The following is a 144,179-nucleotide window of genomic DNA, read 5'->3' as shown; positions in this document are numbered from 1 at the left end:
AGTAGGGGACACACGAGAGGCAACCACACATCAATGTTTCTCTCCTACTCTTTCTCCTTCCCTTCCCCTCTCTCTAAAAATAAATAAAATTTAAAAAAAAAAGAATAGGACTAGACAATCACAGAAGAATGTTTTATATTTGCTCAACAAATATAAAAATGTGGTCTCTTCCTCCATGGTCCTTTATTCCTTCTGGCCTCCTGTCAGCATCTCACTGCTTCTTTAGGGGAGACTCAGCCCAGCTTGTCAGTCATTTATCTCCCCTTGATGATTTCATCAGGTCCTGTTTGCAGAAGGAGGATATTAAAGAAATTTCTCTTCCTGGTCCAATATCAAAGTGAAAGAGGTTCAGGACATACAAGAGGAGCATATCTTTCTACCTCTAAGACTGACAGTATTTTATGGCGTGACTCCAGTTACTTATTAGCAGAGTCTTTCTCCTCTACCTTGTTTAGAGTACTACAATTGCCTGCATCTGAACACAATTCCTATAATATGCTCATGTTTTTCTTACCTTATTTAACTTGTTCAATCATCAAGAAAGTGATTAGGGGAAGGAATTTCACTCTGTTGAATTAATATCAAAATCCCTGTATTGCTAAAAATTTTAATAAATGCATTTTCTCATTTTATGACATAGAGTTGTAAATCATTTTAAGCCAGTAAATTTATTTGTTTTAATTATCCTTTTTCTTTTATTTCTTTTTTTATTGTTGTTCTCTTGTCCCAATTTTCCCCTATTGTTCTCCCCTGCCCTGCCTCACCATAGTTAATCCCCACCCTGCTGTCCATGTCCATGGGTCATTTATGTCTGTTTGTTGATTAGACCCTTTCCATTCCTCCCCCCTTGATCCCCTTCCCCCTTCCCCTCTGGTCTCTGTGAGTCTGTTTCTTGTTTCCATGCCTCTGGTTCTCCTTTGACCATTTGTTTGTTTTGTTCATTAGGTTCCTTTTATAGCTGAGATCATATGGTATATGTCTTTCACCTACTGGCTTATTTCACTTAGCATGATAGTCTCCACTTCAATCCTTGCTGCAAAAGGTAGGAGTTCCTTCTTTCTTTCTGCTGCATAATATTCCATTGTATAAATGTACCACAGTTTTTTGATCCACTCATTTACTGATAGATACTTAGGTTAGTATTTACTATTATTCATATTACTATCATCATTACAGTAGTCCCACCTTATCCATGGTTTCATTTTCTGTGACTTCAGATAACCAAATCAACTGTGGTTCCAAAATAGAAAATTCCAGAAATAATCAATTAATAAGTTTCAAACTGTAGCCATTCTGAGTAGCACAATGAAATCTCACAACATCCTTCTCTGTCTCAGCATTTCCACATTGTATATGCTTCCCGCCCACTAGTCACTGAGTAGTTGTGTCAATTACCAGGTCAGTTACCAGAGAGAAAAAGTGACCACATTCATACAGCTTTATTACAGTATGTTGTTATAACTGTTATATTTTATCGTGTGTTATTAATCTCTTACTGTGCCTAATTTATAAATTAAACTTTATTGTAGGTATGCATATATAGGAAAAACATAATATATAAAGGGTTCAATGTTATATGTGGTTTCGCCATCTGCTGGGAGTCTTAGAAGGTCTCCCTCTCAGAGAAGGGAGCCCACTGCATGGTCTGTTAGATATGTCACAGCCAGATGTACATGTGTCACTATGACTATGGTTTTGTTCATTTCTTCTTGAATCTTTAATGCCTTTGGTTGTACATATTTCATATGTTTTGTTTAATGATTCAACATTCATGGTTGTAATATTTTCATTTGGTAATTTAATATTTTGTCAATTTTTAAAATCTTCCTCTTGTATTATAACTTTTGCATAATGTCTTGATATTAATGTCAACAACCCACTATTCTCTTGGCACTGTGCCAGAAATAGCTTCCTCTCATTCTTTTGTTTTGTTTAGCCCTCCAAGTCCCAAAAGGAATTAAATAGTTTTAACAGTGTCCACACAATCTCTACAAATATTTGCAAATTTAAATAGTAAACCAAAGCCAGTCTCCCTTTTTGAGAACAATCAGAGAAAAATACCCCTTTTCATTGGATTAGGGATCCAATTGTTCATAAAATGCAAGATTTCTTGTGGGAACATAGGGAGCTCTCTGCTTGGCTCAGAGTAGCACCCTCAGTCACTGAAATTGTGGGCACTTGTTTAATGATGTGATCTAGGGGGGTTCCTCGCCCTCTCAGGCTCTCAGGTCCACGTCCCCAAAATGGACATGATGACAATGCTTAATTTCTAGGGCAGATGTGCAGATTGACAGGTTAATGCATGAAAAATGCTTGGACCAGAGCCTGGACCTTGGTAACTATTCAAAAAATGTGAGGTAATCCCAACATCCCTAGTGCTACTCACGTCACAATATTTTCTCCATCCAACTGTTTCCCCACTTGTTCTTCAGCTCTGGAGCCTGCTGACAGGCATGTAGGGGAACCTGTGGCAGCTTAGAGCTGCAGTGGTCAGCAGAACAATAAACCCATGCAACTGTACTTGTCGGTCTGTTTCTAGATTTTAAACTCAGCAGAAAAAGATTGTGTTGACATGTTTTCCCATAATATAAAAAGCTATGTGGAAACAGAGCACCCCACTTCTTCTTAAGCCTCCCCTCCAAAGGCAAGTCCTATAACAGCTTCTCACGTAGTTTTCTATAAATCCTTAAAAATAAGAAAAAAATCAGGGGAAATAGCACAAATCATAGGGTTGTACCTTTACAGACTGTTCGGCCCTTAATTTGATAATGCTTCTTGCATATGAAACAGACAGAACTTTACTATAATTTATTTAATCAATAGTCTATTGATGGATATTTATTTTATTCACAAAAGGAAAAGTCCCAATGAGTATCTTTGTACATATAGATATATTTTCTGGAGTAAATTTTTAAAGTAAAAAATAGGACACGAACCATAAGCACTTTTATATTTCATGAATATTGCCAAATTGCCCTTTTGGAAGGTCATGCTACTGCATTCCCACCAACCGTGTGAAAAGGCAGGAAGCTGTTTTCCCCACACCCATATGTCTCAGCAAACCTTTTCATCTTTTCCAGTCAGGTAGCTGGAAATGATATTTCATTACAGTGTAATTTACTTGTCTTTCATTAAGAATGAGATTGGGCGTATCTGCATTTGCCACCAATTACCAATTCCGATAGTGAGATGGCCTATGAGACTGAGTCGGTCCCTGCTTCACTATCGATTTTGACTCTATGGTTGGCAGCCCTTAGCTTGTTTCCTGCTGGCCATAGAAATAGTTTAAAAAGCAAAACTGCAGATTTCTTTAGCTTAATCTTTTTGTTTTATTTTATTTCATATATTTTTACCAATTTAATAATATTTCTAAATTGCAGTGGCTGCAAAAGTACTCAAGGAGTCTTTTACACTTCTACTAATTTCCTTTTCCGGTAAAAAAAATATTAGGAAAATGTAAAGAAAAATATTTTTCTGCTTATCTACAGCAATGTAAAGGCCAATGATGAATGGTTAGCTAGGAAAGCAAGGCTCCCAAAGCAGGGGAAGTAGGTTGATTAGGTTCTATATTTTAAATTAAGAATACGTACTCTGAATACATAAGCAAACAGATACCCATTTACGCAAAAGTTGGAGGAGCTAAAGATCAATACATTAATTACAAAAGAATCAAGCAGAAAAGCCAATTTTTCCCAAAGAATAAAACTTTCCTTAAAGAAAATTATGACATTTAAGTCATCGTGTTTTCCATGTCTTTTTTTTTTCTGCTCAGGATTAAGTATAAATAAACAGATGCTTTTAGACAAAGAGAACGTATTTTCAGTTGGAAAAATTGAATCATGACTGCCGACAAATCTGAACATAGTTATTCACACGCATCGTTTCTTAGTGAGTTAAGTAGCCCTCAGATGAGTTGATTCGTCAATTTTCAACTTAACCTCGCACAGATTTTCTAAGAGCTCGTGTCATACTTCGTTGCTCGGTTACAGGATGTGCCGCGGCAATGCCTGAATCAATGAGTTGTGCTGGACCATTTTACTGCTGCAATAAACCGGTCTGAAGCACATTCACCCCGGTATTTTGTTTCCTACAGTCATATCCCTTTCTCTATTGAACAGATTCTGGTTTAATCTAATTTTCCATAATGATTCATCTAAACCTTCCACTGGAATTTCTATAGAAATTAAGAATTAAGCACTTTAGAACATGCACCTGAAGATTACAGTGCTGGATACATTTTATTAGTAATGGGACTTAATAGTTTATCAAGGGGTTATGATGACTACCACATGTACATGTGATCAAATGGAAATTGTTAAAAATAATGATATTGAATATCATTAACATAGGAATATCATCAACATAGGAATAAGTTAATCAACAAAAATAGCAGCATTAGGCTAGGATAGGAGAGACCAGTTTCTTAACCAAATGTCTGGAGACGTTTCCCTTCCTACTCTAACAGCTTTGACGCAATACATTTTATTAATAATTATCACCCTTTTCCCCAAAGTAACAATGAGCACTGGTGAGAAACTACCTGACCAGTGCCTTTACCTTCTTATGAAAAAAACCTTATTCCTTCATGGACACAAATATCTGAAGAGCCACTTTGTCCAACAAAACCCTCTGTAAGTGCTGGCCTCCAGAACAGAAACATGACTCAAGTTGGTCTTAGACTTGGAACCAAAGAAGTAGTCAGACAGCATCTCCATGAGATTGAGTTTGTGAGACATGAAGCTAGGGAGCTGTCAGTGGTAATAAAATATTAGAGGCAAGGAACAAAAAGACAAAATGTAAGAAAGAGCAAAGCGAGCAGACAGTCCACTTTTAGGTGGATGGGTCAGGGAAGGCTTACAGATTAGATGCCATTTCAGCTGGGTCTTAGCACATGAATAAGAATTGGACACTCATGTTTTCCATGTCCCAGAGGATAATCTGGTGCAGCCTAGAAGTTTCTCTGTTCTTTTTCCTTCTGAAAATCCTCCTTTCTAAACCACAAGATACTTATTCAGATACGTGTATCAGTGTGCATGTGTGCATATGTGTGTAAATATTTTATGAATAAACTTAAGTGATTAATGCTGTTCACTGAAACATTATTTCCATTAGTAAACAAAAATATAAATATGTGTGTGTGTGTGTGTGTGTGTGTGTGTATGCAAGGTCTGTCCAGAAAAAGTCCAGCCATCATTAATAGAACAGGAATGGTTTGAGTGACATCAATATAATTTGACACCCAAGGAGGGTGGACTAGAATGAACATACATGAACAATGACAACTTCACTGTACTAGTCAGTGGGGGTGGTAGACATTGTTGAGTGGGCATGGGTACTGCAGGGCCATTGCATTCAAAATGACTAAGCAGGCAAAGGAACAAATCTGCATCAAATTTTACATTAAGCTTGAACATTCCTTTGCAGAAACTATTCAGATGACTCAGAAGGCCACAGGTATAGGCAACTGACGACTAGCAGCTTCATCACAACACACCTGCTCATGCATCATGTCTCATACAGAATTTTTTGGCAAAATATCAGATCATCCAGGTGACTCAGCCCCCTTACAGCCCAGATTTGGTGTCCTGTGACTTCTAACTTTTTCCAAAACTAAATCACCTTTGAAAAGGAAAAGATTTCAGATCATCAATGAGATTCAGAAAAATACAGTGGGGCAGCTGATGGTGTTGGGAGAACTGTTTAAGGTCCCAGAGTGCCTGCTTTGAAGGGAACTGAGGCAACATTGTCCTATGAATAATATTTCTTCAATATTAGTTTCTTCAATAAATGTCTTTGTTTTTCACATTGCATGGCTGGATACCTTTTGGACATACCTTGTATATGTGCATAAAGATACACACACATAAAGAATTAATGACTACTTATTATGCCATAAAATTGTGAGGTGCCTATAAAAAATGCATTCCAAATATTTACAAATCCTTTGAACATTTTTTGCAGAATATAATGTGTTTATTTTTATTTTTCAATTGGGTTTTTATTTTTGTAATCATTATACATAAACACAGTTTACAGTTCATAGCTCTTGTTTTATAAAAACAACATGCTTCTAGCCCTGGCTGGCATAGCTCAGTGGATTGAGTGCAGGCCTGCGAAGCAAAGGATTGCGGTTCGGTTCCCAGTCAGGACACATGCCTGGGTTGCAGGCCAGTTCCCAGTGGGGGACACATGAGAGGCAACCACACATTGATATTTCTCTCCCTCTCTCCTTCCCTTCCCCTCTCTCTGAAAATAAATAAATAAAATTTTTTAAAAAAACATGCTTCTAACCTCCCACAAACCACTACTTCCAGGTTTTCAGAGGTAACCACTTTTCACTCTTTTAACAGCTTATTAATTTCCACTATTCTGAGTAATTTACTTGAATTGCTTACTCGTGAACTTTGAGTTTTAGACACTATTGACTTCCCACTGTGAAGACAAGGCTCCTGTCTCCTCTTTACACTTACTATCTCTCATTCTCACAAGACAATCAAAACATAATTTTTATTATAGCAATGTTTATTTTCAGCTATAGAATAGTATTCAGTAAACTGTGATTATTACTCTTTTCTGCAGACCATGTTATTATTTCTGTTGTTAATAAATACCTTGTTTTTCTATGCTTCATTTTCTAATAACACTATTAGGCAATTCCTAAACTATTCCCCCACCACCACATAAATCTCTAAATTAATACAAACAGGTTAGGTATTCAAATATATTTTCTAGAAAAAAAAAACCTTTCTTCTAGAGTCCATTGATACGCATCAATAAAGACCAAGTATTCTGCTGAACTTTTCCCAGCAGATTCCTTTTGCTCCTGTCATATATTGGATGTCTATTCCAGATCCCATATTTTCTGATTTTTGGTTCACTCTGTTATTTGAAGCACATACTTCACTAATGTCTCTAGAAAGAAAACACTGATGCTAAAATTTTTAAGATCTTATGTTTCTGAAAATGGATTTAATCTATTTCCAAATTTGATATTTTGGCTGTAAAAGAAATTTCTAGTTCAGAAACTATTTTCCATCAGCATTTTTTAAGTAGTTTTTAGCTTTTTTTCTTCATGCCTAATTTGTGAAATTTCAAAATTGGGTGCCTGGTTAAAAGACTTTTTTTCTCTCCCTTATTTCAGATACCCTGTAGATTTTTTACCCTAGAAACTTGGAACTTTCGCTGCTAAGAATTATATTGAATTATTTCTTTTACGATCATCTTTCACTTTTTTTCAATCCCCCCAACTTCTTATGATATTTAACTTCCTATATTGGTCCTCTAATTTTACATTTTATTCTTTTTTATTTTTTTTCTTTTTGCAATATTTTCTGGGGAAAAACTTTTAACATTTCCAACTTTTCAACTAGGTCTTTTATTTATTTTATGTCCTTTCACTTTTTTTAAAAAATTCAAGAGCTCTTTTATGTCCTATAAAAAGTTTTTGTTTTCTTTTATTGGCATTCTGTTTTTATTTTATGAACAAAATATTGTTTTATCTCTAAGTATTTTGAGAGTTGTTGGGTCATTGTTGTTTTTCTCCTCACTCCAATTACTTTATTTTAATTTTTTTTTTACTTATTTTGGCCTTTATTTTGGTTCATTCCTTTCATAAATCAAAGTTTGGGAACTTCTTCGAACCCTTGGGTGACCCTTAGCTGCTCAAATTTGTGATATAACCATAAACTGTTGACTAGGAGGCTTACGTGTGATGGAGGCAAATGGGTGTTGAATGTGGGCTCTTTTTAGTAATATCTGCCTAAAGTAGTCCACTGAGGACACTCAGTGTCTGTCCTTGGGGGACTAGTCAGATTCTCCAGAGACAGTTTCTTCAATTCCTGTTTGAAGACAGGATGCAAAGGGCAAGACTTGGAGAGTCAACACAGAGTACACAAATCTGCGCTCCATTCCCCTCTCCACAGAGCAGAATTGTGTTCTAAATGTGCCTTAGAACGGAATGAGGACAGAGACCTTCTCTAAAGCCAGCCTTGGGGAGAAACAGCAATGAGCTGTGCAGACTACAGTCAAGAGCCACAGCCTAACTTTTTTGAAAGACTTGCTACCAAAATTTGTTTTCAGCTCACTTTAATCTCTACTTCCAACACTACCCATGTGAGTAATTCTCCAGCCTTTTAGAGGCCCCACGGTACAAATCAGTTTGCTCCTTTACTTCTTAGCTTTATAGTTAGGACTCAGCTTTCTGGGATCTGCTAAGTCAGTTACCACTCTTCCATTTGTTCTTCAGCTTTCATCATTTCATTACTGACATCTTCTCTTCCATTTTCTCTGTCCTTGTTTATTTATAACCTTCAAAAATACCTCTTCTGTCATTTTATTGCAGTTTTTCAGGAGAGAGCAGAGACAAATGCATTTTCAACTCACTGTGTTGCATTTTCCAATTTGCAATTTACAAATATTTTTATTTATTTTTAAAGTTATTTGATTATTGATGTTGTTACAGTTGTCCCAATTTTTCTCCCCTTGCTCACCTCCACCCTGTCTGCCCCTCAACTTCCACAGTCAATCCCCACACCACTGTCAATGTCCATGGGTCCTATACACTTTCATTTTTAAAGCCTTTAAAAATTGAGGCTAAGTTAGCCATGTCTGCTTATTTATCATAATCCCCAAACACTAGATTTTCTAACAACAAGATTGGAGTCTTTTCTAACTAAATATAAATGGATATCAGGAAGTACAAATCAATTTTAATGTAATTTTGATAAGTTGTTCAACCCAGCCTCTGTCCTGAAACTTGAGTGAACTGAGTTTCAAATATGTGTTCTGATAAATATTAAATATTTCAACCCTGACTTTTGGAATTAGTGTCCTGAGGATTTTATTTCTGTTTTGAAAAGAACAAAAAAGAGCCCCCAAAATGAAGCGATATCTCAAACATCTGTGAGACAAAAACATCTACCATGTTCAAGTTCTCATTTTATTCACTGAGTGTGAAACACAAATTATCTAATGCCTGCAACCTTCTCCCATAAATTATTGTGAAGAGATTTAAATTTTGGAAAGAAATGAAGTCAGTTCTCCTTATAACTAAGAACTGTGCCATCTATTCTAACACTTCAACCTTTTTTTTGCAATATTAGTCTGAGTAAATTTTAGAGTAAGCCTTAGAATCTTCTTGTTCAAAAAGAATTTCTGAAGTTGTTTTTATCTCAGCCAAAGGGGATATACGTACTGATCCATGAACCTTTACCAGACTATCAGATTTCACAAAATGCCTCAGACATCAGAGGGGCAACTTTTCCATGTTCCCAGTCACCCGCACCGTCCAAGCAGAAACTTCTCAGAAAATACCAGGGTGTTCTCAGCAGCTCCCCCCAGTTGCCACTAGGTTAGACTGATTATTTGAAGAACAGTAAACATCCGGATTTCTAACAGTGCAGACCAACACTGATAAAGGTAAAAAGTCAGTTTCTATAAAACATTCTCATTTGCCAAGGTTAAGATAAGCTACATTCTTCCAAATTGTCTTAACAAAAACAGATATGTGTTAGATCTGTTGCCCTGCATCCACTCTTCAAAAACTCTCCCCCTTATCATTTGGGGACACACAAAAGCTTCTTGGAAAGAAAATTGTTTTTGTGATTTGGAATTAAAGGTCAAAGCCATCTTGATAGTTAAGTAACTGAATAGTCAAAACATTCCCCGAGTTGCTCTCTGTGGCGTATCATCACTGTGGTTCTGGAATCAGAGAGACTGAGATCAAATTCTGGGCCTGCCACCTGCTGGTTGTGGAGATATAGGGAAATGAGGTAATTTCCTGTCTGTAAAACTGAAGAAATCGTTGTTAGATTTTTTTTATTGTAAATGCCAGAAACCCTACTAAAATTAGCTGAAGAAATAATAATAATAGTAATCATGATCATCGTCATTATCATCACCATCACCTAACACAATTTATTGGCTCTGATTTTTTCTGGTTTGGCTTCCTTTGCAGGAAGATCCTTTCTTGGAGTAGCAAAGAGGGGCCCTTGCTACCCCAAGTATACAAACCCTTGACATTAGAAAAGCCGGGTAAAAAGGCTCTCTCAAGAGTCACATGGATCTCCAACGTGGAGTCTTGATGGTTGAGCCTTGAGTCATGCTCTCACTGACTTTGGCGACTCTGATTAGGCACAGGGTGGCAGAGCTGATCTGTCTCATGGAGGTGACGGCACAATTAGCTTCTGCACTACCAGAATTACGTACAGGGCCAGTTACAGAATGAAAGAGATGCAGACAATACACAAAGTAGCAGATGTCCATGAAATGGTCTACACATCCTTATTGTAGAGTAACCATGGCAAACATGTGAGATAACATCAGCAAAGTACTTGAAACAATAACTATCAGCAATTATTTTTTAAAGTTTATAGACATTGATAAACCATTTTGATCCCCACATTTCATTTATTTACTTGGAAGTTTGAGTTTTGCATTTTGTTCAACAATTTCTTAAACATCTAATAAGACGCTATTTCTTTCTTTTTTCCCTTTAAGTTACACATGATCAGTTATAGCTAGAACTTTCAAATAAATAATTAAAAGTTTATATTTCACAAACAAATGTAAGCAATCAAAATACAGATTTCAAGCAATACACCAAAGTGCTAAAGTGATACACTGCCAAAGAACAGAAAATTGTGCTGCTTCAAAATAGGAAACTCCATCTAAGCCATCAAATCTAACTTCCCCTTGAAATGGCTGAGACAAGGGCATAAACAGCTATAGGAATGATTTCAGACTTGGTATGTTATAAAAACACTGTATGAACTCTTGGCCAGTGTAGCTCAGTTGATTAGAACACCATCCTATAGACCAAAAGGTTACAAGTTTGATTCCTGGTCAAGGCACATACCCCTGTTACAGGTTTGATCCCCCTGTCCGAATGGCCGGTGTGAGTACAAGAAGGCAACTAATCGATGTTTCTTTCTGATCTCTCTCTCACTCTCTCTCTCACTCTCCCCTTCAGCAGTGAAAAAAGTGTCCTTGGATGAGGATAAAAAATAATAATAAATGTTGTATGGTGTCCTTAAAATGAAATCTCCATATTAAAAACTATATGTCCTTACTTCTTCAGCAAGTATCTGAAGATCTAAAATTAAAGACAGTCATATTTTGCCTAAGGCCACCATTGGAATTATGAGGGTGGTTAGTGTGCCCACTATTTTAACCCAGATACATCTCTAAAATAGAGGTATCCTTTTTCTAGTTATAAGATAATACTCATCAGGTAGCTGGAATTGAGTATGTGCTGAATGATTGTGATATACTTTAAGGGTGAACTTAAATCCATATTTGTCTGCTCCAAAGAAGAATGTGGTTAGTTATGTCTTAACTAACACAAGACTGCATTGTCTATGTACTGCAGTCTCCTAGATTTCTGATGAAAAGATAATGAAAGCAGAGATTCAGAAGTGGAAATTAAACTACATGAATGCTTACTGGTGCAGTTTACCTAGAAAAGAGAATTAAAAAAAGAGAGAGACTATGAGAAATACACATAGAATATTGTCAGAGCTATTTGATGAAAATGGTTTGTAGAAAATTGGATTCTAATATTTCTGTTTATAGGTGAATCAATAAAGAAATTACTTGAAAGAGAAGATTACATAGATAGATCTTTACAACTTCAGGGTGGCTATACCTCAATGCAGCTTTCAACATATAACAAGTCAAAATTACTTCACATTTGACAACAAAAAACTTTCTCTGTCATCAGCTGCATCATTTTCAGGTCATGCTCTCCTACACTTTTTTTTTTTGCAAAATAATAAGTATAAAATTTTATGTGAACTGCTTTTTAGAACATATATTCAAAACATTGGATTTCAGCTGAAATTTAGGCAATGTGGCTTTTTTTATTAAGCATTTACTTCAATTGTTCTGGTTTTCTTACTGTCAGCTTCCAAAATCTTACTTCCAAAAACCAAAAGAGGAATCTGCTATTAGCTTGTCAAAACACATCATTTTTGAGGGACAAAAAAAATAAAAGAGCATTTTTCAAGCCAAGGTGACCGCACTCTCTTTCTGGGAAAAACATTTTCAGTAGTTTTGCTGGACCCCAATTTACTGTGTGTTATTGTTGCCCTTGGAAACCTCTTCAAAGATTTAAGAATTATAACAAAAAAAAACTTCTTATAGGACAGGATCTGTCCTCTAATAGTTTAAATCTGGCAGTTTTGCATGTGGTTGTACAATGAGAACATTTGTTTTGCTGATTTTCTGAAACTAACTTCTTCATGTGTGATATTATTTACCAAAGATAAATGGAGCCCTAGAGTTCTGAAGGCCTCAAGAACCCCCAAGACTGGAATAAAATTAACAATAGACAGAAACCCACACGGGCATGCCAAGCGGGGACAGTAATGGAGTACATGTGTCCAAAACGAATATTAACTTTCAGAATCACTCATGGAACAGGGAGGTGAAAGTTTCTATAATAGATGGCAGTCTTCAGAGAGCAATCAGTAAACTATGTTGAATTATCCCATTAATTGTGAAAAATACTAATAAACTCCTTGCACTTAAGTAGCTTATAATTAGAGATAATTATATTTTGGAGATAAAACATATTAAAATTACTAAAACAACAAAAGCATCTTAAAACTGCTAAAGGACCAAAATGTTATACAACTAAATGTTGAGTTTAGAAGGCAGTATATACAGTTTAATGTTGAGAGCAGCTCATGAGAAAGGATGACATTTAATTTAACTGGACCTTAAAAAAAGGGTAAGATTTTTTATTGATTTTTTAGAGAGAGAGGGGAAGAGAGAAATAGAAACATCGATTTGTTATTCCGCTTATTCACGCATTCATTGGTTGGTTTTTGTACATGCCCTGACCAGAGATCAAATCTGCAACCTTCGAGTATCAGGATAACACTCTAACCAACTGAGCTACCCAGCCAGGGTCAAAAAGGGCAAGATTTTGATAGAGAAGTGTTGAAAATCCTCTAGGCAAGGAAAAATGAGAGAGCAAAGACTCACTGGGGAAAAAACAACTTAAGGAATAGTGACTAGTTAAGTTGGATTAGAATGGAAGGTTTGTGTGAGAAAAATAGATTAGCTCAAAGGTATATAAAAGGTGAATTGTGTGTGAGCCCTCAAGTACAGTATAAAAAGATTTAATCCCAAAGGCAAAAGATATTAACCTTAAAGAAGACTGATGTGTGCTGGGTGAACTAGATGAGGGAAAGACTGAGAAAACAAGGAACATAAACTAATCTTTGTGTGGCCCTTTCATATTCGGTGCAATTGATCTCACAGCGAACAGAGCCCACATGTGTCAGTGGGAATGGAAAGGAAAGGATCAATGCAGGAGATATGGCAAAGGGATGTCTGATTAGAGAAAAGGGTATCAGCCTCTGCGCCTGGGTGACTGAAAAAGTGTGAGATAGTAGACAAATGTGGACATCAAAAGGATGCTGTGTGGAGACAGAAAGAGAATGAGTTTGGTTCTAATAGGTGAAACCACACATCAAAAAAGAGATCCCAGTGGGAAAGAATATAAGGAAGAAGACTGAATTTTAGGGATATCCAAGTCCCAGGATAACAAGCCAGAGGAAGAAGAGGTAGCAATGAAGAAAGAAGCTGCATGGAGAAAGGCACAAAGAGGAAGGCAAGGAAAAGGCCAGTGAGCTGTGGCAGCAGCAGAGGGTCAAGGGTGTTTTCAGAAGGACAGATCTCTGCCCTAGAGCCACATGTCCTTAGGACATACAGAGGTTCTCTGCTGTGCAGTGAGCTTGCAGGTCCAGACCCTGCCCTTCAGGCCCATCTATGCCAGTGTCCAGGTGGATAAATTCATTCTCTAGAATATTTTAATACATTTGACTGCTCACATAAAGCCACAATTTTCCGTCATCCTTATCTATGGTAGCACCAACATTTGGATTTCAATAACTGAGCGGGAAAAGAGGAAAGAAAGAAGGAAGGGACGGAAAGGGGGAGAAAGGAGAAAATTTTTAAAAATGTAAGATGCTATAGAAAATTTAAACAATATATGGATGTTACTGGCAAAAAAAAAAGGTACAGGTCTTCTGAGAGGGCATCTGAGGAAGAGGAGAAATGTTTCCTTTAACAGTTGTTTTGACACTTAAGAAGCCTTCTATCTTCACTATAATAATTCAGAAATAAAAGAAATTTAAGCATATACCACAGCTCAATACACTAAATTTAACTTCATAGATTAATTGCAAACGGTACACCTGCCATAGACTAACCAAAAATGTGACATGGTGCTAGTAGCACTGATTTTCTTTAAATGAAAATTAAGGAAACATTAATTAGTACTTTACAAAAAGTTTTCTCTTTATTAATTTGGAAGTGTGGTAATGACTTGAGTGGCCATATTATTTTTACCCAGTGAAAACAAACAAACAAAATACCAGCAGTTTCCTAACTGAACAGGCACACTGTTATATTTTAAAATATCAGTTGAAATGTTCTCTGGTCTGGTAATTGAGTTGTTCAGTCTCTTTCTCCCATATGTCCTATAATAATTAAAACCTCAATTCCACTTTGAGGAACATTTAACACATTTTTCTCACTTTCCTCAAATAATAAATGTTACTGCTAAATCGACCATAGACTCATAAAGTTAAAAGAAATTTCAGGATCATCAAGTCTTAAAATCAGAATAAAGGATATTACCTAAGCCATTTTAATCAGAGACACACATTTCAATAGTTTTTAAAAATAACTCCAGTTTTCAAGACCTGTTGGCTCTGCAATGGTTTAACAAGTCGGTCATCCCTATGCAGGCTCATTCCTACTATTTACCGACTGACACAGCTTCTTTGAGAGACTTCCTAAAACATGTGTTTAGATATTAAATAAATGCATTTATATATGCATAACCCAGCACGTATACCTATGCCAGTTAAAATTGGGTGGGGTTGTTAACAAATTAATCCCACAAGAAGTGCGTACTTCGTTTTTCTCATGTAAGATTTTAGAAACGCGCAGGGAGGATAACGAGAGCAGCTTCGATCCTTCCTCCAGCTCCAGTTTCGCTGCACAGGGTCTGCATCTGCTAGGTCTCCTCTCATTCTGAGATGACTGCCTCAACCGACTTTTGCCCAAATAAATGTGGTTTCTAATTTCTATATTATAAATAACTCTCTAATGAACCCATTTACATGTAAACTTTTGTGTATACCTCCCATTCTTCCTCGTAACAAATTCCTAGTGCCAAAGGGTCATTCAGACATGTTGTGACAAATACCTTCACCTACAGCATACAGCAGTATCCTTTCGCCAGCACAGTCTCTGACAAAATTGAGTCTACCCTTCCCTCAATTACCTGGCAGGTGAAAGTGCTTTCTGGTCATTTTAATTTATACTTCGTTGGTCATAACTGACCTTGACCAACTTCTGTGAATGCTAACTACTCATATTTATTCTCTCGCAAATTGCCCTGATACTCAGATAATTTGAAGCTGGAATGAGAAAATTACATGAAAACACTTTGCATGTTACGAGATGCCATTAGTGTCTTAATAATAATTAGAACGTACTCCCTTTCTACATTTTGGACCACTCTTCAGATCAAGTAAAAATTATATGTGACAGTGCTTTGAAAACTTAGTATATTTTATGTGTAGTATGCATTTGCATACACTCAAATCTGCTTAATTAACACAGATGGAAGATGGGGGAAAAGAAGGTGTGAAATCAGACTTTCTCACTGTCATCACTTCATTCCTCCCACATCTCCCCATTGACATGAGTCCAAGTGTAATGTAAGTTTTTCTACTAAATTCCCTTCAACATTTCTATTAGGATGAGGGAAAACAGATTCAGGAGGGAAAAATCACATTAAAAATTGAGCTACTCTCTAGACTTCTATGGAGAAATTGTCACTATGTATTTTGAAACTGACCTCACATTTCTTCTAAGAGAGAATAGAAGCTCCCTCTCTCTAAAGTAACCTAAATCTACACACATCATGACTTGCTTTCCTGGGTAATTAGGAGAGGAAATGTTCCTCAACAGTCCTGCATAAGCTCATTTCTGGCCAAGGCTGCAACTAATCTGTATGCTTTGTATCTCAAATCGATACTTCCAGCTAAATCTCACTACAGATCAGCTAACCGGCATGCAATTCAAACAAAAACTGAATTCATTAATAGTTTTCTGCACATTGGTGTCCCTTAAGCAAACACATTATATACTCTTTGTCAGAGACAAAATATCTTTTCTATGTGTGACAATAAACATTTAAATGCATATGTCATGTTAACTACATACACAGATAGGGACACAAAAGGAAGTAATGATCTTATTTACTTTATTTGACCTCACTTATAAGTTACAATATATCCTAATTATTCTGCTTACTTCAAAGTACATTAAGTATGTTTAAATTATATGTGATTTTATTTGAATTTGAATAATGTATTGCACCTATGCAATTGTTATTTTTATGCATGTTTTATTTATTTTTTTTATTACTTGACTTGTGGTCACCAGTTATTTTGCGAGCTTGGTAAGACATGAATACCTAAAAATGGCATGAAAAACATTCATTAAATAATCTCAATATTAAATATGCTTCACAGAGAATGAAATGAGTGTTTTCAAAAAAAGGAACATTCTTGAGAAAATCATAATTATTTTTCTGGAAAAGAGTCCCACATAATTTAGCCCTTAGCTACTGAACCTGTTTAGGAGCAAGGAAGTGTTTCTTAGGACCTACAGAATGCAGAGCACAATATCAGCACGGTAGATGGTTCTTCTTGCAGTTGGGAAAAATAAGCATCATGATTCAAGTGCCACCTATAGGAAATGTTAAAGTAAGGTAAGAAATCTTGCAGAGTTGATTGATAAGTAACCTTTGGATAAAATAGTTCTTATGTAAAATAATTTAAACCTTTAGAACTTAATTCCGACGTAAATAAAAATTTTCACACCAGATAGGCTGTGGACTTTAATTCTGACCTCTGCTGCTATGAGAGTTGGCTGGTCTGTAGATTGTCTCCACTCTGGGCCCGTCACAGTGACTCTGTGTGGCTGACACGTGATGCATTAGTTGCAATCTTTTCATGCTGAGTATGTGTTATGAGTGCTGCCGTTAACAGCTGTGATTGTTGTTTGTAATTATCGCTGTTTTCCTCATAGGTGGTCTCTCCCTGCTACTACTTGTAAGCAATCATCTGCAATGTTGACTTCTCTTAACACTGTGGTAATCATGACTGAACTACCTCCCACTCTTTCTGTTGCTCAGGAAAAAAATGCTTCGTGATTGCAAATGTCAAATGTGTAGTTCCTGAAGCTGTTACCATACAATACGTGAAATGGAAACCTTGGTTATCACCTAGATGTTCAAATAAAATAAATGTTTGACAGCAAACTGAGGAGGACTAAGCCTAAAATAATAAGGCATTACCTCGACCAAAAATTCTAATTGGTAGGGGCTGCTTTTGCTACTAAAAAATATGAATCTATATTTAATTCTACCAGAAAAATAGTTGATTATTCATTAGCAATGCCTACCTCAATGCGAGGGTAGTGATTCAGATCTACTCATTTGGGCCGAAGCAGGGGTGTCAAACTCATTTTCGCGGGGGGCTACATCAGCTTCCTCAACAATAAGGAGTCGAAATTACACTCTACCTCATGGCTGCCTTCAAAGGGCTGAGTGTAATTTCAACTCCTTAACAGGTAAGGAGTAGTTACATTTATATAGTCCTAGAATTACTTCGGCCCTTTGAAGGCAACCACAAGGCTGATGTGGCCCCAGGTGAAAATGAGTTTGACACCCCTAAGCTAAGGTGTTCTAGACATATCTGGTTGTTATTGAGAATATTATATCATCTGTGTAATAAATGGCTTTTAAAATCCATCAATAAGCAGTGCAATGTATGTAGGTACATCCGCAAGGCAGGGCATTCAGTTATCATATGAAATAGATTAAAGAAGAATCCACATTCAGGAAGTGCACTTAATCAATTCAAATATTTCATCAAAATCTTTACTAGAAGTTTTGTTAATCTCTAAGAAATCTTAGCAAGAAGTAAATATTGCTAAAATTAATGGTTTCTGAAATGCATAATAAGCTAGAAAGAACATGTGAGACTAGATGAAGAAGGCATTAAAATTCAACGATTCAGACTGGGACTCGCTTGAAATTCAGGGTTCCACAGGCCTTGGATCACACTCCATTTTAAGGACAAGTCTCTCATTTGACCCTACAAATGTTGGCTGAGCCTGCTATCAAAATATCATTGCATTGTCCTCAGATTGAATCTTTCATGCAAGAAACCTGTCAGAGGGGCTGAGGACAGAGAGATGGATGTTTTACAGGTAAAAAAGAAAAGAAAAGAAAAAAAGATTATATGCCTGCATTTGTTCCTGTTTGCTAATAAGCATTTATAAATTAGTCAGAACAGAGGTTTAGACTAAGACTAAAATAATCATAAAATATGATTTTGCTTATCATAAAATATGACGAAATTGCTTTCATCATAAAATATGAATGGATAACATGAAGAAGGGAAAAACACTTAGATTCCCACGTATCTCTATTCATCGGAGGTGACAATGCTTATTCATCTGAGGTGACATTGCTGTCCAGCCAAACTGGCTTAGATGGTTTTTGCGTCTTTCCTTCTTTTCTTTATTCTTTTTTCTCAGACACATTTTATGTGTAGTGTTTATTTAAAAATTATCTTCTCCTCCACCATCCTTCTCTGAACTTGTTCCTTGCGACTTTTTATATTGCATCGAATGAGGCATTCCAATAGACTATAAGTTTCAAGTGGAGTAATGTCATTTTCTCATAGATTTAAACTCGAAATTTACAGTTATAGTCTGCATAAGTGTTTCAATATGCTACAGGCATATCCATTCATTTGTGCAGGCTAAAAGGTCAATGCTCTGCTATTTGTCAGGCATTTGAGCCACTTCAGGGAGAATAAAACACATCGAGGATTCTAGGGCACAGTTCTGCAATGCCATCTCTGGGCCAATGCCAACGCCAAAGCGCTGCTCAATGGAAGGGCACGTATGAATTTTACATTCAGTTTCCGCTTTGCCTGTGAGAGAAGACATTATGTGTTGTTGGGTAATTATCTATGAAATCTTACCACCCCAGCCTTTACCTTATGTTATTGACCGCTTAACAAATCAAGAGCCCTGGTGCAAGAGGCCCTGGTACTGAGGAAGTCATGACCAAGCAGTCAACACCAAACTAACTCTTCCACAGGAAACAATTAAAACCTTGACAAATTATTTAAAAAAAACTATTTGAAAGCAACGGAGAGAAACCAAAAAAGACAAACTGAGGAAGGGAACTACACTGAGGAATATTCATATCTTCCCTTAAAGAAAATTCTTAGCAGTATGTGACAGACAGGTGGATCCCAAGAAAGCCACGGGGTTTGGGGATAAGGTGTTGCATGAAGGAGTTCAGTTAAAGGCATGCTTATTTATGTAAATATTAAGGAGTTTGAAAGTATTTGTAAGTTTGTCATATTGGAAGTATTTACTATGCAGAAAGATGATCTTTTTATGGATGTCTTTTCAAATAATTAAAATATTTAAGAATAATGTTGGACATATTTAATTTCTAAATTAGCTAAGTAGATTTAAATGTGTTTATTAATTAAGTTTTAAGAGGTACCAAAAACTATTTTAAAGTACTTTAAAATGGTGGTTAAATGTTGCTATACTTATAAATCACAATAGTAAGATTTGTAAGCTTAAAAGAAGAATTTAAGTTTTTGAATTGTGACCTTAATAAATTGAATTCTAATTACTGGATTCAAAAATAAAACTTTGGATAGCTTTTTTCTGTGGGAAAAGAGAAAAGAAAAATCTTCAGAAATGCTAAAGATCTTACACTCTCAGAGAAAAGAGCATGTCTACTGCAAGAGGGTGCCGGATGGAAGGTCCAAGGCTCAAGCAAATGGCAACACCAGCTCTGAAGGAGCTGGGGAGCCAGAGGGAAGAGTGCAAATACAGCAAAAACAGGAAAGATCTTGATAACTACCAAAATCACCCTTTGTTTTAGCCAGGGGAAAAAAAACAGGACATTAAGCAGCATTTTCTCCCTTTTCATGGGGTTGCAATCACCCAGCTATAAAGGCAAGCTAAGGGCCTTAAGGAAAAACTGCACCAGAGCAAATCCATGTAACCCTACAGATCGATCATTTTTCATTTATAGAAATCAACTATTTCCATTCCACCGCAGAATATTAACCAGAGTCTGGACAATAAAATGCACTACAATGTGATAAAGTGACTAATACCAACAAGGAAATCTACACAAACTATTGAATTATTCTTTCCTTGAAATACCAAGACCCCCAGAGTCAATTTAATGAGCACTTCTATGGACCATCTGATCCACGGCAGGCAGAATGACTGATGTGGACCACAGTGTCTGCGTCATTATGGATGAAATGAGACATTCACGTGGACTACTGACTCCGGTGGAGGAAAAGGGACAGCATGGCTTTTCTCTCAAGCAGAGCAAAAGCCGTGGTCCTTGATGTGACCGACCTTTACTGGGTTTCTCTGAAAATTACAAGATGGTCTTCATTTACTGTGCACAAGTTGCTTTAGGTGGTTACCTTTTACAGAAAACAAAGGAGCCAATGCCGCTAATCACATCACAGAAGAGGGATATTTGCAAATGAAAAGGGGAAAGTGGTTAAACTGGTTACACTCATCCTTGAAAGGTTTAGCATGGATTTTAAGAAGTTACTTTGCAGTAAATGTTTGCCACTAATCCGGGTGAGAGAGTTTAAGCAAAAGCAAGACTCAAAACGGGCTAGGCATATTGCAGGCCTGATTACCCACGGGAGAACCTATCCGTGGGCAGGGGTCCTTGGCATGTCCAAGTGGGAGCTGGGCCCACACCACGCAGAACGGTCTTCTACAAATGACTACTTTTCTTTTTACCAGGTGATTCCTAACTTCATTTTTCACCCTTAATGCCCCAATACATAGGAATGTACATAAGAACCTGTCATACTTAATCTACATGTTTATTTTAAAATCTACTTCAAATTGTTTTGCAAGAGTAAAATTTATATTTAAAATAAAATAGTCTACATAATTAAATAATAGAGTCCTGCCTCAAAGTATTCTCATGTCTATCTTGAGATATATTTTCTTTATATAAAATTTTTTCTAAGATCCATCAAAATTTTCTCATTGGCTATGACAAAAACTCAATAAAGACACATTTAGATTTACTTTTCCAATTAACTCATTACACCTGGTAATACTGGATGTTCAAAAACCTTGTTGTTCAAGTAATAATCTTTCTGAACATTCTACTGCATGTGTCATCAAGTGGGCAGATTCTGGGCTGAAATTTCATTCAGGCCCCACATTATAAATTTAATAGTCTAAGGACATTAACCAGTGGTTCTCAAACATTTTCCTTCCCTGGGCTCAGAATATATAACGCATCTCTACCAGTAGTAGGGGTCACTATGGCTAAACTGAGGGCACAAGGTCAAGAGAAATGGAATTTACAAAACCTGGGTGAGTTTCCAATATCACCTCACCCCATCCCCTCGAGAACAATGTGTGCATGTGGTGACTGCATGGGATGATGACAAGCAATTTAGATGAGCAATTTGCCTCTGGTAAAACAAACATTGACAGAATTACACATAATCCTATTCTACAGATGAACTATTCTTACAGCACAGTGAGCGAGGAAGAGTTTGGACTCTTGAGTCAGAACAATGGGTTCAAAGATGGTACCGCTTATTTGATCTGTGGCACTGGGAGAATTCTTAAAACTCCTGTGCCTCCATTACCTCATTTTGTAACACAAGGAAAACAATGGAGTAGGTAGCAATTTAGTAGACTTGTGAGGATTAAGTAGATTGATACTAGCAGAAAAAGGTTGAAATTATGCCTGACATAAATAGACAGATTTAATTAGTTTAAGCTATTATTGTTATGATAATAGCTATTAAAAGAATATTTGGCCTGTTTTTTCATTATTTTATGTTTGAAATTAATAAAATACATCATTTTATTACACACACATATATATCTTGTGTAGATAGATAGAGATAGATAGATAGATCTGGATAAGATAGAGAAATAGAGATAGAGATAGAGAAGAGAGAGAGAGAGAGAGAGAATATGCTCAGGTTTCCATAACAAAATACCACAGGCTGCATGCCTTAAACTACAGAAATGTATTTTCTCACAGTTCTGAACATAGGAAGCTCAAGATCAAGGTGCCAGCAGGTTGGGTTCTAGTGAAGTCTTTCACCTTGGTGTGCAGATATCAGCCCTTTCTCTATGTCCTCTGTGCACAAGCCAAGGAGGGGGGTGGTGAGTATTTCAGAGAGGGAGATGAGAGACATCTCTTCTGCTTCTTGTAAGGATAACCAACTTGTTGGATGGGGGCCCCATGTTATGATCTCATATAACCCTAATAACCTCCTTAAAACCCTGTCTCCAAATACATTAGGGTTAAGTCTTCAACCTCTGAATTTTGAGGGAACATAATTCAGTCCATAAAAACATATTATCCAGGTGTTTAGCATTTTTAACCCAAACACCAGTCTTCCTCCCTACTAATAAACTCATGTGAATTTAGCTGAATTATTCAGAAGAACGATTTTAATGGCACTTTAAGAAATTAAATCCCTACTTTCTTATCTCCTCCAAAAATAATATTTTCAGGTAGAATTGAATTAATCATAACTCTAGTCCAATATTTTGTCTGTGTTTTACCCAAGTGCTACTTAAGGAAGGGTGAGCCTGGCTGAGACAGGGAGCATAGCCTACAGATAGTTAAATAATAACTACATAAGAATTAAATCAGATTATCAGGGGGAGCTTCCTCAAAACACACCTGACCTTCTCACTCATGTTTCGAACTCTGAAAACGTGTGTGTGGGTATCTTTGAATACTGTTAAAATACCTCCCTGGATTTCTCCTAAACCTTTTCTCTCTTTCCAAAAAATTATACAACAAATATTTCCTTGCCAAACCCACTGGCTGCCAGAGCACATCGGCTTGCATTTCCTAGTGACTACCACGCAGTTACTTAAGGTTTTCCAGCAACTGAGCCTCTAAAGTCCATAAACCCAATTATTTTGCAAAAGAGAAAAAAGTGTAATGAGTCGGATGGTATTTGATAGATTGACGCCATTTTGTTTTGGAAATACCTGTAAAAATACCTTTAACTTACTTTCTCTAATAGTTGTTGTTAATTGTCCATCTCTATTTTAAAGCACATTAAAAGTGTATGATTCTAGAAGAACAATTTGAGCGAAAATGTACTGTCCATGTTAACATCTCAAAACCATGAGAACGCACAAAGAGCAGCAAAAAAAAAATGCATGAACGTACGAATGTTGATGGTAACATGGAGAAAATATGTACTGTTCAATGTAATAAGTTCCAAAGTTAACTTTGAAAAATAAGTAGAAATATAATTGCTTATATATAAAATCAATGGATATGGCTAGCATTAGTTCACAAGAACTCATTTATTAAAATTTTAGGAAATTTCCTAACTAGTTATTAAATGATTGGTAGCTTAAAATTGACTATATGGAAGTATTTATACCACAAAAAAAAAATAGAAAATTGTACAAATTAGACTTTATCACAAAGACCAAGTGATTAAACATTCACCAGCATACCACCATAATAATCTGTGCAATTTAGTTAGTCATGTTTATGGCCTCAATTATAAACAGGCTATTATGTGAACATCCAACTTTTCCTTTTTCTTCATCTATCCACCCCCAGTCCATTCCAGTTTATCTATATAAAGCTTTCTGTTTAAAAAAATATTTTTTAGAAAATGGAGGAAAAATGTATAGAAGAGCCATATTGACTTGGTAGCTATGCTCTTATTTTGAAGGAGCATAGTCCTCTCGTGAAGAGATATAAGCATACTGAAGAATTTCTAGCCCTGAGAGGTGTAGCTCAGTGGGTTGGGTGTCCTTCCACAAACAGAAAGGTTGCATTTGGTTGCCAGTTCAATTACTGGTCAGGGCAGATGCCTGGGTTGCAGACCAGGTCACCAGTTTAAGACGTGGGAGAGGCAACCAATCAATATTTCTCTCTCTCTCTCTCTTTCTCCCTTTTTTCCTCTCTCTATAAATAAAAAAATAAAATCTTCAAAAAAAAGAATTTCTATACCTACACCTGTGTTATCTTTGTGTAAACGCCTATGTGTTTGCCTGTCAGAACTACATGCAGTACATAGTGTTCTGTAAACTAATAATTCCTAAATGGCAAAGGACCTGGAAATTAGAGCCATTACAAAAATAGATCCTTGAGTCCCCCTTTCAGAGATATCAAGGCTGTAAATCCAGGCTGGGATCCAGGAACCTGACATATCTGACAAACCCCGAGTGACTGTGCTGCAGTGGCCCTCAGCCTCCTCCCATAAGGCACTGCCATAAGCCGGTGTACAGGGCAGAGCATCCGCAGGCTTTGGTCACCTTGCCAAAAATTACCTTGAACCTGCCTATTCTGAGAAGTGGTATTTGTTCAATCTCTCCAGGTCAGGCTTACATCTCAATATCCAATCCACCTCTTGCAGGAGCCCTGATCCAACTAACTCTTGTTCCGATTTGTCTGGATAATTTTATCTCAGCACTTTCCCTTTTTGAAATGGTTTTTTTACTTGCCAATTGATTGCTGCTGAATAGCTACTGCTGGTTTTCTTGGCTAAAGATCACAGTTTTGCATCCAACTTCTAAGTAAAAGCAGGACTTTGCTGGGTTGGGACTTCCCCGAAGATCACATAATTTCTGTTCCAAGCCATGCTTCCCAGTTTGCAACCTTTTCTTCGGAGCTCCTTAAAAATACCCAACCAGAAATTTAAAGGCATTTGAATATAGTTAGGAGCCTCCTTATGACTCCCCCAAGGAGTAGAAAGGGAATTTAAACTACTTGCTATCAGTCCTTTATTATCTATGAGGTTAATATTTGCCTAACAACTTCAAAGACTACACTAATATCTTTGCTTAATGGAGTTCTAGTATCTGACCGGGGCACTGTTCACTATCAGCACCTGATTTCCTTCTCAGGGACTTGGTTTATATGAATCCTTCATTCAGTTAAACTAAGTGACTATATGTGCTTGCCGGGCACTATCCCGGACATTCCCAAACTGTTCTTTTGCAGGGGATACCTAGCATATGGTAATAGAATATTTCTAAATTTTAATCTGTTTTTCCCTGCTCATACAGCTGAATTTAGTGAGTTCTTTCCACTGTTTTTCTCAGGGATCTCTAACCTCTCTCAGGCTTTCACAAAGACAGGCAGATGTGAATCACCTACTGTAGAGTCATAGACATAGTCTGAGAATAAGGCAAGAGAGAGAGAGATTCAGAGGCTTACAGCAGAGGAAAATGTCCACTGGCAGAAAAAAACAGAAGCAACCAGTGAAAACGGTGACAAGGCACCAGGTAGAAAGAAGGCCATGGAAAAACCGCCAGCCCCTGGAAATTAACTTTTCTAAAAACTTACTCAGTGTGCAGTGTTTTCTCTTTCGAGAGTCACTCCTTTTGGTGGCTAGCCATTTGTCCACGTTGCTTTTGACTTTGACCTAGACCATAGGGAGACAACCTGGAGTGCACACCAACACTCTCCTTCCACTTCTCAATCTGATAGCTAAGGATACTTGAAAGCTTCCAGAAGAGAGGATAAGAAGCTGTTACAGGTGCTTAGAAAAGATGTTTGTGAGTTAAAGATGATCTGAAAAGAAACCTCACCCTCTGGCCAACAGTGCAAGGCTGAAAATGCAGTGCCTTGCAAAACTGCAAAAAGTACCCCTTCTGAGTGAACATAAATATGAAAAGGCACCACTCTCAATAGAGAAATTACCAAAAGTTGCCTCCTCTGGAGAGATGAATCATAAAAAGTTTTAAGAGTGCAAATCAGGGCAGCGTGAGCTTGGCTTCAGCACACGGCTTGCAGAAAAACACTAAGTCTACTGGCCAAGGTGGGACTAGACAGAAGCTGGCTGAAATTGCTCTCACCTTGCCAGCTGCTTGGACTTCCCACTGGGGGCCTATTGTCTTCAAAGTCTCAGTGACATCATCACCTTGCCTCAACAGACTAGGTCAAGACTGTTCCCCAACATACCTGGAGTGCTTTCTCCTAAATACTAATTTTAAATTATTATTTTGAGATGCCCTGCTTGTGTGTCTATTTTTTCCTCTAGTTTGTAAACTCATCAAAGATGGAAAGCACAAAGTGTGGATCTCGGTGTCTCTAGCACCCAGCACAGTGCCCTCTCCACAGGAGGATCTTATGGTTTGTTCACCTGTCTACACCGTGCAAATCCATGGCATGCTCACAATAGTGTTTGCTTCTCTGTTAAACACTTCTGGACAGAAGAGGAAAGCTAATGGTGTAGAGACGACAGTAACACATAGACACTCCACTCGACAGACTCAGGGAAGACACTTTTTTTAATTAGGCAAGTATAAATGGTAGCATTTTGAATTATTAATGCATTCCACCTCTCCTCTTATCCATATTCTTAAAGATCAACTCTGCCAACCTTAGCCTGTTTTGTGAAGTCATGTGTTTCAGTATATCATTTGCAAATATTATGAAAGGTACTGACTAGCTCACAGAGGTTGTTTTAACATCTATATTCACAGTGTATGTGCAGAGCCTCTGCAATTTTTTAAGAACACAAAAATGCCATCACTGCAATTGATGGGATTGTACTGTAACTAGGCAAATGACCACATGCACATTAAACTTTTAGATTTACAATTAATTTAGAATACTATGGTCAGTAAATGAAATATTTGAAAAAGCCATTATCATGCGGTTTTCCAAAAAAAAAAAAGTGTCCTTGAAGTTCCTAACCACATGGTCTGCTAAAGTCTTTAAAGCCAGGAATGTGTAGAACCCAGGACTGTTCTGACATTCTCACAGTATTTTCCATTTTTGTAAGTAGTCATTTATATCCAAAAGTAATAAAATATAAAAGCCATGCTCTCTTGGTGCAGTTTCATAGAGACGCCTCAACAATGAAATTAAGAATACACTGCCCTGTATGACAGCATATCTTTTTCAGATGCTATCTAAATGTACTTTCAAAACCTTGGGGAAGGAGATAGTACATTTTAATTGTATGGGCGAACTGCAATAAGATTCGTATACATTAATTGACATTCCTGTGTTCTTGGTCAACATGATAGCCAATGATTACCAAGGCTTAAATTTTGAAACTTGCCTTTTTTTCCCCTTCATAAATAGGGAAGAAAGAATGAAAAGAAGTAAGAATGTAAGCAAAAGTTTAATTATAAGAATAATCATCAAGAATTTTGGGAAGATGGCGACAGAGTAGGACAGAGTGGATTCCATTTCCGGTACACATGGGAGAGAATCCTAGCCAATCTACGGAGGAGCAGCACGAACAGCCAACAGTTCCCCAGCATTTATGAAAATAGAGACCAGAGATTGCGATGGACACTGAAGGACCAGACAGTAAGAAGACAGCGGCAGGTCAGAGGGGTTTCAGGGCCCTGAGCAAAGACAAGAGCAGCTGCAGCTTCTGCCAGTGCCCAGTGGCCTCTGTCAGGGGCCAGTGCCAGGTGCGTCTGCCACTGACTCTTTGGGAGCCCAGGTGCCCAGCAGCCTCGCTCAGCGGCCAGCGGCCAGCAGCCAGCAGCCTCAGCTGGCGACCAACACTGGGGGAGTCTGCCATGGACTCTGCAGGAGCCCCGGCACACAGTGGGTCTACGGCAGACTCTTTGGGAGCCTCCAGCCTGCTGCAGGGTACTTGGGAGAGAGCCAGGTCATCAGCTCCCTCCCTCCCCCTTTAAGCAAGGTTGGGCAACACCAGGCAGAGACCTGTCTGCTTGAGTTTACAGAGAAGGTGATAAGGACAAAGGTCCGTGTTCAACCTCGGACTCTGTGGTCGCCAGCCCGGGAGAATTGAGAGGCACATTGTCAGGCTCTGACTCCGATAGTCACAGGTCTGGCTGGGGAATTAGGCTAGGCTGAGAGGTCTTTTCTTCCAAAGAAGAAAGTTTTTGGAAAGTAAACTGAAGGATTCTCCTGCGACAACAGCTTGGCCTGCTCCCCACCCAGCCTGGCAGCAATCCCGAGGTTGGGCAGAAGCCCGAGTTCCCCCACAAAACTGGAAAGGTCCGTGCCAGATCCCATGGGACCTGGAGAGCCTGGCTGGAGCTCGCGTGCCCACACCCCAGCCCACAGAGAGGACTCCTGGGGAAAGTGCTCTAAAAAGAACCTAAATTGCCTTCCTGGAGCGCCGGGGAGAGGCATCGGGCTAGCTCTAGGAAAAGCACTAGCAGAAAGACCACACCAATCAACCCTCAGCCTGCTGCAGCCAGAAAAACTGGTTTGGCCAGTTTGAAACCAACAAGAGATGTTCTCTTGGTGTGTGTGGGGTTTTTTTTTTCAGTAATTTTTTTTAGTGATCTTGTATCTTTTTAATTTTATTATTGTTTTATCTTTCAATACTTTTCCTCTTCTTTCTTCTTTCCTGTTTTATTCCTTTTTTTTTCTTTCCAAACTTACAGCTTTTTCCTCCCTTCTCCTGCCTTTTTTTGTTGGTTTGTTTGTTTTCTTTTCTTTTACCCACAAGGGACACAAACAACTTGAAACAGCGAAAAGAACAAAGTTGGTTCCAAAGAGGGGGCATCTCAACAGTAGAGGCAGAGAGACAAATTTTACTTTGCTATAGCAGAGAAGCCACAAGTTGCTGCATATTTGTATTATTATTTTTTCATTATTCTCACTTCTTTGATATTTTAATAGTATCTTTTTATCCCTCCTCTTTCTGTATAGCCTTCTCTGCCTTGGCTGGTTATATTGTATCACTTGACAGGTTTCCCCTGTTCTCTCCTCCACAGTGTACTGCTAATTTTCTGTACTTCACGCCACTTGCTTTCCTTTAGCACACTACCCAAAGCTCTATACCCTTTATTCAGACAGATCACATAGAGTCTGTCACATCACTGTTGCTCTAATATTATTGTAAATAATAGCTGTTCTACACAACTGTAAATACTTCACAACATATCTCCCGGATCTTAGCCCACTTTACAGGTTCCTGATTTCTATTACTATAGTGATTAACTCTATTTGCTCACACACTACACCTATTTACTATCCTTTACTTTCACCTTACCTCAGAATCTGACCACCCGCAACCTCACTGCCTTCTAGATCCAACTTACAAGCCTTCCCTCCCCAACAAGAAACTTATCTTTTGTCCATCCTCTCTTAAAAGTGGCAAGTTGGGTTGAAGATTACAGTTAACACTATATATATATAGTGGTATATATATATATATATATATATATATATATATATATATATAGCCTAAAGATCTTCTATCTCTTCTCTACCGGCTGTGACTATAAATACCATAAAATACTCTTCTGCTGTCATAAACCATTTTGCCTCCCCCTCCAACTGATCACACACACACACACACAAAGGAGTAGGTGGAAGTGGAGAACATCAAGATACCTGCAGGAGACTGCACCACTGAATTTCACAGGTATTCTACCACAGAAGTTTACACCATAAACCCAGGAACCCAGAACAGACCACTTTAAGAAGCTGAGGCTAACAAGAAGACTCTCACAAACAATGGGAAGACAAAGAAACAATGCCCAAATGAAAGAAAAGGTGAAACTCTCAGAAAGAATGTTAGATGAAATAGAGGCAAGTCAACTATCAGATATTGAATTCAAAGCACTGGTTATCAGAAAGTTCAAAGAGCTCACAATGAGCTACAAGAAACTACAATGAACTCACCGTAAACTATATCAACATGAAAAAGGAAATAGAAACTATCAGCAAAGGCCAAGAGGGAATGAAGAATACAATTTCTGAACTGAAGAACACAGTAGAAGGAATCAAAAGCAGGATCAATGAAGCAGAAGATCGCATCAGTGAGTTAGAGGTCATAGTAGAAAAAAACTCCCAAAAAGAGCAAGAGAAGGAAAAGAGGCTCAGAAAGAATGAAGAGAAATGCAAGACAATATGAAATGTAATGATATCCAAATAATAGAAATACCAGAAGGAGAAGAAGAACAAAGGATAGAAAGCCTATTTGAAAAGTAGGGAAATGAGGGAAAACTTCCCTAATTTAATGAGAGAAAAAAGTCATACGAATCCAAGATTCACAGAGAGTCCCAATCAAGAGGAATCCAAAGAGGCCCACTTCAAGACACATCATCATTAAAATGGCAAAATCCAAGACAAAAAGAGAATCTTAAAGGCAGCAAGGGAGAAAAAGGAAGTAACATACAAGGGAGCCCCAATAAGGTTAGCTACTGACTTCTCAATGGAAACACTCCAAGCAAGAAGAGAATGGCAAGAAATATTTCAAGTAATGAGAACCAGAGGCCTACAACCAAGGCTACTTTACCCAGCAAGGCTCTCAATCAAGATAGAAGGCCAAATAAAGAGCTTCCAAGACAAAAGAAGTCAAAAAGAATATGCCTCCACCAAACCAGCTCTACAAGAAATACTAAAAGGACTGCTTTAAGGAAAGGAAGGAAGAGAGAGAGAGACAGAGAGGAACTCTGGTACAAAAATGGCAATGAATAAGTACCTTTCAATAATCTTAAACATAAATGGGTTAAATGCACCAATTAAAAGACACAGAATAACTGAATGGCAAGAAAGCATGACCCACACATATGCTGCCTACAGGAGACCCACCTCAGGTCAAAAGATCACCACAGACTAAAAGTGAAGCATTGGAAACAAATTTTCCAAGCAAATGAACAAGAAAAAAAAAGCCGGGGTAGCAATTCTCATATCAGACAAAATAGACTTCAAAAACAGGGCCATAGAGACCCAGAAGGTCACTTCATAATACTCAAGGGAAGAATCCAACAAGAAGACATTGACATTGTAAATATATATGCACCCAACATAGGAGCACCCAAATATATAAAGAAAATCTTACAGGACCTCAAGGAGGATATTGATAGCAACACAATTATAGTAGGGGATTTTAACACCCCACTGTCAAAAATCGACAGATCTTCCAAACAAAATATCAACAAAAATATTGTGGCATTAAACAACACCCTAGATAAAATGGACTTAACTGATATATATAGAGCCCTTCATCCCAAAACCGCTAAATACACATCTTTTTCAAATGCACATGGAACATTTTCAAAGATAAACCACAAGATAGGACACAAAATGAGCCTCAACAGATTCAAGAAAATTGAAATCATACCAAGCATTTTCTCTGACCACAAGGGACTGAGACTAGAAACCAACCCCAAAGGAAAAAACTTGAAACACCCCAAATCATTGAGACTGAATGGCATGTTATTAAACAACAAATGGGTCAAGAATGAAATTAGGGAAGCAATCAAAAAGTTTCTGGAAACAAATGAAAATGAACTCATGACAACCCAAATCTTATGGGACACAGCAAAGGCAGTCCTGAGAGGGAAGTTCATAGCAATACAGGTCTATCTAAAAAAGATAGAAACATTTCAAACAAACAACTTAACCCGACGCCTGCAGGAACTCGAGGAACAACAACAAAGACAGAGCAAGTAGAAGGAAGGAAATAACCAAGATCAGAACAGAATTAAATGACATAGAGACTAAAAACACAATTCTAAGGATCAATGAATACAGGAGTTGGTTTTTTGAAAAGATAAACAAAATAGACAAGCCATTAAGTAGTCTCATCAAGAAAAGAAGAGAGAGGACCCAAATAAACACAATCAGAAATGAAAAAGGAGAGATTACAACTGACACCACAGAAATAGAAGCGATTGTAAGAAATTACTATGAAGAACCGTATGCCAAGAAATTTGAAAACCTGGGTGAAATGGACAAATTTCTAGAAAAATATAATCTTCCAAAACTCAGTGAAGAAGAAGCAGTAAGCCTGAACAGACTAATAACAGCAGATGAAATTGAAGCAGTCATCAAAAAACTCCCATCACACAAAAGCCCTGGACTAGAAGCCCTGGACTAGAATTCTCACAGGAGAATTCTACAAAGCATTTAAGGAAGAGCTAACTCCTATTCTTCACAAACTATTCCAAAAAATCCAAAATGATAGAAAACTCCCAAACTTTTTTTATGAAGCCAGCATCACCCTAATTCCAAAACCAGATAGAGACACAACAAAAGAAAACTTCAGACCAATATTGCTAATGAACATAGACGCTAAAATCCTCAATAAAATATTGGCAAATCGCATCCAACAATACATTAAAAAGATCATACACCATGACCAAGTGGGATTCATCCCAGGGATGCAAGGATGGTTCAATATTTGGAAATCAGTAAATATAATACACTACATAAACAAAAGCAAAGACAAAAATAACACGATCATATCAATAGATGTGGATAAAGCTTTTCATAAGGTACAACAGCCATTCATGATAAAAACACTCAGCAAAGTGGGAATAGAGGGAGCATTCCCCAATATAATAAAGGCCAGATATGAGTGACCTACAGCCAACATCATACTCAATGGGCAAAAACTAAAAGCTTTTCCACTAAGATCAGGAATAAGACAAGGTTGTCCACTTTCAACACTTCTATTCAATATAATATTGGAAGTTTTAGCCACAGCAATCAGACAAGAAAAGGAAATAAAAGGCATCCAAATCAGAAATGAGGCAACAAAACTGTCATTGTTTGCAGATGGCATGATAGTGTACGTGGAAAAGCCTATAGACTCTACCCAAAAGCTGCTCGACCTAATAAATGAATTTGACAAAACAGTGGGATACAAAGTCAATATCCAGAAATCAAAGGCATTTTTGTATACTAACAATGAAAGAACAGAAGCTGAAATCAAGAAAAAATCCTATTCTATATAGCAAAAACAAAAATAAAATATCTGGGAATAAACCTAACCAAGGAGGTAAAAGACCTGTATGCAGAAAACTACACAACACTGAAGAAAGAAATCAAGGAAGACACAAACAAATGGAAACATATACCGTGTTCATGGATTGGAAGAATGAACATCATCAAAATGTCCATACTACCCAAAGCAATTTATAGATCCAATGCAATACCTATTAAAGTACCAATGGCATATTTCACAAACATAGGACAAACACTTCAAAAATTTAAATGGAACCATAAACAACCTGGAATAGCAGCTGCAATGTTGAGAAAGAAGAGCAAAGTAGGAGGGATTACAATACCTGATACCAAACTATATTACAGGGCCACTGTAATCAAAATAGCCTGGTACTGGCATACAAACGGGCACATAGACCAATGGAACAGAACAGAGAGTGCAGAAATAAATCCAAGTCTTTATGGGCAACTAATATTCGACAAAGGGGGCAGTAACATAAAATGGAGTAAAAGTAGCCTCTTCTACAAATGGTGTTGGGAGAAGTGGACAGCTACGTGCAAAAAAAATGAAACTTGAGCACCAACTTACACCATACACCAAAATAAATTCGAGGTGGATAAAAGACTTAAATGTAAGCTGTGACACCCTTAAAGTCCTAGAGGAGAACATAGGCAGGAAAATCTCAGATATTTCAAGGAGCAACATTTTTACTGATACGTCCCCTAGAGCAAGAGACATAAAGGAAAGAATAAACAAAGGGATCTCATTAAAATAAAAAGCTTCTGCGTGGCTAAAGAAAACAGTATTAAGATAAAAAGAGAACCAACTGTTTGGGAAAATATATTTGGCAATGATACCTCAGACAAAGGTTTAATCTCCAAAATATACCAAGAACTCACAGGACTCCACTCTAAGAAGATAAGCAACCCAATTAAAAAATGGGCAATGGACTTGAACAGACACTTCTCTGAGGAGGACATACAGAGGATCCAGATGAAAGGTTTTCTTAGGCTCAGCTGAGAAAGAAATGCCAATCAGCCATAAAATAGGCAATAAAGAGCTTTATTGGGGTTTGTGCACCTGGGTGAGATTCTCCCAGTCTGCAGGATGAGGCCGGGAGAAGTCACACCTGAGCAGGGAATGTAGTGGGGTTTTATTTTCGTTGGCTCCCTGTGGGAGCTGGGGATTGGTGCCCTCTGAACAAAGAAGCAGTACAGCATTGGTGGTCTCTTCCTGGGACTCAGGTTACTGTGAGGATGTCCGTCTTGACAAAGTCCAGCTGGAGCTTCTTCCTATCCCCGCCCACCCTAACACCAGAGACACATGAAAAGATGCTCAATATCGCTAGCTATCTGAGAGATGCAAATTAAAAACACAATGAGATACCATTTTACACTGGTCAGAATGGGCATCATAAACAAAGCAACAAACAACAAATGTTGGAGAGGTTGTGGGGAAGAGGGGACCCAAGTTCGCTGTTGGTGGGATTGTAGACTGGTACAACCACTATGGAAACAGTATGGAATTTTCTAAGAAAACTGAAAAGGAATATGCCTTTTGACCCAGAAATTCCACTGCTAGGAGTGTATCCTAAGAACCCTATAACACCAATCCCAAAGAACATATGCACTCTGATGTTCATAGCAGCACAGTTTACAATAGCCAAGTGCTGGAAGCAGCCTAACTGCCCATCAGTAAATGAGTGGTTCAAAAACTATGGTACATTTACACAATGGAATTCTATGCAGCAGAAAGAAAAAAGGAACTACTACCCTTTGCAACAGTGTTACTGAACAGAGGTCCAAGGGCGTGCAATATTTGGCCCACCCAGGCGTGCCAAAAACTGTTACAGAAAACAGGGGCCCCTCCCAAGGATGGTATACCAACACCTACTGGGCTCGTCTGTCTGTCGCCAATTGGAAAGACATCTCTCAATGCCAGAGATTTATTTAAAGCTGTACAGACTTAAAGCAGTGACCCAATGTCCCCATTAAAATATCAAAGTCCCTCAGGATAGCCACAGATGCCCACAGCACTTCCTTTTCCCCTGCCCTAATTCAGGGTACCATAACTCAGGAAAAGAAGCACACGTCCGTGTTTCCAGGCCACTGGCACCATCAGCTGTGTCGCCATCCAGGCGGGATCTCTAATTACTCCAAAGTCGTGTGGCACCTCCTCATGGCTTACTGGCAAAGAGTTCTTTCACTCTTCCAGACAAAGTCTCTTCTGCTTCTCAGGCCATGCAGCCAAAGGGAGCACCCCAAAGCTGTGTGGGCCTCTTCTACCAGAGCTGCAGGGGTCCCCACTCTGCCAAAAGTGCGTGGCTTTCTTCTTCACCTGGCTGCAGGGGTCCCCATTCTGGCAAAACCGTATGGCTCTCTATCCCACCTGGGCAAGACGGGGTCCTAACTCTGCCCAAAACTGCATGGCTCTCTCCCCCATGAGCAAGAGGGGGTCCTCACTCTGCCCAAAATTCTGTGGCTCTCTCCTACATGGTTGAGAGGTGGTCTGAGTTTAAATTCCCATGCCAGCCTTCCTTTGCAGCCCTATTTCTGACTCCTACAATCAGTTACACCTGCCAGGACTCCCATACCCTCCCAGCTTTACTGGGCTGCCATAGTGAGTCTGGGCAGGTGTGGCCCCATGGCGTGGAGCCAATCAACTCCAAGCTCCCACACAGGTGCTATAACTCAGGGGACCAGCCCCGGGGTTATATCCTGAGTAGAAGCCACTCCCTTCTCCCTGGCTCAAAGCATGGCCACAGCTATTTAACATATCTATGAAAGCAGTTAAAGGTTATAGATACGTTAAATGACCATTCCAGAAGTTAGCTGCAAAACTGTTGCTATGCAAAACAGCTTTCAATGGCCCTGCTCCCCTTTTCCCTTCCCCAACTGACACCTGTGGCGGGGGTCGGTAAGAGGTGAGGACATCTTATATGTCCTGGAAACCTTGAGTTCTGGACCCCATTCCAAATCCTTTTTTTGCTCCCCCCCCCCCACTCCTGGTTGCACCCTGTTACAACAGCATGTATGGAACTGGAAAGCATTATGCTGAGTGAAATAAGCCAGGCAGTGGAAGACAAATACCATACGATTTCACCTTTAACAGGAACTTAAACAACAAAACAAACAAGCAAAATATAACCAAAGACACTAAAATAGAGAACAGGCTGACAGGGACCAGAGGGGAGAGGGGAGGGAATTTCAGGGGAAAAGGGGAAGGATTCACAGGAACAAGTATAAAGGACACATGGACAACAACTAAAGGGAGTGGAAATGGGAGGGAGGGGGAGCACTGGGTAGGTGGGCTGGGATGGGAGTAAAAGACAGAAAACTGAATAATAATTAAATTAAAAATAATAAACAAAAATAAAAAAGAATAATCATCAAAATAGTGATTCTATAGGAAAAATGGAAAACATCTCCACATCCTGTAACAGGACATAGGTTACATAAACTACAGAGCATCCATCCAATGGAATACACTCTGCACCCATGTAACAAATGTCAAAAAATTGTATTTACATGTTAAAGGCACGTGGGTATTTTGTTGCTTAGTTTAAAAGGCCAGTGTAAGAATATCTATACTATAAACCTTGAAAATATCAATAACAGTAATATGCATCACAAAAATAAGATAAATTTGTTCGATAGGAAGCGGGAAAAGGCATGTGCATTGATTTCCTAATTTTTTACAACACATATTCAATAAAACCTATCTAAAGTTAATGTTTTCTAATGAGATTGTTTAAAAGATAAAACATTTATTTTAGATTCTGTGGGCAAAAATGTGCCAGAAAAAGAATGCATAAAAACCCCTTTTAATAAAGCTCCCTGAAATATTGTTTATTTTTATAATCGAACCTTTTAAAATTCTGGGTTTTTTCCTGTTGTTTATAATTCAATGCAAAGTAACACTGTACTGATATGCTGGTATACATATGCCTTGCTATGGTTTTGGTCATACAGCAATTAAATAAACCAAAAGATATATTAGTTAAATAAACTGATTGTAATCACATGCAGAAATATACTGAGCTTCAAACTGGGCATGAGTGAAGAGTTGAAGGAGGAGTCAGGATACAAGGTCCTGAAAGGTATATCTATATAGTATGAGAGAAAGAAGTTTGAAGGCTATTTAAATAATGGGGTGAGGTGCAGAAGAAACAGCTCTACTAACAGGACCTAATGCTCCTGCCTTTCACTAAAGGAAGAAATGCCTTGATTCACTGATTCTGCTCTGTTTTGGACTGGAGGGGGAAAAATAGCCTACAGAGTATCAGCAAAAGAGCAGAGGTAAAGGGAAAGAAAAATGCAGAAAATAAACAGATAAATACACGAAAACTGACACTAACAACCTTTGCAATGCAAGAAAAGTTAATGAAAGAAAAAACTTAGCTGAAACTAAGCATTAATGCCACAGTATGGGGAAGACCATAAATGGAAAGGTTAATTGGGAATAGAATATGGAAGGAACTGGAAAGATAGCAGAGTAGTAGTTTTAAACCTGTGTGAATATCAATTCTGGTTTTTAAAATAGATTTTGGGAAGATTTAAATGGTGTAAAATGAACACAAAGCACAAAAGACGGAAGTAACAACTCTTAACATTCCATGTACAGTGGTCGGTAGTTTCTCATTTAATATCTACAACAACCTGATGATTACATATATTGTAATTTTCATTTTACAGATGAGAAAATTAGGGCTCAGATTGTAGTGTTCTATCTTTCATCCTAATTTCAGTAATTTGAGCCTAATCTCTCTCTCTCTCTCTCTCTCTCACTCTGTAAACAAAATGTTATAATTTCTGTAGATCTTTTCAAAGAACAAACTTTTGGGTTTATTGATTTTCTTCAAAGTTTTCTATTCTTTATTTTGTTTATTTACATTAATAATTATTTTATTTCCTGGTGTAGCTCAGTGGATTGAGCCTGCGAACCAGAGGATCGCGGTTCGATTCCCAGTCAGGGCACATGCCTGGGTTGTAGTTCAGTTCCCTGCAGGCCAACTCCCAGCAGGGGACGCACAAAAGGCAACCATACATTGATGTTTCTCTCCCTCTCTCCTTCCCCTCTAAAGATAAATAAATAAATAAAATATTTTTTTTAATTTTTAAAGAAATTATTATTATTATTATTTTATTTCTTTAGTTTGGCTTTGGTTTACAGGGGTTTTTTCTCTCTCTTTTTTTTTTACTTTCTATAGGTGTAAGGGTTGGATATTGATTTGAGATTTTTTTCTTTTTTTCATGTAAGTGTTTACAACCACGAATTTCCCTCTAAGCACTGTTTTAGTTATATCACATAAGTTTTCATATGTTGTGTTTTTGTTTCCATTTGTATTTAATGAAATTTTATAGTGATCTCACTTTTAACCCATTGATTACTTAGGACTGTTTTGTTTAATTTTTACATAATTTTTAATTTCCTAAATTTTATTCTGTTATTGACTTCTAATTTCATCTTATTGTAGCCTATTCTATCATACCCAAACAAGACAAAGACATCAAAAGAAAATTACAGGAAAATGTTACTTACTTAATCACAAAAATTCTTGTTGTAACACTAGCCAACTAAATCGAACAACATATAAAAAGGTTTATGTACCATGAGCACATAGGATTTAGCTCAGGAAATAAATAGACTTAACACACAATCAGGTAACATAATACTACAATAGACTAAACAATAATGGACTAAACAACAAAATCACATGATCACCACAATCAATGTAGAAAAATCATTTGACAAAGTTCAGCATCACCCTTCTACAATAAAAAAAACAATACTCAGCAAACTAGGAATAGAAGAGAATTTCTTCAGCCTGATAAAGAACATCTACAAAAACCCAAAGCTAACATCATACTTGATGCTGAAAGACTGATGTTGTTCCTCCTAAATTCAGGAGCAAGACAAGGATGTCCACTCTTACCATTTCTACTCAACAATGCACTAGAGGATCTAGTTAAGGAAATAAGACAAAAAGGGACACTAAGACTAATACACTCAGATTAGAAAGAAAAATGCAAACTACCTTTATTCAAAGATGACATGATCTTCTATTTTTAAAATGACTTCCAGGCTCTTCCTTGTTGTTGGCACAATGCAGTTCCTTGCAGTGGCCGGACTGAGGTTCTTGTTTTCTTGCTGGCTTCCAGCCAGAGGCTGGTTTCACCTCCTAGGTGATTTGAAGACTCTCTCATTCCTTGACATGGGGTCTTCTCTATTTTCAAGCCAGGAACAGCATACCAAATATTTCTCATGCTTTATATCTCTTGACTTTCTTTTCTGTAACCAGTTGGGAAAAAAAGTTTCTGTTTATAAAAGGTTCACACGATTAGGCCATGCCCACCAAAATAATCTTCCTACTCAGAAGTGAACTGATTTGGTACTTTAATTACATCTACAACAACCCTTTATAACAGTACCTAGATTAGTGTTTGTTTAACACTAATTCATTGAGATTAACTGAGAGAAGGTATATATACACCAAGGGCCAGGAATCTGGGGAGGGGTCCTTTACCATTCTGTCTGACACAGTACCTTTTTAACAAGCTAGCTAAGCTGTTAAAGTGTTTGTATACTGTGTGTTTAAGAAGGTTATCAGTACAAGAACAGGGAAAATGAATGCCAAGCTGCATGGTGGGTACAGAAAGGCATAGATGTGATTGTGGCTATTGCATGTACAGATAGAGTGTAGGATGAGTTTAGTGTAGCTAGAATATAGTGTGAAGTAGATGCCAAGTGAAGCTATATAGACACATTGAAGCGATTCTGTTGGCTAGGGACAGCAGGGAAACAATGCAGTGAAATTTCCTTGGGCAGAGATCACTCTAAAACAGTGAAGAGGATGGACTCTGGAGCCCCACTCCCTGAGTTTACATCTGTTCACCACTTGTCATCTCTGTGATCTCAGGCAGATTATTTAACCTGTCTGTACCTCAGTGATCTCATCTAGAACAGGCAGATAGCTGGAATACCTACTCTGGGAGCTTGTCCTGGGAATTAAATGAGTTAAAGATAATAATGCACTTAGAACTGATATTGGCATATAGTACATACCTTTTAAGGGCTTGTTATCACAATCATAAAAATGATTAAAGTGGACATATAATAAAGACACAATGACTTGTGTCATTAAAGATTCATGCAATCGGATCAAATTGACATGTATTAGGAAATAAACCTAACTGGACTCTGTTTGATGTAAGAAATGATGCTGGGGTAGTTGAGAGTGATTCCTAAGCTTGCTGGTGTAGGCAAGTAGGCAGATGGTGTTTCCATAAGCCAAGGCAGGAAATAAGGAGATGAGTGTATTTGTGGTGGAGCTGGTTTAGGTGAATGTTCACTTTGGACATACGGTCAAACATATGTTAGAAAATCGGAGTCTAAACTCTGGAGGTTCAGATTTCGGAGTGATTGACACTCATGATAGATGCACGAGATCATCTAAGAAGAATATGTAAAGAGAAAAGAGCAGCAGGCCAAGAACTGAAACGCGGAAAGCACCAAAGGAATGGCAGGAGAGGAAATGCCTGCAAAGCAGACAAAAAAGCAGTGGTCAGAGATTTACGAGCAAAAGGAGAGAGTATCATCACAAAAGCTAAGGGAATAAATCATTTGAGAAACAGGTTTTGTGGGCAACCGTATCAAAAGTGGCAAATAAGCACTGATGGTTGCCCACTGGTTTTGGAGTTGACACCATAAATGACATTAGTCCCCTGGGAGAACAGGCAGGTGAATAAGGCAGAACCGGCCTACGGTGGTTCAGCAGCAAGGGGGAAAAAGAGAAGCTACTGCCACAAAATTCTCAAGCAAAAATTTTGAAACAGTGACTGCGTTTAGACCAAAAAAAGAGTCTAAGAGGGAAGTTCAAAAGGTGAGTGTTTAATCAGATTGCTCAGCACAGCTTGTTTGTTCTAATTATTTAGCATGTAATAGTTAAAATTCTCTGTGATTACAGTTCACAGCATTTCTCTAAGATCTTCGTTATTAGTTGGTATTGTCTCACGTGAAGCATAAACCACCTATGATGACAAATCTAGGAGGAAAACATGCTCAATAAAGTACCACTTTTGTCACATATCAAAGGTTTTCTTTCTTCCCATATTCAAGCCATTGAGGCAGATACTTCCCACGTTTGAGTGCGGGAGCAGTTTGAAGCCTTCAGAGGTTTTTGTTTTTGCCTAATATCCCGCATGTTAATGCTGCTGCAGAACACATTATCGCCTTCATCAGAAAGAAAGCAGACAATAGAAGGGTAAACCTAAAACAAGACAGCACAATTAGAAAAACTCCGTGCAGCCTACCTATGTAAAGAAAAGCCCAGGCCTTCCCCACATGCTTCTCTTTTGCTCTTGAACTACTCGCGCACTCACACAGAACACTCCCTTCTGGTCCCCAAACGTGTGGAGGTTTTCCACACTCCAACAAGAAGAACCCACGTCCATTGGGGTGAGGGTGTTCCTCGCATAGGGACAAGCACTACTTGAGACATGAGCTGGGTCTCCTAAAATTTAACTCAATTGACACCACCTACCTGGTGGCAGCATCAGATTCCACAGGTCAAGTGCTCAGTCCTATGAGCCTGCCCCCCATCTGACCCCAGATGCCAGTCCCAAGTCCAGGTTGTGACCTGTGCTTCTGATCTAATGGCTACAAACTGGAGGTTACAGGTGCTCCCTCCTGCTCAGAATGCCAATCACTCATCCAGGTTGTCGCTTACTTTCCCTTCTGAGTGGCCATGAAACAGAGGTTCCCACAACCCCCTTTGGGTTTGATTAATTTGTTAGAGCAGTTCACAGAACTCAGAGAAACACATTACTCACTAGATGATTGGTTTATAAAAAATCGTAACTCAGGAACAGCCAGACGTAAGAGAAGCAGAGGGCAGGGTATGGGGAAGGGGCTGGGAGCTTCCATGCTCTCTCCGAGCATGACACTCTCTCCACATCTCCACTCAGCCTCCAACCTTAGCTGAGGTCCAAAATCACCTCATTGACGTACAAAAGACATACTGTCATTCTTATCACTTAGGAAACTCCAAGAGCTTCAGGAGCTCTGTGGCAAAAATGGGAATGAAGACCAACTACAGTGGCCTCCCCTTATCTATGGGGGATGTATTTCAAGACGTCCAGCGGATGCCTGAAACCACGGGGAGAGCTGAATCCCATGTAGACTGTACTATTTCATATAACACTAAACTTATAAATTAGGCACAGAAAGAGATGAACAATAACGAAAAATAAAGTAGAACAATTGCAATGTACTATAATAAAAGTTACATAAATGTGGTCTCTCTCTCTCTCAAAATATTTCATTGCATACTATTTGCCTTTTCACGTAAAGGAAACACTTTATGGTGGCTTCTCTTCAGCAAATCCGAATTGCCAGCAACACTACTCTTGTGCTTTGGGCCCATTATTAGGTAAAATAAGGGTTACTTAAACACAAACACTGTGCACAGCAACAGGCCATGTGGTAACTGAGCCAGCTACTAAGTGACTAACAAGTGGGGGCCTTACACAGCATAGAGCCGCTAGACGAAGGGATGATTTACACTCCAGCCGGGCAGAGCAGAACACGCGACATTACATCACAATACTCAGGGCAGTGCACAAGTTGTCTATGTCTGGAATTTTCCATGTAATATTTATTTTCAAACCACAGTCGATGGCAGGTATCTGAAACTGCAGAAACCCGAACTGCACGTAAGGGTGGGGGCGTTACTGCGTGTATTTTTTGTTATCACAGTCTTCACAATGTCACAACGACCCAGGAGTAAAACAAGGAAAATCTGCACCACCTCGGACCCACCTCTGCTCTGTTTCCCCAGTGAGGTGAGCAGGCAGGTGCTAGTTTCACAAACCGGGCATCTCTTCCCACAAGGTCCTCCTTGCTTTGATGGCCTTTGGGTTGCTGAGCAACTACCTTTCCTTATGTTCATGCCTGTCCCACTGGTCACTGCCCACCAACTCTGGCCCGGTCATTCTATCCATCCCATAATAAAAATGCATCAGTAAAACATGTAATTTCCACATCACACAGGTTTTTCCATGCTTCAGGAATATTTCATTTGGCTTTCATTTTTTTCTTAAACTTTGCAGAAATAATCTTGTACTTGATACTGTTCAACCTCTTATCCACTTACCCTTTTTCAAGGAGTCATTTCCAGTCCTTCCCTAAAGCTTAACATACCTTTGTAGAGTTTGATTTGTTTTTCTTGCTCAAATTTTCAGGTGGATCATCTGTGCCTGTAGAGCAAAATGATAGAGCATCACGTGTCATTTTACTTGTCAGAAGGTAACCTTTCACATAATAAGCCTTAACTAAAAGTTCTGGCCCATAAAGGAGCCAGTATATCATTTTGTTTTTACAACAGCCAGAATAAATAAGTTTAAAATGGGCCTCCTAGGGACACTTCAACAGCAAGAACAACAACAAAACAACTGTAATGACGGGTACTCCAAATACTGTGGCAACCAGAGGGGAGCTATTTTTGAACTGACAGGCCTCTCTCTGTCCCTCAAATTATGCCACTGACGCCGGTTTTCACTCTGTTTATAAGCAGGATCATCCCAGCCTAAAATAATTCAATGCTATTTCTTATTAATAGATCTGGAAGAAGGGGAAAGTGTACATTGGGGTAGGAAAACATTTTTCTCTCGAGTGTCAATGCCGTTCAGAGTCAATTAAGGATAACACCTTGGATGTAATATCTAATTTTGGCTATGAAGTTTTCTTTTTTTGTCTTATACCTTTAAAACAAAACATCATTTTAAAAACTTGTGTCAACTATTTATCAGTAACTTACAACTTGCTAGGCACTAAAAATAAAACAGTGAACACAGTGGTGCTGTATCTGTGGCACAGGGTAGCTTAACTCTACCCAGGGAGACAGATTTCAAATGTCACAAAAATACAATGTAAAGGGAGTCAGAGTGCCAAGGGAGTAATGACAGGGGAACTGGGGCTATAATTCTCAAGAAGAAAAATCTAGACATCATTTCCTCCCAATTCTATTACAGTCGTGATAGTTTATCATTTCTCACATTAAAACAAATGCCATGAGGAAATAAATTTGGAAAAAGAGAACTTAATTGAGGCCCTTTGCTGATTCCTGTTGGTATGTAACTGCACTCTTAATTTCTGAAAATGGTTAGAACTTAGTAGGTAGTAATCATGTATTATAACTACAACTAAAGCCAATTTAAAATATAACTTTATAGTGACTAAAGTTCAAAGACACCAGAAGCAGAAGTCTTTTAGTATTTTGGCAGATTAAGTGGATTTTCTTTTCTTCAAACTATTTCTCAAGTGCCAATAATACAAGAAGCAATTGTGGCTTCTTACACCCAGGCACTGGTAAACACATCTTAGGAAGAGAGAATCATATGTCTCTGAAAAAACTTTGTCTAGTAAGGCAGTTAGTGTTCTAAAGAACTGGCCTACTGGAACTTTCATAAGCACCAAAGATTCTCAGATATAAACTTTTCCTTGACAGAACGTGTATTCCATTGAACAGGACACAAAAACCTCTTTAGAGTATTATTTGACCAGTTTATAAAGGAGAAGTCCACCTAAACATGTAGCCTCAAAACTACATAGATGTATTATAATATACTTTTTTCCACTTCTTAAAGTATATATATTCTATTTACTATTATTTCCATTTTCTGCATGACAGGTGAATAAAGAAAAATAGCTTCAATAATTGCTGATTAATATTTTGATGCAAGAACACAAAGTAGATGACTTAAAGCATTAAGAACATATTATTTTATTGATTAATCAGTCAAATGTGATTGCCTAATACACAATAATTGGGTAAAATCTGCTTCCATTTTGAAGTGAAAACAACAAAAATCTTACCCTATCAAAACAACAAACATGGATTATTCACATTCTTCCTTTCCTACAAGTCAAGTAAATAAAAGAATGAAAATTGCAGTCTTGGATCTATTATTTTTCTTATTCCTTGGTAAGAGCAGCATACAGAAAGATTAGAGACATTAAAATTAGATGTATATTGCCCTGGCTGGTGTAGCTCAGTGGATTGAGTGCGGACCTGTGAAACACACGATCGCAGTTCGATTCCCAGTCAGGGCACATGCCTGGGTTGCAGGCCAGTTCCCGGTTCTGGTTCCTGGCAGTGGATGTATGAGAGGCAACCATACATTGATATTTCTCTCCCTCTCTCCTTCCCTTCCCCTCTAAAGATAAATAAATATAATTAAAAAACCTTAAAAAAATTAGATGTATATTTTATTTTATGAGTCTTCTTTTTTCTAAGCCCTAAGGAAAAAAATGGCTTTTGACAGTCAGAGCTTTGAAGAATCAGTGAGACAAAATATACTTCAAATTAGCTCTGGCTGGTATAGCTCAGTGGACTGAGAGCAGGCTGCAAAACAGAGGGTCACCAGTTCAATTCCCAGTCAGAACACAGGCCTGGGTTGCAGGCCAAGTCCCCACAGTGGGGGCCATATGAAAGGCAACGACACATTGATGTTTCTCTTCCTGTCTCTCTTCCTCCCCTCCCCTCTCTCTAAAAATAAATAAATAAAATCTTTAAAAATGTCCTTCAAATTCAATTATTTTTTAAAATGGTGCTAGAAAGTCATTTTCAGAGTTAACTTTTTAAAGGGTAGTCACAAAATGGCATGCATATTTTACACTGAAATGAAAATAATGCTATGAAATGTAATTTCACATGAAATTATACACTTGAATAAAAATGATTCATTATTTTCATAGCAAAATTACTAAATAGAAAATAATACCACCATTAATAAAGATGTAAAGAAAGCTAGCTATTGAATATCAGTAGTAGTAAGCAGCCTGCATAATGGTCCACTAGGCACCAATGAATCTTCACTCTTAGTGAAAGGCCAGGAATATAATCCTAAAGGACTGAATTATTTTACATCAAAACTTTTAATTTATCTGCTTCTATATAGAACCTAGACAATATTAGGATGTATTTTGAAATAACTAATGCATATCTTAAAATCTCACAAATTTGTTCTTTTTTTGTTTTCTAAGTGGCCATGAGGACTATAAATTTTATTTAGGATGAGATCTCATAGAAGTTCACTGTTAGCTTGATTAAAATATCCAGAAGCATTAAAAATGGAAACTCGGCGGTCACCAGGTGTTAGGTTGAAGGAGGGGTAAATAGAGGAAGCACGGGGAATTTTTTGAACAGTGAAGTTATTTTGTATGATATTATAATGGTAGACATATGTCATTACATATTTGCCCAGATCAAGAGTGAACCCTAATATAAGCTATGCACTCTGGGTGATAAGGACGTGTCAATGTGGATTCATTATTTGACACAAATATAAAACACTAGCAGGAAATGCTGATAATGTGGGAAGCTATGCGTGTGTAGGGAGAGGATGACTTTGGGGAACTCTGTATAGTTTCCTCTCAATTTTACTGTGCACCTAAAACTGCTGCAAAAATGTTAAATATTTTTTTAAATAGAAATTCAATAAGACAGCAAACACAGTTGTTTTCTTTTAACTGGTATTCCAGTTGAGAGTGGAGGCTTCTGAACTCTCTACACACTATTCTGAGTACTCAGATAATAAGAAATATGCAACACAAAGCCTAATAGCTACAAGAAAATCCACAATGTGATTGAACCATAATATAAAATTATCAAGTATATTTTTTTGCTCTACAAATATTTGTCTATTATTTTATGAGCCCAGATGTAAGGAAATGAAGCATAGTGACTATCTATGAAATTGGAGTACATAATTGCATTCAGCACAGTCCTGTTTAAGAAAGTTTCATGCATTGTAATTTAGATAATAAAAAATATGTGTTAGCAGTTGCCAGAATCTGATAAACAACTATATTTATTCAACTTAATCCAAAGGTAGTTTCTACTGTCTCCAGACAACATAATTGATTCAAAGAGTAAAGAATGCCACTCTCAGGCCAAGTATAGTAAAACAGTGTAGATTTTAAAATCTAGGTCACAAAACCAAATAGAGATTCCCCCACTATCTGAGAGTATATCACTTCTATGAAACTTTTTGTAAGCCAAAGCGGCTTAAAGCAAAAAAGCAATTACCATTGATTTATATGGAAAAATGTCTGAGCATCCTTAGGCTCCAAAAATAACCTACCAAATCATATCAAATATGCTGGGAACTGCCCTGCCTGGCTTCCGGAGCTGTAACTCCCCCATGCCTAAGGCTTAGTGATCAACCTTCGGACCATAAGCCACTGAGGAGACAAAGCTTATCTCTCTGGCAGGAGCGCCGCTTCTGCTCTTTCATCCATAACTGGCCCCCAATGCTTGATCAGTTAGCCAATGACAGGTAAGATTCCCCAAGGGGGGAACGACCTGAGACAGGCATGATCACATGGAGGCCCCAGGAAGGACTTGAGGGGCTATGGAGAAAGGGGGTGACAAACCCTCACCCCTTGGCTTTGAAAAAGCCTGAGTCCTCATTCTGTCTGCTAATTAGGAGAAGTCTCCTAGTTTCTTGGCTATCTTGCCTCCTCTGCCTGACTTTACCCTGAAATGATAGTTGGCGGTACAGCCCCGTGCTGGAAAGGGCGGGCTCCCTGGGTGATCAGGCCTAAGAAAGAGTATGTAAAATCCTGTGAAATCTGCCTTGCTAAGAATGCTCTTAATGAAATGATAAAGGTCCAAGCAGGAAATGAGTTTGTTTCCCAAAGTTTTGTAGCCCTTTAGCTAACAGACCCTGACTCAGAATAGGCCCTCAGAGTTCTTTGTATGCTATCTATTGTTTGATCCTTACTGCCTGAAAATAATTAATGAACTTTCCCTGTATTCCTATGCTAATTGAACCCAATAAAAGCCTGTCAAGGCAAAGGTCCGCAGCATGGCACTCTCCTCTTGAGAGAGTGGTCAGGCTGTTCTGAGACACTCTCCCCTTGAGAGAGTAGCCATGCTGTCCCTTTTCCTCCACAGGACTCAGTAGTCCCTGTGAATTTGTCTCATGTCTCATCCATAATACTGTGGACACTGAGGGCCAGTGTGTGCATCACAAATACACTTAATCATGTCCAGTTTTATGCCAAGCGTAACACCATTAGCTTTTTCCTATACCTTGGGACACATGTGCTAACAGATGCACAAAATACATCGAGGTAAAGCCCAGATGCTCACAGACAGTTCAAAGCTGTGGTCACTTGATATGATGATGCTGCATGTCGTTCCCAGGGAAAGAGTTGGCAGCGCCACCCTCTCTGCTTGGGATGCATGCCACCTCTACAATGGCTCAATGCAAAATGAATAAATACTGGAAGCTATTTTCGCTTTTCATCATTTTTTTGGTAAAAGTGTAAGTCCTCTTCAGATTTTTTTCAGGCAGAGAAAGCAGGTACTAACATAAGTCTCCCATAAAAGCAAAGTGGCATAACATGAACTTTTGAAAATCAAGGGATACCTGTATACACCTCAGGCTTTTAGAGCTCAGCTCTCCAGCCAGCCCAGCAGAAAAGTTCTTGACGAAGGAAGTGCTATATTCAGAGCTAAGACAGAATGAAATAATATTTTAGGCATGTAGAAATGGATCCCTACAAAGGGGAGCCAAGAGTCAGGGAGTGCCGCCACCCGCGGCAGCAAGGTGGTCGCGAGGTGAGGCGAGGGACTTAAAGAATGGAGAGGACCAAGTGCTCTGCTGGCAAATGGCAAATTTATTCAAGGAACTGCTGGCTTATATGCAGAACTGCAGTGGCCTGAGAACAATGCTGTTTTACAAAAGTTTGTACACTCTCGAAGGCTATCAAGAGGGCAAGATGTTCTCATATCCTGAGAACATGAGCCCAAAGATAACAGTGTCCTCATGACTATCACTTTCTTGGAACATGACGCATATGCCAAGATCTTGTTCTTTCCTTCAAGGCTGAGAAGGAGAAGGTCCGGAAGATGTCAAGATACCCGCCGGCTCCAGGGACCAGAAACCAAGTCCCGCCACCATTTTCACAGTGGGGGCTCTGTCCTTGGTCCCCTGCGGCCTGGCGGGCTCCCACATCTCCCCTTTTTTATTTTATATATCGAACCGGCTCCACATTCTTCGTCATGTCCAGCTTATGTTTTTTGAGGTCTATGTACAAGCCACCGATTTGTTTGATAAAAAACCGAATAATGCAAGGTATACACAACAAAAGCAGAATAACGAAGATACCAAAACCTATCCAACTATAAAGAACATGTCCAAAAGAGGGAAACTGCTTAGATAAAGCGGACAAGAAATTCTGAGCATCTCGAGCAATATCTATGTTTAAAGGAGGAGCATTTATCAAATCTTGAATCTCTTTATGTAACGTAACAAGGTCTAAGGATGAATTGCAATTATGCCAAATTCCTAACAAATGGTTGCGAACCTTTTCCCATGGAAACTTAGTTGAATTATAGGGAAAAGGGGTAACACATATATGGGAAAACATGAAATGACATCTTAAAGAAGATCGAACCTCAAGTGATTTTAACTCTTCTCCAACAATTCTAACAGTATCATACAAGGCGTTCAATTTCTGTTCTACTTTTCGGTCCCAGTCTTCCTGGGTCTGGAAGGCAACAGAGACATTATGTGCTAGTTCGTTAACAAAGTCTGCTGTTTGTACACTTTCAGTTAGGGCAACAGCAGCTGTAGTTGCCGTCGCAATGAGGGCAATTAAGGTGGTAATTCCTGCAATAAGCGTCCCTATAAATCTTTTTGATCGGGCTAAAATCAAATCGTTAGTAGCCTTAATAATAGCATACCCTGGATCATTAAACCAGGGGATGGTTAGGTTAACAGGTAGAAAGGTGAAGGCAGGTTGCTTAATAACAGCAAATGATGTAACATTCATTGATGCGTTTAAACAATTGGTTAGGAAGCAGTTATGACAGCTTAAGTTATACTTTTGATCATATATAAGTTGAACATTTCCGGCTACAAAAGCATATGGATCTGGAACGCAAGCAATAATTGAAACATTTTTCTGAGTCCCCGAAACATTCATAGCGTCCTGGTCTCCAAGGTGAACCCATTGAACATCTCTTTTAGCTACAGTGACATATTGAAGGGCAGCAACCGCTTTCCATAACATATTTTGAAATGTACGGTTATTTCTAGTCCATATACCATACAGCAAGTTCATTGGTCTGAATGTTGTGGGGCGGTAATCACTCCAGTCACAAAGCCCTTGATCACAGATGGTATAGTTGAGATGGCACATTCTCCAAGCAGGTCCCAATTGACTTGGGGATGGTGTTTTCTGCTTGCACAATGGGATATCAGGTGGGGGATCTCCTGGTCCTACAATGGTAGTTGAGACATTTCGTCGTAGGTATAGTAAGTCCACTCCCCAGTGAGTCCCGTTAGTGAAATTCCCATCCCAATCAGCATATCTAGAGATAAGAGTGCAGTTATTATTGTCTAATGAAAAACAGATGGGTAAAGTAGTAGATAATCCTGTGTAGTTATAAAGTGTAGATATTGGGATAACATGTCCTATAGAAGGAGGTCCTAAAACTTTAGTATTGTTAACATAAACAGGAACAAAGTCATTATCGTTCCAGGTCACAGGATGCATCATTGGAGGATTAGGGACAAAAGGCCAATATTCCTCAGTCTTCACTTGAATCCTCAGCATCCACAAAAGGCTCAGCAAAATCGCCAGACGTTGGCGTCTTCTCCGAGCTCGCTCCGGGTGGCTGAGGCGAGGCTGCATCGTCAAGCGTGCTAGCCGTCCCCGCAGCCGGTTCGTTTTGCTTCTGGGCATGTCGGACACAACGTTCAGGAAGCCAACGAGGGGCTTCTGCGTCTGTTGGAAAAACACAAACATGCCCCCTGCCCCAAACTAAAACTGGGTCAGGTCCATGACGAGAGCCATCTATGGGGTCTCTCCAATAAACCAACGGGTAATGTCGCATACGCGGCCCCCAATGCCGATCAGCCGCGGAGCGTCCTTCTGCATCCAAAGTTAAAAAGTTAAGAACAAATAAGGAATGTGACACTAACAGTTTAGGAGAATGAGGATCATACCATCTCCCCCCTTTTAATTTAGAGAACTGATGTTTGAGGGAAAGATGAGTACGTTCAATGATACCTTGTCCTTGTGGGTTGTGAGGTATACCTGTTTTATGTAAAATCTGAAATGAAGCACAAAAAGAAGCGAAACTTTTACTAGTATACGCTGGGGCATTATCTGTCTTCAAGACCTTAGGAACTCCAAGGATTGAAAAACAAAAGAGAAGGTGAGTAATAACATTGCGTACATTTTCACCTGTGAGAGGAGAAGCGCAGATAAAATGAGAACAGGTATCAACGGTGACATGTAAGTAACGTAATCGTCCAAACGCTGGGCAATGGGTAACGTCCATCTGCCAAAGATCATTGGGTTTAAGACCACGAGGGTTGATACCATAATGAGGCACGGGGAGAAGCTGAGCGCACGTAGAACATGATTTAACAATTTGACGGGCAGCTTCTCGGGTGAGACGGAATTGATAACGAAGAGAGCGAGCAGATTGATGATGCAGGGCATGAGAAGATGTAGCCTTTTGCTCCTGTGAAAGGAAAATTTGCGTAAAAGTATCTGCAGTTTGATTACCATGGGCAAGGGGTCCAGGAAGGGAGGAATGTCCTCGAATGTGACCAATGAAACAGGGAAACTGTCGTTTCTGTAAAAGTTGTTGAATATCTGAGAAAAGCTGAGAAATCGTATGATTAGAGGTATGAATTAAAGGAACAGTTTCTAAAACAGCCATAGCTCGAACAACATATTGGCTATCTGTGTAAAGATTAAATGGTTGATTATATAGGGCAAGAGCTTGGCTGACAGCAAACAGTTCCACTTCTTGAGCTGAAACATAAGGGGTGGTCCAGATGAGAGGCTTGGTAGGAGTAAGTAGAACAGCACGTCCATTAGAAGATCCATCTGTGAATAGGGTAAAGGAAGTTGATAAAGGTTCAGAAGTGACAATGTTAGGAAAAATAAATCGTGCAGTATGGGCAAATTGTAAAATTTTATCAGCGGGCAGATGATGAGAGATGGTTCCAGCAAAACCTTCAAAGGCAAGAGCAAAAATGTCGTTAAAGTTAAGAAGCCAGTTAAGTTGTTCAGCGGTATAAGGTATAACAATAACAGTGGGATCATGTCCTAAAACTTGGAGAGAGATTTTGCGCCCTTGCTGGATGCGTTCTGCTACCAGAGAGGGATAGGGACTCAAAACTTTCTTTGGAGTAGACGATCCATGGATCCATTGCAATACACCTTCTTGATATAAAACTCCTGTTGGGGTTAAGGTAGTAGGAAGAATAATCAAGGACCACGGTCGTGAAATATCACAATATGTGAGTTGAGCTGTTAATAAAGCATTTTCTACAGACTGTAAAGCCTTCTTTGCTTCTGGAGTCATGGATCTAGGAGACGAGGGATTAGGGTTTCCTAAAAGAAGATTAAACAAGGGTTTTAAGTCACCAGTACATAATTTAAGTGAAGGGCAGATCCAATTGAGTTCCCCTAGAAAGGTTTGAAAATCATGTAAAGTTTTTAATTGAGAAGTATCAATGGTTAGTTTCTGCGGAGAGAAGGAAGAGGGTTTTAACGAATACCCTAGGTAAGAAAATGGATAGGTATTTTGTACCTTATCAATAGCGATCTGCAATCCTGATTGGGATAAGGCTTGTTGTATATGCTGGAAAGTTGAATACAAATAAGACTCGCTTTCATGAGCTAATAGAATGTCATCCATGTAATGGATGATTAATGCAAGAGGAAATTGATCTTGAGTTTGTTGAATAGCTTGTTGCACAAACTTTTGACATAGGGACTTGAACCCTGGACCCTCAGATTAAAAGTCTGATGCTCTACCGACTGAGCTATCCGGGCTCCGCTGGACCTGCTAGATCTCCCCAATCTGCTTCATCAGGGTTTGGCGGCTCCGATTGAACAGTCGCCACCTTAAAATCAGTCGCCACCTTAAGATCAGTCGCCACCTTAAGATCAGGTTCCTCATACCGTGGCGCCTCCCAAGTTGTTGGAGGCGGGGCAGTCGGCACTGGAGGTGCAGGGCGAGAAAGATTCTCTGCGTAAGGAGTGGCTCGCAGGCTACTGCGAGTCCCACGTTCCCATTTTTCAAACTCAGAATCTCCTCTAAGACAATCTCTCACTAGTGTCCACAAAGAAAATGTATCAACAGGAGTTTTCTCTGGACCGTGAGCACGGTAGTGTTCACGAATACGTTCCCCTACCTTTTTCCAAATTCCATATTGATAGTACCTTCTTCCGGGAACCAAGGGCAAACTTGTTGAATAAAATCTACAAAACGATGTATTTGACTCTTAGAGGTAGTAATGCCTCGCCCCTTCAATAAGGAGCAGAGGACTTTTTCAAAAAGTCCCTGATCTGATGAGTGGGAAATTCCCATGATTAACAACTCTCCAACACCGCTCCCTGCTACTTTTACTTTTAACTTACCGGGCCCCGTAGCAGCGGTCCTCTCAGGCTCCTCTATCCTCACGATTAGGACTCTGCTGGTCCCCCCTGACCCCCTGTTTCCGGGTCCCTGTTCTTCGGGTGCCACTCTGCCGCTGCCCGCGGCAGCAAGGGTGGTCGCGAGGTGAGGCGAGGGACTTAAAGAATGGAGAGGACCAAGTGCTCTGCTGGTAAATGGCAAATTTATTCAAGGAACTGCTGGCTTATATGCAGAACTGCAGTGGCCTGAGAACAATGCTGTTTTACAAAAGTTTGTACACTCCCGAAGGCTATCAAGAGGGCAAGATGTTCTCATATCCTGAGAACATGAGCCCAAAGATAACAGTGTCCTCATGACTATCACTTTCTTGGAACATGACGCATATGCCAAGATCTTGTTCTTTCCTTCAAGGCTGAGAAGGAGAAGGTCCGGAAGATGTCAAGATACCCGCCGGCTCCAGGGACCAGAAACCAAGTCCCGCCACCATTTTCACAGTGGGGGCTCTGTCCTTGGTCCCCTGCGGCCTGGCGGACTCCCACAAGGGAGGGCAAATAAGATGCTACTACAAAGAGTGTATAAGGAGGGTTTATTCACAATGAGAAAAAGGTTAGAGTTTTGAGAAACATTACAGGCTTTTTTATAGTCAACAGAATCCTGACACGATCATTTCCAACGTATAGGAAAAACCAAACATTTGTAATGCTAAGCAGTAAGATGCTGAAGAGCAAAACCAGCAGGGAAGAGGGAAGGACCAAAGACCATAAAAATGAATTAAGTTCAGGTCCCAAATCAAAACACATTGCTATCTTTTATAGAAGATAAATCTAAAAAAATGGACTAGAATCACTTTCCAGTTTCTTCCTGATAATATACTTCCTCTATGGTTTGATTTAATTCAACAACCTTTTCTCTGGCCCCAAATGTACAAGAAATTGTGTTTGAGGTGATTTGGGAGGGAACATTGGAAGGACTGAAGAATGAATTAGACGTGAGCAATCAATGTGCTCCTAGTATAATGGGAGAGAGAAATATGTACCTAAGTAGTGAATTTAATTGTGTGCCGAGTTAATAATAGAGATATAAGGTAATAAACAGTGAGGAAAAATAATTAATTCCCAGCTGTGTTGTAGGGGAAAAATGTATTCATTACAACCACCCCTTAAATACTCCAGATTTGCAGAAATGAGTGGCTGGGAGACCTTACATTAGGACACCTGGGTGGCAATGGGACAATTTCTCAATCTGTAGACTCAGTTTACTTATCCAGAAACTAAAGATTGTTCTCAGATCATTTCAGCTTACTTTTAATTCAAACAACTTTCTACTTCTCTTTAAGTATTATTGGAAGGGGATAAGGAGAGCTTAGAACGAAGAACATACTAAAAGAGAAAGGCTTCCTGAAGATCACCAGATTCTGAAGTGACTGGCAGTTCTTTCCATTCAAGCTGAAAGAGAGTCGTTTGAACTTTGCAAATTTTCCACATTTCTCATGTCCCCAAATTGCCTGCCTTTAAGTTCAAAAGACATCGAACACCACATATCTGCACCAGCAAGCATCATCTAGGTGACATTTAGTGCAGGATTACTGAAGAATCATTGTGCATTTAGCAAGAAGGCTAACAGCCGTTAGACATGGAGCAACGCTTTGTTGTTTCTCCACTTACTCGTAGAGTCTTCCTTCCAATTTAACTTTTTGTGCCTTAATTTAGCCATAGGTTGGAACAACTTGACTGTGGTGGAGAAAGAAGTGCAGGTTTCCTATTTACAGTAGAATCAATTGGCTGGACTATTCTGTGAAAGGAAGTACTCAAGATAAATGCATATAAAGCTATTTCCACCTGCACTGTTCAAAGATTTCCTCCAAAATCTTTTTTACTTCCTCAGGGTTTACTTCCAGGGTTGAAAATAAGCCAGAGTGAGCTTTCTAATGACCTCAATGCCAAAATAAAAAAGCATATGTATGATTTATGTCTATGCACATACATGTAGATATAGATAGGTACTTTAGCTATTCTTTTAAGTACTGTCTAGTGTCTGCCTAAAACTTCAATGTAAGGAAAGGATTAATTCTGTACTTCTGCTGAGATGAGGAAAACCTATGCTAAATCTACCAAGTTTAGCATAGACTTGTATATGAAAATTTCAAAAACATCCAGATGTTTACTCAAAACCATTTGAACTAAAATTTACTGTGAGGCGTGTTGTTCCAGATACAAATTAATATCCTCTTCTAGTCTTCTGGTAGAACCGTCCCTCAGCATGGCACTTGGCGAATCACCCCCTGCTGACATTCTTCAGAGGCTTCTGGTACAACGTATTCCTGTCTTCCTCTCCCGCTTTCTGACAACTCTAGACTATTTTCCTTCACTTTCAAACAATCAAAGCCCTACGTCTTGGTCTCTCCTGAGCAGTCTTGGCCTATGCCAACCTTGATGCATTAGCTAATTTACACCCGTTTTATTCTAAGAAGGACTATGTATAAATCACTCCAGCCCAATTAAACTTGACATCCTTTCCTCTGAAGGTTATAAGAAGAAAAGAGCAAAAAGAAAATACAATAAGGACTACATTTACTGATGTTTATAATTGCTTTAAATTAAAGATACCTATATAAGTGAAAGTAAAAAAGTCAATATTCTAGTGGCTGCAAATGAATTCCAAGACAAAACTTTATTTTCGTCACTAATCTTAACCTAGTTTCTTAAAAGAGTAAAATATTTTACCTTTGTTGATTATCATTTATACAATCACTTGTAGCCAAGCATGGAATAAAAATATGTATTATGGTTCTTTTAATTCTATGAGATCAATAACAATAACACAAATTATTAATCAATCTTTGACGATTTATTATTTATGCCATTCGCTATTAGATACAAAAATACTCTGAACTATCTGGTTTTGGTGGTATCATCTACAGTTTAATTTTTTATTCACTGCATTTATTAGGGTGACATTGCTTAATAAAATTACATTGGTTTCAGGTGCACGATTCTATGATACATCATCTGTATATTGTATTGTGTGTTCACCACCCCAAGTCAAGTCTCCTTCCATCACCATTTATCCCTCCTTCACTATTCATGTACCTCCCCACGCCCTTTCCTTCCAGTAATCATCCTGCCGTTGTCTGTGTCTACAAGAGTTTTTTTTTTAACTAGCTTTTTCAATAACTAGCATCCTTCATTTGTTTTTATTTTCTCTCCTGAATATAAAGGATCTATCATCATCTTCAATGATGTCAATAAACAGTTTAGGTCATCTTTTAGTAGCTGTGTAAAGATATAAATAACAGGCTTTATGGTACACCTGACTAAAGACAACATCTAAATATGTGAAAATAAAAAAAAAAACACAGGGCAGCAAAAAAGTGGCGAGTGGATGTCCTTAGCAGGAACACGGGACTGTGAGGGGAAGAACAGCTTCCCTAATCAGACAGTCAGTATGGCAAAAGACCAAAGCCATGGCTCACTGCAGAATGAGTAGAATCTAGTTAATGAGGAAAAATGAAAACAGAGTTTCAACATTTTGGACAAAATAACATGCTGAGAGAACAATAGAGTACAAGAAACGTGCTGTGAAAACAAAAAAACAGCAGACAGGAAGGGAAAATACACGTTTTTACTTCTCAGGAGTTAAGGCTATTTTATCACTTGGTGCAATGTTCATATACGGCCTCACTAGCTTCTGAAATGGCTCTGCTCTTAACACTTGACCAATTTATTGCCTAATTATTTCGTTCGCCCTTTTCAAGAGTCTCCCTGCAGGACACTTTCCCAGAGCGATAGTACAAAAAGCAGGCCCTTTGAATGCCGTCCACCTCCCATTGTATTAAAAGCAAAATAACCTTTTATCAAATGCTTTGTGACCAGTTACAATATTGCATTGGTGTTTTAGTCATAGAGTTCAACAAGAATATAGCCAGTGGGAAGGACTTAATTACAAATGATGTCTTTCTCATGGTGAGGCTGGCCATCTCAAGGGATGCTTTAATGCAGTTCTGAGCCCTCAGACAGGCGAGGTCAAATGGCTTTCCTCCCCAGTACCTCAAAGTGCACAGAGCTGCACCTTTGTGTTAGCAGATGTCCAACCAGGTACAATATTAGCCTGAGGCGAAAATTCCAGGAAACTCAACTCACATGGAAGAAGTTCTCTGAATTCAGTGGGTAATAGAGCAGCCTTTTTCAGAGTTGGAAGAGGAGATGAATTTAGATAATTCCCATTTGAATGTAAATATATATTTTGTTTATGTGAGGAGAAATACCATTCTGTTGGAGAAGATGTTATATTTTATAGATTCATGATATTTTAGATTGATAGTCTTTAAATGTTGAAAATGTTCTTGATATGTTTATAGTTTGCACATATGTAAGTTTGTATCAGTTTAAGCCAGATAAAATTGCCTTTTTGGATGAGTCAAAAATATTTGAATATTGTATTTTATTTGGTTCAATCTGATTACTCAAATTTTCTAAAATTAGCAAAAGAATGCAAAGTTATATTTTATAACACCATTCTGATCTAATTTTTATTTTTAAAAAATATTTTGTATTATGCTAAACAAGATCTTTTTAAAATGTGCAGGAAATGCATGTATTATCCATTATCTCTAAATTGGTGTCTGTTTTTTCAGAACTGGCCTTGATTTTCAACTTTGATTTTTAGGCTTTGTATCTTCTGAAATAGGTAATTTAAGGTAAAGCCTGACATGAATTACAAGCAAGTAAGTCATTTTAAAAATTAATATTGAAGAAAGTATTTGTTTTCCCTTGAAACTAAAAAAAGCTGATCCCCCTGCCTTTTCTAAAGTAAAAACAAAAACATCTCTGGGGACAACTATAATTAAACAACAATTAAAAACTTAAAAAGAAATGAAAAAACAAACAAACAAAAACATCTCAATATGCAATGAAGGACATGAGTTTCCACATGAACTAATATTGGGGTTTTTTTGATTTTCTTTTACTTGTTGTTCAAGTACAGTTTTCTGTCTTTTATTGTTAATACTTAGAGGGAATCTTCATATAGAGAGCACTCTTTTACTCTTTTTCCTTTGAAAAGATATTTGGATCTTTAATATATTTTTTACAACTTACACTTTGTAAAATAGTTGGTCATAAAAATAGGTTTGTATTTTATTTATTTACTTTATTTTTGTCAAAGCTTTTTATAATTTTGCCTTGATGCATAATTATAATGACTGGTCAGTATATCTATTAAGATAACATTAGTTAATAAAATATATTTTAAAAAATTTAAAGGACTTCAAGCTGATTCCAACATAAGTTTTACTTTTAATTTTTTACTTTAGAGAGAGGGGGACAGGGAGAGAGAGAGCGAGAAACACCAGTGTGAGAAACATCTATTGTTTGTCTTTGGGAAGCACCCAACTGGGGACCAAACCTGCAACCCAGGTATGTGCCCTGACCCGAAATCAAATAAGCAACCTTTTGGTTTACAGGATGATGCCCAACCAACTGAGCCAGTGGGGATACAATGTAAAGTTTAAATAATTAGTAATCATGAACACAAAAAAGAATGAAAACATATATTAACAATTAAATTAAGCCTGAATAACACTTGAAACACACTATTGAGAGGTTAAGTACTTGTGATTAAAAATACTGCATATCTTTTTTTTTCAATTTCCTTTTTTATTGAATTCTTATTCAAGTACTGTTTTCTGTTTTATATTCCCAGCCCTGCCCCAAAATACTGAGTATCTTTTAACAAACACTAGCAGACAACTTGGAAGGGAAGACAGCAAAGAGGGGTGAGGTAGGAATGACAAGGAACAGCAAGGGCAAATAACTGACATTATTTCTGAAAGCCTATCTCAAATGGGGTTATACCTTAAGTTGAAGAAAATATTCGAGTTTTTTATATTCTTACTGCGGCCTGAATAAATTGCCAAACAGATGGTTTTGTGTGGTTAACAAACAATTTGTGAAGAGAATGCACCGCATTCTCCTAGTGTTCGCATGGAGTGAATGTAAGGGCCATCCTTGGGCCCGCTGACTTCCTCCCAAGGCAATCCCCAGAAATGACGTTCTTAAGCCCAGGGGACGTGATCAGTATTTAAACTATCTTTATATGATTTCGTAGCCACACACCAGCCGTCTCACCACCTTCATGGAGCTTTAATATAAAAAATATAGAATATTTGGTTTTAACTCTAATTCCTTTATGTGCCTGAAAATGCATACCATTCTGAACATTTACAAGAAATTGCATAAACACTCTTTTCATGGTTAAAAAACAGATGCACTTTATTCGGATTGGCAGTTGATGCATTCCAACAGCCATTTCGATAGCCACGAAATTAACGACGTAAAATTTAAAAACCTTCTGCAGCCTGTGGGGAGAAACAGAAAAAAACGAAGAGGTGTCTGGCTCAGGTGTTGGAATTACAGAAAAGGTGATGAATTGTCTGTTGGAGGATTCATCTTTAATTATTTCATTTCGGAATAACTGTCTTTATTTCGTGAAGATTTGTGAGTGTTTGGTTTGCCTTTGGAATAAAATTTTTTCAGGCACGTGTTAAGTTACCAAAGATGAATAGCGGGCAAGGACGAGCCCGGGCACAGGAACTGGTGAAATACGTCAAGGAAAAGCGGGAAGATTTTTTTTTTTTTTTTTAGGGTCTCTTTCCCGCCTTTCTCCAAAAAGGGAGCAACCTCGAGGTGCAGGATTTATCTCTAAGACAATAGCGCCGCTCGCCGCCGCACGGCCGGACTGAGCGCCCTCTCCCGCGCTCGGCCCTACCTGCCCCGAGAGTCACCTGCCTCCCGGTCCCGGTGCCCCCGCCACTAGCTCATCTGCCCCAGCGACCCGCCGCTCCCCCGCCGCTGGCCCCACCAGACTCTCGGCCACGTCCTACCCGTGCCCCTGCCCGACCCGAGTCCCAGCAGCAGTGGGACCAGGGGCTCGCAGTCTGACCCCCGCCTCCCCAGCGCGGGCGCGCGGCCCCGGGACAGCTCCCAGCGCCCCAGCCCCGAGGTGCCCCGCACGCCCGCCTCCCCGGGCGTCCCGCCTCCTCCCCTAGCGCCTGTTTGCTTGTCCTCACGCCCTGGCCAGCCCCGCTCCCTCCTCCCCGCGGATTCAACAGCCGTTTGCTTCCTGCGGTGTGTTTCTTTTTTCCCCTCCAAGGCTCCATCAAAGGTGGCTCTGTTATTGAAATATGAAGCCGTTTCCTCTCCAATACCCTTGGTTACTCAAGGCGGGAATCAATGGACCTATATACTCTCTCAGGAGTTATAAATAAATGCCTATTTATTCAGAAGGTGTTTTCCCGCGTGTCCCAGCATCTTCCCCGATGGTTATTTTAGGGGCGAGTGTGTGTGCCCATCTGGTTCTAATCCTGGGTATAGATCCATAAGCCAACCCCACCCATCCCGCCTGCCCTTCGCATTCCTCACGCTATAAATAAACCCAGGTTTCAAGCTCTGTCATCCGAGGTACAATAGCAGTTGTTTGTTAAAGGAGATTCAAACCCCATAACAATGCCGAGTCCAGTAAACAAGAAAATACACTTCTGGCCATTGCCCTGGACGGGCACCTCCAGTTCAGGCAGCTTTATCTATGGTGGTAATTGCCACTCTACCTGGTTATCTTGGATCTACTTTGGGGCGAAAAGGGCAGGAAACCCAGGACCTCTGCTACCCTTGAATTTTCCTTTTAATCAGAGGCTAAAAAACAAAGTGAAAATTCATTGTTCCGGTGCCTGTGCCTCACGCCGCGGCCCCTTGCCCCATCCCCTCAGGACACACCCAAGAAGTGATGAGGGTGCAGGAGGTGTGGTGTGGGTGGGAGCTTGTGGTTGTAGCTGCCGCTTTGCCTGTACGTGGGGATCTGAGCAGAGGGGAAAGCCATCTAAAAGCTGCTGTTTCACGAGGTCTGGGCACAGAGCTGCCCCTCCCTTCCTCCCTGAAGTTTGCATGAAGTGCATGTTAGGCTGTAATTAGGGGATCTGGGAGGAAAACTTTCCTGGTGACGCTTTGCTTTTCTTCTGCTTTTGGTGAGAAAGTGCCTCCTTCTTCTCAGCACCAGGACCTCTGCCATCCAGCGCCACAAAGAGACATTCTGAGCGCACACACACACATACACACGCACACGCACACACTTGCCTAGAGACAAACTTAAGGTGAGGGGAAAGAGCTCTAGCTTCACTTGATCTCCAGTCTCCAACTTCAGCAGGACTTGAGAACATTTGAACTTCTGGCTTTCAGGACAAGGTAAAATTTCCATCATTTTTTTACTCTTTCTGCCAAACCTTGGTGCCTTTCAAATTTCGGAGAGCAATACATATCATGATATATGTAAATGTTAAAACAAATTTTCTTACGATTTTCTTTTGAGTTTAACATAACATCTCAACTTTTTAAAATCCATGTCAGATAAAATATTGTATAGCAGTAAATAAGCTCAGTCTAGAATTGGGACAAGGATGAACTCCAGTATCCTGGCATTTGCCAACACTCCTATAAATCTGGTAGACGTCTGGTTTCCAAGTGGTGGCTTTTCCATCTGTACTTCAGTAGGCATTTTTATAGCACCTGAGAGGAAAAAAAGAATAATATAGGGGGAAGGAAATGCTGAGGAATGGGACTGTCCACTTCAGACTTATGAGTTATATTTTAGGGAATAGATAGATGTGTGTGAAAATGAAAGTTACTGTTATCATAGATAATAGCTGTTAGATTGATCATCTTTGTGATGTTACCAATTTTGGTCCAGGCTTCTCCAGTTAACTGTAAAATGAAGATCATAGAATTGAGATGCATTTTATACAGAGAGCATCACACTGATGAATAATGTCAATATGCAAAAATTTTTGTCATAGTTGTTAAGATTATTTTAAAAAGTTAATAAAAGGAATAATTTAGGTGTTGCGACTGTTCACCACCCTAAGCAAATATGAACTCTTTGAGGCTTACATGAAGTTATTTTCTTCCATTGAGTATGACTGTTGTGTTGAAAATAAGACGGTTTGTTATTTTGAAAATAGGTTATTTTATTTTCATTTATCACTGGAAAAACACACAAAATGGCCAGTACATTTGGGGACTTTTGGGTGGAAACTGTCCCAGCCCACGTCCTAGTGTGATGTCATAAAATCCAACATGCTGGCTGGCTTCTTGGAAGCTAACGGTCCTTAAGAAATAAAGCCAGTGAATTAATTACTTTCTAAGTTAAATGTAATATTTATTCATTACAAATGTAGTTTCTGGTAACCATTTTTATTTGATTACTTCAGTGTACTAAATTTGCAGTAATTTTATGCACACTTCAGTATGTAATAGTTTCAATCTTTTATACTTTGATATTTTAATGGAATCGTGAAATGGGAATATTGTCCTACTAAATATATATCATAGTAGTTCTCTTTGGATCACTTTTAATGTGATGTTTCTTAATCTATTACATCAGTTTTTAGCATCAAGTCTGTTTATTTCTACTAACAAAGATGTTTTTCCTTCCATTCAGTAAAATGGAATGTATGCCAACTGTTTATTCAACATTTAAGCTTTGGTCTTTAATTATTGGGGGGTACATAATAATTTAATTGTTTAAGCTAAGAGAAAATAACTTTACATTTTTGGTAGTCTCTTTCCAAAAAATTGGAAACAGCTTGAAATGGAAAAACTAGATAAGAAGTACTGTGCTTAAATTTAATTAAAAGAGCAAGAGAAAACCAAGTGCCTCCAGAGACCCGTGGTCCCCAGGAAGAATGTACCCAGGGTTCAATATTGCAGTCAGGAGTGTCCATTGAGCCAGAGCTTTCTACAGGACAGAAGAAAGGGGGGGGGGGGACATCATGTTCTTATAAAGTGAGTCATTTATGTCAGCTGTGCCCTGTCTCTCAAAGCAATGACTGACACTGTAATTTAGAAGTACTGAAGAGACTTTCACCGAGAAGAATCAATTCATTATAGTCCTAGTGGCTTCACATCCTTTGCATTCCTTTGGGAGCAAGTAACACATCCAGGATAAATACATTCTACATTCAGAGTATGCAGAGTTTGAGTAGATGGCCTGCTACACAATCTTGCTTTTTAGCATCCTGGGTGTAGAATATTGGTATTTTCTGAGTAGTTGAAAGAGTCTTTGAACCCTTAGGTGGCACTGCACTTCATCTTCGTAAAGATGAACAAGAGTCATATTCAGAAAATGACTCCCTTAGGCTGAAAGCACTAGCATGAGTTTTCTTTTTATTCCATGCATGTTTTATTTTCAGATTCTATTTTTAAGGCAATGGTGTTCCACCAATTAAAACTCCAACAAAATACAAAAACAAATTTGAAAATAACTTTTACATTATAGTCTTCTGTTGCCTGTAGTTAGTTTTCCAACAGCCTGGATTTACTCTTAGCAACCATATTACCTGGTCTATGTTACTTAAATGCAGTCAGTTTGTTATTTAGAAGTAACAAAGTGTTGTTGGGAGGAAATAGGGAGGGATGGAAACTTGAATATACTTAGGATTTTAATCAATAGTGTTTAAGGAGGATTAGAGGAAGCAGCTGGTTAAATAAATATTAGGTGTAGAGTGGTCGTGATGGTATAAATTAATAATGCAGCTCTTTCTTTGCACCATGAATGGGAAGGTCTGTCATGGTTCAGTATGTGAAGTGTGGTGCCTGGGTGCCACCTAGTGGATGAGTCAAAGAAGGAGCTCTCACCAGCAGCCTCTTAAAAAACTCCGAGATTTGCTTCCATTCTATTAACATTGAATGAAAACTACATGCCAGGCATTGGAATAGGTGCTCAGAGTAGAAACTACAGCAAATGACTTTTATATAATTTAAAAACGAAGGCACTACTTAACGGTTGGTTAAATTCTCAATGGTTGACTTGAAAACCATTTCACTCCTTACTAGGGAATTTACCACTAACGTTCTGCGTCCGTGAGAATCCAGTTTAATAACTGCAACTTGCTTCTAATGTAGGATGTGTTTTGGGGGTCACATCATGACCTAGTTCAAAAAGGGTGAGGAGAGTTTGAATCTTGAATCACCATTTTTTCGAATGAAAATACATTTTCGTAAGGTTATTGTTTTCAAGTTTAAAAGAGTAAATAATCACTAGCTTAAAAGGTTAGCACACAAAAAATAGCACATATTACTACATATTATTTAGATGTGTTTCATTACATGTAAAAGGATAATAGTAAAAATTGCTTTTGGGTAGTAAGGTTTCTTTTTTCTTCTTTTTTTTTACAAAAATATTGTGTTCAAACTGTAATAATTAGCACATAGAACAACTCCTTCTATGCCTGTTATGAATATGTAGTTTTGAAGCAGGAACCTTGCTTCCTTTAAATTGCCATGATGGAAAAAAATCCTAGGGAGGAGCAATTACAACGGAAGTCAGTGTTTGAAAGAAGCATCAGGATATCGTAGAAGATTAATCCATCAGAATATTAAACTGAGAGTTTTGAAAAACTTTTCTCCAGGAGATATATGAATTGTTGCTCCAACTGGCTCCCTGCAAGATATATGACTTAATGGTAACAGTGTTCAGCACATCAGCATTAATCAAGGCCAGTTCTGAAATTCAGATTGGAAAGAAAAAAATGCCTCAGTAGGAAAAAAATGATTAATTTGTTACTTGCTCAGTCTAGAGGTATAATCCATAAATCGAGGAAGGCCTGCCGATGTGGAATGCAAGTTTCCTCTTTAAGGAACTTTGGTTTTGTTGTGGCAGTGAGACCTACCTGGTGACTGAAGGAAGGTGCTCATTAAGTCCTTTTTCATCGATGCTGCAAAATCGTAGCCTCAGTTGGTCAGTGGTGATGGCTGGAAACACTAACACCTATGTAAAATAAAGCATAATATCTTAATTTGCATTTCCCAATAAGTCATTATCCCCTGAAACAGCCCATCCTGTTGACAATGTCAACTGATCATTTTTGTGATTCAGGATGAACCGCAAACTCAAGCCAGTGAGAGGTCGCCTGAAAGTCAAAGGACATGAATATGGAAGCTGAGTCATGGATTGGAAAACTCTTACAGGAAATGTTCATAATTTTTCATGACATAATGATACTGTTGTAGAAAAGAACCATCTTTACAAGAGAGAATCAGCCAGCTCTGTGAAAGGTCTGATGCTCCTGGGTTCTGGGTCATACTAGTGTAGCTCCTCCTAATGGCTTCTCCAGTGAGGGAGGCCTGCAGGGGGCTCGCTGGAATTGCAGAGTTCCTAGCTATATTCAGATAAATCTAGGGTTTATTAAGATATCAAATGGGCTATCTTACATTGCCAGACTATTTTCGAGCTTCTATTCACTGTTCTACAGCTTAACAGCGGGTAGGCGAGTGATATCTGAAATGGGGTAAATGCTAGAAGGCTGGGAGGCTACTTGAAAAACAAAGCAAAACAAAATAACCTAACAGAGTCTAAAATTCATTTGGGAATCTTACTAAAGTTCAGGGATTGGTTTCAGTCTTGCAAGAGAAACAGTAATGTCTCCTTTTGTCCAAAGAGAATACAATTTAGTTGAATGGTTACTAAATCCTACTTACTATATTCCAACTATCTTTACTGTACTAAGTAAATGCCAATTAAGTTAAATACATTCAAGTTATTTCTGAATTTTTAAAACTTTTCTCAAAGTTTTATAAGTAATATCTTGGCTCAGTCTCTACCTATATACTATGAGATTTTTTTTGTTTTCAGTTTGGAGATCACCTCATTTCATCATTCATGCATCCATTTGTTCATTTAGCAAAAATTTATTGAATACTTACTTTTGCCAATCACTGTACTAGTACTATGTGCTGTGGCTCTCACTTTACACCTTGAAAATTAATTCTAAAAAAATTAGAAAATCAAAACTGATGATAATGAATCTAAAGTATTGCAAGAACCCGAGTAACAGAAACAACCGAAATGTTCTAGGCTCACAGTTTGGTTTTCAGAGAATTCTGAGCATGTATCCTGAAAGTCATTTTTCGGTTTGCCATTTCCTAGCTGTGTGTCTTGGCTGTGTGGGCACAGATGGACCTGGGGAGGTAGCTCGGAGACTTCAGGGCCCCAGGAGGGCTAGGGTTCCAATAATATGTCTAGTAGGATGGTCAAGAAAAGCAAAAATTTATTTGCACATAGTTGCCATCTACCAGTTTGCAGCTAAAATTCAGGTTGAGCACAGATTGGTTTCCTGCATATGATGGGCACCAGGCTCTGTGCTAGGCGCTGCAGAATAACTGGTAGTTCACAAGCCAGTGGAGAAGACAGATGGACACACACCATGAATCACTAGTAAAATTTGCCAAATAGGTGCAGTTTGCCTTCCTAGGCTCCCAAGTCTTTTCCCTTTGAACTTAACCAAACTTTCCACTGGCTTCCATCTCATAAACAGATTCCTGCCCTCCACCCAGAGGACCCAGATCTGATCCTTCTCTGCTTTATTCATTTCTTGACTGATCACACACCTAAGTGTGAGTGAGTTTCATTCACATTTACATTTCAAGCCTTTTATCTCCTTAAAGTAAATGTTTTGTTTTCTGTAAAAAGAATTTCAAACATCTGGAGCCCTAACCATCTTTACAGCAAGAGGTGTAATTAAGCTGATTAAGTCATCTCTAGTCTTCCATCTCTTAGTGAACCCTACTCTAAGGTGAGGCCAGAAGGATTCCCTCAAGGCCTGTTTACAGAAAGCTGAGGGATGTTGGGCTCTGTTAACCACTGGCTTCTTCTCCCCAAGCCTGTTCAACCTGTCCTTCCACCCCGCCCCCATCCCAGGGGCATCTAAATCCATTCATTTGAACCCTTCCTATTCACTTTGCCATAACCTATTTTCAGGGCCTCTCAGCCCTCGTTACCAAGATTGAGTTGCTGCCCCTGAACAAGAAAGGCACCTATAGCTGGTTATATTCTACTGCTTGTGCCCTTATGCCACCCCCAAAATTTGGGTCTAGAGGGAGGGAATAAATGAGAATCTACATATTTGGTCCAAGAATTGCTCTCAGTCCAGGGGCTGAATGAGGAAGCCAGAAATATGCACAGGACAAGCACAGGAATTAGCCATCACATTGAAATGTGAGTCAAAGTCAACATCCTTTTAAAAAATGTGCCCAGGTACTTAACTGCAATCGGTGTCAGAGAAATTTTGCTATCAACGCAGATTATAGATTCTGGAAAACTAACCTCGGAAAAAAGAACAGTGAAAATTTGCTTTGGCTATATAAAAAATAACACGAATCAGAGTCATTTGTTTAAATTCCTTCCCATTTCATGTTTAACCTATGGCACAATGACAGTCATGTTTTAGAAGCTGTTTCAGATTATATATGTTCTGATTTCACATCTTTGATTATGTCACCCTGGTTTGGTGCTCCTGTAAGATACTGATCTAGTCTTCTCATACAAAATGTGCTTCCCACTCCCAAATGGCTAGGACTGATGGCCCAGATCGAGCAAGTTGAGTTCCTTTCCTTCCTGCCCTGTAGCTTAGAGGAGAGGGATCACTGGCCTTCACTATTCACTGCACGGGGGATATAAATGCTGGACATTCAGTAGGTGCCCTATTGTTGCTATCAGCATCCAGTACAACACTGGATATGCGGCACCAGCTGTTTCCTTGTCTTCTATCCCAATTGCCTGTATTTCGGATGTCTGAACACCTCCCAGCCCAGGCCACTCCCTGACTGTTTTTATTTCCTTATCAGTCAACTTTCTATCTTTCAACATTGTTAAATTTATAAACTCTTCTCATATTTAAGTAATAGTAATTGGTATCAAATTTAGAAGTAAATAATACTAATTGGTAATATTAATAAATCTTTATGTTTAAGGAAAGCAGGACTGGAGGCAGGGAATGAGTTTTAAGAGGCCATGGAACAGGATGGGCATGATTTAATAAGGGTGCATTGATTAGATGGGGGAGAGAAGTCAAGGATATTGTGAATATTTCAAGGGTGAAAGGTAACATGAAGAGGGGTGCAATTAACTAAGATTGGGAATAAAGGAAAAGTAAGTTTCTAAAGACAAAGATGAGTCTAATTTAGGAAGTGAGAGAGCCAAGATCCCCTCTGAGGTGTCCCTATCTTGAGCACGGGGAGAAGTCGTGGCTGGAAATAACGACTTGGAAGTCGTTGGTACTGAAATGGGAGTTGAAAACCCTTGGCCAGGGTGTTGTAGAACACAGAATCATCCACCTGGCCCTGGAAGAGCCAAGCACTAGACATGCAGAATTGCAGAGGAGAAAGATTGGCTATTTTGTTATGAATAATGTCATCCAGGAGAACAGGAAGTTAATGCCCAAGGCTGAAACTTCCTGGTGGTGGTGGGCAAGTTACAGATTATATAGGGCAAAGTCACAAAAAGTTGTGGATTAGAATTTAGGGTTGGGCTGAGAGCCAACCTGTTGAAGGTGTGGTAAGGATAATGAATCATTTGTTCAGGTCTTGAGGACAGCTCGAAGGGTTTGGTTTTTGTTTGTCCAGTGCCTCTCTCTGATCTCCTGGGGAAAGTAGTGGTGGGTGGGGAGAGAGCGGTTCTACCTCAGGGCTCAGGAACTGAAACGTCACTTAGGTCAAGATGTAACCTTTAGCCTGCCCGAGGTCCACACCCCGTGAGCCTCTGCCCAGTCTGGGCTTCTGTGTTTTGCCAATTATCTACAGCAATGGCTAGGCCTCTAGAGGGTATAGATAGAGAGAAAAAAGGAGATTATTTTTAGAGCTAGAATTTAAAACTAAATTTAGTCAAAATCATAAGGACCCTTGGTTTCAATTCTTCTTTTTCTTTTGATCATTCCTTGGTCTTAAGGGGAAAGGGTGAATACCACTCTGGGTGATTTCTGTTAAAAGTTCAGGGGCAAAGTTCAGGACTAGAGAAATGAAACTGTCTTATATTTCATTGAAAATAGTTTTTAGTTCTTTGTTTACCGTGAGTGTTGCTTGCTATTATAATGTTTGACTTTTCCCTGGGAACTCTGCTTTTAGTTCTAAAGAGAGATCTTCAGTCAAAGACATACCACCTCTAACAGTCAGGAAACATAACATGACAAGGACTATCAATATAGTGCATCCCCATAATAACCCACGAAAGAGGCTTGCTATTCCAGAATGGAGCTAGGAAAAGAGATTGTCTAATGGGTCCTTCTCACATCCTGTGGCAAAGTAGCCTTCTGCATAATTCTATTTTTCTGAGTCTAACTCTCCAGAGGTATTAATATAGGTATAGCATATTGTATTAGCTGCTATTTAGACTATTTGTTTTGCCAGCAAGCATGTAATCTAAAGCAACCCTATTGTGCAAGGTCTCACACGTGCTGAGGACTCTGAAGAGGTCTTTCGGAGTCCTAGAGTTCGAGCAGTAAAACAGGCTAAATGGCTTTATGTTAAATTCCATAATATCGGGCATTTAATAAGAAATATGTCTGTGAAAACAGAAGACGAAGGTTAATGATCCAAGCAAATTATAAGCCAGCTTCTGAAAGCTATCAGTCAAGATTTCTAGATTTGAGGCTGGAAGCCTTTTGTAGTTTGAAATGACTCTGATGGTGTTATCAGGTGCTCAGGTGAACTTTCTGCCTGGCTCACACAGCATCAGTCACAGACTGTTTAAGCGTCAGCTGTTGTGGCAGTATTCTGAATTTCATATCAAGCTGTCTGTCTTTAGCTTGCAAGGCTTTGGAAAAGGCAGTTTTAGTTCTTAGTGATTCCTCGTCAAAGCATGGGAGATATATTGGAAACATGTTTGGAGAGTCATAGGCAGATATTGGAGGAAATAGAAGGATTCAGGATTCAACCAGTTTACAAGCAGAAAGCAAAACAAAAATCCAAAAGACAATGAACACCAGAATCTAATATCCACAAAGATATATTATCATTTAATATTACAGTTATCATATTAAAACATGATTTTTCTCTCTAATCATTCCTATTTTTACAAAAGATAGCCAAATTAAGACTAATTTATTTGCAAAATAAGTCTAGTTTCAATAAATTCAGCCTGATTAATTGTGTAAGTCCAGCAAGAATATTAATTAACCATATAGGCACTTTGAAGTGTGCTTTTGAACTCTTTCATGAGGCATCTTTAGAATGAATGTAAACAGCCTCTCATGTCCAAAAAAGCCGATGCAGAGACTTCCCATCAGACATTGCCTGCAGTACTTAGAGGTTTGGGTGAGTTCCTCTCCTCTTGAAGTCCCAAAATGACATTCTTTACTCACATAGCAAGGCTGCTGGGAACCAGGCGAGCAAGGTACAAGGCCAATATTTCCACGAATTTTCACTGGCTTCCACAAGTAAGTCTTAACTCCTTGAAGCTGTGTGGTCACATTCAAGTCTATGCATTTCCCATTCAAACGTGCCATTCTAGTCAAACCCTTGATAATAAAAACTAGTTTCCAATCATGTCCTGTTATAAAGAGAGCAGATTCTTATTGAATTAAGGCAATCATATTGCCATGAAAATAAAAATACTCAACTCCTTAAGGGTTAGTTTTGGAATGCTGGAGGGATTAAGTAGGGAGAAAAAAATCAATGTTTCAATTCTGTTTGCAAAGGTGTAATTTACCAAATTGCTAAATCACAGTAGGCTAAGAGGAACAAGTTTCCTTTTATCTGGGAAGCAAACATTTTTTTAAAATTCTGCAATACTTTAAACAAAAATTCATAAAAATTACAATTATTCTCAGTTCACTCAGTGCCTTATTTTGTGTTTATCTTGATCATTTGCCAGTATTTCATGATTACAGTTATTCCTTAGAGTTCTGTAAATCTTTTCTTATCTTAAAGGTAAAATCCGAAAGTTTATTCTCAAGGGACCTGTGTTTTGGAAAACAGAGTCCTCCCTGTCTTTCTCAAGATGAAACATATTTTCAAAAGTGTCACAGTAAAATAATGACTGTCTGTAAATGGCAAAAACTTTAAATAATATGGTTATATCTATATATATAAGTATAATGCGATTGGCAAAGAAACTTGCTTTTTCCTGCAACACAACATTTTAAGATAACGACTAGAATTACAGATAAAAACATATATCAGTATACTGTAGACTCTTGGAGATTATAATTTCCAGAAAATTTATTTTTAGTAATGAAAATATAAGAATACAAACACAATATAATTATTATTTCTTTATTTGACAAAGCTTCCCATGTAATTTTAGTATTTCAAAGAGGCCTAATTAAATTTATTCTTGTATAAAGAGAGAGAATAAATTCTTGAAGTATACCAGGGCCCCACTGAAATTACCCTAATCCATTTCTAGATTTAAAAAAAATCTCCTTTTACATCCAGAACTCTGGGATGTTTGTCAAACATGCTTGACCAAAAACATTATATACCACTAGGAAACAATATTAAAGTATTCTTTTACTCAAAGTGAAAATAAAAGACTTTCAACAAAAATATAGGTTACCTATTATTTTCAAAGCTTTAGTTTTTAGGATTAAGAAGACTGTTTTCTTAAGTGGTCAAGTAACTGATGAAGAAAATAAGAAACACAGTAAAGTACTTAAGTAAAATATAGAATTATTGATGTCTAGTTAGAATGTTTCTTATAATATCTTATCTGGACAGAACAATATAGGAAAACTTTATTCTTTTGACAGTGTGAAAGAGAACCAAACCCCAATTCAGTATTGCTACTTTAGGTACTTAAATTAACTTAGCCTATTAAATTGACTTTGATCTTTTTACCTTGACCATACATATTCTTTCTTAGGATTCCTTTTCCATAAACCTCTATGACTTTCCTAGACCATTTTGGCTTGTCTCTTTTTACTTATTAAAAAAAATCTCACTTTAAAACTATCAGCTTTGTTTTCATTCCTTGAGAAATGTATTTCCATACTTTATACTCTTCTCCACTGAAAACACCCATTATTTCCTTCTACATTAATTAGAATTTATAACCCTTATAACATTAATTTTTACTGACTACTAAAATATAAGTAACCAGAATTCTTTATTTTTTATTGTTTTATTGTGAGGCAAGGACTTTTTTTTTTTTTTTGCTTCTAGAAAGGAAGAGAGAGAGTAACATCAATGTGAGAGAGAAACACTGATCAGTTGCATCCCATATGTGCTTTGACCAGGAATCGAACCTGCCACCTTTTGGTTACAGAACTTTGCTCCAAATGAGCCACACTGGCCAGGGCATAATCAATATTCTTTATATTGAAAAATTTATAAATCTATTTCACAAACTTGAGAAAAATGCATTCTTTTATTGGCCAAACACAAAACATTTTCATTAGCAAATATAAATTTATCTTTTAGTTTTTTTTGTAACAAGAGGTAAAAAGGAGTAAATTTAAACACCTCAAGCAGTTAATGTTTCAGTATTTCATGCTAATTGGAAATACCTGACATTCAATAATTTTTATTCTTTAACTTAGTAAACTTCTAACGTTTCAAATTACCAAAGATATTTAGAAAACTATTTGAGTACACATACAATATAATTATTGGTAAAGAGGTAACCTAAAAGAAACTTTTAATTTCATTTACATGTGTTTAATTTACTTGCTTCTAACAATTAAGTTTAAATTATTTATGAATATTTTACCATACCAAGCTATTTTTTTTGGCTGAAAAGTTTACAATGCAGATGACATGAACTGATTTGACTGACAAACCCAGGTAGAATAAAAACATTTATCCTTGGTTGGTGTGGCTCAGTGGATTGCGTGCTGGCCTGTGAACCAAAAGGTTGCTGGTTCAATTCCCAGTCAGGGTACACGCCTAGGTTGTGGGCCAGGTCCCCAGTAGGGGACACATAAGAAACAACCACACATTGATGTTTCTCTCTGTCTCTTTCTCCTTCCCTTCCCCTCTATCTAAAAATAAATAAATAAAATATTTTTTTAAAGATTTGATTTATTTATTTCTTTAAAGGGGAAGGAGAGAGAGAGTAACATCAATGTATGGTTGCCTTTTGTGCATCCCCTGCTGGGAGTTGGCCTGCAGGGAACCAGCCTGCAACCCAGGCATGTGCCCTGATTGGGAATCGAACCGCGATCCTCTGGTTTGCAGGCCAGTGCTCAATCCACTGAGCTACACCAGCCAGGGCTAAATAAAATATTTTTAAAAATTATTTAATGCTGATCATTTTAAGGATATGCTTATAAAAGCAAATCAAACTCAGACCAAATTTAATATTAAATATTTTCCTAAGTGATGTGATTCTGAAAAGCATTTGGATTAATCTGTTTTATTCTAAAAATTCTCATATAAAGACTTGTTTGTTTAAGTTAATTTAATATTAGAAATAAGCAGCCCTGGCTGTTATGGCTTAGTGGATTGAGCCCTGGTCTGTGAACCAAAGGGTTCCGGGTTTGATTCCCAGTCAGGGCACATGGCTGGGTTGAGGGCAATGTCCCCTTTCAGGGGGCATGAAAAAGGCAACCACACACTGGTGTTTCTTTCCCTCTCTTTCTCCCTCCCTTCACCTCTGTCTAAAAATAAATAAATAAAATCTTTTTAGAAAAAGAAATAAGAAATATCATTCATCAGTGGAAATACACTTGTATATACAATATTACAGACATACATAAACATACAAATAATTATAAACAGAGGCCTCATTGCTTTAATTTTTAATCACCAGCTTTTGCATCCCAGGTACAATTTAAAACCTAGAAGAAAAATTAGATCTAAATTACATTTCCAGCAGATGGGCTTAATTAAAGATTTTCATCAAATGACCAAAACTTTGCATCCAGTAAAACATAATATCAACAAATGACATCTCTCACTCACTCACATTCATATATGTCCCCCCAACATAAAACAGTTTCACATTTAATTTGCCAGGTTTAGACCAATTTCAAAATTGGTTTCAAGTTATAAACAAAATTTCATGTCTCGGTTGAGTGTCCACCTAGTACCACTTCAAGGTCTGCTGAACCATGACAATGCCGGTCAGAGTCAGACCCCTTCCCACCAGATGAGACACAGACTCAATAAATAACAGGTACAATTCAGTAATCAGTCCTACTTGCTAATTTTAACTTCTCAGGGCCTTTCCCTAATACAGCCTTAGGATGTTCCCCAAACCAAGTCAGATTAAGTCCCTTAAGGATCCAACCAGAAGAAATACAAGTGGGGGTGCGGAGCTCCCCGGGGTTCTCACCCATGAGGTTACTCACCAGCAAATGTTTCCTAAACCAAGTGCCCAACTTCTCTGACTGCAAAATGAAAGCACTGTAGGTCAGCTGCGGCCAGTGATGAGTACTGCATATCCATCCCTGGAATAATCAGTTCAGGCAGCTGCTCAGACAGAACCTGGAGAGAATGCTACCAGCCAGGGGCTGCCAAACAGCAGGCAGAACGCCCACTCAAGGCTGAGTCTCTTCTTGGTTGTCACTGTTATTTCAGAAGAGAAAGGGTTTGCCCACCCAGTGCTAATGTAGCTGAACAAAAATGGAGGTTCTGTTGCCTTGTGCCACAAAAGCTGAACTTGTGAGGAAGATGCTAGTGCAAAAGGAAAGAGCTTTTGTCAGGTGCTGCATGATATGGGAAAATGGCAGACTCCCATCTCGAAGCCCATCTCCTCTTTTAGCCATGAAAAAAGTCCTCAGCGAGGCCAAGACAAAAAGCCAGCATCCAGAGTTCCTGCTCCGTTTGAAAGTACAGTCCTTTGGAGCCACAAGCATTTGGCTCCAGGACCGCATGGCTGTGTGGTCCCAGGCGAGAGAGTGTGCATCATCAGGTGGGCAAGACAGAGGGAGGCTCCCTCCTGGTGGCCATGGGCCACAAAGCCACGTGGCCCACGGACAGAACAGGTGAGTGCACTGTGCAAATGCAGGTCACGAACAAGAGAGAGCTTTCCAAAAATGACCAATTTCCCAAACTTTTGCCTGTTTCGAGTGGGCCCACCTCCCAACCAATCCCTTCTTTCCCCAGGCTAGAGTGACAGGCTTCTTTGACCTAGCACCTCCCCCTGCACCATTTTGACTTCTAAGATGTATTAGCTTACCTTCTCCTGGCCCCGCCCCCAATTTGGTATTGGAGGGGAAGATGGCAAGGACATTATTTTCTATCCCATTATTTTGGTAGTTTTTTGCATGCTCGGTGTAAGAACCTCCCACTGCCACCATCTTGGTCGATGAGGGAGACTCCCTGGCTCTCTGACGGACTGTTTTATGTTACCACAAACAGAGCCAAACACCGGACACTGAGAATTGCAGTGGAGAAAGACTGGCTATTTTGTTATGAATGGCACCATGCAGAAGCAAGAGAAGCTAATGCTCAAAGCTGGAACTCGCCAGTAGCATATATGTTAGATTATATGGGGCAAAGTCACAAGAAACTGTGGGTTAGGGGCTCAGGGTAGCTCAGAGAGCTGACTTGTCAAAGGTGTAGTGAGGGTAATGAATGATTTCTTCAGGTCTTGAGAACAGCCCTTAGGTTGGCTTGTTTGTTGTTTTTTGGTGTTTTTTTCTTCTTTTTTTTCAGGCATCCCACTGTCTGATCTCTGGGAAATTAACCAGGGGGTTATTCCACCTTAGGGCTCAGAAACTGAAACATCACCTAGGTCAAGGAGTTATCATTAGCCTGCCAGAGGTCCACGCCCTGGGAGCATTAGTCAGGTCCAGGCACCTCTTCTGCCGATTTTCCAGGGAAGAGGCTAGGTTTCTGAGGAGTAGATATAGAGAAAGGAAGGATATGATTTCCAGAGCTAGGATTCATCTAGAGGGAAGAATATCGTCTCAGGGAAAAACAAAGGGAAAACAGTGAACCAAGAACTGAAACTCAGGAAAAAATTGGTAAGAATGCATTTGCTTTATTTTTGCATGATTTTTACTTTAATCAACTGTAAATGTCCACTGAGTTGGAGAACATTAACTTTATTAATTCTTATATCTCACAGTTTTAGACGTATGCAGATGAAGGTATCAGACATGTTTCTTGAATTCAATGAAATTAAAATTCCATTTTCCAGCCTTGATGCCCTAATGAGAGATTTTCGTAATGATAACCCTGAATTTGAGTAGACCCCAAAATGTCTGAATTGTAGTTATTTATTCAGTTTCTCCCAATACTGAGCTAACTTTAAATATATGTTGTTATATTCTTGTTGCTGTTGTTTGAAAATCAGTAACCCATGTGTGGTGCAGGTGGTAATTCACCAGAGTACTTGATTAAGCCATGTTGTTTAGCTTAACGTGTAAACGATTTCACCGCAGAATGCAACCTACAGTCCATTTAGAGTCATTTTCCTAGTGCCTTGGTCTTGAGGGCCTCTAAATTTTAAGTTAGATTGGAGACCAGATCCTAAAGTTTCTCAAAAACTTGTTTTTTTCTCCTAACTCCTCTTCTCACTGCACCCTCCACTGCAGCCATATAAAACACAACAAATAATTGAATAATTTTTAGTATACACATGTGCCTAATATTTCATGGTACATACTTATGCTAAATAGATTATTTGTTGTTTATCTTAAGTTCATATTGAACTGGGCATCCTGTATTTTTTATTGGCTAAATCTGATAGCCCTTCCTCCCCAGCTGAAGTTCCTGTAGCTAGAATATAGCAAAAAAAAAAAAAAATTGTCCATGAGTCTTCTGAACTCTCCTTCAAAATGTCAAAAATTGAACTTACTGGATTTACTTTCACTAGTGAGTTAAGTGTATTAAAGAGATCCTCTAAATAAAATTATCTAACTACAATATACCAGTCAAAATGAAAATTTATAAAACATTTATAACCATGGTGTTCTATACCCTATATACTAATAGCTATCTTAAGGATGCCTTAAATATATATTAGTGATTATGTTTTAGTCTAAAATATTTTTAAATAATGTGCATGTTAAACAATGAAACTTTTGAATTTTACCTTTTCAAGTTGACAATAATGGTAAATTTTTTAATGAAAGAGTGTATACTCATTAAAATATATATAATGTACAATGAGTATAAATTCTCATATTCTAGGTACAGAACATCTGAAAGGGCTAGTTTCCCTTGTTAATTGTGTTATATTGTAGATGTTCTGCTACCTAGTGATGTTTTGGGGTATGAAAAATTAACTCATTATATTCTCCTGTTGACCCATATTGGTAATTTGGTTGTTAGAATTATTTCTCAAATAACTAATATTTTTCATAATATTAATCATTTCAAATATTTTACAATATTTGCCCAAAATTGTCATGTTTTTTAATCATCACTCAAGGACATGCTCACTGATTTGAGAGAGAGAGTGAGGGGGAAACATCAATCATTTGCCTTTTGCACATGCATACCAACTAGGACAGAACCCACAACCCAGGCACGTGCCCCCAATGGGAATCGAACCTGTGACTTTTTTTGTTTACATGATGATGCTTCAACCATCTGAGCCACACCAGCCAGGACCAAAAACGGCATACATTTTAATACCAAGAAAGAGCTGTCAAGCATTTAATGCAAATATTCTGTAGGAGTTTAATGAATTATCTGCAAGTCAGTATATCAATCTTGAAATAATTACAAAATTATGTCATTTAGTACTGTGCTTACAGTACTAAATTAAATTTACATTATACCTACATATATGTTCAGGCTAATTCTTTTAGCCTGAATTTCCAATAAACTTTGAACTCTACACATCCAAAATTGAACTCCTGATCTTTCTTCTTTCAAGGCTGGTCCATGTAATCTCTAAATAGATGCTATTACCACATAATTTATTATCCAAACCAGAACACTTTTGGAAGTGGATGGAGTGCCTTACCAATTATTTCAGCTAAACAAATATAAGCTAAGACTGGTTCAGACTAACTAGTGTCCTTATATACACTATAAGTAAAATATATATAATCATTTCAGTCACCAACCTAGAAAATTTGGAGTCACAGACTACAGGGTCATCACACTGAGCTAGAAACCCCATCCCAGACTTCCTATATTCCTTTCATCCATTTGCTCCCTTTCGTCTTCCCTTTCTTCTCCGCCACGCATCATGCTTGCTGAAATTCTCAATGCTCGTGTCCTGCTGTTAGTAGGGGAAAAAATCAAACTATCCACTTCCTCCACACTTGCTCAAACTGCTGGAAGCTGCTAGGAAAAACTAAATCACACTGAAGAATGGGAACGCTGTACATTTCAGGTACCTGACTTCAGCTGGATCTTCAATACTGTGTGGTAGTTCTACCATATTTCTTTAAAGTTTTTTTTGTTTCTGTCTCCAGTTGGTGTGGCTCAGTTTGTTTAGTATCATCCAGTACACCAAAAAGCTGTGAGGTCCATTCCCAGTCAGGGCACCTACCTAGGCTGTGGGTTCCTTCCAAGTCAGGGCATATGTGGCAGGCCACCATCATGTTTCTCTCCCTCTCTCTCTTTCTCTCTCTCTCTCTCTTTCTCTCTCTTCCTTCCTCTCTCTTTAAAAAAAAAAACTAACAAAAAAAACATATCTACATATCCTTGGGNGCTGGAAGCTGCTAGGAAAAACTAAATCACACTGAAGAATGGGAACGCTGTACATTTCAGGTACCTGACTTCAGCTGGATCTTCAATACTGTGTGGTAGTTCTACCATATTTCTTTAAAGTTTTTTTTTGTTTCTGTCTCCAGTTGGTGTGGCTCAGTTTGTTTAGTATCATCCAGTACACCAAAACGCTGTGAGGTCCATTCCCAGTCAGGGCACCTACTAGGCTGTGGGTTCCTTCCAAGTGAGGGCATATGTGGCAGGCCACCATCATGTCTCTCTCTCTCTCTCTCTCTGTCTCTCTCTCTCTCTCTCTGTCTCTCTCTCTTCTCTTTCTCTCTCTTCCTTCCTCTCTCTTTTAAAAAAAAAACTAACAAAAAAACATATCTACATATCCTTGGGTGAGGATTTTTAAAAAAGGTTTTTTTGCTTCTTGAACTCTATATCAAAGTTCCAAGCCTCCCTAATTTATCCTGAAAAATAGAAGCCTTATATAAAGAACTACCCTCTCACTATCCTGCGCGCCAAACTAGTCCCTGATATCTGGCATCCCGATATGTTCTTTTTTCCTTCTGTTAGGAAAAAAGTCTCCTTTATATCTAAGAGTCTAAGCAGTGTTGCCCCCTGAGTTCTAAATCTCTTATCCTTAATTTTCTCAAATTCATTCCCTGTCAATCAGCCTCTTTCCCTCTTGTTATTATCAACCTTTCCGCTTGTTATTATCAACTTTTCCTGCTCTGGTTATTTCTTCTTATTGGCATTTAATCATGGTTAAATCTTTTTGTCTAAAAATGTATGACTTTTCCTACTCTCACATACATTCTGCCTACCAATCTTACTTCGACCAGAGCGAAACTTAATGAATTAACCTGCTCACTTTCTAACTCGACATCCGCTCCACAGCCTCAACTCACTGCAGTGTGCTTTTGCCCATGCCTACTCCACTGAAACGCTCCTCTCACAAGGTGTCACCAGAGATTTGTTTTCGATGTGTTTTCTTGGTGGCATTTAGCGCTGGTGACCACGTTCCGTTCACAACAATCTCTTGCTTTTGTGACATCACACTTTCCTAGGTTTCCGCAGACTTCTTTGATGATTCGATCTCCATTTCCACTTCCGGGCTCTAAGGAGAAGCTCACCTGCCCCACAGCCACCTGCCTTCCAACAGCCAGGATGCCTTGCCCTCACTCTCCGTATCCCCGTGCGTCGCACCACCACCACCTGTGTGCCCATGCTCCCAGATCGCCGCACCTGTCCGGCATTTTCTCCTGAGCGTCCAAACCACATACGTCTTGTCACTGGGAGGTCTCACAACATCTCCATCTCCCAAGGCTCTGAATAAACAACTCTTCTTTGTCTTAAATTTGAACGTCCCCCAATTTTATCTAGTTCAATAACTGGCTCAATTTTCTCTCTACTCAGTTTCCAAAAACAGAATCATGGAAGTCATCGTGTTAATTTCAGCTCACAAATATCTCTTGAATATACACACACTTTTCTGTCTCCATTAGCAGAAGCCATATCCTGTCATCATCCTGTCTTGCCTAAATCCCTACAAATCTCGCCCACTGGCTCTGTGTCTCCAGTCATGCATGCCACACTCTAGAGCACTCCCCCACGGCGGAGCTAGACCTCGTAAAGTGTAAATCCGGAAGTATTTGCCTACTTGGGTCCTCCAATTGCAGTGAAGCCTTTCTGTGCAGAGAAATTTTAGTACAAATTATTTAATATCATTATCAAGGTTCTCAGTGATCAATCATAGCCAACGATTCCAGACTCACCTCTCATCAGCTAAAATTCTCCAGCAGGCCAATTAACAGGATCAAATAACAACAACAACAAAAAAACTCAAGACAAAAACCAGAAACAAATCAATAAGAGACCTAAATATTAGAGTTCTCAGATACAGATTTTATGTGAGTAATATATTTAAGAAACAAGATGGTAAGAGAATTTTACCAAAGAACTAGAAAACACAAGGAAAGGATTCAAATGGAAATTCTAGAACTAAAAAATGTAGTAACTAAAATGATGAATTTCTCAAAAAGCTTAGACACATCGAGGAGATGGTTAGTTAACTGGAAAATAGGTCTGAAAAAATAGCCAAACTGAAGTATGAGAGAAAAAGAAGAAGAACAATACTGGCTGAAAGGCGGGGGAAGGAGTAAATGACAGAATGTGGGATAGAGACATTGGCATCCAGAGGAAGAAGGAGCAAACAGAGCAGAAACCATCTGTTAGAAATAATAGCTTGTGACTCCTCATGTCACAGATTCAAGAAGCACAACAGCCCCAACAGGATAAATAATAAGTAACCAAAAAATAAAAAATCCATATCCAGAGACATGGCATAGAAAAGCTGATTTTAAATCAGAGACACTTACAAAAACAAAAACAAAAATAAATCAGAGACACTTAAAAGCTTTCAGAAACACAAGACTCTGTGTCAACTAACAAGTAACAAAATTAGCTAGTTGAAAACTTTGCCTTTTTTTCCCACATTAGGAAATGCCAAAAATCAGCAGCCTGGAATGACTGTATTCTGGGTAGATATTATCTGCTCGGTCTTCTTTTTCTGGAAGAGCTTAGTCTTCAAGCACAGAGGGGTATTGGTGTGTCTAGTCTCTGAAGAAGCTAGGACTAAGATTAATTTTGGTGGCAACTCATTTACTATTTACTACATGGCAACGTATTTTCAGATGCCATGTAGTCCTACTCCTATTTAGAAAAAATTATGGAAGTAGTTTGGGAAGTTTATGTCCACCTTTACCCCAAGATATCATTATTTGTTTTAATCTGGAATGCCTCGTATTTCAAAAAGGGGAGCATGCACACGTGGACTCCTCAGAAAAAAATTCTAAACAGAATAATTCAGAGACGGAAGTCAATAAATAAAGTAATATCAAAAACATAAAAAATGCTACATGCATTTTATAGTCAGTTATGCAAACTAAAGTAGGGACCCAGTGGATCTTGTGCGCAGATTCAAACTAGGGGTATAACTTAAAAAATTATTTTTTCTTTGTAAGGGAAGATGCTTCCTAACTTTGTAACTGCATCACTATTTCATGTTATTTTAAATTACAAGGAAGAAATAAATATAGTGATTGAGAAGTTTATGATTTACACAGGATATTTTACAGTGTTACAACTACTTAGTATACTGAAAGTCAGGTCTTGATAGTAAATGCAAATTGATCACAAAGATTCTGATGGTTTCCAGAGCATCTATCTTCTCGTCCCTAACACTCAAGAAGTTCTGCTTCTTAGTTTTTTGCAAAGCACTTCTTTCGGGCAGAAACCCCGTACCCTTTGTCCTTGCCACCCGAAATAGGGCTCACTCTAGCATCATTAATATAACACTTCCTCCAGGCAACCTGATAAAACCTTACCTCAAACTGCTACCTGGAATTAGTCACCTAGTTCTCAATCCTTTCTTCCTATATGCACCACCATTACTTCCGTTAACATTCTTTTCTATATATTTATACTGTAAGTCAGCGATATTCAAGCAGTGTGCCACAAGAATTTTTTAAAATATGCAATACCTGACTACTTAGTCAGGGGCACTGACCTCTTTTCTGTTAGATTTCAAATAATAAAAAAAAGACAATAGCGGTCTGGTGTAAATGAATCCAAATCATACCTGGTTTTCTTGTCAGATCAGCAAAAAAAAATAAAACATTTTTGGTATTCCCCAGAATTTTAATAATTAGCTTGTGTGTGCCATGAGATGAGAAAGGTGATGTAAATCACTGCTGTAATTGTTGAAATGTCTCTTTTCCTATTTTATGGTGTCCTTCTTAGCAGATTGTTGTATCCTTTAGATAAATGGTTCAGAGTTCTGACCTCTAAACTTAGACTGAGAATCGGAGTTCAAAGGACCCAGTCTACTCCAAGTTTCCACCCACTGTGAGAATCCCTTGTGTAACATAATTGACAGGTGTTCGTCGATCAGCTTCAACACCTGCAGTGGCAGAAAACATTCTGTATTTCATGGGGCGGTTAATTTTACTTTTAGAGGACTTACCAGAAAGTTCTCACTCACACTGTACAAAATCAGCTTCCCTAACGTCCTTTAATTTGTTCTAGTTGCGCCCTGTGGAGCTACATTGAGTGACTCGAGTATCTTCCCTCGTTCATAGCCAGGCAGTTTATTTCTAAATGCAAAACATTATGTTTTGTCCTTTAAAATTGTATTTCAGGCCCACAGTTTCACTCTGCAGGTCATATTTTTTTTTATTCTGGCTTCCGAGCCACACTGCACAGCCCATTTACAGGCTTCAAGTCTTGAAATTTCTAGACTAGATGGAAAGAAAGACTCATTTATAGTAACATGACTTGACAGCAAACCTCTTGAATTGACTGGGCTCACAGAACTATAGAAATGAATAAGATAGTGTCTTTGTTGCTGGAAAGGTCCCCTTTTATTCAACAAGTAGCTGCAGCAGCAGAGAAGTGGAAAACAAATGTCAGTGAAGAGTGGAAAGCCTTTATTTTGAAGACTGAAGGCATAGACCATCCGCGCTCTTCTTGTGACTTTGTTGCATTATGTATTGTTACTAGTTCAAATTAATCTTCAGACAGCCTTCAGACAGCGAAGTGAGAAGAGCACTCATTGTTCTTCTAATGCCATTAAATATCTGCATCCTCAAATGGGTCCTATGAAAAAAACCTCGTTTGGTCTGATAGTTACTATTAATGGTAATGCAGTCATTGCCCAAAGTTAAAACAAAATAGTTTGACCAGGTTGATGTCTAAACATTAGAGGAAAATGCTGATTTACTTAGAAAGCAAAATGTGATTTTTAATTTCCATTACTCTATATCTTTGGGAAAAATGCATCCCCACCCCCCACCCTCGCCACCCTCACCCCTCCTTGCCTGCACCAGCATGGCAATATTCATGCTAAGAATGAGACTCCTATAAAATAATACTTCTGAATTCTGGATTGTAATAGGTTTGCTAGACGCCAGTAACTGTTCCCTCAACCTGATGGGACGAGAGAGAGTCCCTCAGAGGTGGGACACAGGCAACACCTGAAATGCCAGGTGGACCGTTACTTCCTTTCAGTTCCTTAAAGGTCTGGCTCCAGCGTTGTCTCAGACGAGCAGTCTGCCTCGGTCCTTACCTTTATTCTTCTGTACATACTGTACCTTTTCACTTTTGGCTTTTATTCAGATATTTTTCTTTACCAACGATTTTATGCAATATTATTATCGTGTGCCTTGCTTTAATTTTCTTCATGTCTCTGGAGCCTGAGATTGTAGAGATTCTTGGGTCTGTGAGTTTACAGTTTTCATCGAATATAAGATTTTTCAGTCATTGTCTCTTCATTTTCTTCTGCCCGCTCTCCTCTCCTTTAGAGACTTAAACTTGCGCTGTAGTTTATGCTATTTTCTTTTCTATTCTCAGTCTATTTTCTCTGTGTTTTATTTTAGATAGTTCCTATTTTAACATCTTCAATTTCATTAATCTTTTCTGCTCTGTTGTCTAACTTGCCATTAATCTCATTGAGTAAATTTTTCATCTTGGACATTGTTTTTTTTTCTAAATGTTTTATCTGGGTCTTTAATAAATGTTTTTAAAACCTTTATTTAACATCTTAAATAATTCTAATTGCTTCTTGAACATTTGTAATACAGTTATAATAGCATTTTAATCATTTTGTCTACTATATCCATCATCTATATCTACTAATTCTATCATCAGTATCATTTCTGGGTCAGTCCATTGATTATTTTTTCTCTTCATTATTTTTGGGATTATTTTTTCTGTGCCTTTTAATGCCTGGTAGCTTTTTCCTAGATGCCATAAAATTTAAATTGTGCCTTATTTACTTCTGATATTTTTCATTCATTCAAATATTATACTTTGTTTGGGGATGTGGTTCAGGTACTTAGAAACAGTTTGATTCTTTCAGGTCATCCTTGTAAGCTTTTTTAGATGCTACCAGAGTTGCATTTAATTTAGTATTAATTTTCCACCACTATTGCATAAAGAAATCTTCTTAAGTGTCTAAAATAATGCCGCATGAATTATGAAGTTTCCTGTTCCAGCTTTGGAAATAAGTACTATCGTCGGTGCTGTGTAAATGTTCATCTTTTGAGATGATTACTCCCTGGACTTGAGCAGATTCCTCCCCCACAAGCACTGATCAGTCCTCAATTAAATAGTTCAGTGACAGATTCTGTAAATATCCTGAGTTTTTGCTTTGGGCTAGTCTTTCCTCTTCCCTCTCCAACTTCCCTTCTCCTCACCTTCCTTCTCTCCCTTGATCTCCTCTCCATTATTCTGCCCTCTAATCTCTAGCTTCCTTGGATTTCCAGAGCTCTGAGCTCCACCCCCTCAACTCCAGTTGTCCAACACAGTCTGCATACATTCTGTCTTCCTGTGCTGAAAACGTTCTTTAGGTAAGAAGCTGGGATAATCACATGGCTCACTTCAGTGTATTGTTCTTTTTTGCCTAATTTCCGATATCTTGAGTGCTATTTCTTTCTATATTTTGTCCACTTTTTTTGTTTTAGATTGGAGGGTAAATCTTGCCTCTCTTTTTCCATCTGCATCATAAGCTGAAGTTGTAGAGGGTTTTATTTTAATATTTTTGCTTCTCTTTATTTTTCTAGTATCTCTAAAATAGTACACACATACATATAAAACTTGTGATATTAAAAACATGTAATTTATTTTAATAAAATAAGTAGTATAGCATTATAATATTTATTGGTAATTAATCATATTAACATGCCAATATCTAATAATTTCACCATACAATTTTCAGCTTCTTTATTAACATCTGAATTATATCAGACATTTCTCCCCCTCAGGATAAAATCATAGGCATACAAATATCATAAGTTAGGAGAAAAACATGGAAAGACCTGTTTTGAAAAGAAAGATATGTGACTTTTTATTTTAAAAAAACATATTAATAAGCCCTAAAATGTTGCAATGGTTTGTATTAGAATAGCATTTACTTAGCTCTAAATATAAATTGCCCAACATTTTCCTTATTCTAGGTTTAATGTATTCCTCAAATATTTTTTATAAAACTTTAGTCCCCATTTATAGATGTTTCCTCCATGACCAAACAGCTAATGAGAATTCCATGGCCTAAGTCCTCCACTTTGAATAACTTCTTACACTTTCCCTAAACTCCAAAACTCATCACATGCCGAAAACCTGTTTCTACATCTGTGACTTGGGCTTTTATGATCTCCTTGGGTGGCTCACTTTTTTTTTCCTGGCATTTCTAAACCTCAAATTATGAAACAATCTCTCTGAAAAAGGTATCAGAGATTTTTAATTATTTTCTTGCTTTGGTTGTTTTAGGAACAAAAATTGAAGATTGTCCTTCCATTATATCCAGCCCAAACAGCTATGACGGGGTCCTGGTGCCAGGAATGTGCCCCATGAACCCTTTCTTTTTAAGAAAGTAAAGATTGCTTCCTCAATTAGTTGAAACTTCTGGGTGGTCTCTTAAAAATACTCCTTTGAAGAGAGTAGTGAACTAATAATACTGTAAATGTAAAATAGCATTAGCCCTTTAATTTTGAAGCCAAGAAAGAATGAATAGCTATTCAGTGTTTTTGTTTATTTATATAAAATTTCCTATCTCTGATTTTTAGTAGGAAAAAAATCCCTATAAATATGGTGGAAGAAACTTATTGAAAAGATATGTGTATTCATTGGGCTTAGAATTAGCCAAGTTTAATTAATTGTGTGTGTGAACACACACAATTAAATGTGTCGCTTCTTTTTAATATGCAAATAGATACATACCCACACATACTTAATACATTGTATAGTAAACTTAGTATATAATACATTCAAAATATTTAGAGATATATAGTAAATACAAAATGCCTTCTATTTCTTTAAAAAAATGGGCATTACTTAGCCTTAGTTCACCCATTTGATTCTTTAAGGTCTGAAATCATGCCTGTGTGTTCTCTGGATATTACTCTCCCATTATACGATAGTTTGCTCTTGGCAAAATACTTAGTTGAAGTTGCTTTTATGGACACACCATTTTTTTCCAGAGACATTTTTTCTCTTTTTCCTTTTCTTTGTCTGGTCAAAAAAAAAATGCATTTTGCTGTCCTTAAAAGCATCCATTGAGGCTGCCATCCCCTCCAGAGAGAGGTGGGGCTTGCTGACAGTATTTGCAGCACTTACTCCTCAGATGCCCGTACTGGGATCTTTGTTAGTATATTGCCTGTCAGTTTGACAGTGGAAACAGTCAGCCTTTAGGTTTTTAGAATGTTTCATTTTGGCTTTAACTGGAGCTAGTGACCCCAAACCCTCTCCACCCACCCGCCCCAAATAAGACAGATAGCCAAATTAAATCTGTCATGAAAAAAGAAAATCTTCTACAAATACGAACCTAATAATTGGGATGATTGGCTACTGGGCTGAGCAAATTTGAATAAGACAGACGATGTGCTTATTGTAGACTTTACAAATCCTCCAGGCCAGCTCATTCTAAGTGGCATTTTTGGCTGGGTAAATACAATGTCTGTACAAAGAATCATACTTGAGCCTGAATACAGAACATTGAATAAAATTCCCCATGGCGCTGGTGAGTTTCACCAGCTATTGGCCAAATGGGCATTAGTTAGCAAATAAATACCGTCATGGCCTGCAGCTTAGCTTTCTTGGCTTATGGCTTTATTAGTGGAATTATTAGTAGCTGTTCCTCACTGTACTTAAGGAGAAAATGATGGAAGTTCCCTACTCTATTCACCATTGCTCTGAATGCACATTTTTTCTAGTGTTAGTGTCTCTCCAGTCTGTACTATTGTCTCCCGCATAACAAGCTTTCCTCAAACACCCGCTATTCAAAGCTTATAAGAGAGACTGGAAGCTGCATTTGCATTTGGCAAACACTACTCCAGGAAATTATCCAAAAATCGTGGGTACCCACTAAGGAGGTCAACAACCATTTGCTTTTCATGTGCATTTAATTATTGGAGAGGATTTGATTGGCCAATTATACTAGTATTTTGAAGCAACTTCATTTTACAATTGAGAATAAGGACTTCCTAAAGTGGGGACTGTGCCAGTGAGCTCATGCCAGATCCACTGTGAGCACCAGAAGTTGAACTTGTGAAAAGAATCAAATAAAGAATTGCAGAAACTATGCTGCCCCGTAGAGGTAAATATAACCCATGTTTCAGAACAGACAGCCAAGGGGGATGGTGTGTCTCGACCAATGGGATCGCTTCTTGGATAAGGCATGTCTCTCATTGCCTAAAACACTCACTCTGGAAGACAAACCTTTGAATCGGAAGCAAGAGATTATTGGAAGACTAAAGAAAAAGGAGAAGTGTTGGTTTCAAAGAAAGAGAGGGTCAGAAAGGAGCTAACACATGAATCAGGACAGTAGGTCTGAGGTGGGAGTGTGGAAAGGTAGATAGGTCAGTAGCTAAAATGTCCAGGTACCAGTGTGTTCTAACGAGGGAAAGAACAAAAAAGAGAAACAAAGGAAGGAATGGAGGGATATGAGCGCAATTTTAGGTGGTCCCGTTTGGCCTACTTTGTGACACAGATTTCTCGTCTATCCGATATTTGCACTCAGTTGAAGGAAACTAAGGGCGTAAAAGCAGACTTTTGATATTTCAGTTGAAGAGCAGTAATTGGGAACATCCTATATAAATGCATTTCAGAATTTAGATATTCTAACACCAACAACACAAAAGTTAATTGATCCTCTTGATATTTTTTTCTCTTTTTTACTTTTCATTATTTAATTTAAGGAACGCAATGTCCCAAACATTAAGATTGACAGATATAACTCACTAAATAGTTACAAGGACATTCTTCCAGCCCAGGTGCTGGAGATTCAAGGACTGGTAATACACAAAGTGGCCACTGCTCTAATGTCGGTTACACTTAGTTGGGGAAGTTACGCATCTGGTGACATTAGTGTGACACCAATGCAATCCAATGGGATTTGACAAGGTCATTTCTGGTTATTCCATAATGGTGAAAGATATTTGGGGGTAGGGGTTGCATTTTATTTACTTGCCTCTAAAATATTGTTCAGTAAATGTTTTAAATGCAATGTTGCTAAGTAGCTCTTCTGCCTATGCACATGACTAAACAGAAATGTATGCCTTTGCTATCAGGGTTATTTTGCAAAGACTGCCATCACCTACCATTAAAATTGCAAATTCTGGTCAAGAGGTTTCTAGTTGAGGGCTGTGCTTTTTCTCATCATTGGGAGGAACAGCAGGCAGATGCATCTGTTAGCCATTTGCCACATACAGACAAAATATTCACCAATTGTGCAGTTTAAAAAAGTTAAAGTTGATTTCAAGTAGATCATATCATTGAAATTAATGATTCAATTAGATCATTGTCTTTTTTTCTTTGCTGTTTTTTTAATGAGCAGTTACCCTTTTTTATACCAGTTATATTGTACATACTAATTTAAGTACATTTCCTCTTTTGTTTGTATACCAAAAATACCTGTCACCTTAACTACCTTAACTTTAAAACAGCCAACTTAAGTTTTTAATGACCTCTTCTTCAATTTTTTTTAGCAATGGCATTTTTTTACAGTATAAAAGTCTTTCCTTGAAATTCAGGAATGAAAAAAACAACACACCCTTCCAGATGTTGAAAAAATCAACTTAGCCTGCTCTTGAACTTCCCAAAACTTAAATCACCTTCTTTTGTCTTGTGTCCCTTTGCACCCCACCCGCTTTGCCACCTTCTGCCACCCTTTGGCCCAGCAGTGCAGACTGAGGAAGCTTTCCTAAATTTATGTGCTTGCCTGTGTCTCCAATGGTAGAGGTGGGTTGAGGGATGGGGCATAGGACCCTGTCTGCACTGGGTTTGATACCTTACTTTCCAGTCAGCATTAGCAGCATGAGAAGGTGACATGGATGCCTTTGAAATCACTCAGTGCTAGGAATTACCACCTAAAGTCCAACAACATTGAGCCTTCCTATTTCATTGCTGCGATTAGTATTAACAATGCAGAGGAGAATTGAAGTATGTGGAGTGAACTATCTTTGTCTCTCATTGAAGCCAAGGAACATTTCCATAAGCTTGGCAGGAAAGAAGCAGAGTTTGGAGAGCCTCATCATATTAGAGTCTTGTCTTGTTCCCCCTTCTACCTTTTTACCACTAGGAGCAGCTGTTTTTTGTTTTTGTTTGTTTGTTTGCTGTTTTGCTTTTTATCTGTCATAGCTTTCTCAATGTAAGATAGTGGGCAAATAATCATGCAAGGAGTGGATCAAAGGACACTATCCTTAAGCAACTTTTAAATTAGTAAGGAGGAAAGGAGATAGATTATTCAGCCTCCAGTCTTGTTCTTTCCTTCCCTCTTCCCATTTGACTGTATTTTATGTTCTTGGTTTTGTTTTGACTCTGCCACTGGTAGTAGTACAATTTCAAACAATCTCCAAGATTTCTTCAAGAAACGAAATAGGAAATGTTGATGAAAAATCAATCCCACTCACACTGTGACTTCAGTGGCTTGTGCTGTGTCTGTTTCCAGCAGCATGAGAGTATTCTGCCGATAAAATGGGCTGGAGATTAGCGATGGAGGGAGAGAAGGTAGACAGTTAGCAACAAGAGCCCATGGAAGTAAGTGCCTTTTGAAGCTTTTATCCTGTGTGTTCTCCTGCAAATGGACTTCAAGAACTTGTGTGAAACACTTTCAGGGAGGTGTAGGAGTCATATACTCTTGGCCAAAAGTGGTCCTTTTATGTCAGAGTAGATTACACTTTTCAAATGAGCAGCAAACCTACAAGATTTGCTCATGACAAGCAGAGGTCAAGGCAGGCCAGAAAGAGGCATAGCAATCAAAAAATTATGAAGCACCTACTTTAGTTAACTCTTGTTCACCCTTGCATCAGCTGTGTTTAGAAGCACAGAAATGCCAATTTCTTTTGTTTACCCATTGAATACTCACTGGAAACTCACTAGACGCCAGGACTATAGACACCAATCCAATACGGTTTTTGTCCTCAAGTGGTTTAAACTTTTGTAACATTAGCATGAAATCAAACACTTTCAGGTGCTTCATCTTTCATTTGAAAATGATGTGAACGTTTTCTGTGTTTGTGTGAATTGTGATGGTTTATTCACTAGGGGTGTGTGTATGTGTGTGTATGTGTGTGTGTGTGGTATGTCTAATATATAGAAGCTGCAGCACCTGGGTGTGCAGGCCGCACATCATACAACACAGGGCCTGCCATTCATCTGCAGGGCAGCCAGCAGCCCCAAACTCCTGCTGTGGGTGAGAGGATGTCGTGAGGACACAGTTTCTACCCTTTTGGAGTTTGCATTTCAGTGGTTTTATCTACACAGTGGGCTGGATTCCGCTCTCAAATCCCATAAAATAGTCCTGCAATCACTTTAAAGGATGTGGCTTGACAGCCTTTTGATATAACTCAATATAAAAATGTATTAAATTCTTGATGGGTTCCATGATTTCACTGATCATTGAGTTTATGCCAATATTTATATTAATCTGGCCTTTTTAAAGAGTGAGAATACAACACTAAGAGATAACCTGTGACATTTTGAAATTTTTAGATTTTACTTTTTTAAAAGAACATAGACGTCTTTTCAGTTAGTCTCCCATTCATCTTCCTCCATGAACAGAGTGTACATGACATGATTAAGAAAATACTCTATGTTGTACGCTCCAACACAGAGGTGCTGTTAGGGCATCACTGTGAGGTGTGGACAGGGAAGGAATAACTTGCAGTGGTGGTAGCGGTTGGTTTAGGAGCGCCGGCCTGGTCTCCAGCCAGCCCCCGCTGATTACCCTACTCACCGATCACGAGAAGCCACGTGCAGTCGTACAAACAACACAAGCCCTCTCACAGCCCTTATCATGTGCACGTGTCACGCCAATGCACAGCAGTGTCTGCCCCCTCCTCTCTATCTCCTTCTCATCTTGCAGATCCAGCTGAGCAATCATCTTCTTTGTGAAACCATTCCATCTCCTCCCGGGCTGGGTGGGGTGCCTGCCAAGGCTACTGCTGTGCACAGCTCCAGGGGGTGTCATCCTCATTGCGTGCTGGAGAGACCCTTCTCCTTCTCCAATAGCAGCCTGACTATGCTCTCTGTGCACTCAGCATCCTGTTCTGTTCTGGGGCTTGCAGCCTCCCAAAAGGGTGACTGCTTTGGGGACCTGAAGCTGAGCCTTTTCCTGCTTGCCTGACATAAAGTGGTTCTCAATGGATAATTACTTGAATTATGGCTTCATATGGCATAGTACATAATTTAGGAGCCCTTGAGATGTGTAAGGCTGGGTTTTCTTTCCCTGCATCTGTTCAGATTGTTCACTTCGCCTATCTGGCTGATTTTTTTCCTCTATTTTGATATCTGCCTTTCAAGTCATCTCTCCCATTTCCGGTGGCTGTGCTGCTGGCTGACTTTGCAGGTAGGTATTCAATACCTCTAAGGAGCACTGTTCTCCTCTGCCCAGCTGCTGCGGTTTCTTTCCCCTCCCCCACCCCTCATCCTCATCTTCCTTGCCTTCCTTTTCTACTTCTCCCTCTTTTCCTCCCCCCCCTAATTCTCTGTTCCCCTCCTACTCCTCTTCCTCCCCTTCTCTCTTGTTCTCTTCTGCTTGCTTCTCAGTGGTAAGGGCTTTCTACATTTTAAACAATTACCTACCAAAGCACCTTTTGTTAGAAGCCAGTCTCTGAATCAGTCATTGACATTATATTTCTCCTGGCATTTACACTGTTCATGGTTCTCTCAGTATTTGCAGTACTGTGTACACAAAAAACTGCTTTTGGGTAGGCAGCTATTGCCACCTTCTAAGGGTGATGACTGACAGCTGTGTACGTGAGTTTTTTTCTTCCATTTCTGAATAGCAGTTCCTTTTTTGAGGAGCCGTACAATGTTACCATTCCTCTTCTTTCTAGGGACTATAGTCTCAGGATTCCATTTCATCACCCAGATATAAATACATCTCTGTTAACTGCTAAAGTTAACAATGTAAAAGAGTTTACTTGAAGATCATTAGTACACGAATAAACTTCAGCTATTATTTGCCCAGCATGGATGAGAATTTGGGTCTTTTATAAATTGTTCATGAATGACCATTTCTTGTTTAACAATTATGGAAGAGAGAAGCTTTGCGTTTATGGTTGCATCTTTCCTCTTGACATTGACAGGACCCACCCAGGAACTCTGCCACTCCCTCTAGCATGGACTTGAGGCTCTCCATAATATTTTACAAAACCATGGTCAAGTTTGGAATAAAAAAAGGCCTTGGGGGACTTTGTATTGGTAACTCTAATGGTGGCAATTTGAAGCCAGGTGGAAAGGAGTCTGTGGGAAGGATGAGGGTGGCAATTTTATGGTATTTCGGACATTGAAAAGCCTTTGAGTTGTAGGTACACCTACTTTCCCCTACTTCTTGTGAGAATACTGCCCAAATTTTTGTGCTTGTATTCATAGATGATTATTTAGTTCTGAGTCAATGAGAAGCCCAATACTTATATAACATAAAAGCCTTCGATGGCATCGTCCCTTATAAAAGTTGCACATAATGTAGGTAATTGTGGAGTCTAGAGTCATCAATTCTGACTGACTGATGGAGCTTCAGTGTCTGTGAAGAATGTTGGTCAAAGGATCTTAGTTGCTTTCAGAATGAACAAATTCCTCAGCTAAAGAAGATGCGATTGAGGATTATGGAGTTTTAAAAGCTTTAAAAAATCTTTCAAAGATTACTATAAATTATATACCTATTAAATAAATACTCAGTTTGTGTCTTGCATCCCAAAACCAATTGGGAAGCTCTACTTAATGAGTTTATCTGCCAGTATTTGCCAAGTTAATTGGAGAACATTGTGGTCTCCCTTTTTGTGCGGTGTAGACACAGCCTTTTGGGCTGGAACAGGCTTTGTCACTCATAAGCCAATAAACTGAATTCTGGTGAGATCATACTCTGACGTAGGATGTGGACCAGTAGTAAACTTGCTTCACGCCGGAACAATAGCTTTCAAATGACAGCCAGAAGAGGTGGGGACTGCGTCAAGAGGAGAGGAGAGAGAAGTTTCTTCTGCTAAAAATCACTAATGGACTTATTTTTGGTTTTTTTTATGATGACTTAGTATAACCAGATACCTCAGCGAATCATCGATCAATCTTTAGTAAAAACTCAGGATTGACATAATATTAAAACCTTTCTACACCTTCTCAGCATCTGATCACGCTCTAACATGTGTGTGAGTTTCCAGACTCTCGTTGTTTGTGAGCTACTTTAGGGTTACATGTGGAGCGCAGCGGGCACTTGGAGTCGGCTTTTGCATTGTGTAGAAGACTCGTTGCTGCCGCATCTGTGATGCCACCAAACTGCTGGAGATGATTTGCAGTTCTATTTTTAGATTCAGTGTTAGTATAAGATTTAACTGACGGCTATTGCAACTTTGAACTTTATAAGAAATGCTAAAATTGTAAATGAAGTGCAGTCTTAAGATATTTATTTGCTAGCTCCATTAGAAATAATTCTGAAAGTAATTTAATTGAAATTGATGTTATGATCAGTTTTCTAGTTATATACTCCTTACTTCTAAATATTTTATTTTAGAAATTTTTGTTTTATATTATAAAGCCTAAAATTAAGGCTTGTATTTATGTGCACTTTAAACATTAAGTGTTATTGTTTGTAGTTTTGAAATGATATAAAAGAGTAATAAAAATGGTTTAGTTGTTTTATTTGCTTTTCTCTTCTTTGGGCTTTGCTGTTTGTTAGTAAGGAAACAATGAGATAGCAATCTAAGTTCTTAATATTTGAATATATACATATATGCATACTTTTATAACATTTGAAATAAAAAACTGTTTACTATTCACCCTCAACTAAAAGGGATCTTCCAATTTCTTTGAAATAACTGTGTTTAAGTTCTATTTGAATTGCAATTCAGTAGGAAGTATGTCTACCTTTTTAGAGTTCTTAACTTAGTGTCAAATTCCTTGTCAGTATTTAAAAATCATTTGCTATTACTGATAGTGACAATGAGCTATTTGATTTCCTACATTAAGAAAGAGTTGTAAACTGCAATTTAATATTATTTGATATAATGCTTTGATCGTGGAATCAAGAAAGAATGAATCTGTGAGATGACATCTGTCCTATACAAGCATGCCTAAAAAGCACTCTTTTGAGTGTTTTGCTAGAGTTTGCTAGAGTTTGTCTGTGACACTAACATTAGGACAGAAACCAAAAAAAAATTAAATTATCATTTTAGTCAAAATTACATTTATCATGTGGACTTATCCCCATAATGTAATCATTATTATAATGCCAATACACTGTGATAACAGTTAGCATATTAAACTATAAAGAAATTATGAGATCATCTGAGAAGTGGCAACATTGCTAATTTATATTCTGACAGATCAATCATCTTTTAAAAACAGTTCATGAGGTGCTTTGATTTTTTATTATTTTTTTATGTGTGATGATGGAAAATATGTTTTCTTTTTCATTCCATAAAGGGTGCATTTTAAAGAATATCACATTGTAAAATTTATATTGGTTATATCTTATTTTTTTAATGTTTTGTGGTAATTTTATAATTCTTAAGGCATCAAAAATAGAATAAAGCCCTCGAGGTTAAATAGAAGGGAAGCTAAGAGTTTTATTTTTTTAGTGTCGCCATTAGCATCAAAATGTATTGCCTAACATGTTATTTATTTACTTCCTCTGCTAACAACTATCTGACTATGAACCAGACTATTAATTGTAGAATATAGCTCCCCTCCTGGCCCTAGAAACTGAGAAGTCTCATTTCACTGAGAAACTTTTGAGTGTGCAGTGAGAACACCTGCAGAAAATACACAGCCAGAGCTCGGAGTAACTTGCTAAAACTACCGCACTGACTTCTACTGCACTCTGAGGCTTGGAGATCGTAGGTCTTGTCTAGCTCTCATGCCATATTTTTCCCCAACAGATTGTGAATTATCCACTAAAGTTAGAACTAGAATATTGTAATATATTGAAAGCAAGTCTGGAATTTTTTCAGTGTGGCTGGCAAAGAGAGTCTTAGTGACCGCCCAATTAAAAACCATTTTTGTATAGTTATGTCAGAATGAATTGCTGTTTCTGTGTATATACTCAGTCTTACCTGCATTCTGTGGCTACAAATACAAAAAGCACTACAAACACACAACAACAAGAAAGTTAATTTTTCCTATAGTTACAACTTACAGTCTTTCTTTCCTGTCATATGAATAGATTTTGACAACTCCTTGTCCACTGGTATTATCTGATATGGACAGATTCCTGGTTGAAGAAGACTTACCACAAGATTGAAGAGGCATACTTTACTGCTAACTCTCTTAATAGTGGGGAAAAATGGGTCAAATGACATGTGAAATCAATTTGCAACACTATATCTATTATATCTATAAATTTCATTCCCAAACTCCATGTGAACTGGGTTGGAGAACACAATTCCAAATGAAGGTATCATTTGCAAATAAATGTTGAATGAAATGTTTACAACTCTTAAGCATCACTTTTAGGATAGGGTTTCACGTAGTTTGTAACCTAGGAGTGTCAAAATCCTGCTGTATGCGTTTCATTTATTTATGCATTCAGCAGTGCCAGACTATTAGTTACTCAGAAACAGACAAAAAAGAGTCCCAGTAAGTGCTGCACTTATTAGTATGTATACCCACTGCTTTCCCCTCACACCCTAGTCAGGGGTGTCAAACTCATTTTCACTGGGGACCACATTAGCATCGCGGTTGCCTTCAAAGGGCCGAATGTAATTTTAGGGCTGTATAAAGGTAACTACTCCTTAACAGTTAAGTGAGAGCTTGGTGCTGCCACTGGGTAGAAACACGGTGCTGGGCTGGATAAAACAAGGTGGAGGGCTGGATTCGGCCTGCAGGCCTTGTGTTTGCCACCTGTGCCCTAGATATTCAAACAAAACCAGTGCAGAACCCTTTAATAAAGCTGGTTTCAGAGAAGCTGAGCCCCTATCTCAAGAATTGTTCAAAATGGGTTCACATAGGCTAATGAACAGCTTGGACAAATGTGCTTTGATTGAGTGTAGGGTTGCAGAATTTGTCCTAAATTCGCAATATTCTCTAAGGAAGAGCTGGCGAAGGATAACCAGCCGAGAGCAATAAGTGAATTGAAATGCTCTTTAAACAAGCATTACTGTCATCAACCCTTTAAAAATCCATGAATTTTTGTGTTGAAGAGGACAGTCCTAAAATGCAATATAAGTAGAAAGGAAGGCCTAATATCTCCAACAGTAATAGGAACTAATACGTGTAAGGCTTTGACATTTGTGACCAGTCACTCCAATTGATGGATGGAAAACTTGAACATGAAGCAGTTAAGTGGCTTCTCCCATGGTCCAAAACTAGAAAGTGGCAGAACAAGAAATGGAACTCAATTCTTCCCTTTTTCCATTACACACAGTCCACATCTCCCCATCTCCCTGAGACAGCCCTAATTCACATGTTGCTGTTTTCCCACCTCATTGTAAATAGTTCTCCTGTTTGCTCTGTGCCCTGGTTTGGATAAGTCATGTGATCATGTCAAATATCAAATAATGCAATAAATTTAACACAACATAGGGGAAAGAAGTGAGAAAAAGTGAAGAGTAGATGAGTCAGATTTGTAGATAATGAATGACAAAATGGAAATATAAAAGAAACACAGGAGAAAAATAAAAGGATGGAAAATTTTAGGGGGGGGTGGAAAAATAGGCTAATCACGAAATGCAGAGAGGAAAGAGAAAAAGAAATAACCCATAAATTTCAAAATGCAGCTTATTCTGAGAGTCATGAGAATCTTAGATTCAATCTCTCAAGTTTTATCTGCACAGCATAAATCCATGACTTGTTGAGATTTCTGAGTCTTTTTGTTTTATTTTTTAAAAACTCACACAATGTGTTTTTAATTTATTTAATTTAATTTAATTTAGAGATAGGGAAAAAGAGGGAAATAAACATCAATGTGTGAGAGATACATTGATGGGTTGCCTCTCACATGCCCTCAACTGGGGACCTGGCCTGCAACCCAGGCATGTGTCCTGACTAGGAATCAAACCTGTGACCTTTCGGTTCACAGGCTAGCGCTCAATCCACAGAGCCATACCAGTCAGGGCTGAGACTTTTAATTAGGAAAGAAACCTTGAGTAAATAGTAGAAACATCTACAAAAGTGGTCATTTTAAAATGGTTTGCTCTAAACCTAAGCAGTTTCCATACAGGTGGCTACGGTGCACTTAGATCTTCCTTCAGCAGTAATTGGAGGCTATACTACAAATCTTATTCTTAGGGAAGCCATCTTTAGACATTCTTGGACCAGGGAATCACAATACAATGTTCATTTTCTTGTGGCATTTTTATTTCCTCAAACTCTGAGACAGTGTGCCAAATATTCCCTTTATTATCCCTTTGCTACTTTTTTATCACCCTCTTATTCTGAGTGACCTTTACTTCCTCTTTACATACCTCTCTTAATATCTCGTGTATACCTTCTTCTACTTCTCACTGTGTCCCCATCCACTTGCCACGCTTTGACAGTGAGTCTGCGAGGGAAATCACATCGTTTGGGGAGAGGAGCGGCGGGCCCAGAGCTGATGCTTTGCGGGAACCTCAGAATCAGACATCGAACGTCCGAGACTCTCTCAGAAAGTATCTGAGACTGTTTTAGTAACACGGCACTCTTTCCAGATTTAGAGAATATAAAACATAGTAAATAATCTTTTAATGTCAAATATATTTTTTAAATTGTTAGCTGTTTTTGCATGAGAATTGTTCCAAATTGAATCACACAGTTTTCTGCCTTTTTAATTTTGTAAACACTGCAACATTATGAAAAGTTTATAAAAGTATCCGTTTGCCTGATATTTTAAGACAATAACTAACATGTTATGTGCATTACTTTCTAGTGTTTTAATGTAACACTAAAAACAAACACATGTGCACTGTAGAAATAAGGAAAATTAAGGAAGGAAAATGAGCATAGGCAAATATTACTTATAGGGATTTATGGACTCTCTGAAGTCCAACTGCAGATGAAGAACATCTGGTAATCTTAAAGGCATAGACCAGTGGTTCCTAAATTTGAGCCTGTCGGACTCACCTGGAGGAAGGGCGGGGCTTGTGCAACCCCGGTGCCTGGGTCCCACCCCATTTCTCATTCAGGAGGTTTGGGGTGGGACCCAGGAACTTGCTTTTCTGAACAGGGGTCCTGGAGCTGCCCCCACTGCTGCACCAGGACCCACACTCTGTTGCAGCCCCTGCACTCATTCCACACAGCAAACTCTTGGAACTTAACCCCTCTGAATGTGAGTGTGCTCTGTATCTTTACTGTGCTCTTTTCCTTGTGTTTGCCCACAAAAATTAATTGGGTCTGAGGTGAGTTATGCCAGCTTGAGAACAATAGTTTGTCTAGTTTTTATACTTTTTCAGAAACACTTTGGACCCTAAAGAGAATTTATTATTATTGTTGTTGTTATTATTATTATGATTATTACTATTTTGTAGACGGAGAAATTCAGACTTCATATAGTAGAGATGAGATCTGGAGTGGAACTCATCTTTTCTTCTTCCTGATTTAGGACTTCTTCCATTTACCAGGTTGCCAAAGGGTCATGCCAAGGGCAAGGAACCGGGGCCCAATTAGGAGGTCACCACAATGTCTGTGGCTGCACATCTCATTCAGGACATCACAAATGCCCTTCAGTTTCTTCAGTAGCTTGTTCTTTGGTAGAACAATGAAAAATGGTGGAGAATGCTTTGTTCACTTGAAGTATATGCAATCTCACTCCCTGAGGGGAATTATTATTGTATAGTTGAACAAAGATTGTCTTTTTTTCAGTTATGGTTTCTCTCTTGAGCATTGGGTATATTCCAAACAGTTCTGCATTCTTCGCCATTGTATACAGTGAATCCTGGGGCTTAAGTAAAGAACCAGATGCACTACACCTGCACACACTGAAGAATTGAAATACATCATTAGTCTAAGGTCTTTCCCCATCATTTAGGTCAATGGTCTGACTTCTGTATTTTTCCTACATGTAGTGTCAAAACAGAAAACAAAGCTCACCACCAACACAAAACAACTGATGACCCATTAAAATTGTTAAGGATAAAATAATCTATAATTTGAAAAGTCTAACATTTATAATTTTATAAAATAAAAGCCTTTCTAACGGAAAAATGGCAAGAAAAGTAACTTCAGAAAAATAAGAACACTTTTTTAAATTGAGTTAATTTAATCCAATGGCAAAAGTACATTTTGCAGTCCATTTCACTGCACCACTGACCAGCTTTTAGAAAATGCTAATCATGAACCCTCTTCTGACTATAAATAGATCAGACTTACAAGGTATCAAAGAGAAGTTTCAGTCTATTTTAAAATAATTTTATCAAAAAAGATTCTTTGTTTGAGATTTTATGGTTTCTTTGTTCATTCAAAAACAAGCAAACAAAATACAACTAGAGATGTGGAAAGAAAGAACAAACTCACAGTAACCAGAGTGGAAGGGAGAGGGGATAACAGGAAAGAAGGGGAAGGGTCGCCGAGGAGCGTGTATAAAGGACCCACGGACAAAGCCAAAGGCAGGATAGGACTGAGGGTAGGTGGTAGGGGTAAGGGATCTGGGGAGAGTAGTAGGGGAGAAGTGGAGACAACTGTGCTTGAACAACAATTAAAAAAATAAAATTAAAAAAATTTTGGACTTCCGGCCAAGATGGAGGCATAGGTGGAAACATTGTGCCTCCTCACACAACTAAATTTAAAAACAACAAAGTTTTAGTAACAAAAACGCAGCCAAAAACCAGAAAATTGAACTGTATGGAAGTCTGACAACAGCGAACCTTTTGGCCAGACCAGTAGGGAGGGGTGGAGTTTGGTCAACCCAGGAGGATAGGTGGGGCAGTTGGAGGATCCCAGGCATGGGGTGGCAATGGGGAGACCCAATGAGAGCTCAGGGAGGCTGGCTGATCGTGGTCACACATTCTCGCACAGATAAACCAAGCGAAGGGGTGAACAGTGAGACAGACCCTACAGGCTAGGGCCCCAGCAACGGGAATTAGAGCCTGAAAGCACCAACTGGAAAGACTTTCAGGGTCAAGGGGCCGGGAGAGGCTCCCAGGCTCACAGAGAGTTCATTGGAGAGACCCACAGGGTCCTGGAGGGTACACAAGCCCACACACCCAGGACCCAGCACCAGAAGGGCCCAATTTGCTTGTGGGAAGCCACAGAGGGGACAGAAATCTGAGAGTGGAGCAAAGTGCCATTTTTTCCCTCTCTGACCCTGCCCCCATGTATAGTGTCACAACCCAGTGACTGGGTCACCCGGCCCTGGTGAACACCTAAGGCTCTGCCCCTCATACATAACAGGTATGAACAGACCAAACATTATGACTCAAGAACAGCTCAAAGCCCCAGAGCCTATAATTCTAAGTGACCAAGAAATAGCCAACCTTTCAGATGCACAGTTCAAAATACTGGTAATCAGGATGCTCACAGAGTTGGTTGATTTTAGTCACAAATTAGAGGAACAAATGAAGGCTAAACTGATTGAAATGAAGGGAAATGCACAGGAAACCAATAGTAATAGAAAGGAAATTGGGACTCAAATCAAGGGGGTGGACCAGAAAGAAGAAAAAATGACCAAACAGAAAGTAATGGAGAAACAAGAATTCAAAAAAATGAGGAGAGGCTTAGGAACCTCCAGGACATCTTTAAACGTTCCAACGTCCGGATTGTAGGGGTACCAGAAGGGGGAAAGAAACAGCCACGAGTGGAAAACTTATTTGAACAAATAATAAAGGAGAACTTCCCCAGTCTGGCAAAGGAAATAGACTTCCAGGAAATCCAGGAAGCTCAGAGAGTCCCAAAGAAGTTGGACCCAAGAAGGAACACACCAAGGCACATCATAATTACATTAGCCAAGACTAAAATGAAGGAGAGAATCCTAGAAGCAGCAAGGGATAAGGGGACAGTCACCTACAAAGGAGTACCCATCAGACTGTCAGCGGATTTCTCAAAAGAGACCTTACAGGCAAGAAGGGGCTGGAAAGAAGTATTCCAAGTCATGAAATCCAAAGACCTACATCCAAGATTGCTCTATCCAGCAAAGCTTTCATTTAGAATAGAAGGGAAGATAAAGTGCTTCTCAGATAAGGTCAAATTCAAGTTTATCATCACCAAGCCCTTATTATATGAAATGTTAAAGGGACTTATATAAGAAAAAGAAGATAAAAAATATGAACAGTGAAAGGACAGCAAACTCACAGTTATTAACAACCACACCTAAAACAAAAGAAAAGAGGACAGCTAGATTGGGAGCTGAACCATAGAAATGGAGATCACAGGGAGCGTTAGCAACAGGGGAGTGGAAGGAGGAGAAGGGGGGAGAAAGTACAGAGAATAAGTGGCATAGATGGTAGGTAGAAAATAGACAGGGGGAGGGCAAGAACAGTATGGGAAATACAGAATCTAAAGAACTTGTGACACATGGACATAAACTAAAGTGGGGAGGAATAATGGGGGAGGGGTATGCAAGGTGGAGGGGAATGAAGAGGGGGAGTAGGACAACTGTAATGGCATAATCAATAAAATAAATAAAAATTTTAAAAAATTTTCTAGAAACGTCTGTACTGATTCTCATAATTCCTAAACTAAATGTCAAGTGCTAAACTGAAACAGGTTTATGTCATTATGCTCTCCATGGAGAAGAAGTAGCCCTTCGTCATCCTCCATACAATAACACACATAACCTTTAAACAGAGTGAAATCTCCCCTCAGTTTTGGCTTACTTATTCCATGTAACCAGCTTCCCCAGGTCCATTTTCCATTCAGTCTTCCTCTCAGGACACAGTGCAGTGCTGGGTGCCGGGCGTGCAGTGAGAAGAGCATTCAGACTTGAACTCACAGATGCCTTGCACAAGCAGGGCTACAATCAGTGCTACACACCCACACACCGGGGAGAGAAGGATGAGGGGAGACATTCTAGCTTGTGGGAGAGAGACCTTGAAGGAGGCACGAGAGCTGGCTCCGGGAGCTGGGGGCATTCCTCGGGCACACAGGCCACCAGCCGAGGGGTGGGGAGTGACGGCTCCGGGGAACCCTGCCCAGGTTCCAGGCTCTTGCCTTCACATGGTGGGACTTCACCATTCTGACGGGGGTCTAGGAACAGACTACTTCAACTGCCGAGCATAAAGCAGTGGCGGAGGAAATAGACGACGTTAGCTCTCCAGGAGCAGAGCTGTGTGGATGCCACTTGGATTTGTTTATCCATTGCCTAGTACAGTAACGTTAAATAGTAGGTGTTTAAGGAATAACAATTGGCCACCTTGGTGTTAGACTGTTGGTATAAGTTAACATGTCTTCGTTTCTATCAAACTGCTAGACTTTTATGTTGTCCAAAGTATCTTGCTTCCAAATAGCAGTTCAGTTATCACTAAAGCTGAACTGTAAAATTACAGTCCGCCATGTCTTTGACTATGAATATGGACATTTCTATTTGAACTCACTGTGAAGCTGGCCCTGGCTTCACTGCCTCAAGACTGGATGGGTTCGAAAAAGAGATCTTCAGTGTATGAGTTGTAATTGAATTAAGAGTGCTGGTTCAAGGCTGGTGGGATAAAAGTCCCCAAAAATGTCCTAAATTTTACTCCTATCAAAAACTAAAATTTTTTGTAAACATACCTAATATTCAGAGAAGACATTATAAAATGCAAGTAAGCAAGATTCAGAATCCTTTTTCTTTGGAAGCTGGTGCACAGACCTCTGGCACAGCCCTTGTTTTCAAGAACCTCAATCTAGTGTGTGGTACCCTGCGTGTACTTTGCTGAAAGACCCATAGATTGTGTCCCTAAAGTTCACTTTTCTAGTCACAGATCTTTTGGTGAGACTGTTGTTATGCTGCCAGTGTAGCAAAGATGATTTGCACTCTGTCCTCCCTGTAGCGTGCTAAGTGGGGCCCTTGGAGGCACTCACGGAAAAGATGCCTCCGTTCTAATCACAGACCACTGAAGTCGTGCAATGTCCTCGGCTTTTTTAAAACTGAAGATGGTGTGTGAGAGAGTGCACATGTATGTACACACACGTGAGCCACAGAATAAGTGTCTAGGGCACCAGAGTGGTGTCATACATAAGGAGGTGAGCAGTCATGGTAAACAAAACACCATCGGGCTTCTTTTATGTAAGTCTTGGGGGGAAAGTTTGTATTCATGTATAACACAAGTCAGAGTTTTAAGATCATAGTAGGTTCAAGTTAAAAAGCCTAAATGTAAAAAGGCAACAAAACAAATAAAAAATTTCTTTTTTTTGGAAATATAAGCACAACTCAAAGTAGGTGATGTTTTTGTTTGAAAGCAAATACAAGCTTTGCCACTTGAAGATGTGTGACCTTCAGCAAGAAACTGCAAAATTGGAAATATTTGTCTCGTGGTGCTATTGCAGAGATTGCATGAACGTTATATGCATGGCACTTAGCATAGATAACATTTGGCAAGTAGTAAACATTCAGTCAAAAAGAGTCACTACGATTATTGTTATTTCTAACCCCATGTTTACATATGTAATTGGGTCCTCGGACAATTAGTACTTTAACAAATGCTGTGAGCCCTTAGTGGTATAATATTTAATAGTTTGGTCTAGAATTAAAGGAGAATTATAAATTTGTGCTGGTTTGCCCATTATTTTATGTTTTTGTATACAATTGTCCCAATTATATTCTAAATTCCAAAATGGTCAACTTTATTATATTTGTTCACCCAACTATATTCTGGGATCAAAACAGGTAATCTTTGTTAAGCATATTCCATGGTCAAAAGTCAGTACCATCAAAAAATAACCATTTCAAAAAATCCTTAGAGGAACAAGCCAGTAGTGAACTTCTGAAAATATGGTGAATGTATCAGGTAGAATTTTGAAGGTGACACTTCGTTTTCTGGAAAAGTTTCGCAGTGTGCTCATCCACCATCTTCTTTCTGTGGCATAATGAAGAAGAAGAGGGTTAAAGCAAACATGAGAAACTAAAGCCATAAGCATCATACTACTGCCAGTGTTCAGAGGGGAGAAGAATGCAGGCAGGTGTTGTGGTCCCCAGAGAGACTCAGGGGATGTCCAGGAGTAGAGGGAATAGTACGTTTGGCTCTAGAGTAGAAGCTGGCTGGTGAGGACCTCCAGGAATAGACTCAGAACTCTTTAATAAGTATTCCAGGGAGTCAAGCTTTCCTGGAAAAAACAAATTAGTGTGAGAAGCCAGTACTGTGCAATTTCAGTTTTAAAAATAGCCAAGTATTGTGAAGGCTTCTGTGTGCATGAGAGAAAAAGAAAGCCCTTGTTAATATTTGCCTCAGATTCCACATTGAAACAGAGCAGCTCCACTGAAACTCTCGCTCGGCAGAAACTGCAAAGGTCAGAAGGTTTGTATCAATCACTTGAAAAGACTTTCTGCTCCTTCCAGTGACGAAGTTCCAGGGGTAGATGCTGACCCCCTTTTATAGGTCCGCCTTGCAGTGAAGGACAGCCGAGTGATGGCTCTGCCTCTCTCACTCAGGACCAGAGCTGCTGCTCACCGTCTGTCTCAGCTCTTCATTTGCCTAATTGCACTGTGAGGCTGGCAGGGACTTGCCCTGCGGCGTGGCTCTGCTGACTGCAGAGACCCTACCTGGCACTCAAAGTTGGTGCGTCAGCGTTTTAGGTGGAAATGAATGAAAAATCAATCAGAATGACTGCAGTGGTAGCAGGTACAACTCTAACCTAGTTTGTCCATAATTTGCAACTATTCACCATAGACCCAAGCAGTGTTTAAGATGGTAAGTGCTTGTGTAACGAATGTGCTGCTTCTGCTTAATCAGGTTTTTTTTTTTGGTCCTTTTTTTTGTCCTTTTAAAACAAGCAAATCTAAACTGCTTAGGAAGCCACGTGGAAAATGAATGATGATGTTAACTTTCACACAAATATTCTTTATTTGCTCTTGTTTAACATTCTATTTCTAGTTAGATTGGCTGATAAATATCCATATATAGATACATGAAATTTGCATAATTATCTTATACTTCAAATTAAGAGGTTGAAACAATCTTTTAAAAGTCTGTTCTATCCTTGCCACATGTCTTTGCACCTTGCTGTAACTCTGTTATCAAAACTATACTATATTAAATTTTACAATTCTGCAAAGATAGAGTTAAACACTATTTGGACTCTGGCTCCATAAACGAAACTGGAATTGTTCAAAGCTGCAGTCTTCAGCTCCCAATGACAGCTACAAAAACTTTCTGAACAGATTGGGTTAAATATTTTTACAGACCCATTCTATGATGATAAGGCGGTAATAAGTTGTGCAGTGCAACACTCCAAAGGGTTCCAAATCTCACAAGCCTCTTTGTATGTGATGCTCTCACAGTGAAGAAGAGTCTTGGGCTACAAAGATGAAGAGCCTACTTCTTCTGGTGCTGATTTCAGTCTGCTGGGCTGATCATCCTTCAGACAACTATACCCTAGATCATGGCCGAGTTATTCACATCCAAGGTAAGAAAACGCAGGTTCTCTTAGGAAATTCAAAGGAATTTCAAGTTACTTAGAGTTGACATGCTTGGTTAGTGTTTCTTCATTTTAGTTCTGCTGCATTGACTTTCTCTTTTCCTTTCTGCAAATTGGTGAACATGCTCCCTGGCTTTTGAATGCTATAGCATTACAGTGGAGTTAAGAATTGGGGACAATTAAAGGGGAATGGCTTATGAATGTCCCACTGCTGGGAGTTGATGCAATTAGTCAAGGCTTTTTAGAACAGTTGATATCTTTTAAGTAGAACAGAGGGCTTAAAGTTTATTTAAATGCAAGGCAATGGGGGCGGAGTTGGGGGGGAGATATAGGAAGTAAAACTTACAATGTAAGGTCATGCTGTTACAGTAATCATCTTAGGAAAAGCAATGTGAAAATGAAAGTCAGACAAGCTAAGGCTGAGGAAAAAGTAACTTACCCAGTTATAACCTCCTTTGGTAAATATTTAGTTCCGATAGACCAACACATTGCCTCTGTATATGTCTTTTCAGCTCAGCTGATCCCTGAGCCTTAGAGCTGTAGCAAGATTTGGGGCTGCAGTACAATGCAGCGTTTTCCCGAGTCCCAGCTTCAGATGAGGGACATCCTGCACTAGGAAAGCTCAGAGACTTACGCAATTAGGAAAAGATAGTTCTAAAGGAGCTTTAGCTTCTCTCTTTGCCCTTGTGTGCTCAATAATTAAAAGAAGTCTTACATAGTTTAACAGTTTAAACATATGATGATATTCATTTTAGGTGAGCTCAGTCTGGGGACCAGAGGCCATGTAAGTTTGCTAAGAGATAGGAAACATCAAGTTATATCTTCAAGGTCAAAAGTGTAGTCTCGGAAAACTGCATCCACTGTCGAAAAGTATGACTTGTGAAGGTCAAATGACAGTGTAAGTCTGGCTAGAAGCATTTTCCTGAGTGTATTAAGACTACCCAAATAGAATTCTGATTTGACAATAGCTAGCTGTTTTAGACACATCTCTCTCAGCTCTTTTTGCTTCCAACAGCTTTGTGCTTTTCACTGTTGGACCATGAAAAGGAATTATACAATCATAAATTTTACTATGCAAGCTGCTGACTCAGCGGTTTTGTAAATGTGTACAGTAGAAGAAACAAAGCTGTTTTCCAAACACTATATTTATGCACAGATATACCTTTTTTAAATTTCATCTTTATTGTATTTTTTTCTGTTTAGACTCATTGTACCCCCCTTCCTGCAGCAATCCCCACACTGTTGCCCAAGTCCACGAGTCTTTTACTGATGAGAAATAACATCTTTTTAACATCTAGTCACAGACTTCAGTTCAGCCAAAAGGTTAATATCTACTCATTATTAAGGATGGCAGTTTTAAAGCTGATTTAAATAAACTTTAGCTATGGTTTCAAGTTATTATTAGACAAATAACTGTTATATCACGAACTGTGTACAAACCATTTAGTCTAAATTGTACCCAGAGTATTAAAATATTATTTTGGAAGTGTAGTAACATTTCAGAAATTACTCTTGGAGAGCCTTTGAGTCCGATTTAAGTTTCGTCAACAGGGAAAACGTCTATGGCTCCAGCCTTTCCATTCCCTTCTACTCTTTTGGAATACAGTGCGAAGGAATTTCTGGCAAGAGGTATGAGAATTACCCAGATTATTTGCATACACTATCTAGCTTTAAAAAAAATGACTCAATAGTTCACTTCATTTTAATTGTAAATTGATATTCTTAGAAAGTTGCCCATAGCTTTCAAGTAATAAAACCACAAGGCCTACATTTTGCCGAAGGAAGTTAATGCTGAAATGGGATTTGGATCAGGGCTATGATGCTGGCTAGGTCCACAAGTCTTAATTTATTTTAAAATTACTCCAAATACCTGTTTTTGTTACTTTTCAGCTAATAAAAAAGTTTTCTTTTCCCTTTTTGACAGCATTTTGATTGAACACTCACATTCTTCAATCCTTCAGAGAAACACTTCCAGGTGGCCTGATGTAATTTCAGTTGTCTTTCATCTGCAAAAATAAACCACACAGCATAGTAATCTCTAATACAGATAACCTGCATTACTTACTTTAAATAAGATTATTTTCTCATATTTAAACTTTTATTTATCAAGCATGGCCCAGAAGGAATTTAAAGAGGCTGAAACCCTCATAAAATTTTATAAGAATTTCGCTGTCAGATGATTTAGTGAATCTGACTCTTAAATTCCTGAATTATACTGATAAGCAATACAAGCTTCCCCGGGTGGTAGAAAATTGTTCAAAATTCACACCACTGCAAAAACTCCGTTTCTACCTCCCACTTTTCTTTAAATCTCTATGCTTATACTCTTCAGTTCACAGGCCTAAATCACCCCAGGAAAATACACACAGGATTCTCAGATTCTTCTCAGCTGCCTTGATTCAGTGCTCAGCTCTTTGACAGTGTGATCTTGAGTCTCACGCAGAAGTTACCTGATTATTTCTCTGAAGGCTTTCTCAGAGTTTTGTTGTGGGAGCATCTATAGATATATGGGCACAAAAACATTTAATCTGTTCTTTTTTTTTCAAGTGAGATTATTGGGAAAGAAAATGCATGTGTAGATCCCTGTGCAAAGGGTTTCTGGTGAAAAGTGTTTTTCCAGTTATAAAAAAGAAAATTCTCCCAGCTCCCCATTAAAACACAGTCTTAGATTTAAAAAAGTACATGTACTAATTTATTTTTTAATTATATTATTGAAGTAATTTGGTTACATAAGGAAGCAAGCTTTAGTGGGCTGGGATGGGAGGAAAAGACAGAAAATTGTACTTGAACAACAATTAAAATAAACTAAAATTTTAAAAAAGAAAGCAAGCTTTACTTGTCCATTGAGTAAGCTAAAAATGTTCAATTAAGATATTAGGTTGTATATCATATGCTGTCCCTAATGTAGGGGATAGTAATTTCTTCAAATACAGATGCAGGAAGAGAGAGCTCCTGTTAATACTGTCTTACAACGCTCTCAACTGATGTGTTACATCTCTTGTTTCACAATATGCCTAGTCAAACAGCTTCTGAACCCTTTGCAACTTGAGACCATTAGGAAGAATTTTATATGGAGTACCAATACACAAAAGTGTATTTTTAAAAATATTTGGGTCTGGTCCAAAAGTTCTTTCTGTAGACTTTTACTTATAGGTAGAGGTTCAGAGATAATGGATATACTTTTTTCAAAAAACGTAGTGCTTAAGAAGACATTCACATAAATAGCAGAGAAACTATATGACCATTTGCTCATTAAGCAACGTAAAAAGCAAAATAGTAATAATTATACTAAATAAGTAACTGGTTGACATTATTCAGGTCAAAGAACCAATATTTCCTGTCTCTGGTGTTCAAGTGCGGGTCTTCTGAAGACAAGTTCAAGAGTTTTTCCTTTAATGCCATTTAGTGGCTTTGGACATAGGCAATTAATCTCTTCAAGTCTTAGTTGCCTCATCTATAAAATTGAGCATAGTTGCAGTTTATTCCACAGAGCTTTGTAAGAATTACATCGGATACCATTTGGACAAGTGCTTACCACTGAGCCTGGCATGCCCGCTCAGGGTAAATTGGCTTCAAGTAGAAGGCAGTGATTGTGGTCATGTTTGTTACTTCCTCGCTGGCCTAGGAAAGGAAACACAAAGGCTGGTGGAAAAGCTCATGTTTCTCAAATGTATTTGTTAACAGAACCATCGTTCTAATGAAGTAAACATGTTATAAATTGCCTTCATTGTTCTCTTTAGTTTCACAATTTAAAATTGCCCCAATAGTATTAAATATTCCCTGATACTTTTACTTTCCTTGTAAACAACGGAAGCTTTCCAAATTTTAGTTTTCCTTCAATATGCTTACAACATGAACACAGATAAGGTAAATGTTATTTTTTTAATTAAAAAAATGAGAATAACACAGAAATTATTCATTTCTATTCAATAAGTAAAGTTTACTGTCACTTTCTCAAAGATAAAGCAGTAATTTTTTTAAAGAAAGAAATGTCAGAAGTTTATGGGTAGAAAAAAGAATGCATATCTAGAACCCTTGGCAGAAGTGGGCACACCCCAGCCAGTGGGTTAATTTCTCCCTTCTGTGCGTCTCAAAGTACTCCGCTGTTCCAGGTTAGAATAGTTCTCTTTTCTCATCAGATTGTCAGTTTTGTAACACCGCAGCTGTGTAGCAGTGCCTAGCACATAGTAGGTGTTTAATATGTGTTTTAGTAATATGTAATGTGTAGTTTGTTGAATAAATGAATGAATGTAATGGGATACATCCAAATTATTGCTATCATAATGAACATTTCTTAAATCCTGGGGCATCTGTGGCATTTAACAACACAATGACACATCGCATAGGCTTAATGAACACCAACTTGATGACTGCCTTCATTCTAACACCGACAAGAGCTAAACCATAGTTTACAATAGGGCTATCCAACCTTTTGGCATCTCTGGGCTATGCTGGAAGAAGAAGAGTTGTCTTGGGCCACACATTAAATATACAAACACTAATGAAAACTGATGAGCAAAAAGTTCGCAGGTTGGACACCCCTGGTTTACAGAATTTAAGAACTTAAAGGGACTTTAGTGTACAACATCTAGGTCAATATCCCATTGTACAAATGAAGAAATCAAGACCCAGAGATTTTGTTTCTTGTCCCAGATTGCATAGCTAATGAGGAACAGTTTCCCTCAGCTAATCCCCTTCTCTTCCTCCAATTTGCGCTTATTTCTCAGCTTAAAGAATTTTGCCTGGCTACTGCACTCTCCCCTTTTTCTGGACTCTGATTTCTCTCACATCCTCATTTCTTTTTCTCTGTAGAACTGGCTGTCGACTTTAAGTAATTGTTTTTGTCTGTCTCTGCCACATGAACATAGGTCAGCCTCACCAGGGTAGGGGTAGCTGATGTATCTCGGCCACCTAAATCAGTATCTGGCACATAGTAGGTGATCAACACATGTGCATTAAATAAATCTAGGATCAGATTCCAGCTACTTTTGGTCAATTCTTACTTTCTCGTAAGCTGACAGGGTTTAAATCTCCAAAGTCTGCATATGATTATTTTTGTGTCTTCTCTTCACTTTTTTTCATCACACAGTCTTAATTAGCTTAAGATACTAAAAAGTTGATTAGATGTCAAATACTTCATTGAGATAGTGTCAGGTAAACAGAGACCTAATTTTAAAGAATAAGTAATTTTACTCTTTGCCCCAGATAAAGTGACTGCTTTTATGGACTGCCCAAAATAAATTAGGGACAAAGAATACTCCAAAACCAATCTTCTTAGCTTTAGCTTCTTACAACTATTTATTTGGCCTGCACACATAATTGAAATAAATAAAAATAAATGAACATATAAACAATAGATATACAAGTGTTTTAAGGGGAAAATGCTGAGAGAGAGCCCAGAGGGGGTCATGGAGTGAAACTAGCTGAGAGATAGACAAGGAACAAGAGCCAGTCACATCAAAAGCCAGGGACAGAGCATTCCAGGTAGAAAGAGGAAGAATCCTCTGAGATGGGGACAAGCATGGTTCCAAACCAGAAGGAAGCTGAAGCAGCCGTGGCCTGGAACTGGACAGGGTGCGGTTTAAGACAAGACCGGAAGAGTAGGCTGAAGTGAAACCCTAGTACTTCGTGTTTGATTCAGAGTACAGAGTTCAGATTTTATTCTGAAAATAGTTAAAGGTTTAGAGCAAGGGGACAATGTGGTATGATTTACATGTACAAAAGACCATGTGGACAGTGAATTATGGTGGGCCAAGTGGGTAAAGGTGAGGGGAATTTTAGGAGGGTCTTGAGGTAGGCGAGTGAGAAGTCACAGTGGTGTAGACCAGGATGGTAGCAGATGGAGATGATCCAGCTTGGGGGGAAATTGGGGTAGAGAGAGCAGCACTTGGATGCAGAGAACAGAAGGAAGAAACACAGTAAACCCACTCCCTAGATTTTGGCCTGACCAAATGGATAGATGGTGGAAGCAGAAATGGTGTGGGAAATAAAGAATCTAAAGAACTTGTGACACATGAGCATGGGAATGAAGGGGGGAAATAGGACAACTGTAATGGCATAATCAATAAAATATATTACAAAAATAAATAAGTGGAAGCAGAAACTAAATTGAAGCAGATTGGGAGAACAGATTTGGGCAGAGCTGGGCCGGGCGGGGGGCTCACGTTAACTATTTGATGTCCAATATGTGACCGGCAGGTAGTTGGATTTACTGTTTGGTGTCCAGGAAAAAGTGTAGTGCGAGGAAATTTTGGAATCATCAGCACATGGTGGTGTTTATAGCCCTGGGACTAGATGAGGTCACCTGAGAAGGAAGGCAATGCAGATGGGGGCAAGGAGCCAACCCTGGCCTGAGATCTGGAGATCCTCGGCACCAACAGGTGTGGAAAGGAGGAGGCACGGGTTCCCAGATGCAAATGCTTCCTGAGTCTAACTTCTCATCATTGAAGTGTGGCCATTTTTTTCTCACATTTTTTTACACCTAAGTTATTTGCAAACATTTTAAAATAGGGGCTTTTTTTCATTAAAATCTGTATTTCTAGTGTCTGTTGAAATATCCAAAGATGTGCCATTCTTCTGCCTGCATTCCCATTGGACAACATCAGTGGGAAGTGGTTCCTGCTTCAGAATGGGGGCGTGTCCTCACTCCCTGTGTTCTCAGGACTGCAGTGCCCTCTCCACCTTCACAGCCTTGCACACCTGGGCATTTCTGTTTGACTTACCTTTCATTTTGTTTTCAGTGCTAAACTTAATACTTGGCATATCAAATGCTGTCAGTTCGTAATTGTTTACTACATGATGAATCACAGGGCCCCTTTTGCCTCCAGACTGTGACAGTATTGTTTTGATGTCTTTGATGCTAAGTGAAGACATTAACCATATCAGGATAAAACCAACTGTGTCCTTTCTGCAAATTACAGATAACTTGACCTTATACTTCACTGAAAAGTAGAAGTGGTCTAAGTGGAGATAAGTAAATTAGCCATCTACCCCTCTACCACATAAAGAAATTTCCAATAATTAAGGACTGTGTGGTCAATTACAGCCTAATGCAAAAAAATGACTCATGCCAGTGTTTTGATTTCCCCATACCTTTAGAAACAGGCCTCCATTACAGTTAAAATTCTGCACAGTATGTTTATATTAAGAATGTAATTCACTATATTAGTGAAATGTTTGACTTTATTTTCTAGTTTATTTTCCTGTGATGCATTCATTAATCTCTCTATAACTGTGATAACTAATTTGCTTTATTCTAAATCTAAAATAATAAGAATTAAATCTATTTCTTTTCTCATAAATCTTTGATAACATGGAAAAATTTAAATTCTGAAATTTTGAACAGACAATTCTGAGTTGACAAAAATACTAAGATTGTCTCTAGTTCTGGGACCCGCTGTGTTGGACTTACCAATGGCAATACTGTCAATATTACTGTATATGATACACAGTTGAAAGTACACTGCCTGAGTCGTCTCACTGACTCCTCCCCACAGCACTGTGTGAAGGTCCTCACTAAGGTGGAGGGAGGTTCAGTAGCTTGCCTCAGGTCCTGTGGTTACTGAGAGGTAAAGCTGAGATCCAAACTCAGGCAGACCAATTCTTGTGCTCCTAACTCACACAGGACCCATGTAGCCTCATCTATACCTTTTCTTAGAAACTTTTAAGTGAAGCACTGGGTAAATCGGCATTTGATTCCACTCAATGAATATAATTGTGTTCCAGAAAGAAATCAAGTCACAATGAAAAAATGTTTTGTCTCGGACCTCAGAGAAATGTTTCCTACAGGCCACCATGGTGATTCTTTAGAGGAGTGGGTGAGGTGGGGGTTGGTGAGGTGGGGGTGGGTTGGCAGCTGCAAAAAACTCACTGCACCCCTATCCCTGAATAATGATTGTCTGGATCCCCAAGGGAACTGAGGAGGCTATGGAAAGCAGTTGGATTATGTAGACAAAGATAGATTTTCCGAAAGGCTTCTCAGGTGGTGGTCCTGAAATGCACTGTTATTTTGATAAGAACCAGTGGATTAAAAGAATCATCAAAAGTTGATGAGATTTGCATTTGTCAGGAACCAGTAGTTTTTAGGAACCGTCTCTGAAGGAGCACAGGAAGGCAGGCCATGGGGACGACAGAAGCTGCTGTATACCCGGCACACTTGCGGAGCGCCCTGGCTGTTTGTTAGTAAGAACCAGCTTTCACGGAATGTAAGACGGGAGGAAGTTGGCAGCAGGTTACCTCACTTTGGACCCAACCCTCTCCAGGACCCTGGGAAGGAGGTGACTTAGCTCTGCTTTGCTGATGAGGAAACTGAGGCATGGAGAGGTTTAGTGACACAATATAAGGGGCATGGAGCATTTACTTAACCAATAAACACGCACAGTTTAAAAACCAGGTGAAGTAATAACAATTATGGAACGATTGAAAACCCACAAAGAGCTTAATCAGCAGAATAGAGCTGAACTCCCTCATCATACTTCTTCCTGGCAGAAAAACATGAAAAAGGAGTATTAAGAAGACAGAATCTTCTTCAGGATATTAAGAGTTTCAGCTTTACATCTCAGAATGGTTTTTTATTAAGTTGTGTTCAGTTGACTGCCCCCTAGGGCTATTCGGCGGGGGCGGGGGCCAGGCTCAAGCTTTCAATCAGAGAAGCTCACCCTGTTCTGGGTTTATATGCAAAGTTTTGTCTAAAACATCCTTTGGGGAGGAAATTCCCACGCTTCCAGAAATGTTTTTTCAATAGCATTGCCAGAGTTCAACCTCTAGGCTGTAAAATATAGTAATAACATTTGTTCTTTAATTTCTACTCTGAAATTTGCATATAATAACATGGTACGCATTCATTGTCAGCACTATCCAAAACAATACTACATTTTGGTGCTGGATAGTTTCCCACTAGAGAAACAATTTAACTTAAGGCACTACCTAAGAAGATGTCGCAAAGAAATTGTAAAAACACAGTTCTAGGCAATTTGGTTCAGCTATAGATGGATAGAAAGTAGCAGGGCACAAAGACTCTCCAAAGTTTAGAGAGAAGGCGTGGGGGAGGGAATGGGGTGGATGAGAGGAGTGAATCTTTGTGGCCTGTGAGACCACAAGGCAGGGTCACACATGGTAGAAACCGGCACTGAGCACTTGACAGGGAAGAGCAGTCTTCACTTACCCTGTTTTCAGCATTGGTTTTTTCCTTTGTAGTTCAAAACTAGACACCAGTCGGCACATTTGACAACAGTATCTTTAAGGAACAGAGACTGTGAGATAAGTTTATCATGTTTTAAAGACATGTTTAAAGAAAGCATTTTTATTAAGTGAGTAATAGGTCTTCTGCAAAAAAAGTCTTTAATTTTTCAATTATAACTGTATTACATTATTACAATCTTGGCTAGGAGCTCTTTAGCATATTTTCTGGAGATGCTCTAGATAAGGGCTTTTTTGGTTTATTTGTTTGTTAGTTAAATTTCCTCAACTATTTAATTTACTTTCCTACCATTTTCATTTAGTTTGTACATAGGTGATACATTCACATGGTTCAACATTTAAAAAAGTACAAGGGTACACAGTGGAAGTCTCCCAAGATTCCTGTACCTAGACATCTACCTCAGCTTTCTACAGGCTACCAAGGTTATTCGTTTCTTGCAAATCCCTTCAGTTTATGCATAATAAACTTGCAAATCCATATAGTTTATGCATATATACATATTTCTTTTGAATTTACACAAATGGTAAGAAGCACGACATACTTTTAGGGCAGAGTTTGAAAGCAGAGATGAAAGCAAAGATGGGCTACGGACAAATCCAAGAGGGTTTCAAACTCAAAACAAGTAGGTGAGGACAGAGGGCAAAATAGATCCTCATTAAAACTCCTCTCCTGCCCTCTTCAAGTCCGCCCTTCCTGGGCCGCTGAGTCATAGAGAAGCTCAGGGTCCTTTGTGTTCAGGGACATGTAGGGAAGAAACTAAAGCTCTGCCTCTGACAAATTAAAAGTCACCAGCTCTCCAACAGGACAGTAAAGGCTGGATGGAAGGTGGAGGTTGCGAGGCAGTAGGGTTTGGAAAGAGGACCCTCGTGAAGTTTGTGATGCAAAGCTGACCAGAGACATCAGAAGTATAACCAAATGATGGGAGCTTCTGACTCCAGGCGAGCAACTTCACAAAAAATTACATTCGTTCCAAGCTGAGAGAAACTAATTATAAACAGTTAAAGTTTAATGAGTAAGATACTACTTTTTTTCTTTTTTTCTTTTTTTCTAAATTACCCTACTCAAATGGAATAGGTACAATGAGAGACCAATGCTTAAATTATACTTTCCTTTAAATAGTCTTTAGTATGTGTATTTAATTTTTATAAAGTGTTCTCATTTTAGATATAGCTATATAACTGTATAAAGCAAATGGCAGGTATCCATGCCCACTGCTACAGCTAGAACAGGCCCTAGGCAGCAGGAACAGTCCATTTCGGTCGCAGACACTGCACATGCCAGGCGCCATGTTGCCGAGGGAGGAACCACGTGAACAAGACATGGCAGGGGAAGTGGCATGATCATTTCCAGTAGACAATGCCGGCCCCGCAGCAAGGACACACAGCCATGTTGGCTGCTCCTCCTCAGGCAGGCTTGGCTACCCTAATGAAAGTGGCAGCTTTCAAAGTGTTAGTCTTACACACCCAAGCCCACCACAGTGATAACAGATGTCACAGAAATAAGGAATTATTTTTAAAACCAGTGTGATTTTTTTCAAGTGACTCACCACAGAGCTAACAGTTGAGTCTCGGCCTCCCAGTTTGGAATGGCAAGGAGAAATAGCTTTCTGTTTGGTGTGATGAAAAGTTTTGGAAATATGTAGTGCTGGTGTTTGTATAACATGGTAAAAGTAATTAATGCCATTGCGTCGCACACTTACAAATGGTTAAAATGGCAAACACATAAAGTTATGTATATTTCACCACAATCAAAAATTCAGATGGTGGTAGAGGGGAGTATTTTTAATGTCCTAGTTTAGTATCTTATTTAGCCATGTTATAGTCCCCAACTCTTTGGTTTTCTGTTTACATTTTATAATCTACAAAGTTCAAAAGGCTGTAGGCTACTTCACCTACATGCCAGAGAGCAAGTAACCAACCCAGACTGGCTATGTGCACAATTGACAGTTTAGTTTGAAAAGAAAACTTGGATCTGTAGCACCTTCTCTTCTTTGTCTGTTACCTGCGTATTTCTCAACAAGGAATGGCCAAAATAAAAAAGGGGGATACATTTTTAATAGAACAAAGAACAGTAGGTAATAAATAGTCTAATATCATGTTTCTAATTTTTTTGCAACTGTTTTTGTTCTATTGTTTAAAAGACAGCATCTAAATTGTATGGCAATATAAAGATCACTTATCCGGTCATGTTATTCTTTTATAATTTGGTGAAATTGAACAACGTCCTGGATTTCACAGCAGAACTTATAAAATAATAAGACCCTGCTGTTTGCCCTGGAGACAACTGTGGTCCATGAAGGGCATCAAATCTTTCAAGTCACTGTCATTGAAATGCATTAATAGACATAAAATTTCTGCAACTTAAAAATTGAACTTAAAAAAAATCACCCTTCAGGTGAATATATGTATGCTGCCTAGTTTTATTATTTTTTTTACATTTTTTAAAAAAGGAAAACAAACAATACTCATTCTTACTGCCAAAGATAACTTTTATCTTTTCTATTTTATTTGCTTTGCACCTGAGTGTCGATCAAACCATTTTGATTTAAGCATAAATTTCAAACTGATGCCGGTTTTGGTGCCCAGTGATCAGATGCAAGACTTCTACTAGGCAAGGCAGTGCAGAGTTTGCCACCAGCACTCCCAGCTCCCTTTTCTACTCTGCGCCTTCCCTCTTCCTCTCCAGCTTAGTGTATTTCCTGGTTGATCCCTAGCAGGACAACTTTCTGCAGAGAGTCTGATAAGAATCTCAAACTCGCCCTAGCTGGTGTGGCTTAGTTGGCTGGAGCATTGTCCACTAAATGGAAAGGTTGCAGTTTCCATTGTGAGTCAGGGCATGTGCCTGGGTTGTGGGTTTGTCCCCAGTCATGGTGCAAGGCAACCAATCACCGTTTTTGGTGTCAGAGTTTCTCTCTGTCTCTTTCTCCAGCTCTCCCCCGTCTCTAAAATGAGTGAGCATGTTCTTGGATAAGGAGTTAAAATTTTTAATGCAAAAAAAAATTTCTTGAAGAATCTTAAACTCTTACACTCAACGTTCTCACGATATAGACCTGTCATTCAAATAGCTAAGTTCTGGTAGCGCCTGCAATAGAAGCCAGAGCCCCTGACTCACTGACCAGTGCTCATGCCTACATTTTACCTGCTCTGCAGCCCGCCACTCCCCATCGACGTTCAATGCTCTATAATCTGCCCTGTGGATCTGCTATGAAGACAAGCAAACAGAATGCAGTGTTCTCAGCAGGCCATGGTTAGAGATTCAGGTTAATGGTTAATGGCTCTCAGTCACTAAATGTGTTACACATTATACATCTTTCTCACGATTTTTTGAATTTCAGTCAGGGACTTCCGTCATCTATTAGCTCAACATCCAGTCCCCAAAATAAAAATGAAATGGTAGAAATTTGCACACTCTGGCAGGCTTGTACAAAACATTATTTTGTGGAAAGACTGGATTTTTGGTGTCTGCTCCCTTCTCAACATTACATCATGTAAGTCATCATTTACTCACAACACTGGAGTAAAAGTAAATAGTAACTTTAAAAAATCACAAGCTCTAAAGTACTACAAGATGATTTAGAGTTAACCACAAAAAAATTAGAAGTCTCAGTCCTTTGCACAACAGTTTTGATCTTTGCTTTAACCCTTTAATTTACAAAACATTCAGCTCTGGTGTGCGTTCTGGAACACCTTGTGATTATGCCCAACTATACAATCATTTCCATGTTTTCTGTACAACACAGGTGGCATTTTATATATTTTTTTACTCCACATAGTTCAAAACTTTATAATTAAGTGAAACTACGGGAGTTTCATGTATGCCAATATTAAGCTCAGTATAAGGCAGTGTTGTATTTGAGAAATACTGTGGAAAATCTATGCAGTAGGAACAGTTAATAGTGAATGGACACTTACTTTGGGTCAGCCATTATTTTCAGTGTTTTATGTGTCTATTAAGTCAACTCTAGGGGTAATGGGGAGGAATAAGGGGAATAGGCAGAAAACTGTACTTGAAAAAAACAATAAAAAATAAATAAATAAAACAATTTTTAAAAAGTCAGCTGTATATAGTGGGTACTACTATCCCTGATTCACATATAACAAAATCGGGGTGTAGACCTTGTACAACTTGCTTGAGGCTACAGAGCCAGTAAATTAAGGAGGTAAAGTTCGAACAGGTCTCTATCACATTAAAGTCCTTGTTCTTAACCACTGTGATAACCCGTATCCCATAGCATTTGGACATTAGTTTTGACTTTAAAAAGCTTAAAAGAAACATGAAACTGCAACCTCTTATAGTTCCGTGTCATGTCGAAACTCGAGTTCCAGCAGGAGAAGGCCCAGCTCCTAGGTGTCTTCCCAAGGGTCTGGGTAGAAGATGTTCCCTGTGGCCCTCACGCGTAACTGAGCAAACTTAGTTAACAGCTCATTTTTTCTCCTCCCAGAAAGAAAACACTAGAGGTACTTAGGTATTACTTCTATGTGGTCATCGGGGATATTGTGGGGGACAATCATATATAGGGTAGAGTTATCTTTCATCTCTTATAATTTGGTGGTCCTGAAAATAAAATCTAAAGGAAATGCTTAATGAGCTGGATTCACTTTAATTAAGCCATTATATTTTCTCCCTCCCTCTCTCTCTTTCTTTCTCCCCAAAGTGGAGGCATTGATGGAACTGATAAACTTTTGTTTCTGAGGGTTGGGGCCAACCTAGATATGAAATTTATTTTATTTTCCAACACTGCATAATTTTGATTGCTATATCATAAAAGTAGAACCACTGTATCTATTTTTGTGCAATTTATTTTTAAATCTGAGTCCTACGTATACCACTAAGTAGCTAAGTTTAGATCTGCCTGGAGGTGAGAGGCTACAACTCACACTGTCCTGTGTGTCTTAAATGATTCATGTCCAAGGTTCACTCAGTACCTACCGGCCTAGAGCAGAAGGGCTAGAGGAAAGGCAGGTTTTTGTAGCCTTTGAAAGCTGTGTAAAGATGAGAAGTTGTGTGTGTCCGGGAGTCCTTATATCGCTTTCTCATTTTCAAATCTTGCACATCCTCAAGAGACCTTGTCAAGGTCAAAGGCACAATGAGCTAACCAGGGGAAACCCCAGAGAAAGCCAAGTTCTGAAAATAACCGCTGGCTCTCTAGAGAACCGCAGCCCTGCTGACTTGGCAAGCTCGGAATGCTGCGGTGCTCTCTGGAAGGCGATAAAGTCCTTGGCAGAGGGAAACAAAAGGGCAAGGAAGGGAAAGGTGGCTGTGATAACTGTTAAATAAGAAATAGCAGGAAGCAGAGAGAGAGGAACTAGAAGGAGATGCAAGGCAATAGAGAAGTAATTATTTGGCTAGTCAGAAAATAAGTATAACTTTGGATACTCTTTTAACATTCGAGTTTTAAGGGATATATTTTAAAATATGGAAGTTTTATAAAGCATTCACTAAAATACCTTTGTGATGTCTGGCCTTTTGTGAAAATTAAAGTATATATGTTGCTTAAAATACTCCAGAATGGCATTTTAATTACAGATATATGTTTGAATAGAGGCAATAAAGGTGAGACTATTCTAAGTTCTTTGGCCAGAAGTATAATAAAAGTTGATCATGTTGTTTCATACTTTTTCTATAAATATAATACAGATTTATTATATTAGAAAGCTCACCTAGGAAGAGGACACTTTATCTACAAATTTTTTAGTTTATATTAATGAAAAAATCGTGGCACTTCATCATTTTCTTGGCCTTGTTTCTGTATGTTTGACATTGAAATGTAAAAAAATAACGTTTATTATCAAATCATCAAACTCCAGATGACTATGGAGTTTTATATCCAACATTTCTTAATGCTAAGGCACATTCTTCCTCTTTTCAATGGATCAAAAGACATGGCTACCTCCCAGATGCCCTCTGAGTGTTAGGGTTACCTTTCCACAGGGTTCAAAAGAAGCTACTCTCAAACAGTGCAGAGACACTTGTCACCCAGTGCTACTACTGTTCATCAGACACCCTGTAGAGGTAGCTTACTTCACTTCAGAGAAATGTCTAAAAGCATATTAATGGTTCTTTCCTTTCTTTTTTTTCATTATAGCAGAAAATGGCCCCCATCTCCGTGTGGAAGCAGAACAAGCCAAGGTGTTCTCACACAGAGGTGGCAATGTTACACTGCCGTGTGCATTTTTTCGAGACCCTACAGCATTTGGCTCAGGAACCCACAAAATCCGAATTAAGTGGACCAAGCTCACTTCAGATTACCTTAAGGAAGTGGATGTTTTTGTTTCCATGGGATACCACAAGAAAGCCTATGCAGGCTACCAGGGGAGAGTGTTTCTGAAGGGGGTCAGTGAAAACGACGCTTCTCTGGTGATCACAGACCTCACCCTGGAGGATTATGGGAAATACAAGTGTGAGGTGATTGAAGGATTAGAAGATGATACTGCTGTGGTAGCATTAGATTTACAAGGTAAGCATCTATAAATCATGTCAAACTTAAAAAGTATAATTAATCATTGCTCTTTTATTTTTTCATGATGTCTAGTCTTTTTTTTTCAGGATGTCAAGTGGTTATCAGAGTGATGATGCAACAAGCCAAGAGTCCATGCATAGCATGCTTTTCTATTCCTGTGTATTTCGTAGGCTGTCTATGATTCCAGCTTTCATATTTGAAATGTACACACAATGGTTATGTGCAAAATTGAAGCTATTTGCAAATAGAAGAAATGTGCAGTGGAACTGAATTAATAATATTCAGAAACTGCCTGTGCTATTCAAAATTTAAATCTCATTACATGGTTATTGAGAAATTCAGATTTGATGCTTTTTATTATACTTCTAAAATTATCTCACTTTCAAAATAATGGCAAGTTTTGTGAAGGACATTTGCTAACTAAAATACATGTAATTATATTCTATAAAGTAACTCTGAAAACTCAATTTAACAAAAAAGTTACCTCCAGATTTATTTAACTATTACTGTAAAGAAGTAATTTATTTTAAGATTTTATTTATTTATTTTTAGAGATGGGGGAAAGGGGCAGAAAGAGAGAGAAACATCAGTGTGTGGTTATCTCTTATACACTCCCTACTGGGGACTAAGCTCACAACTCAGGCATGTGTCCTTACTGGGAATTGAACAGTTTGGTGCATATGCCAGCATGCAGTCCACTGAGCCACACCAGCCAGGGCAAGAAGTACTTTTTTTTTAATGGTCAATAGTCTCTTAGACATTGAATACCAAATGGTCAAGACATTTGAGGGAAAATTTCATTTCTTATATGTGTAATATATTCAGTAGGTTCAAAACCCAAAACATATAGAAAGCTCAACAATAAAAGTGTCTTTGTCATCCTGTGTCTCCTCTGCCCAAAGCCCACACTCTAAATGCCCCACCAGTAGGGAAACTTCTGTGTGCTTTCTCAGGTATCTCAAAACTTACATTCATGAATTTCTGAGTTTCTTTACACTAGAGGAGGAATTTTAGCTGCATCGATAGAACATTTTTCTTCCTTATGCACATAAACTATAAGTGTGTGTATGCTAGAAGCTCCTTCCACCTCCTACGATGGGTTTTTGCCTCTGGAAAAGAATGTGTTTGCTCCACCAGCACATCATTGAAGATTGACCTCTGAACCCCTTAGAACTCCATCACATGTATGGAAATTTATTAGATTTATGTATCTAATAAATTACACGATGTTGTAAAATGCATTTTTGTGACCTCCTCCTCTCAGTCGTTGTTCTTGACTCCCGAATGCATGTCATCTTGTGCTTTCAGTTTTTGATTCAAATTATTATTCATGAATATTGGTGAAACTGAGGCCAAATACACAAAAAATGTCATCTGAGGACTTTCAGAAATAGGAAAATAATTCTATATATGTACACAGCACTGTTAAGCCCTAGGAGAGGCCTAAAGGAAGGTGAAACTGTGCTGCGTGGTCTCTGCCCTTTTTGTTACTAAATGCATTTACTTCATGGAGTTTTTGAAATTTACTTTAGTGCTTATACGTACCATGATATGAAAACCTTTCATGTGTCTAACAACTTATGTTTGCCAACAACTGGGGTAAAATAGACTGTAATTATAAATATTAAAGAATGTGTATTCAAAGCATACTTCCACTGACAGACCTACTCACGTCGTTGGCTATTACTCATCTCCACGTGATGAGGTATCATCCTTACTAACCCCTTAGCAGTGATGCATACCAGACCTCTATGGAAAAGTAAAGAGCATTTATTATACTTTGACATAGAAGGATAAAATCATTGTACTCAGAAAACAACTAAATACCTTTCTTCTCACCCGTGGAAGTTTGACTTTTCTTATTTTTGTAAGTGGTGGATGAAAGCAAAGACCACTGACTCCATAATTCAGCTGTGGGAATTTCTGCAGTCATAGTTGTAGATGTTGAAATCTTAATAAGCTGAAAGGAAAATAGGTAAATACCTAAATGCTAAAAATCATGTTGTTCCAGAAATCTTCCTGCTTGTAAGAAATATCTGATTGTTGAAATATATGCATTGAATATGCATAATACAGTGAAGCTTTTAAAATTTTGGCTGAGTAAAACATAGAAATTGACCTTGATGTACTTGCAATGGGTTCTTTGAGCATCATCAAATATTCATTAAAATATATGTAAGTCTTTTAAGTCAATAAAACAGTCATTTATTCTTACAATTGGAAAATAGTGAAATTTTAATATAGGGTTTCATTTTGACTTTAGGGAAATGCTTGCTTGAAATTATGTTAAATTTGAAAGGAACTCAAATAAAAATATATTACACTGGATTTGGAACAGAACCTACCACATTTCAGTAATATTCGATGATTAATCAAGGACAAATTACTAAATAAAAATGTTCCTACTGCCCATGAAAATCCACTAAATATACTGCAATGAATTTAAGCCTGATGTTTTTTAGTTTTTTAAATTATTATAAATTAAAATATTCTTGCAAATTGAAAGCACAGTGAGATATCACCTCACTCCAGTCAGAATGGCTATCACTAATAAATCAACAAACAACAAGTGCTGGTGAGGTTGTGGAGAAAAGGGAACCTTAGTGCACTGTTGGTGGGAATGCAGACTGGTACAACCACTGTGGAAAATATCATGGAATATCCTCAAAAAAAAAGGGAACTGCCTTTTGAACTAGCAATTCCATTGCTGTGAATAAACCCTAAGAATCTCGAAACACCAATTCAAAAGAACTTATTCACCCCTGTGTTCTTAGCAGCACAATTTACAATAGCCAAGTGCTGGAAACAGCCTAAGTGCCCATCAGTAAATGGGTGGATTAAAAAACTGGTACATTTACACAATGGAATTCTACACAAAAGAAAGAAAGAAGGAGCTCCTACCTTTTACAACAGCATGGATTAAACTGGACAACCTTATGCTAAGTGAAGTAAGCCAGTTGGTGTAAGATAAATACTGTGTGATCTCACTTCTAAGAGGAAACTAATGAACAAAATAAACTAACGGGGAAAATAGAACCAAAGACATGGGAACGTGGAACAGAACGACAGCAGCAAGAAGGGATAATGGTAGAAAACAAGTAAAGAAACTAGTCAAAAAAACATATATGAATGACCCATGGACATGGACAATGGTGTAGGGACTGTGGGAGCCAGGGACAAGCTAGGCAGAGGGGAGCAAAGGGGGAAAAATTGGGATGACTATAATAGAATAACCATTAAAAAAGAAAGAAAATACGTCTCCTACACTGTCCACTGTTACCATCTTAAGCCATTTGGAAAATGGAATTCAACCCATATGGTTTCCTCCTCTCTCCACATGGACATACTTTGGAATTTTTCTGTCATTTGACATCCGGCTGCCAAGGAAATCACTAATGGATAAATTAAGCATTTTCCTTTACAGCGGCATCCCTGGGGTTGCTGGGGAAAGGATGAAAGGCACAATGGGACAGGGAGCACTGCTCCTTCCCAGCACTGACTGGGCTCTTAGCTGGACGCCTGGGCGCAGTTCTTCTTAGATAGAGCCATCTGCAGGCTTCCCTTCCATCATCACTGCAGGGGCACTGGCAACCCGAGAGTCTTTTCCTCCTTCCTTTTGGCTCTGATTCAGCTCACAGATCACTTAGCCAGGAACCTGAGAAGGCAGGATGAGATCAGGAAGCCTTCCTGGACCTCTGCCTGTCGTGGACAGTGCCAGCTGGACTGCCCTGGAGGGACAAACGTGTCCTGCAGGGGCTTTCGGTGGATGTGACTTGATCTAGGCTTTTGAAATTTCTTCTTGTAATCTTCCAGGACAATTTATGAAAGAAAACACTTTCTGTGTGCTGGTTGCACTATTCGTGAATTGTACATTCATCTTTAATAGGGCCTGGAGTCTCACAAAAATGGCACAAGTGATATAATTCACCACATTACTATCAGTGGCACAATTTCTTATATTCCCTATTTAAAATATTAATTCTAATTCTATTTTTAAAATTCATGGCAAGGATTTGAATAATCACACTAAAATTGTCTGTTAGCAACAATGGGGGAAACATTTTGATACAGTGTCCTTCTTAAAGTCCAGCAAATGGTACAACTTTGCTTTCTTAAGTAATTGTTTTCCTTTAAAGAAATTGTGCAGAAAGTTGTAAGACAGCTCAGTCACCTCCCATGATTATTTGACCAAAAAGAATGCTTTTGGAAATCCGCATCTTGCCAGGCTAGCTAGCTGCCAAATCACACCACCTACATTTTTGCCTTTTAAAATATTTAACTTAATTCTCTGGCATTAACTTAATCGGCAGATGTCCATTCTTTATCCACCTTGTATAGGACAAGCATTAAGAAGTGTTGTTTATTTTCCTATTTGTAATAAAAATATTTTTAAAAGCTTAGTTTTGTTGTGCAATATATGAATGTGAAAACTGAAAAATAGTAATAGAAATATTTTAAATAAAGCCATTATTTTAGTTGCATCGTTTAAGAACAGAAAAAAAAAGTTTAAGGGCTATGTTAAAAACTGAAACAAATAAGAGAGCCATGATGTTTTTTATGGAGGTATTGTTCACTGTAAAGAATTGCTTTATTAAGATAAAATAAGATTGTTCAATTAGGTTTTTGTTAGATATGCAAAGGATTTCACTTTGAGGTTTCTCCAGATCCAAAGACCTGTAAGTGAAAGTTACTTATCTGCAAGTTTTTAGGATCAAGTGTAGAAGAAAGTATATGAAATTAAAAACAGACAGTAACCAGAGGACAGGTGGGAGGGGATAGTGGGGGGAAAAGAGGGAGGGGTTGTCAAGGAACACGTATAAGGACACATGGACAAAGCCAAAGGGGGTAGGATCAAGGATGGGAAATGGAGACAACTGTACTTGAACAACAATAAAAAAAGAAAAGAAAAATATATGAGGATGATTTAAGATATTTGTGTATACTTTTGAAGGACAATATAAAATGAATTACTAATTATATAAGAATAATTACTGAGAAAAATACATTGCGAATTTTGATTAACAACTTCTCTCTCAGCACTATTTCTGCATCCCCTACCGTGCTTAGTTTTCAAGATTGACTTTTTTCCAAACAAGGCTCAGGAATACATTGTTAGGGTTAGTAACCAGTAGCAGATGGTAAATTCTCAAGGACGGCTATTTGGAAAATATGCTCTGCAGGTGGTTCATTTTAGAAAGGAGAATTTCACGGTTCAGGTTGAACTCTTAGCAAAAGAGGTAAATCACTGAAGTTGTCAAACCACAAAGCAAACTGTGACAAGCTCAGAGCTGTGAGGCTGCTTGAGGGGGAAGAGACAATGAGAAACCATTGCAAGCTGCCAAAACCTACTGCTTCTTCTGATGGAGAGTTTATCATGTTTTTTCACCAGTCAAGTGGGATTTGTTCATACTTGTAACTTTTTGTACCACTATTGATCCCGCGCTTTCTCCTTTGGGTAGGTGTGGTATTCCCTTACTTTCCACGACTGGGGCGCTATAATCTCAACTTCCATGAGGCGCAGCAGGCTTGTCTGGACCAGGATGCTGTGATTGCCTCCTTCGACCAGCTGTACGATGCCTGGCGGGGTGGGCTGGACTGGTGCAATGCCGGCTGGCTCAGTGACGGCTCTGTGCAATACCCCATCACCAAGCCAAGGGAGCCCTGCGGAGGCCAGAACACTGTGCCTGGTGTCAGGAACTACGGGTTTTGGGATAAAGAGAAAAGCAGATATGATGTGTTCTGTTTTACATCCAACTTCAATGGTAAGATACAAACCACACTGCCTTCTTCCCTACACCATAAACCAATATATACTATGACACTACACATGACTTTCAGTCTTATGTACTTAAAAAGAAAAGATAAAAGCTTTGAAGTATTGCTCCAGTTTGAAAAGATGTCAAGAGTTCTTTGAGGTCATAATTTACTTTTAATTGACAGAAGTGAAGCAAAAGTGTATATTTCCACTATTCTTGGGTTTTGTTGCATCTGATTGGTACTATGAAATAGTTTACGGTGTGATGTTGTCTAGGGTCTGCCTTTCATTGCCAAAAGTGAGGCTGCCCCTGTGTACTCTCCCTAGGTATAGCTCTCCCAAAGGAAGTAAGAGTGGCTTCTCTGTCGTGTTCACTTTCTCTACATTCTAATGTCCATATAGTCATAAATGATCGGCAAAGTTGAGGAGGAAGAGTGCTTTGCAAGAAAACACAGTGGAAATAACACTGGAAGTGAGAAGAGAAGAGGTTCATGTTGCCTCTATGTCGATGACTGATTCTTTGCATTCACCAGACTCCCAACCTTACCCTGGTCCTTCTAAAACCAGCTGCATAATGTGAGGCCCAGTCGAAATGAAAATGTTGGTCCCTTGTTCCAAAATTATGGAGAGTTTTAAGATGGTGTCAGCAGAGCATTAAATCAATTATGAGGCCATGCCTAACTGCACAGGTGGCACACCCATGAAGCAAACCCTGGCCGCATCTATTTTAGTCCCTGGTGACGTGCTTTGAAACCGATAGCAAGGGATCAGGGATCACCAAATTTTCTGTGAAGGGCCAGAGAGTAATATTTTTTTTATATAAGGTTTTTTTTTAAATATTTTTTTGCTTTGTAGACCATACGGTCTCTTTTATAAGTAATCAATGTAACTGTGTACATAGTAACACAGACATAGCCATAGACAGGATTAAATGGATGGGTGTGGTTATGTTTTAATAAAAACTTCATTTGACTCAGGTGTTGTAGTTTGCCGACATCTGGTGTAAGTGATGGAACTAGTTAATGTTCCAATGGCCTCTACCCTTTCTCCAGATCACATCATCTTAGTCTAGAAAGTACTGGCAAGCATTAATTTATACTCCAATAATCTATATTTCATGTATAATCAGACACAAGACTGATTATATTCTATCTGAAAAAAGTCTGAGAAAATATTCAGTTGGTGTGTATCACTTCAGTCAGTGCTATCATATTTTGTACATTTTATGGATATTTAAAAGAATCTTATGGACATTGAAGGAATCTTAGTAATGAACACTATTCAGTTAGCGCTGGAGACTAACTTCAAATTGCTCCTGTGAAATAAAAAAAAAGTTAGGTATCAGGCTCCCACAGAGGAAAGTTGAAAAAAGTGAATAAATTCATCCTTTTTGCTGGTGAGTGAACAGACTAGGTTCACATTCTGAGCCAGTTTTATTAATGGCAAGTGTCTTCCTGTATTTTTTTTTTGCATTTTCATACTGTAGTCTTTGAATAGGAATAATGTCTTATTGATACCTGTGATGAAAAGGACTTGAGGGCTTTTGATTTCTTTTAATGGACTTTTATGTCAGGAATGTTTTTTGATCCTTTCAAATTCAAATTTTGCCTCTCCAGAAACTTGTGCTGGGGTTCAGTCTTGCTTCAGCTAGAATTTAAATAGCTCTTGCTTTTAGCATGGAATTCTGTCTTCTCTACTGCCACAGAAGGGCCCTTTTAGTCACTAATTAGTGAACACAAACGTCATCTGTCATTTCCCTTTTCCTTTTTTGAGCTATAAAAGGGTATGTCTGAACATGTATTAAGGGGCCAGGAAAAAAAAAACAAACCAACTAATTTAATGGAGAGTGATTTAGGGGCACTACATTTGACTGAGAATTCTGGGTTCCCAAAAGTGTTCAGACATGGCTCTATTTCCCACTTCCCTGAGAAACACTTCCCTGCGGGGCTCCTTCCACTTCTGCGTGGCTCAGGCACCCACAGACCCATTGATCTCTCTCTGTCTCTCCGCAGGCCGTTTTTATTACCTGATCCACCCCACCAAGCTGACCTATGATGAAGCGGTGCAGGCTTGTCTCAATGACGGTGCTCAGATTGCGAAAGTGGGCCAGATATTCGCTGCCTGGAAACTTCTGGGCTATGACCGCTGCGATGCGGGCTGGTTGGAGGACGGCAGTGTCCGCTACCCTATCTCTAGGCCAAGGAGGCGCTGCAGTCCCACGGAGGCTGCGGTGCGCTTTGTGGGTTTCCCAGATAAAAAGCATAAGCTGTACGGTGTCTACTGCTTCAGAGCATACAACTGAGCGTGCCCCCAGAGCACGGCAAGTTCAAAGTCATTAAGAACATGTGAAAGGTTTTTTTTTTTTTCCTTCAATACGAACTCATGCAAATTACCAAAACTGTGATAACCCTTTTTTTACTTACTGTAAAGAGTCATTTTCATAAAGATCAATTCATTAATTTGTTTTTGTAAAGCTATCATTCAATATATATTATAAATTAATATAATTCTAAGGGGAGTGCTACATAAAGGAGCCTTTAGAGCCAGACTGTTTAGGCTACATCACCCCAACGGAGCACCCTTCCATGAACGGGGCATGCAATAACCTGAGGATTGCTGGGGTTAAATTAAGGAAAGTAAAGCTACTCAGAGCAGCAGCTTCCACAAGCACAAATTTTACACATTTGTACAATTTTGAAATGCACTACAACAAACAAATTAGAGCAACAGATTTGAAATGCGTATTTCTTTACATAAACTGAGATTCTGAGAGGTTGCACAAAACTCCGTTTCACAAGAAAATAATCTACACTTTTCTAGAAGTTAATATTGCAATTCTCCAATAGAATGTTTTACTGTTTAAAATCCTGCCATTTTGACCAAAACATAAAATAAAATTTGTAGGACTCCAATTCACAGTGATAAGCACAGTTAAAACTCCTCAATAACCCCATTTATATGAAGTATGAGATTTAAATAAGCAGATAATATTTAACCAATGAGAGACTCCTACCTTCTTATTAAAATTATACATACCTAAGAAGAATCGTCTTATCTTTTGAGTAGCTTTACTGAGTTATATTTAAATTCTAAGGGCCATTGGCTAAGCAGCATTTAGCATCTACTCAGGGCAGTTATATAGATAAACTGCTGGACAGAACAATTGTAAAATTTAGCAGCTTGATTTTATGTTAGCTTATGAAATGTTATTGTCCTATAAAAATAACTTTAAGCTATTTAATATTTCCTTTTTATTTACATTACATTTAAATTTTTAATTCATAAAAGAAATAAATAACTACACACATTCCTAACCAAGAAATAAGGACCCAGCTTTCAAAATTCTTGTTTTTCTTCTTTGTATTTACATGAGGAAGCCCAACTGGTGCCTGTGGTTGAGGAAAAGGAAGTCCACAAAGTAGTTCTAACCCTTCCTCCATGAGAAAACAGTGGTGAATGATGTCACTCTCCTTGCTGGCCATCGTTAGGTGCAAATGAAACACTGAAGCTGTCATCAAAGAGTTTACACTAAAATCGTCAGGGCTGTCAGCAAAAGGGAAAAACGCCAGCTTCAGAAAAACAACTTTTGCATTAGCAGCTCCAGTCTTAAATAAAGCTCTGTTTTCCTATATTTTTATGACTGTTGAGATCCCACAGGGACCAATATTTGTATTCAAATTACATTTTATGGTTTCCCATTGTTTCACAATGAGTTCTAATAAATGGGATTTAGTATAATAATCCAAGTATGACATAGCTGGCATGCTTTCATGAATGTTTTTATGTAGATTTTCCTCCCATGAACATGAGTAAATAAATCTGTTTCCTGAATTGATTGTGGTTGCATTTAAAGTGCTGTAATAATTCTAATAAATTTACTCTCTAAATGTAGAGTTATATTTGTGGAAGGTATAGAATAATTGGAAGTCCATAAAACCATAACTATATTCATACATTATCCAGACAAAATATCATAAGTAAAAGTAAATCACATCTTTTATCAAGAACATAGCTAGAAATTTTCAGATGCTTTAATTATTAAAAGATAATGATGTATGCATGCACATTTTTACGTTAGATTGGATATGCAAATTGTACAAAAATTACAAACATAAATCCAAAGAGATTGTGAGGTTTAACTCAAACACTGATGATACAAATAGAACTTGAACTTTTAAATTAAAAATTCCTGAATGGTCTCAAGTAAGATAAACCCTTTATTTAAAGATGGTACTATCTCCAAAAGAGTGAGTCTTAACCTCTCAAGTGTGGAGGTGAGTTCATTGGAGGAAGTTTATACTTGAACGATTATTACCCACATTATAAGAATTTTATTGGAAATGCAAGTGGGAACAAATTTATATTGAACAGATACATAATTTTTAGTTATTGCTGCAAACTCTACCTTTATAATGTTAAACATAGGAGCTAACATTTCTTAACTTTTGAATACTTATTAGTATAGGAATTGGTGCTGATCAAAAACTCTGGACTGACTGTTAGCTGATTAAAATCTATACTGACTGCACACCATTTTTCCAAGCTTGTAAAAAAAAATCTTTAAAAAGAAAACTGCTGGGCAGAATTTTTGTCTTCTGCCTTTCCCCTAAAGGATGAGGATCTCCTTACTGCTTTGGACTTCTACTTGTATAGTTTTGGGGTTTTTTTTTTAATGTTATCATTTGCCATTTTTCCACCAAAGTCTTCTTCCCTGCTTCATTGACCAAGATATCTCACTAAGAATGTTGGGAAAAGACAGATTATCCTTGTACAACTACTAACAGAAAGTCAGCACAACATTGGCTAATTCAAAAATTGCCCCTCAGGCTTGGGTTCCAAGAGTATCAAGAAGAGATAAGATGGGACACTGGGTTAGAAAACCTCATTTTGATCATTTTGTCCATAATTAACACATGTGGCCCGTATAAACAGCAAGGTTTATCTTGGAGTTGGGTTGAGACACCTAGATGTTAAAACCCATCAATAAGACATGATTCATATAAAAAGAATAGGAATGGACACAAGTTAACCACATTAACACTGGAAGCCATATTTTAATGACTGCTGCCTTGTTTTACCACAGTAATTTTTAGTCAGATATGGTTTTTGTAAATTTAAACTCTCTCATAGAAAGGGGGCCGGTACCTGTTAAAGTTTTATTTTATGCAGTAATATAGCCGCTTATTATTTTGGCAATTCAAAGTAGACTCAAAGGAGATTCCAATTTGGTTGCTGGCAGCCATACTGGGTTTCTTGATTTCAGTGCTCCAAAGAATGTGGTGGTCTCACCGAGTAGCTGACCACTGTGAGCGGGGGGAGTAAAAGGGAATTGCTCTCAGTTTTCAGCATAGAATAATGCATCGAGAATGACCAATGGATAACTGACAGTTTTGTTGAGAAGTTGACTGTATCACAGCTCACTACTGCCAGAGAAGCAATGATGTACAAAATAAATACAAAATACAAAAAGTCACTAAGCTATCTGATCAAAAGACAATAAGTAATTAAAGGCGTTTAATACCTACTGAATACAAATCTGAGGAAGAGAACCAATCTGTATTACAAGAAAAAAATGTTTTCATTTTCTGTAAGATACAATGAACTGGTAAACAAACATTAAAAGACAATTTTGTGTTACTGCAGTATCTTTTGATTCTTCCGAGTTGTACAACCTTAGTTATTATTCTTTGTGTCAAACTCTATAAATACATTATTTTAAGAAAAGATATTTAACCCATTTTGTTCTAATACATTTATGCTCAAATTGTAACCACATGGGAATTTCCATTTCCTGGGATTTTTGTAAACTTAAGGAAAAAAGAAGTATATCTATGGTGTTGCTAAGTGATCAATAATACTATCCCAAAATCTATTGCTTTTTTCCTTTTTATATGATTCAAGGCATAATTTATTTTGCTCATTGGTTAACAATTCCAGAAATGTGTGGTATTAATAATTTGATTAAAATACTTGTATGACATAATTTATAACTTCAGTTATTAGTACTGAATTAAGAGATTTTATTTTCATAGCAAATTCACTACATTCCAACAACAGGGAGTATTTTTTAATATTTCCATCTTTTTCCTGAATATTCAATGTGGAAAGTAGCTTTTGGATTTTCTTAGTATACAGAAATGGATTCTCAGGTACAAGAGTTCATTACTGGTTCAATGACTTCAACCCAAACACACTCAAAATATTTTGAGTCATTGATATTCACACAGAAAATGCACCAAAAATGTTCCCTTTTCTTATTTGGAATACAATGAAAAACTCTGGAGAAGAAAGTTCAAGGACTAAAGCATCTCCTTTTGGTGTTTACTGTCTCACACAGATGGATACATTATTTCACCTTGCCAGCAAATTTCATCTACTGCTATGACCTGGTCATGTACAAAACCTCCTGGTATTAATACTAAAGGATCCAATGGAATTTCATTATGCTTAAATAAAAACAAGCTACACTGTTCAGATGTGATGTCCTTAGTTCCCAACCAAGTGACAAATCTTAATACTAAGACTATTCATGGATAAATGGACCCTGTCCAGGACAGTCAGATATGCAAGGAAAATAATGAAAGCAAAAGATTATTGGGCCCTAAATGGAACCCAGGGATGAACTAAGAAGAAACTGATATTTCCCTTCCTGTCTTGATTTCTTGGGCTGTCCGTTTTGGGTTGTTTAGACGCACAACTTGGAGTGTCTGTCTAGTCCTTGATTCTCAGTGGGCGATAGATATATTAGGAAACTGACAGCAGGCTACACTTCCTAGTCTTTCCTAGAAGGAAATTCACTACACACATTTATTTCTACAGAGAAGCAAATAAAGCTTATTTATTTTCTCCATATTTCTTTTAGGCCAATAAACTTTTGTCACCTTCATGGCCACCCATCATCTGAAACAACATGGGTCAGCCCAGAGGGCGATTCCACGTCATTCCTGATACCCACCCATTCTCCTTCTCAGCTTATTTCTGTGGACCGGGGCTGTGCAGTGTCACCTGCCTCACCCACTCAGAGGTGGCCCTTTCATTTAGTCGGTACTTGACTGCAGCCTGAGCTCTGTTTATTCAGGGAGTCCTCCCCCAGGTGGAGAGAAAGTTCAGATTTTCTGTTACCTAACAATGAAACTATTGGTTTTATCAACAAATGCAAGAATGCTAAGAATATTTTATTTTTCCCATAATTAGTTTCTAATGAATGGGCTCAATCACCAATTCAATTCTTTGTCCTGTTTGAAATATGTTTTGTTTCGTTTTTATGTTTCTCCCATTGATTTTCATCAGTGAAAACTCTGCCTTTCAAAACTCACATACTGTGTATATAGACAGCAGGAAAAATGGGTTTGAGGTTTTAGAGTCTTTGAAAAGCCCTTCCCTGAAGATGCTGAGAATGTTGCATCTGAATCTAAAACCAGAGCTGCAGAACACTCATTTATTATTCTGAGAAATAAACATATTTATGTGTAATGATTGCTGTGAGCCCAGGGAAAAGATAAACAGTCTTTGGGGTTCTTCCTGGGCTCTGCTTTTGCCAAATTGAACATCCTTACTCCATGGAATCCTTACTCCTGTGATAAGAGCCAAAGATCAAGTGGCTGAGAAGAGAATTCTGCTGTTCTGATAATGTTACGAGCCAGTTTTTAAGTTCAATGTACATGGAATTTCAGCAACCTAATAAAAGCAGTTGTATTCAGCTTATTTACATCACTTGGGAGAATTAGAAAAAGACCGAGGCCTGGGTCTTTCCACAGCAGATTATGGTCAAGAGTGCAGCCTGGACATCACGATTCTGTAAGTCTCCTCCGGCCTCAGCTAATTCTAATAGTCAGCCAAGGTTGAGAACCACTGGACTTAATAGATTTAGAAGAAAAAATAAAACCATTCAATTGATACAGAATTATACTGATATTAAGAGCTCAATTGAAAGTAATTTTTAAGTAGTCTAATAGGTGTAAATTTGATTGAATTTGGAATACTATTCAAGTATTTATCTGATTTAGTCTTTTCCTTTGGTGATAGTTCCCATGAGCAGACGTGTATCTAATAAGCTATTTATATCCCTGCTCCATTATTGCCACTTCTGTAAAAGTGACTTTAAGCCATTTATATATTATTCTGATATTCAAATTCCTCCCCATCTGAAGTATTGACACCCAGGGGCTATAACAGTAATTGTATAAAATATTTTGGGGAAAAGAACAAAATTCCACATGAAAGTCAATGGCTTCTGAGATTTCAGTTATATCTCAGAAATAAAAGAGGGAGTTCCACTGTGAGCCTTACATTACAAACATGAACCCTCAGACAAAAGAGCAAAACAAACAAAAAAACAACCCACCAGCACAATGCAGGCAAGATGGACAAGAGGATCTAGGATGGAGCAGACAAGGAGAAAGCAAGGTGGAAAGGGAGAAGGGAATTAGGGGAGAAAGAAATCCACCTTTGTCCTGAGAAAGGACACATGGTTGGATGAAATAAATCTACCAGGTGTCAGAGACAACTTCTACTTTCTAATAGTTTAAGTATACATGTTAAAATGTATAAGTCTGCTGTCTTCCAAAAGCATATTTATTTTGTTGTACATACATATGAAAATACATAGTCCTTATTACTTATCACTAATTCACTCACTGAATAAAAGACATTGAGCTGTTTTATAATCTGAAAACACTATTCAGTACAGTGGTTAAGAGCACAGACTTTAGAGCTGGATATCTGAAGTTCAAATCCAGCTCTGCCACATACCATCTCTGGCCAAACCACAGGATGTTTCTTAACCTTGGTTTCCCCATCTCATCGATGTCTGCATCACTAAGTTATAAAATTACATGAGTTAATATATTTTGGTAATAGCTGACACAATATACAACTGTGTGCTAAGTATTTTACATACACAGCAGCATAAATATTTTACAATCAGCAGCATTGATTTTAAACACTTGGTAAATTAATTAGAATGTATAAACTATGTCATAATAAAAGTTATGACATAAATTATTATGTATAATTATTAGAATGTATAAATTATTAGAATGTATAAACTATGTCATAATAAAAAAGAACTGGTTTCCTAATGTTTTATGGGTCTGGTATAGCAATCTGGGGCTGCTACAACTCACCCCGGTGCCAATGAAAATTTAAAGAGTTAAATTTATTTAATTTACCTAACTCTATAATGTAGGTATTGTTATCTATTTTTTAAAGATTTTATTTATTTATCATTAGAGGGGAAGGGAAGAAGAAAAGGAGAGAAATATCAATGTATGTTTGCCTCTTGTGCATCCCCTGCTAGGAACTTGGCCTGCAACCCAGGGATGAACTAAGAAGAAACTGATATTTCCCTTCCTGTCTTGATTTCTTGGGCTTTCCATTTTGGGTTGTTTAAATGCTCAACTTAGAGTGTCTCTAAGTGACTGGGAATTGAACCACGATCATGTGGTTCACAGGCCCACGCTCAATCCACTGAGCTACACCAGCCAGGGCTATTATCTATTTTTTGAAACGAGAACACAAAGGCCCAACAAGGTTAAATGACTTGCTCAGAGTCACATAGTTTCTTGTAAGTAGCAAAGTGAAGATTTAAATCAAGAGATGGTTGAAGGTTGATGATTGATGGTTGACTTAACTTCACAGAAAATGATGGAACAGCTCCTGTTATACAGTAAACACTCTATTAGTATTAGCTCTTATTATTGTCTATACCCAGATTCACAAGTCAAATAGGTAAACAGGCCTCAGTTTCCCCATCCAAAAAAAGAGATCAGGATATCAATATTATTAGTTTTTCTTATAATTAAATGAGATTATTTGAAATTAAATTCATTATCATTCATCATTAAATACTACCTTGAAATATCCTTATGCTTTATTTTATTACTATATAAACCTTTAATGTATAATTAATATTTCTATTTGCATATACTTTTGGTCATTAAGCTAAATTGTAACTTTACAAAAGCACAAACTATTAATATGATTTTAATAATTCTCTCCACTTTCACTTCAAAGTCTAGTATAGTGCTGTAAATGTCATTTAAAAATGAGTAATATTTTCTTATCACATATAACACATTTACAGTGAAAATACTGGAAAATACAGATAAGGACAAAAAGAAAATAAATACCATTCATAACCCAAGGGAAAATAAAGTTTTATTTTGATTAATAACATCATATTTTCTATTATATATACAAATAGGTATCATTTTTAATAAAAATTAGATCAGCAGCATAGATTTTAAACACTTGGTAAATTAATTAGAATATATAAACTATGTCATAATAAAAATTATGAAATTATTATGTATAATTATTAGAATGTATAAATTATTAGAATGTATAAACTATGTCATAATAAAAAAAGAACTGATTTCCTAATGTTATATGGGTCTGGTATAGCAATCTGGGTCTGCTACAACTCACCCCGGTGCCAATGAAAAACACGAACAATACAGTAGAGTGATAAATTAGCTTGAAATACCCATTCTGTCCTTCAGCTTCTTTAATCCTATGGGTCCTGCAGAGAGCACAGAGGCCAATGGACCTGCTCCTTTCCTTCCCTAGTTTTAAAGAACATAAAGGAAAGACTAGTGGCTGAAGACATGAAGGCCTCATATCAGAAAACTTCCTTGCAAAAAAACAGAAGTATTTTTTTTTATAAAAAAAAGCATAAAGTTCTATGTTGCATTCCCTCCACTGGGAATAATAATTTTAAATTCCAAAGAAAAAAATGATAACCAATAACCGATCCAGATTAAAAAGAATAGACAATAAGTAGAAAGGTATACTAACAATATAAGTTAGTTGACACCCAAAAGATCCAGAAAACTGCTGACGTATGACAAATTGAGAACAGGCTCCATTGTAAAGGCTCAGTGTTGGAAAGTTGAGGCACCAGAGTCTGAAGGATTTGGTGGAAGAGCAGCGCAGTTCGGGATCAACTTTGCAAACTTAGAATCACAATCAGTACAGCATTGCAGTGTCTAGAGAATGACACCTGACTGTGGAGAGCCCAGCCCACGGAGGTCAGCTGCCCCTCTGATAGCTGGCATGAAGAAATGCCCTGTCTTACTTGCTAAAGCTTTACTTCACAAGTCCGTTTTGACATGTAATATAAACAAACTCTTCCCAATGTTGTTTGAAATTATGCAAGGATAAATAAAACACTTAAAATGTAATTAAAGGTCCCTTCTCTTTAAAATGTAAATATTTAATGACTTTTCACATATACAACCTTTAAAAAAACTAAGACTTACAAGCATACAGGAATGATCTGAGGCTGTGAAACTTATTCTCTTCTATGAAAATAATCAAAAAGAGTTAAAATTGTGTATTGTCTTTATGATCTCAATGATCTGCCAGCAGTCTTATGTCTAGTAAATTCTGAAAGTACACTAATAAGTTCATGGCGGCTATCCTTTTTCCTACTTCTATTACTACTAAAGTTTCCACAGCAAAAGTACATTATACAAAAGTTACTCAACAAATTAAGTGTCACAATATTAATATGTTCTCATTAGAGCTAAAATTCCCCCCCCCAAAATTGGAAAAAATATTTCAGACCAGATTCTGTAACTTCCTCCCTACTTCATCATACTTTGTTCCAGCTTCACCACGGTAAAGCCCCACGGATATTTCTTGGTGAGGGTCTGAATCACTTCTAGTTTTTCTGAAGAAGTGCCCTGGGCCTTTTGGATAAAAATGATCTTTACTGCCTGGGATTATCTCACCTTTCAAGCACTAAATATTCCTCACTCTTTCAGCCACTCACTGTTAATGATCACTCTCTCCTAATCATTGTAGTAACTCCAAACACACACTTTTCCCTAGACCCCTCCTATAGGCAATAGCCACTCTTTTGAGAAATGCTGCATTTTCTATTACATGGCAGATGATTGGAGTATAAGGAGAGGAAAGAAAATGATACTCCCCAGCAGGGCTTTGTTACATCTTCATAGGGTGGCCACCACCAAGCTCCTGCTGCAGTGTCCACCTGAGCTAGAAGGGCATGCTCCTCCCTAAACCAGCCACATTCCTGGGGCTCAGTCAGGGCTGCCCTTCTCCAGGAATCCCCGGGGTAGGGGTGTACCCAGTGCTGATCTCTTATCTGCTGCTGTCCTTCTATGAGTGCCTGAGGTTAGGAAAGAAACTCGTGGCAGCCCTTATCCCCCTGATTAAGATTATTTGTTAAGTGAATTAATATGTGTAAGTGCTTCTAAGGATGCCTGGCACTAGCAACTGTTCAATAAATGCCATATTCATCATCAATAATTTTCTTTATCATCATCATCATCACTTGTGATTTCCTTTCCAAGCACAATATGTAAACTAATTTCATCCAAAAGCTGGAGCCTGGGAGCTTATAATGATTACTCCTTAGTCTACTACATGTCATGCTCTGCATAAAGCAAGTTATTTCTTCTTCAATCTGGTGACAGTCAACTTAAGATAAACACTCTTGCCCAATAGTCAAAATTTTAAGTTGCAACCATAATCCTAATAGACACAATGATTCTGCTCCTGGTAATGTATTTTTCAAAAAAAACCCCACAGTTACCAAAATTATTTATGAATACATGTTTTTTAAAATATTTGTTAAGTTGTAAAACCAAACACAATGTAAAATTTGTCACACATATTCCTTTGGAAATTTTCTGTGTACACTGAACAGTTGAAATTTCTTCAAATACAAGACTGGTGGCATTTGAACTAGAAATAGTTTTTCATGGCTTAGAAAAGCTTTCTGTAGCAAGGGAGTCTTTTTTCCCCATTGGTTGAAGGTCTTCTCTCTAGGATTCAAAATTTGAATGAAATGTCTTGAAACTATACACTGTAAATTGCATCCATAAAAGGTCTGATATGCCCTTCAATAAAAACCCGGGTCACCTGTCCACAAGTCCTGTGTTGGTAGAGACGGCAGACCCCTAGTGGAGTGAGATAACTACAGTTTGGGCAGTTAACGGGGGAGGGGACACTAGGGATAGGGTTCTAGTTAACTACTTTTAAAAGATCTAAAATTGGTGTTTGCCAGACAAACAAGTATAAACTGAAAGCCAGCTGTATTCTGAGCTGGGACTTGGTCACCCCTGCTCTCACATAGTGTCTCTGATGCAGAAACACTGTGGTTTCTTGAGACCCAGTTCTGTCTGTCCACAGGTCCCCAACTCCTGCACGCACTGCCCCACGCTGCTCTCCGTAGCCCTCAGTCAAGGTGCAGCGGGACTGAGGGGGAGACAGCTGAAGAGGTGAGTCTGAAGTGAAAAATGAGAATAATGCTAAGATAAAACGAGGTTTGTTACATTTCAGTGTGCAGACTTACCCGCGAAACACCTTGACTTCCCTTTATAGACGTTTCCTTTATATAAGAACTTAACTACCAATAACCTGTGTCCCTGCCAACCAGCAAGCGAGAAGGGTCACTCAGAAGACTTTTAGGGAGAATTTTTCATTAAATTAACAAGTGCTTGCATCCTTTTTAGTTCTCTCTAAAAAAAGAAAACATCACAAAGCAAAAAGCTCAAAATAGATCTGTTCATTAGTCCTTGTTAAGTATCTGTGTATTGTCTGGGCTGCCACATTTTATGTCCCAATTTAAAAGTCATTCAAGTTCGAATTCTTTTTAGTTGCAATATGTTCAGGATCCCTGGGGAGTTTGTGAACCAGATGGCTGACAAATATGCAGAAATCCACCCAATATAACTTTTTTCTTAAAATAATTGAGTTTCTCTTCTTCATGTATCCTTTAATAAAGAGCAAATTATGCAACAGAAAAATGCTATTGGCACGTGTTCAGGTTTTGGTGGGTGATTTAATATGAGTTAGTCTCAGTAAGTATGGGAAGAAATTGGGTCATGAGGTAGACTTCCTAGTCCACAAGTACTACTCAGCTTGCTATATAAATGAGTAGAAATGCATGTTACTTGCCCAAGTTAAACTTGAAAGAGCCCACAAATTTTAAAAGCAAACCAAACTTCCAGATCTGACCAAAATGTTTCCTGATTGGCTCCATCAAAAACGTGTGCATTTCAGCAGTTCTCCAACTAATTTTCTGCTGCCTCTCACACAACAACCATAGAGAGATTCTTGATGTGGTACAATGGTGTTAAAATATCAGTTTGCATCTTTCCTCCCAAATACTGAATGTGTTCACTCACACCCTGAGGGCTTCCTCCCTCCAAGTGCTGGCGTCAGACCCCTGCAGAGCCAAAGGAAGAAATATCTAAGATACTCAACCCTTCAACAGCACGGCTTAACAGGAGACTGAGAGTCCCACGCCTGCTTGTGAGGGCGGGCGGTTACTGCTCCCCAGTGGATGAGAGGAGACACAAGGGACTGCCTTGTGGACAGAAGAACAAATAAAAAGAACCAGAAAGTCTCTGCATGCTGTCCCTATTGACATCAAGGAGGGGTGTGGGCCTGAGTTAGTGCAGAATTGTCCTGTGAGGCCACCACGCCTTAGCTTTCTCCCTCTTCCAGTTGCAGAGGTTAGAGTTGCTTTCCTTACTGCTTCCAAGGGCACATTCCAGAGCTCTACATACGTTCTAGGAGCAGGAACAGGGTCCTCGCTGCCAGCCACAGCACAGGGTCCCCCTCCAACGTTTCATCTTAGAGTTGGCCTCTGTGGATTACTACTGGCAGTAACTGTCTTAGATCCCCTTCTGCTGGTAACAGACTCTAAGATGTAGACTGAATGCAGGAAGTGTTTAGTGCAGTGCACTCAGGAATAACACCTGTGAAGGGCCAAGAGAAGCAGAATTGAGCAGAGGGAGAAGCTGAACGGCAAGGCTCTTACAAGAGAAGCTTCAGCCAAGCCCACGAACACTCAAGAGGCAGAACAGATCTTTAGGCTTGTCCTGACTTGAGGGAAGGGGCCGGGTGCCTGTGGCCCTGAACTGACCAGTTCTTGGAAGCAGGCTGCTCCAAGCAGGCTCTTCAGCAGAAGCCAACTTTTACTATGGGACTTAGATGTGAGTTTTCAGCAGCCAACATGCCCAGCAGCTGGGAGAACAAGTGTCTCTTAAAATCATGTCTTCCTGATCTAGGGCCTTTAGTCTTAATGCCCAAGCCGCCCTTTGGTAAATTATCAACATCCTGCAAATTTTTTTTGCCAGCCCTCTTCTCTCCAGTGGCATTTTGTACTTGTCTGCCTGGAGCAAGTAGTGATAGGTGGAAAAATGAGAGATAGGAAAAACAGGGCGTGAAAAGAGTCACCTTTGCAGCATAACTGTCTTGGGTGAAGTTATTTGCGGCTTCCAGGCAAGGCAGGACCCACTTCACTGGTAACAAAGGAGGGCCTGCTCTACTGGCAGAGGGAGCCCTGTGGGGACCAGGACGCAGCATCATCCAAACTGTTAGGGAGGCTCCCTTTCCAAACCCTCATGGTCTTCCTCCCTCCCAGCCACACAGTAGAGCCAATGAAGCTATGCATTCAACTCATCAAATCATTAGCAACTCCCAGGTCTTGTTTTCGTGATGATAGCTCTGTGGTTACAAAAGATTAAAACAATATTTTAAGATAATCCTGATCATGCCTTGAGCCAAAGTTAAAAATTCTAGTTTGTGAATTTTTTCTTAGCAGCTTTTCAGAGCAGTCAGAATCTGCCAGCTCACATCCACATTGCTGCTAGAAGGAAATCGGTACTAACATTAACACCAAAGAAGTAGCTTTGTCTGCACCGTCAGTGTTCGCCGTCCGAAAGACAGCGTTTACCACTTCCAGAGTTCATTTTCATCCATCTACTAGGTTGAGTGACTGGTTTTCAAGATTCTATTAGCCACAGCAATAAAATACTTAAGTTCTGAAAGCCTTTTTATGCATTCTGTTCAAACAAAAATCTAAAGCTAAGAAATTGCACAAATAGCTTAGTAGAACAATAATTACGTGAAATAAATAAATATTTTAAGTAAAGAATTTCCCTATAAGCTTTGAAGAGGAACTTAATTTTTTTTCAATTACATATGCATTTTTAAGTGTTGAGAGCAGGGAAACTTCTAGTGATTTCAAAGTAAATTCTAAACTTTTAGTATCCACAACCACCTCAGATAATACAGGAGACTGCTGTTGAGCAGAATGCTGGAGAGACGGAGTTAAAGTCCGTGGTCAGAGAGAGAGAACAAACTTGTTCAAGTGACTCAGAATTAGGCTGAGAAAGAAGCATTTTTTTAAAAAAACTGATATACTACTTGGCTTGGGCTGGGTGAGTCAGTTGCTTGGAGCATCATCCCCTACACCTAAAAGGTTGTGGGTTTGATTCCCAGTCAGGGCACGTACCTAGGTTTTTATAGGATTCCCAGTCAGGGCGTGTACGGGAGGCAGCTGGTCAATGTTTCTCTCTCACATTGATGTTTCTCTCTCTCTCAAATCAATAAACATATCTTCAGCTGTCTACTTGTATAATTTTTATTTATTAGGTTCACACTATCTTTATATGGAACATGTTTAGGCACTGAGTGCCACACAGAAACTGCTGAACTGATTCTTTAAAACGAGCGCCTACAACATCTTTATCTTTAGAGAAAAACTTTTCTGAAGAAGCTGATGGAGTTCTTCTAACATATAGGCAATAGCATTGTTGACACTACATTGGGTTGCGAAAAAGTGGTACCATT

General features: G+C 38.5%; 1 protein-coding gene, 2 long non-coding RNA genes and 1 other non-coding gene across 5 annotated transcripts; 1 reads left to right on the top strand and 3 right to left on the bottom strand.

The window, feature by feature from the left end:
* Window positions 1-52,597: 52,597 nt before the first annotated feature.
* TRNAK-UUU (transfer RNA lysine (anticodon UUU)) lies at window positions 52,598-52,679 on the bottom strand. Its single transcript has one exon. It is a non-coding gene; the product is annotated as a tRNA-Lys (tRNA).
* An 8,491-nt stretch (window positions 52,680-61,170) lies between these two features.
* Window positions 61,171-131,594, top strand: HAPLN1 (hyaluronan and proteoglycan link protein 1). Of its 2 annotated transcripts, XM_037032320.1 has the most exons (5): window positions 61,171-61,499; window positions 106,015-106,139; window positions 121,436-121,807; window positions 127,270-127,572; window positions 129,578-131,594. In XM_037032320.1, the coding sequence occupies exons 2-5, from the start codon at window positions 106,040-106,042 to the stop codon at window positions 129,865-129,867; spliced, it is 1,065 nt and encodes a 354-aa protein (XP_036888215.1). In that variant the 5' UTR covers window positions 61,171-61,499; window positions 106,015-106,039; the 3' UTR covers window positions 129,868-131,594. The 2 variants fall into 2 exon arrangements, with proteins under 2 accessions (XP_036888215.1, XP_036888216.1); XM_037032321.1 differs by lacking the exon at window positions 61,171-61,499 and having other exon boundaries at window positions 105,883-106,139.
* Window positions 118,389-124,739, bottom strand: LOC118977374 (uncharacterized). Its single transcript, XR_005064513.1, has 3 exons — window positions 124,712-124,739; window positions 123,483-123,559; window positions 118,389-118,551 (listed from the first exon to the last, which is right to left on the bottom strand). It is a non-coding gene; the product is annotated as an uncharacterized LOC118977374 (long non-coding RNA).
* An 8,742-nt stretch (window positions 131,595-140,336) lies between the features above and the next one.
* LOC118977379 (uncharacterized) lies at window positions 140,337-143,050 on the bottom strand. Its single transcript, XR_005064515.1, has 3 exons — window positions 142,782-143,050; window positions 142,075-142,300; window positions 140,337-140,821 (listed from the first exon to the last, which is right to left on the bottom strand). It is a non-coding gene; the product is annotated as an uncharacterized LOC118977379 (long non-coding RNA).
* Window positions 143,051-144,179: the final 1,129 nt, after the last annotated feature.

This window comes from Sturnira hondurensis, unplaced genomic scaffold (assembly GCF_014824575.4).
Source record: "Sturnira hondurensis isolate 20B ecotype Veracruz unplaced genomic scaffold, ASM1482457v3 Scaffold0021354, whole genome shotgun sequence".
In the NCBI taxonomy this organism is placed as follows: Eukaryota; Metazoa; Chordata; class Mammalia; order Chiroptera; family Phyllostomidae; genus Sturnira; species Sturnira hondurensis.
This window is presented reverse-complemented; position numbering and strand designations above follow the sequence as displayed.

Excerpts from the sequence above, each read along its gene's own strand:
- HAPLN1 (XM_037032320.1), top strand. The coding sequence starts at position 106,040 with ATGAAGAGCCTACTTCTTCTGGTGCTGATTTCAGTCTGCTGGGCTGAT. Across the intron at positions 121,808-127,269 it reads GGTAGCATTAGATTTACAAG|GTGTGGTATTCCCTTACTTT; the intron begins GTAAGCATCTAT and ends TCCTTTGGGTAG. Across the intron at positions 127,573-129,577 it reads TTTTACATCCAACTTCAATG|GCCGTTTTTATTACCTGATC; the intron begins GTAAGATACAAA and ends GTCTCTCCGCAG.